The sequence below is a fragment of the Microtus pennsylvanicus genome, chromosome 1 (assembly GCF_037038515.1).
Source record: "Microtus pennsylvanicus isolate mMicPen1 chromosome 1, mMicPen1.hap1, whole genome shotgun sequence".
Lineage (NCBI taxonomy): Eukaryota > Metazoa > Chordata > Mammalia > Rodentia > Cricetidae > Microtus > Microtus pennsylvanicus.
In genome coordinates this window covers 116,653,542-116,797,720 of record NC_134579.1, presented here as the reverse complement: position 1 = coordinate 116,797,720, position 144,179 = coordinate 116,653,542, and the positions used below count along the sequence as shown (strand labels likewise).

The 144,179-nt window shown below is 47.7% G+C and overlaps 1 protein-coding gene across 5 annotated transcripts; it reads left to right on the top strand.

Moving 5' to 3' along the window:
• Window positions 1–47,742: 47,742 nt before the first annotated feature.
• Window positions 47,743–124,568, top strand: Galnt9 (polypeptide N-acetylgalactosaminyltransferase 9). Of its 5 annotated transcripts, none has more exons than XM_075981275.1 (11): window positions 47,743–48,339; window positions 82,271–82,451; window positions 91,816–91,982; window positions 93,518–93,692; window positions 96,947–97,144; window positions 105,347–105,464; window positions 117,150–117,335; window positions 118,985–119,122; window positions 121,418–121,513; window positions 122,386–122,553; window positions 123,689–124,568. In XM_075981275.1, exons 1-11 carry the CDS (start codon window positions 48,099–48,101, stop codon window positions 123,833–123,835), a joined length of 1,815 nt encoding a protein of 604 aa, XP_075837390.1. In that variant the 5' UTR covers window positions 47,743–48,098; the 3' UTR covers window positions 123,836–124,568. The 5 variants fall into 5 exon arrangements, with proteins under 5 accessions (XP_075837390.1, XP_075837407.1, XP_075837399.1 ...); XM_075981310.1 differs by lacking the exon at window positions 47,743–48,339 and adding an exon at window positions 48,921–49,095; XM_075981292.1 differs by lacking the exon at window positions 96,947–97,144.
• The last annotated feature ends 19,611 nt before the right edge of the window (window positions 124,569–144,179 follow it).

The following is a 144,179-nucleotide window of genomic DNA, read 5'->3' as shown; positions in this document are numbered from 1 at the left end:
GAGGTGTGTGCCACCACTGCCTGGTCTGTAAGGCTGAACAGTGTGGCTGCTGGGATTAGAGGTGTGTGCCACCACTGCCTGGCCTCCATGGCTAACTAGTGTGGCTGCTGGGATTAGAGGTGTGTGCCACCACTGCCTGGTCTGTATGGCTGAACAGTGTGGCTGCTTCTGATCTTCAGGCAAACTTTATTAAAATACAAAAAATATACCATGATATTTCCCCTTTTGGTCTAAAATACAAAAGGTTATAAGTAATATAAGAAAAACTATGCCAGGCAGTGGTGGCGCACACCTTTAATCCCAGCACTCGGGAGGCAGAGGCAGGCCGATCTCTGTGAGTTCGAGGCCACCCTGGTCTACAAGAGCTAGTTCCAGGACAGGCACCAAAGCTACAGAGAAACCCTGTCTCAAAAAACCAAAAAAAAAAAAAAAATCAAAAACCAAACCACAAACAGGAAAAAAAACAGTTCCATTTTGGGGCTGGAGAGATGGCTCAGCAGTTGAGAGCTCTGACTGCTCTTCCAGAGGACCAGGCTTCAATTCCCAGCACCCACATGGCATCTCACAGCTGTCTGTGCCTCCAGTTTCACAGGATCCAACACCCTCACACAGACATATATGAAAGCAAAAACACCAATGCATATGAAATAAATAAATTAAAAAAAGGAAAACTATATACATTAAGTAAAATAACTATATGCACTATATATAGGCAATAAATAAATCAACAATGTCTAGTACATTTGCATTTGACAAATTCAGAGAAAATACTCATATCTCTCCTATCTTGACGAGTCCCAAAAGTTTACCAAATTCACTTTCAATTCTAATTTGCTGGGTCTCCCTTTCTAGCTGGGTTGTCACCAGATGGAACCTTAGCTTTCTACACTGCAATGTTCTCATTTCTCACATGGGAAAACAGCATCTGGGATAGGCTGACTACTATGGGGCTCAGATGAGCAGAAGCGTGGCTTGGAGGACCACATCTTGCACACATGTGTTGCATTAAATCTCGGTTTTATGTCCTGTGAATGAGGACTGGACGTGTGTTCCAGGCACTCTCTGGGTCTTCCCAGCCAGTGCTTCCTTGTTCCTTGTACATATGAGTGGAGCTGAGAGGATAAGCCAGGCAGCGGTTTGCCCAAAGGTTAAGAACCTGTATGGACTTCCATAGTTCCAGAGCAGCCTAGGACTGTAGTTTCCAGTGCCCTAGGAGCCTAGGCCTGACTAATGTCTATAAAGTCCTTCTTTTCAGGGGAGAGGACCTAAAATGTACTCAGTCTGCACAGTACATAGTCTACACAGTACATAGTCTACACAGTACTCAGTCTACACAGTACATAGTCTACACAGCTGGGGAGAACAGCCCACACCTTAGTACCTATCCCAATAGACACCTAGAGCTTCTAATGACATTGAAGACCCCACCTGATACCTACTCTGGTGTCCCACACCCTGCCCAACATCCTGGGAGGCAGTTTTCTTGGTAGAGTTGGGAACCTCACATATAAGAGCCAGCGGAAAGCCGGGTGGTGGTGGCGCATGCCTTTAATCCCAGCACTCGTGAGGCAGAGGCAGGCGGATCTCTTTGAGTTCGAGGCCAGCCTGGTCTACAAGAGCTAGTTCCAGGACAGGAACCAAAAAGCTATGGAGAAACCCTGTCTCGAAAAATAAAAAAAAAAAAAGATCCAGTGGACATGAGCATCACGGATCCTGTGACCACAACTCTTCTCTTAGCTGCTGCAGATGGCCTAGGGGCAACACTTAAAAATTTTGTTTGTAATTAAAAGAAGGTGCCCTTTAAAAATTGCTTGCTGTTTCAGCATCTAGGAAGCAAATTATGTTAAAGTGGATTTTCTTTGTTCTGGGAAGCTAATTGATGGGCTATGTATATGCATAAGCACGTGCATATGTGTGTGTGTGCATATAGAGTGTGCTTGGAGCTTCTCAGTCCTAGTCATATGATGGAGACATTCAAGGACTTTACAACGACACAAAGCAAAGCTCATTGCCTGCCCCAGAAATAGTGTCTCTGCTGGTTGCAGGGGCTTGGTTGCACTGGGTATCTTGGGAAGATCTTGATAGAAAGGACAAGATCCTCAGATGCTTGGTGCATAAGGGGCCAGGCCCTGACGGCCCTGTTGCCGAGGTCCCTGCTCAACCTTGATGCTTGAGCTATTGGGAGGTTCTTCCCTGCCTTGGAGTCCCTAGTAGGTTCATCACCAGGCTGCTGCCCTTGATTTTAAGACTCCATCCTAATCCTGACCCAGGGCATGAACATCATGTTGAGTTCTGTCACTCAGAATGGGTGGTCATCCCACTCAGTCATCGTAGGGGTGGCAATTATGCTAGGGGCTTAAAGCACATGTTGAAGCCCCACCCTCTCCTTCAAAATGTGTCAGTCTTTGGACATGGGTCTTTGCAGATAAAATTTAAAATGAATTCAGAGTGAAGTAGCATGTTCTAATTCAGAAACTATGGAAATTTGCATCAACTCTCTCTCTCTCTCTCTCTCTCTCTCTCTCTCTCTCTCTCTCACACACACACACACACACACACACACACACACACACTCACATGAAGCCATGTAAAACCAGAAGCTCATCTAGGGTAATGCTTTTCAAAAGATTTCCATCTCCCATAGTATCTCAGAACACAGCCTGTGACCCTAATCCTGCTCTGTAAACAATCATTGGAAGTGGGCACTGTCTGGGGCAGAGCCGTTGGAAAGACCCTATGGGTAGCAGTGGGCATTTCAATACCAAGACTTGGCTAAATCTCTCTACCCTGGCAGAATGCTAACATTCTCATGAAAGTTGATCCCGCCTTCCAAACCCTGTCTGTTTTCTTGAGCTAGGTGTTCTGTATTCCCTAGGGAAGGCGTTCCCTTTCTTTGTTTTCCTCTTACTCCTGGCATTATGGTGAAGTTTGAGGAGGTGAATAAGGAAAGCTCTTCTCTTCCATGATGGAAAGACTTTTCAACTCCAGCATCAGTGTCCCTGCATCCGCATGTTCTTGTTTGTTGTGCCAGTGGTTGCTCAGCTCAGCAAGAGGCCCAAGGCAGTGACTAACAGGAGCAGGTACAAGGGAGCTACTGCTGAGGTAGCAGGCCCGAGCCAGAGACGCCTACGGGAAGGACCTCTGAGGGAGCAGGCCCGAGCCAGGGACATCTGTAGGAACAGGGCCTCAGGTGGAGCAGGCCCGAGACAACAACCTCCACAGGAGCAGGAACAGGTACAGCGAGTGACTGCCAAGGGAGCAGGCCTGAACCAGAGACCTCTGTGGGACCAGGTGCGAGTCAGGAACCTCTGAGGGAGCAGGCCCGAGCCACGGACATCTGTGGTAAAAGGCCTGAGCCTGCAACCTCCACCAGAGCAGGCCTGAGGCAGCAACCTCCACAGAAGCAGGAACAAGCGAGCCACTGCTGAGGGAGCAGGCCCAAGCCAGAGATTTCTGCAGGACCGGGCACAAATCAGCGACCTCTGAGAGAGCAGTCCCGAGCCAGCAACCTCCACTGGAGTAAGCCTGAGCCAGCGATCTCTGCTGGAGCAGGCCCAAGGCAGTGACATCAGCAGAAGCAGCCCCAACCAAGCAACTTCCATGGGGGTCCTGATCGACCCCCAGGATTGCAGAGTGATCCCCAAGAGTGCTAAGTGACCTCTGACAATACCGAGTGACTTCCGGGGTGACTGGAACTGTGGCCCTGACCACACCACAAAGAGCAACCATCTGAGCCTTGGGTCCACTGGCTTCCACCTGGAAGATCAGTCACCAGAGACACAGCCCCAGCTACACCAATCAGAGGAAAAGATGGGTAGACAAGGTACAAACTCACTCAAAACCACAAAGAGCAACATGACACCAACAAATGTTAGTGACTCCATAACAGCGAGACTTGAAAACCCCAATATAGATAAAGCAGAAGAAAATGACCTAAGAAATAACTTTAGGAGAATGTTTGAGGCCCTTAAAGAGGAAATTGAAAATTCCCTCAAAGAAATGGAGAAAAAGACAAACCAAAAATTGGAAGAAATCCACAAATCCCTTAAAGAAAACCCATCAAAATCACAGCAAAATTCTTCACTCCTCGAAAGAACAATACTGAAGTTCATATGGAAAAACAAAAAAACCCATGATAGCCAAAACAATCCTGTACAATAAAGGAACTTCTGGAGGCATTACAATCCATGACTTCAAACTCTACTACAGAGCTACAGTACTGAAAACAGCCTAGTACTGGCATAAAAACAGACAGGAGGACCAATGGAATTGAATCAAAAACCCAGATATCAATCCACACACCTACGAACACCTAATTTTTGACAAAGAGGCAAAAAAATATCAAATGGAAAAAAAAAGCATATTTAACAAACGGTGCTGGTATAACTGAATATCAACATGTAGAAGAATGAAAATAAATTCATATCTATCATCATGCACTGAACTCAAGTCCAAATGGATCAAAGACTTCAGCGTAAAAGCAACCACACTGAACCTCATAGACAAGAAAGTAGGGGCTAGAAAGATGGCTCAGTAGTTAAGATCACTGGCTGCTCTTCCAGAGGTCCTGAGTTCAATTCCCAGCAACCACATGGTGGCTCACAACCATCTATAATGATGTCTAGTGCCCTCTTCTGTCATGCAGGTACACATGCAGGCAGAACACTGTATGTAATAAAAAAATCTTTAAAAAAGAATAAAAAAAAGAAGAGACAGTGGGAAGTACACTTGAACACATTGGCACAGGAGATCACTTCCTAAATATAACCCCAGCACCACAGACACTGAGAGAAACAATTGATGAATGGGACTTCATGAAACTGAAAAGGACAAGGTCAACAAGACAAAACGACAGAAGGGAAAAAGATCTTCACCAACCCCACATCAGACAGAGGGCTGATCTCCAAACTATACAAAGAATTCACAAAATTAATCATCAAAAGAACTAATAATCCAATTAAAAATGGAGTACAGTCCTAAACAGAACTCTCAACAGAGGAATCTAAAATGGTTAAAGACACTTAAGAAAATGTTCAACATCCTTAGTCATCAGAGAAATGCAAATCAGAACAACTCTGAGATTCCATCTTACACCTGTAGGAATGGCCAAGATCAAAAACACTGATGACAACTTATGCTGGAGAGGATGTGGGGTAAAGGGAACACTCCTGCATTGCTGGTGGAATTTCAAACTGGTACAGCCACTTTGGATTTCAATATAGTGATTTCTCAGAAAATTAGGAAGCTACCTTCCTGAAGACCCAGCAATACCACTTTTGGGTATATATCCAAAGGATGCTCAATCGTGCCACAAGGACATGCGCTCAGCTATGTTCATAGAATCATTGTTTGTCATAGCCAGAATCTGGAAACGACCTAAATGTCCCTCGATTGAAGAATAGATAAGAAAAATGTGGTATATTTACACAATGGAGTACTGCACAGCAGAAAAAAATGACATCTTGAAATTTGCACGCAAATAGATGGAGCTAGAAAACTTGCTTTTGAGTGAGGTAACCTAGACCCAGAAAGATAAATAAATGTACTCACTCACAAGTGGCTTTTAGACATAAAGAAAAAAGTCTACAATTCACAATCCTAGAGAATCTAGACAACAAAGAGGACCCTAAGAGAGGCTTATATGGATCTGATCTACATAGGAAGTAGAAAAAGACATGATCTCCTGAATAAATTGGGAGCATGGGGACCATGGGAGAGGGTTGAAGGGGAGGAGAGAGAAAGGGAGGGGAATGAAGAAAAATATATAGCTCAATAAAATCAATAAAAAGGTAAAGCCAGGACATTGTATGATTGAGGATGTCTCTGCAGTCCAAGAAAGGAGTACCCTGCCTCGGCATTCCTCCTGCCCTGGAGTCATGGGTAGGTTCCTTCGGATGTTCTCAGCCTTAGTTTTCAGCTGGGGGCAAGTGTGCTTCACAAGGATGTCTCTAACTAACCAGGGCAGGTGCACAGTGCCTTGAGCTACTCAACCTTCAATTCTACATTGCTGATCTTGCCAGAATCTTTGAGGGTCTCTGACCTCTCATCCCATCTGACCTACAGTGCACTTGGGCCTGCAGAATGAACTTACAGGGACCCCCTCACTGCCATTTTTGTTCCCTGACTACTGTAAAGGTTTATGGGAACAAGGACCCTCCAAATCCAAGAGACATAGTAATCTTATCCCCAAGTTTTGGCAGATAGAGAGGGCTGGGAGTGGTCTCATGGTGCAGCTTTCTGTTCTTTTTATGGGGGTCTCCCCATGTCCAGGAGTCCTTTAGGCAGACCTTATGTGTGCCCATGTGTTCCAGGCTGCTGACTTCCCATCCCAGAACAAGAAGCTGTGGGAAAAGGGGGCAGAGGGAACTGTGGCTGGACTTCTAAGAAGTCAGACATGGATAGCCCTCGGGAGGGGTCTGAGTGGAGACATCAGGAACCTTGGTTGCTTCAGTTTCACTGGATGGGCCCTGGTTTTCCTATCACAGGGTCAAGTAGATAATGGTTTTCAGGAGCAAAAGAAATGAAACGTGAAGTGGTCAGGTCAGCTCAGGTCAGGGCATTTCCTGAAAATGATGAAGGAGGCTGTGGATATGGAGATATGAGCCAACAGCTCACTCTACAGTCTATTTCCCTGAGCCCTGGTCTTGAGCTTGTCTCTGGTCCATAGAAAGGGCACTGAGGTAGAATGAAGGCTTCTTCTTAGCAGGCTCAGAGAACATCATCTATTGAACTTAATGGCTTAATAATTGGGGCTTGGACAAAGCCTGGAGTCCTGGCAGCTAAGATTTGGGGAAGACTGGATATGGCCCTCATGGTTCATGGCCTTCTCTTAACACTGGGAAGCTCTCCAGAGGCTAGCAGGTGGCACAAGCCTGTAGACGGCAGGGAGGCCTCAGTGGCTTTGAGAACCACCGGCATTGCTCTGAGAGCATCTAACAGTTTCCCGAAGCTCTTTGAATTCCAGTCTAGGAACTGCTGTTCTCTCTGCCTTCCAGGCCACTCCACATGAAACTCCCCATCCCTAATAAAGCTGTGCTCACATGGCTCTGTCCTTCCACTGAGTTTTGGATGCTCAACTTCAGGGCCTCCTTATGGCTCTCAACTTGTAGCATCCTGTCTGTGCCTGTGAGAGTAAGTTCTCCGCATGCATCCGCCAGCAGAGACTCCAGTACTGGCCTTTGCTGTTCTACCCACTCACTTCCATCTGCGAAGCTACACTGTCCCCACCACCTGTTGGCACCAGCTACTTTTCAACCATCTTGGTTCTCTGAGGTGGCCTGGCCTGGTCTGCACGTCCCCTTCCTGTGTCTCTAGGATGGCCCTTCCCTTCTTTTATCTCTATCAGCGTTAACATCCAGCACCTTCCCCAGGTGTCCGTCCCAGGTTGTCTGCTCTGCATCCAGTGACTGGTGCTCCTTTTTGCGTTCCACTCACCTAGAACTAGATTCATCCATCACAGCTTGGCCTTTCTGCTCCAACGCACTTCACCTCAGCAATGTGTCTTCATAAAGTCATGGCTCTTTTGCAGTGATTCTTTCCTCCTTAACACTAGTCCGTGGCGGTAGAGCCTTTATCATTCCTCTGACGTTAGTGGCTCTGCAGAGGAAAGGGAGCTGGCGCATCCCTGACATCTGAGGACAAATGTGATTTCAAGAGCAGGGAGGTGACTTTATTTCCCACAGGCATAGAGCATTGTTTGGACTGTGCAAGGCTGGGAGTGGATCCGAGAGTGAGCAGTAAACAGCCTGGTGCTTGCAGATCCATTCCGTGCTGGCCCTGGCCCACAGATCTGCTCAGGGGTCCCTCAGCTTTCCTGAGCCCTGCTCCTAGGCCCTGAAATTTATAGCGCTGTCTGCTGTCTGCCCAGAGCCCCTGCTGGAGTAGCCCTGACCCCTCTTGGGCTCGGCCTGAGTGGGCTGAATCAGACTTCCCTCTAACAGATCCCATGCCCCATATCCCTCTGGGCTCTGTGCCCAGCTTGTCTTCAATTACCCTGGAGTTCTCCTGGCTGTTTCTTTGGTTTTGTTTCCTGGCCGTGAATCCTTGAGGACCAGGAGTGTATGGAACAGCCCTCATTCGGTATTAGGTACAGATCATGTACTTCAAAGCCTCGAAATCATGCTTCTCATTTCCAGTGTCCACAGTCAGAGACTGAGCATAACTGAGTTCTGTGCTAGGGACTCTACAAGCTGGAATTAAGGTCATGGCTGAGGTCTTGTCAGAGGCTTGAACTTTCTAAGTTTATGGAGTGGGCAGAGTTCAGAGTCCTGAAGCATCAAGCTGTTTTCTCAGTCTGTCATCCAGGCTCCTCTCAGCTTTTGGGGTGTCACCTCTGCAAAGCCAGCCTCCATGAAGTTTTAGGGACTGTGATATTGAGAATGACTGTTTCATCATTCTTGTCATTAAGAGTGAGCCTCATCAAAGGCACAATGGCCCAATCAGGTCTACAGTCCCCACCGGTGGCTGGGCCAGGGAGGCGGGCCAGGGAGGCCTGCCACCTCAACCCCTGCCCCATTCCCTGGGAAGCCAGTACCCTCAGTAAGGATGGTAGCTCTCCTTGGGGACTTGGTTTCATGTTCTGTGGGATCAGAGGCTCAGACAGGATGTGGCTGGGTTTCAGAGGTAGAGAGAGGGAAGCAGAACTTTCTGTAGTCAATGGGACTGGAAGCTTCATACTCAAGGATCAGGAAGTCCCAAAACCAGAGCGTTCTCTGGGAGTCCCCATGTTTTTAAGCTATTGATGTGGAAAGTCCTGTCTTCTTCTGTTTAGCCCTTTCTGGGGGCCTGGGACAGAACTGTGGCTTAGAGCAGAGAGGGCCAACTTGGATCATACAACTTGAGCCATAGGGCTGGCCAAAAGGATGCATCTGCTTCCTTCTTTTGCTCCAAACTCAGACTCCTTCCCTTAGCACCCAATCAATTAGTCTCAGGAGGCTTTAGGGTGAACAACCCCATGGTTGTCAGTCTGAGGAGCTACCTCCTTCTGGTATGGGGTGGTAGATCTTGCAGACTAGCACACTGTTCATGACCTCGTGACTGGACCACAGAGGCAGGTGTGAGATTTTGCTGGGACTTTGAGGTCTCGGAGCTGTGCTGCCATCACTGATGCCTGACCCTGGTGGTCAACTCTTTTGAGAATGACAGATGTTTTGATCAGTCTTCCTATTACTGTATCTGGCTGGGCCTCAGTAAATCCAGCGGCGGTCTGAGTGGGTAATCAGTGGTATAGTCTCTGTCCATATAAGAATCTGAAGCCTGGGGCTTAAGCCCCACCCTAACTGGCATCAGTTACATCTCATACTACTGGTTTAAATGTTATCAAAAATGTACCAATTTTTAAATCCCATTTTTCTCTGTTGTATTTCGAAGTCAAGAAGTTTAGCTTCCTTACTTTTTAAGGTCTCATAGTTGGGAAGATCAGTGGCCCTGCTGATTGTGATAGCTTGTGATTCATGGCCGTAGGATGTCGGAACATGGATTTCCAACCACAACTCCTCAAGTCTCCAGAGCCCGGGAGAATGCTGGCTCCGTAGGCATTCTCCCCTCCGCATTCCTGCTCTTCTCTAGCAGTGCAGTCTCCAGCCAGCATGCCTCCTGCGGTACATGTTGCATTCATTTGAATCCATCTGTGAACCTGGTTGACTTCGAGTATATTAGAGATCAGTTCTCAATCCCCATCCACACACCACGATGTCCTTCTGCAGCTTCCCTGACCCACATCCTACTCTGTTCCGGGCCTTCACAGGTATCTGTAACCTCTGTCCTCACCCTGTCTGAGAACTGCTACCCCAGTGGACAATGCCTTAGTTTGCAGCTACAGAAAGGAGGCTCTGGCCTTGTTCTTCTGTGGGTAGGAACAAGGCCTGCCATGCATGCACCCTGCTTCTAGCAGAGCTAGTGTAAAGATCTCCTGTACTCACCGAGTACATCCCAGTGCGCAGTACAGAGCTGTGAGTCTTGTTTCAAAATTAATTACATTTTATCGACTACTGGGCAAGAGATCAAACACAAACAAATCTCCTGTAATCCCCCTCAAATGCGGAGCAGGCCCCAGCGTGCTCAGCATGGAGGTCTCTGCGGCTAGTCACCATTCTGCCTGGCAGGGGTGGTGTGGCTGCAGGGCTCAGACCACGCAGCACGGTTAGTGAGAGGACACAGATAGAAAATCTGATTCTAGGTCTCACTGGAGCATCTGGGAGGCGAACTTCTTCTAGACATTCAGTCTTCCCAGTGTGCCCTCCCTCGATGGACAGAATACTCATTTATTAGCTCTGTCCTGTGCCTGACACACCAGAGCTCAACGTTGGGCTTCTTGCTTGATCTTATGGAATCCTTATTTTTAAAATTTTTAAAGGATTTGAATTTTTTTTATATATAAGTGAGTGTTTTAGCTGCATGTATACATGTTTACTACAGATGTGCCTGGTGCCCTTGGAAGTTAGAAGAGGCCATTGGATCCTTTAGAACTGGATATTTGTAAGCCAACATCTGTGTGCTGGGATACAAACCTGGGTCCTCTGCAAGAACAAGGGCTCTCAATCACTAAGCTATTTCTTTTACTTCTTTATTTAAAAAGTATTATTATTATTAATATTATTATTATTATTTGTGTGTGGGTGTTTTCCTTCAGGTATGTCTGTGTACCTCATGCATATGGGACTCAGAGGGCAGACAAAGGCATGAGATTTCTTGGGACTAGAGCTACAGATGGTTGTGAGCTGTCATGAGGTTAAGAGCACCCCATGCTCATAACTGTTGAGCCGTCTCTACAGCTCCAACCTGATTTTTTTGAGACAGGATTTCTCACTGAACCTTGAGTTCAGTGACTCAGCCAGACTGACTGACCAACAAACTCTAGGAATCCTCCTGTCTTTGCCTCTCTAGCATTAAACATTCAGGCATTTATCACTTCGTCTGACCTTTTATGTGGGCTCTGGAAATTTAAACATGGGTTTTTATGCTTTCATGACAGGCACTCTACAGACTGAGTCATCTTCCCAGAGTCAGGTGGATTTTTAGTTGGTTTATCATGTAGCCCCCAACTGTATGCACCCCGAGGAAGGCTGCTCACACTGCCCCACTCCTACAATGCTGTGAATAGAGACTACTGCTCTTAATCAAATCCTAGAGGGGACAGCTCCTGGTCTGATAACTCAGTCTATTTTCCTTTCCTCACTGCCATGGGGCCATAACAAGGGTGTACACCTGAGAAAGTCACATTCTCCTAAAATGACAGTTAAAGCAGAAGGAAGGGGCCAAATAGAAAATACTTCCTGCTCCCAGGATAAATGTTGCCCTACAATTCTTTAGCCAGTTTTATTTAGTGAAATAACAAATGCACATTAGTGACATTTTTTTTTCCAAGACAAAGTTTCTCTGTGTAGCCCTGGCTGTCCTCGAACTCACAGAGATTCTCCTGCTTCTGCCTCCTAAGTGCTGGGATGAAAGATGTGTGCTACCACCTACAGATTCTTTTTTTTTTAATTGGCTTAATAACCTGACTATTATAGGCTGAACTGGAGAGTGTCTAGGTTCTATTTGCAAGGAAGGAAGCAATAGATACGACCCCAGGAAGTGTTACCAACTCGTCACCACAGGGAAAGGAAGCCTTCCTGGGGTGACAAGAGTTATCTTCTCTGTTCCTGTCACCCTTATCCCTGCTGTGACTTGCAACTCCATGGGGTGGGCTTCTGACTCCACTTCTTATCTGTTTCTGCCTGTCCCTGTGTTGGCAGAGGCTGATTGTTCATTCCTGGATGCCCAGACTATGAAATAATCACTCAGAAACGGTATTAAGTCACTGCTTGGCCTATTAGCTCCAACTTCTTATTGGCTAGCTCTTACATCCTAAACTAACCCATCTCCATTAACCTGTATATTGCTATGTGACTGTGGCTTACCAGGTAAAGTTCCATCCCTGGCGAGGCTAAATGGCATCTCTTTGACTCCGCCTACTCTCTCTCTCTATCTCTTCCGGCCTGGCTATATTCTGTTAAGCCATTGACTGAAAGCAGCTTCTTTATTAACCAATAAAAGCAACACATATACAGAAGAACTTCCCACACCATTTCCCCCTTTCTGTTTAAATAAAAGGGAAGGTTTTAACTTTAACATGGTAAAATTACATATAACAAAATAGGTATCAAGTAAGAATTAAAATTACAATATTTATATCTACTTTATCTTTTATCATAACTAAGGAAAACTATAATAATAACTATCTATTCTTTAACTCCACCAAAGATTCCAGAAGGATATAATATTACCTAAGTAAACAGGAAGTACATTGTAAGCAACTTCCAAAACTCTAGAATTGACAGAGATCTCTCACTACCTAGACAGTCACCCGAAGTTCTTCTGTAACATTGTGGGCTCCCATCTTCAGCCCACTGGCCCATAGTATCTGTCAGACTTTGCCATGAAGCAGAAAATTTCAAAGACAGTTCTGCCTATATTGGCAGTTTTTCAGTCATTTTTTTTCTGTGTCTTACAGAATTTCTAGCAGACTCTTTTATGAAGCAGGAACCCTGAAGGACTGTCTTACCTTTAGGCAAGTTCAGCAGTCATTTCTCTGTGGGTCCTGCAAGTCCAGTTCGCACATCAAGCAATCAAGGCAAGAACACTTTCTTGCCCAAATGGCTAAAAAAACTCCCTAAGGAGTCTCTTGATGCCCACCTTCCTTTTGAAGTAGATTGGTGCTGCCAGGAGCAGATGTGTCTCATGTCATGAAAAGTCTAAGTTCTTAAAACATTTTAAATGCCATATTTTTTAGTTTTTGGAAGATCTGAAGAATGCCTATCTAATTAAAAAAATATATATCTATATATCTAGAAAACCTAACTAACATGACTACAAGTTTCACTATCATAGATGATTATCTTAACCTGTATTTCTTAATTATACATTACATTTTAAATAAGCTACACAAACATAATACCTTAATCAAGAGCAGAAATATACATATGAAAAAATTGACCTTAAATTTGTATCAATAAACCAAGATCCACACCAATGCAGATCTCTATAGCATATCTGCCTTTAAATGTAAACAAACATTTACAAACAATGTTTGGGAATTTCGGTGTAGTTCTTTCCAATCTGCTTCCTGCTTTTTGTTGGGCAAAGTAATTTTGGGGGGTGTTCAGAGCAATCTTTCAGAGGGTCTTGGTCCATCAAACCACATTAGTCTGGAAGGAATCCATAGGTTCTCATCTTCTGTGGAAACAAAAGAAGAACCTCTTTTCCAAAGCAACAAATCCTTAGACCCAAATTCTGAAGTCAAGATACCCTTAAAATATACATGCTGGTTTTGCTTAGCAGCCTGTACAATGAAATGCCTCTGTACTTAGCTCATTCACAGTTAAAAAATTCAAAGAAAACACAATAAAAAATCCAGACTCTCTGTGTATATTCCATATTTACATGGCTTCTTTTTCTTTTCTTTCTTTTTTTAAAAAAAATTTTTTTGGCTTATTTTGCTTTATTCTTTTAATCTATGACTCTCTGTACTCTGTTTCTTTAAAGACTTTGTTTTATTACTTTGTAAAAGCAATTTACTTCTTTTTATAACTCTCTGTACTCTTTTTCTTTTCTCTCCCAAGCCTATGTACATTTATCCAACACTGTGACCCATTTAGAGGTCTATGTCTGTATGAATCTGTCTTTATTGTGTATCTGTAATTATTTTCTGACCATAAGTGCCTTTTTCTTGATGCTAAGTTGGCGTGGCTAAGGCCAACATGGTGCTGCCTGCTTGCTCTGCAACTTGGTGGAGGTATGTTTGCTGCCTCTGAGAGCCACGCACATTGCCCCATTTTTAGACACACAGCGGGTCTATGTTGTCATTAAACAAGTTGTAGCACTCTGCTCACAGACCCCATTGAAATTCTCCGTAGCTGAACCTCCTGAAAGAGTCAGAGCTATTTGTGCTGGCAATATGGTAAGTCTTTTTAAAGAAGCTGCACAGTTTTTGCTGCTACCACGAAGGCAGGAAGCCTTCTCTTAAAAGAACCTTGCCTCTGCTTGCTATCTAGAATTTCTTTTTGAGCTCTTTCAGGTTTTATGTGGATTTAGCTGGCACACGTTGGTGTGCCAATCTGTTGATGGAAGCTGCTTGTTCATTCCCAGCTGCCCAGACCACAAAATAATCATTCAGAAACTATATTAATTAAATCACGGCTTGGCCTTAGCTCTAGCTTCTTATTGGATAGCTTTTATATCCTAAACTAACCCATCTCCATTAATCTGTGTATTGTCATGTGGCTATGACTTACCAGGTAAAGATCCGTCCCTACCTCTGTGTCTCTTTGATTCTGCCTACTCTCTCTATATATCTCTTTAGTCTTCCATATTCTGTTAAGCCATTGGCTGAAAGCAGTTCCTTTATTAACCAATAAAAGCAACACATGTACAGAAGGACCTCCCACACCATCTATGTCTTCTGTGTTTCTCTCTTCCTTTCTTTTCTAGCCCTGTGTTTTGCCTGTTTCTCCTCTTGTCACTGCCTCTGTCCTAGCTCTTTCTCTGTCTCACACCGATGCTCTTGGGCACATGCAGGGATCTTCCTCCATAGCTTCCCCAGGCTCCCATCTCCAACACCATTTTCTAGTGGTTAACACTATAACATGGATGTTTGGGGGACATTACAGTCAATGTAGAACTGTGTCAGATACCTGTAAAGCCAGCACTTAGGTGACTGAAAAGGAAGATCATGGGTTCCAGGTAGGCCTGGGCTACAGGGTGAGACCCTGCCTCGAGAAAATGAAATGAAACCAAGTTAAAGCAAATCTGTGGGAAACATATCTATTTTATTTTCATGAGTATTTGTTTTGCCTGGGGGTATGAATGTGAACCATCTGCATGCCTGATGCAATGGAGGTCAGAAGAGGGTGTGTTGGATCCTCTGGAGCTAGTTTGATGATTGTGAGCCACCACATGGGTGCTGTGAACCAAGCCCAGGTCCTCTGCAAAAGCAATAGGTACTCTATAATCTTTGAACCACCTCTCTCGAGCAAGAAAAATGTAAAGGATATCTTTTAATTTTTGTTTATTCTTTGTAAATGGGGACTGCTTGTTCATTTCCTGGCCACATAGACCCAAATAATCACACAGAAACTATATTAATTACATCACTGTTTGGCCAGTGGCTTCAGTGTATTCCTCTTACATCTTAAATTAACCCATTTCTATTAATCTATGTATCACCATGGGGCTGTGGCCACTGGTAAGGTTCAGGCATCTGTCTCCTTTGGCAGCTAGATGGCATCTTCCTGACTCCACCTACTCTGTCTCTCTCTCTGTGTACTGATTTCCTGCCTGGTTTTACTCTGCTAAGCTATTGGTCAAAACAGCTTTATTTATCAACCAATAAAGCAACCAGTATACAGAAGTCCATCCCATATCAGTTCTTCTCTCATACAATACCTCCTGATCTAAGCTTCCCCTCCTTCCATTCTTCCCAGCCCCCCACTCCACCTACCCTCTCCCCTGGATCCACCCCTGTACCATCTCCCCTAGAAAAGAGTAGGCTTCCCAAGTGTCAATTGAACATGACACATGAAGATGTAGTAAGATCAGGCATAAACCCTCATCACAAAGCTGGGCAAGGCAGTCCAGTAGTAGGAAAATGGTGGAGCTGGAGAGATGGCTCGGCTCTTAAAGGCTAGTCTTACAACCAAAACAATTGAAGAAAAAAATGTTTTTTGAGACAAGATTTCTCTGTGTAGTCCTGGTTGTCTTAGAACTCACCCTGTAGACCAGGCTGGCCTCAAACTCAGAGATCTGCCTGTCTCTGCCTCCTGAGTGCTGAGATGAAAGACATATGCCACCTCACCCAACTTAACAATTTTTTTTTTGTGTGTCATGGTCTCATGTATCCCAGGCTGGCTTGAACTTGCTTTGTAGCTAAGCCTGATTTTGAACTTTTAATTTTCCTACTTCTGCCTCCTAAGTGCTGAGACTGCAGGTGTGTGACATCATGCCTGGCTCCATTTTATCCTTAAACTATAAAGTAGCTCTCACTCTGGGAAGGTGGTCATATCTGGATATGGGTCTTTGTAGACATAATCAAGTTGATTCTAAATAATTGACTGAGGTGAGACCATCCTGGGTCATCCAGGAGGAATCCAAAAATACAAAGAGTGTCCTGATAGATTCAGAAAAGGAGAATAAAGGAATCCCAGTAACACTGGAGGCAGAAACTGGAACAGCATGACAAGCCTGGGGTGGGTAAGACTACAGAGTGCACCAGTAGCTGGAAGAGGGCAGGTGAACCCTTGCTGGAGATCCAAGGCAGTGTCTGTTACTATGTGACTTGGACTTTCTTGTCCATGCTCCTAGAGGTCAAATTCTTGTAGCCCAGGGCACAATTAAAGTGAGCCATATTCCAATTGCCCCAACCCATCCGTCCACAGCAAGCCAGTGGCTGCCACACACCACAGGATGCCAATATCTTGCTGAACCCCATCCTGTATTTCAACAAACAAAAATACCAGCAGACCTCAAGTTCTTGGGTAAATTACACAGTAGCCTTGAGACACAGGCCTGTAGGGAAGACCTTTTTAGCTTCACCTGGAAAGCCCTGGCCTGCCCAACCAAGTCTAAATGTGTCTTGATGTGGGAGCCCCCTCTGTGTGCTGTGATTACCACTAATGAATAAAGAAACTGCTTTGGACCTATAGCAAGGCAGAACTTGGGTAGGCAGGGAAAGCTAGGCTGAATGCTGGGAGGAGTCAGGATGATGCTATGGAGCCACCGCCAGAGGTAGACATGCTGAAACTTTGCTGGTAGGCCATGACCTCGTGGTGATACGCAGATTAATGGAGATGGGTTAAATTAATATGTAAGTTAGCCAATAAGAAATTAGAGCTATTGGGTCAAGCAGTGATTTAATTAATACAGTTTCTGTGGGATTATTTCAGGTTTAAGCTAGCTGGGTGGCTGGGAACCAAATAAGGGCCCTCCTCCTACAGACTCTGGTAGCTTTTTGTTATTTATCCATTTACTTCATCTTGATCACACTACGTCATCACTTCCTCCTAGATAGTCTTAATGAAGATGGATAGGTCCTTGGACAGGGCAGCATCTATGGTCAGGGCCACACTTGAGTGCTGCTGCTTTCCGGTGCCTTCTGACTCTGTCTTATGGGTGTCCCTGAGGTCCTCTCAGAGAAACTCTCCTCATAGCCCTGTGAGAATTCCAGGACAATGTTGTCATCTTGTGGATAGTTCAGCCTACAGAGGGGACATGGTGATTTTTCTGACTGCTACAAGCCACTGTTGACTCTGCCTTTTAGGGTCTCCTGTCAGTCACCTGCGACATGACCAGTTTGTGGTCCCTTCATCACCTTCCTCTGTGACACCTTGAATTTTCCTGCTGGAAGTTTGTAACTTTTGTTCACATTGCTGGATGCTTTTGTCACCCTTCTGGGCTCTGGATCTTGTCTGCGTGGCATGTCCTGGACTCCTATGTGGTCAGGCACATTCTAGTGCTGGGCTGTGAACAGATGTCACAGTGATGACCAAGACTCAGCTTTAGTGGCCACCCATGTGAATAGACACCAACCCTGAGCTCAGACACCCAGCCTGGGAGAGCAGTCCAGTCTTGTTTACTTGAGACTTAGCTTTGAAGAAGCTGCCAACACCTGTGGATGCTGCAGCTTCAGGATCAGATGATAGACACGTGGGCTCATAGGCCCTTTACACATTCACATCTAGCCATTGGTGGTTGACCCTGCATTACTTTTATTTATTTATTTTAACAGGGTCTCATTTTGTAGTCCTTCTGGCCTGGAACTCACTATGCAGATTAGGCTGGCCTTGAATGCAGAGATCTACCTGCCTCTGCCTCCCAAGTGCTGGAATTAAAGGTATACACCATAACACCTTGCTGACCCTGTACTTTGGGGGTGTTATAAAGTGTCTTCAAAGGATCCATGGGTAAGTGTTCCACAGTATTTCCAGGGTTCACCACAGTTCTGTCTTGTCCTCTTAGTCAACACCATATATGAGTCTACCTGCTATATCTGCAGGGAGCTCATGACCAGATGGACTTGGGAGATACTTGAACTCTGTTCTTAGAGGCAGTTAATCTTCTAGGATAGTCCTCACAGGGCATGCATAAGTACTGGGGAAAGGGAAGCAGCCTGGCTGGCAGGGGTAGTGCACAGGGCTGAAAGCAAGATTGTAGTTGGTCTGAGGGAGGAAGTAGAAGCCCTGCCTTGGTCCACAGGAATCAGCTGTGTCCCTCCTGAGAGGTCACTCAGGAGGGTGTGTAGTGTTTGGGTATAAGACGTGCCTTCGTATGGAAACCTCTGCTCTGTTTGCAGCCCGCAGCTTCTCCAGTGCCTTCCTATTTTTAGCACTCACTACATCTGCCTGGCTTCCTCGGCACCTCTGGCCCTAGACACTACAAATTACAGACATGTTATCTGAGGCTGAGCTGCAGGCAGAAATTGCAGTCTATTAAGATTTGAAGAGATTTAACGTAACCAGACAAACAGGAGAAGGAATTTAATTTAGTGATAAAAAGTAATCAAATCTCTACTGTGGACGCAGGGCACCTGACTTGCTGATTGTTTCCAGACATCAACATGTTGTCCATTATGAAGCAATTAACATGGTGTGTGGTTTTCCAGAATGACCAGCCTGGCAGGCCCCACCCCTCCAGTTGTTCCAGAGTTGGATGGACATTGTGAGGCCACCTGGGAGGAGACACCAACCTGAAAGTGGTTTTTTTTCCCCCACTAAGAGTTTGGTCTTGGTTTGGACTCTCTGTTGTCCTTTTTAGCAAACTCAGACTGCTGGAAGTCTCATTTGCAGGCACTGTGTGCACCAGCGCTAGTATCGCCTGCCTTCTGCTGCTTCAGCAAACATCCAAAGCTTTGTTTTTCCTGTTCAGTTGTCTGCTCTGATGAGTGCCAGCAGCTTCCAGCATGTTTGTATCTTTTGGAGTGCGTCTGTAGCCCAGAAGGTCAGCACTCTGGGTGAAGGGGTGTAAGAGGACCCCTTCCTCATATCCAGAGCAGCAAGGACTGTCCTTTCTTTGCTGAAATTTCTCCAGCAGCTTCCTCAGCACATGGAACTCAGCCAGACCCTTGAGGACTTGGCCTATGACTTCTAGTGTATTGAATAACGGCTAGGATTTCTTGCTTCATCACTGAAGCTACTCTCTGCCCAAGACCTCTGTATCCCTTTCTCATCTGCCGAAAACTCATTTTAGGCCTTTACACTGAGATGTAAAATGACCCAGCTCTTTAGTGTGTTTGGGTAGCTGAAGCTATGAGTGTAAACCCTTCACATGAAATCACAAACCCCACTATTGTGTGTGTGAGTATACACCACATGTGCAGGTACCAGCAGAGACCAGAAGACGGCATAAAGTCCTCTGCAGCTAGACTTACAAGCGTTTATGAATGGTCTGCCATTGATACCCAGATACCAACCAGACTCTCTGTAAGAACAGCATGCACTCTTAACTACTTAGCTGTGTCTCTAGTCCCTGATATCCAGATTCTTGAAAGTGCCCAAGAGAGGGGAGTAGCCTAAACAGTACCTCAAGAAATAGCCGGGCAATGCCAGGCACTAAGACTAATGTCCTAAGGGACAAACTCATTCTCAAGGATTCTGCCAAGTCAGAAGAGTGTTTGACTTCAGTGAAGGCTGTGTTGGTGCTGGGTGGGCACTGCTTTCCACAGTATGACTGTTCAGGACGATGTTTGGGACAGTGTAGCAGACTTGAAAATGATCTGATTACTGAGAGGGAGTACATCGAAGGGAAAGGCCATATGCTGAGTATCCACAGCAGGTCACAGTGAAGAATAAGCCATGTGGCTTTGTTTGGAGGTAAAAATAATACTATATGCACATATATGTAAGTGTGTGTGCATGCGCTTATGCCTGTAAGGCCAGGAAAGAAATACCATAGGCAGCCAGGCACTGGTGATACATGCCTTTAATCCCAGCAGTCGGGAGGCACAGGCAGGCAGATTTTTGTGAGTTTGAGGCCAGCCTGGCTTACAGAGTGAGTTCCAGGACAGACCCTAAAGTTAAAGTTACACAGAGAAACTCAAAAAACACCCCCCTTCCATACACACACACACACACACACACACACACACACACACACACACACACACACACAAAGTACCTTGAAGAAAACATTCTTGGGAATAGCCATAAGTCATCACAGCTAAATACAATCAATTACCCAAAGCCCACAACCCCCAAGTCACCGTGAAGGATTTTCCTCTCTCACACTACCTGTGTGGACAAAGGTTCAGGAGGGATGTGATAGGTGGTTCCCTCTGGAGTCTCAGTCAGGATGTGGCTGGGGTGATGTTGCTTGTGAAAATCAAGCACTTCACAGGGCTGCTAAAGAAGCATCACTTCCTTGTCATGTGTTCGTCTCCACAGAGTTGCCTCTTGTTTCTGCTTGGTCAGTTGCCCTATGAGAGAGACACAGCCCCTGGTGGAGTTGGTCAGATGGATTGCTCAGTAGATGCTAGACTACATCTCTGGTCAGTAAAACCCTTGCAGATTCCTGGCACTCTTCGAGCAAACTGTACCCCTCACTCTGAGTCAGATACCACTCCTGGCTCTGTAGAACCACAGTGTGATCCTCAGGGTCTCCCAGCAGGCTGGAACCCAGAGAAGGGTTATTGTTATAGCTAAAATCCAAAGGACATTGGGAACTTCTCATGGAGCACTGAGAACTTATGATCTGGGCCATGGCCCTGCAGTGGAACCTGAGAGAACGCTTGGTTGTCAGGAACATAACTGCCAGGGTCTTCCAGGCAGGTGATCAGGGTGTGTTCAGAATATTCGACATCCTGCACCATGAACTAGAAGACAAGGCTGGGCCTATTGTTGGTCCTTAGGTCATGGTGCTAGGCTTACATTACCAGGGCCACAAGCTTTTGCTGTCTCTGACACTGGAGGCCTCTTCTCCAGAGTGACACACTCACTGGAGGCGGCTCTTCATCAGTCCTGCCGAGCAGCCTTTGGCAGGCTGCCTGGGAGCGTCTACTGAACCAATAGCTTCAGTTTTAATTGAATGTGAAAATGTATTTCACCATAGAATAACTGTTATTATTTCGTGTCTTAATTTTGAGTAAAGTAAAAATAAAACTTCCCAGCACCAGCTTGGCTGCAATCATGAATCTTGCCCCGTTCCCCACATAGCGAGTTGTGTATTCATGGAGCAGTCACACTAACGGCTACAGGGCTGTGATTATATTGGTAATTGGATACACAGATTAGCTGTTTCTTTTGTGTGTAGGGCTACTCAGCTGATAGTGTTTGCCTAGCATGCATGAAGCTCTGGCTTTGACCCCTAGCATCATTTGGTGGTTCATATAATCTGAGCACTCTGAGCATGGATGAAGAAGGAGCAGAAATTCTGGGTAGGATTGGTGACCTGGCTCAGTGGAAAAAGGAACTTAACCTTAGTGTGATCCCTGGAAAGAGGAGGGCACAAACTTCCTCAAGTTGTCCCTGACTTCCAGAGGAATGTTGTGATATGTATATTCTACCTCCTAACAAATAAATAAATGGAATAAATGCAAAACCTTGCTCAACATTATCAGAAATTTTCAGGCCAGCCTAAGCTACATGGGACCCTTCTTCAAAAACAAAACAACTGGATGCCTATAATTCCTGTACTTTTGAGGCAAAGACAGATGACTTTACGCGAGTTCAAGGTCAGACTGGTATACACAGTGAGTTCAAGCACAGCCAGCGCTACCTGTGACCCTGTCTCAACATGCAAAAAAATAAAACAAATACAAACAAACCGAAAAAAACCAAAAATCAAGGACATCTTCATCTACATAGAGATTTTGAGGCCAGCCTGGGCTACATAAGACTATCTCAAAAACAAAAACAACTGTAGAGCTATACGACCCTGAACATGCCCAGTCTCATCTGACCTCAGGAACTAAGCAGGGTAGTACTTGGATGGGAGACTGACTGGGAATACTCAGTGCTGTGGACTTAAAAACGACACACAACAATAACAATAAAAGGCCTGGAGAGATGGTATCGTGGTTAAGAGTACTTGCTGCTCTTCCGGAGGACCCCAGTTCAGCTCCCAATATACATATCAGGTGGCTTACCTCCTGGAACTTCAACTCCAGGGAATCTGATGCCCTCTTTTGGCCTCCATAGATCCCCCTTAGACCTCACATGTGGCATTCACGCACACGTGAAGAATATAGGAGAACACACCTTTAATATCAGCACCCGAGAGGCTGAGGCAGGTGGCCCTCTCAGAATTCAAGGCTAGCCTGGTCTATGCATTGAGACCCTGTCTGAAAAATAAGGTCGCAGAGATGGCTCAGCAGGTAACAGGACTTAGGACCTGGGTTTGGTACTTAGCATACACATGGCAGCTCATAACTGTCTATAATTCTGTTTTCAAGGGATCCAGTACTATTTTTTTGGCTTCCACTGACACCACACACATTGTGCACATTCATATATGCAGAAAAAATTACATGCGACAGATAAAAATAAATCTTGAGTGAGGCAGTGGTGTCACATGTTTTAATCCCAGCACCTGGGAGGAAAAGGCAGATAGATCTCTGAGTTTGAGGCCAGTTTGGTCTACAGAGTGAGTTCTAGAATAGCCAGGACTACACAGAGAAACCCTATCTAGAAAAACACCCCAAAATAATAAATCTTGAAACTACCCCCACATTAAATATATATACATATTTATACATTAAACAAATAAATATATATGTATATATATTTAAAAAATAAATGAAAGTGGGATGGTGCAAGAACTGCATGTGCAAATGCACGCATAGGTGTGAAGATGAGTGTGGATAAGTGTGTATATGCAAGTATGTGTAAGAGCATTCTCTGCACGTGTGTATGAGCATGCACTTGTTTGTGCGCATAAGTATGTATATGCATACGCATATCTGTATGCACATGCTTCACATGTTTGTGTATGTATGCATGTGTGTGCAGGTACCCACTCATGCAGCGGATATGCACTGACTGAAGCTCGCTCTTTAGCCCTGCTTACTCAAGATAGGGGAAACCCACAGCATGCTGAACATATGGGCTCTGGCTTGGCCTTCTGCTGCTGCAAAGGGTAGAATCTGGATGTGCTGGACATGCAGAGAAGGTGACTGGAAGATGGTTAACGTCCACTGGAAGCATCTTTAGTTCTGGGCTTTTTCGAGACAGTGTGACTAGAATAGTGTGGCTGGATACACCAGAAGGCTTCCTCAGAATTGTGGATCACTGTCATCCTGCCTGGTGGCCTTCTGTGGATTTTCCCTCCCTCCTTTCCCTTCCTCCTTTCCATCACTGGACTGTGTCTAGCAGAGCAGCTCAGGAGTTGTGGAGATGGTTGCCCGTTGCTGAGGCAACCAGGTCTATTGGGCTCCTTGACCTACCAAATGGCTCAACCAATCCTGGGGATCCACAGGCAGCAGGTGAGTGGAACTGGCCAGGCGTCCAAACTCAGACATAGTGGCAGGGCTACAGAAATGGACCCCATCCCAGAAATAAACCCAGTTCATAGGTGATGTGAATATGGGCCAGGGAGCACTGGATGCTGCCTCAGGAAACACTTTGAGGACATGAACTTCCTGTCTCAGCAGCTGCATTCAGAACCCCTGGAGAAAGTAGCTAATCTGTTCCTATAGCTCTAGGATGGCCAGTTGGGTTTTTGTTCCAGTGGAGAGTGTACAGGAATATTTGTGATTTTACACCCAGTCTGAATCAATGGTTGTTACCTAACAAGTAGAGTTTGTGCCTCTCAACTGTCACTGAAGGTGACGCTGCCTCATGGCATGATCGGGGTAAATTTTCTTCTTCCTCCCTCTTCAGGAGTGACCAGTGCTTCTGGCTAATGCTTTGGGAACCCATGAGGTCCCTGCCCAAACTGCTGGTGGCCTTTTCTCCAGCAGAGCCGCTTTGTCGCTCGGCAGGCAGTAACTGGGGATGTTCACACACCCTTAAGGGTCAAGGCCCTGCGCACAGCCTCTGATCACTGTGTAAGCTTGCATGTTTTTTATTATCGGCCATTTTGGTGAGAGAGGGCACTCTACAGTGACTTTAAGAATGCCACAAAGAGTGCTAGAGAGATGGCTTAGTGGTTAAGGGAAAACTTGGCCCAGGCTCTCTGAAACTGTGGGCCAGCTCAGAAGTTCTCCCTTTTCCATTGCTTCTCTCAGGCATTTGGTCACAGCACAATAGAAAGTTAATCCATTGTACACATACAGAGGAAAAGAGAATGTTCTCTGGACCAAGTACTGGCACCATCATGTTACCAGAACAGGCAAGGAATCTGGAAACAGGTAGCTATGAGGTATCAGCCAGGAGAAAGGCATCATCTGGATGACATTGGCTAAGCTCCTTGGTCTTGATGTGCCTGAAGCTCACACTACCCCTGAGCACCAGTGCACCCCTTTTCCCTGATTTATGCACTTCCTAGTTGGGGTGTCTCTCTGAAGCTACCGAATGAGCCCTGACTATTAGAGAGACCATTCTTTTAAAACATTTCTAGAGTTATTTTTATTTTATGTGCATAAGCATAAATGTTTTGCCTCTGTGTGTGTGCCACATGCATGCCCCGTGCTCCTCAAGTTCAGAAAAGGTGCCAGATCCTTTAGAACTGGAGTTACCAATGGTTGTAAGCCACTGAGCGGTTGATCTCTCTAGTCCCACAGACACCATTCTAATTAAAGCAAGTACATTTCTGAGAGGAAGATGCAGAGGCTTAGGGTTTCGTGGTTAATGTTGACCTAGCAAGCAGAATTCTGGCTGCCTAACTGTGTCTCTGTCCTACTGGACAGGGGAGGGTGGTGGACTGTAGTTCCGTTCTGGGCTGTGGAAAGCCCTTTCCCAAAGCCATGGAGTGGCTGAGGCCACCCCGAAGTGCCAGTGAAGTGAAGGAGATGGGAGGGCCTTCCTTCTTCAAGAAGCATCCTTGGAGCCTTGTCTACAGCTGGACACTTTACTGAAGTCACCTTCGCAGAACTGGCCTCTAAGTACTAAGGTCGAGTTCTCTGTGGGCTGCTCTGAAAAGAATCTGTCACCTGGAAAAGGCCAGGAAGGCTGAGCCAGAGACTCAGGATATGTTCTGGGGCCCAGCAGGGTGCTGAGAGGCAAAATATTCTGAGAAAATGCGAAATTCCTTTTTCTTTAAATGAAGCAGATTAAGAGGAAGTGGAACTTGGCAACCATCTGCTGGTTCCATTTGCACTAACTGAGTGCCTACACAGAAGATCTGTCTGTTGCATCCAGAGGAGAGGCAGGCTTGGGCTTGGGTACAGCCTCTCCATTTCTGCCTCTGATAGTCAGAAGTCTGCCATCTCCACGCTGCTCAACCGAGGAGTAGGAACCTTAGGCCAGGCGAGTAGGTGACCCCTTCCCTCATCACAAACTGACTGAGATCCCCATCCCCATATCTCCACCCTCACCTCCATGGGGAGTTGCCATTGCTGAAAACCAGTCTTTCTCTGTGGGTTCTGGATTACTTGGTACTTCTAAGTATTTGGCATGAAGCCTGAGTAACTGGGGTATGTTGGTCAAGGTATGGAATTAGGGCTCTCTTCTGTGAATCGTGATTGATGGATCTAAGGCGGTTGATCTCATTTGAGATTAAGTTCAGCTTCACCAAATAGAAACCCAAGTACGATAACTTAAACAGATGTGGGGCAGACAGGCAATGTGGGGCTCAAAGAGCTGATGGAGGATGTTAACAAGAACTCAGACTTGCTTCCTGGGTCACTATCTTCAGACTTAAGACTTTATTGCTAAAAAATGTCTGCCACACCCTTACTGACAAAATCAAAATTCAAAATCGAAAGAAGAAAAAGGAAGCAATTTTTATGTCAGGACAAAGCTTTCCCAGAAATTTCCCCCAAGATGTTTTCTTTTATGCCTTGGGGCTCAGACTCTGATGCATAATCTCATTTTAGGACACCAGGCAAAGTCATTATTTATGGTTGAACTATAGAAGCACAAAACATCAGACTAAGTTGGATTGTGTAAGGAGATGGAGACAGATTCAGTAGACAGCTGATGACTGCAGGCTCTGACAGATCCAGGAGTTTCGTGTTGGTGCACAGAGCAGGAACCCTGCCATCTGCAAGAGGAAGCAGGTAGGTAGGAGACATAGCCTGAGGGGCTTGGGTGTGGAATGGACAGTTGAGGTTGGTTTTATCTGTAGAGAGGAAACAGCAGAAAGCACAGTGGCCCCACTATTAACCCTCCGTGTGAGAAGAGATGCCACCATTGGTGGACTACTAGTGAGTGATGTGATGTTCTGGGCCAAAGTTGATGTTCTCACAAGAACCACAGAAGGGCTGCTCTGTGTCATGTGCTGTGTGGTAGACAGACACATGGTGAAATGTATCTGCCATCATGTACCCTAGGTCAACTTGCAGCTCTAAGGCCAATGCCTTGCAAAGTCCAAGCTTTATTGTGCCCATCTTATCCAAGGAAGCCCTGAGATGCTTATTGCCTGGGTGCTAAGCAGTGATCCAGGAGCCACGCAGGAGTGGAGTGCAGTTCTGATAGGTCATCAGCAAGATCCAAGGACAGCTGGAGCAGGCAGCCTAGGTGTTTCCGGCGCTGAATAGAGAGGGGCCAGCCGGGGTTTCTTCTCGGTATGACTTCTGCCTCCCTATGAGGGCAGGCTTGCTGAGTAAACATGCAGCCAGTGAACTTTGTCTGTAATGAGTACACTCAGTCCAGGTGTAATTACTCATAATTTTGTATTTACCTTGCAATTTGCAGGATCATCTTAGGTGGGTGCATTGTCTCTTGCTCACTGCAGAAACTGAGCCCTTGGAGGCTGTGTGTGGTACCCTTGTGTGAGGCATATGCCAGCAGCTGATTGTCCAACCATCTGGGCCACTCTTTAAAATACCACTGGGAAGAGGAGTTCTAGACAGTAGTCCTGCTGGGTCCTGTCTCAAAGGTCACCAGACTGAATTGGCCACTGGTTCCTGATGTCATGTGATCAGTCCAAGAGGACTGCCATGTTTGCAGAGAAAATTGCCAAGTTGTCTGTTGGAGGTGGAAGGACCGTGGAAAAGGCCTCTGCAGCTGTTACATGAGAATATAGGATACATGGACTACAGGCCCAGGGAAGGTCTAACGGGACCACCCTCTAGAGCATGCAGGCTCCAGAGCTCTCTGCTAGGGGGATCTGGTGTCTGCCCCGAGAGGATCTTGAAGAGGATAGATGGATGAGTGGTCAGGGCAGTAGAAGGCGACATGGCACCTTCTTCAAGGTGTGACCCACTAAGTATCACAAATCACTTGTCTCCAAATCCAGAAATCCACATGGAAGACTGAGAAGGCAGTATGTGCAGCGCCTAGCCTGGTAACTTGTTTTCTAGATGGTGCTGGTCTCCCGCCCCTGTGCTGAGCCCAAGCCCTGCCTGGCATATTTCTAGGCTTGTTTCTCCAGCACTAGTCTCTTCCCTAAGGTTCGGGATCAGCAGATCCCTGTGGCAGAACACATTTTCTCTTCTTTTCATTCCCTTTCCCGCCTCCTGCTCTTTCTCTCCCTCTCTCTTCTCCACCTCTCTTCCTTTTCTTTCTCGTGAGACGGCTGTCCTCAAACTTTCTATCGCTGAAGACGATCTTGAACCGCCTGTCTCCACCTTCTGAGTGCTTAGGTTACCAGTATGCACTACCACTTCTGGTTTATGCTATCCTAGGGATCAAACTGACTAAATGGACATCTTGAAACTGGTCTCAGGCAGCTGGGTGGTCAGATGAAAGGATCAAGTCTGTGATAGTTTATCAGGTCCAGACAGGAGATGAGAGCTAAAAATCACATCCTTATTACTGCCACTTTATGGGCCAGCACTACTGGACAGTCCAAAGGTACAGTTTCATGGTGTGGCTCAGGCAACAAACTCATGGCAATCCTCCTGTCTCAGCTTCCTATATTCTGGGATTACAGGCATGAGTCACCATATTTAGCACTATGATTTATTAATTGATTTTCATATTTAATTTTTTAATTCCCAGAAATGCAATTTATACAGAATCTTCCATGTAGGCTTTCTGTGTCGTAAAATTTAAGTACAGAGTAAGTACAGAGAGCTCCATGCATAGCTGTATCCAGGTGCTTCGATCGCATTTTTTTCGAGACAGGGTTGTTGTCCAACACCAAAAGAGACAACTCCCAGGGGACACACTAGTGAGAGTTGCCATTTGGAGAGATTTCGAGCTGATGAGGGACTTGCTGAGAGGTGGACCCTTTCCAGTGGCTACATGCCTGAGGGTCTTCTGCCCCTTTGGTGCCCTTTGAAGACAGAAGACATGTCACCTTGGCAAGAGAAATGACCACAAACAGCTCCTGGGGTGCTGAGAGTGGGCTGCTAGGGCAGAGGCTCCACTGTGTGGAGAAGACGAGACCTGTGTAGACTTAATGGCGCCCTAACGATTAGGCTCTCTGCAGGCTGGGGCATCTCCATCTGAGATGGCCAGGTGACTGTTTTGAGTCTGGAGTGTTAGCCAGCGCTAACAGGGTCGGTCTCTATTATGTATATGACTGGCCTTTCTCTGGCCAGTGTGACTTTTTGGTTTTTGGGACAGGGTTTCTTTGTGTAGTGCTGGCTGTCCTGTGACTCACTCTGTAGATCAGGCTGGCCTTGAACTCAGAGATCCGCCTGCCTCTGCCTCCCAAGTGCTGGGATTAAAGGTGTGTGCCACCACTGCCCAACTCAGTGTGACCTCTCTAATCAGAATAGTTTTTTATCTTTCATGAAACAGGCCTGTTCCTTTGGTTCTTGCTGTTTAGAGGCACCGGGTTCTCATGTCGCCCTGATTTCCTGACACAGGAAGTGATCTTTGATTACCCTGACTCAAAAGAAGCCAAGCAGAGTCCTGGGGTCTCTGAACTTGGGACCAGAGAACTGAAAGACAACATAGTCACTCCCAGAACCACTGGTCTTGGTAGCCCCATAGCCATTCATCTGGGGGTATCAGCTGGCTCACTTTCCCTGCTCCATATCTGTCTCTCTCATAGGCACCAAGTGCTGGATGTTCTCCTCCTGAGGGCTTATTCCCATGACAAGAGAGGTTGACAAGGGTCCTTCATTTTGTACAGCCCACATTGGTGTCTACCACTATCTGGAGTGGGTACAGAAAGAATACAAGATACAAACATGCATGGAGTATAAGTCATGAAGAAAAAGGTGAGGGTGAGGTTGGCAGAGGGAGAGAATATCAAGCTGTCTGATGGAGAGCAGAGCTTACAGGGTCCCTGTTCTCAGCACCGTCCTATGTCACTAAAGCTAGGGTCTTCATTATACATTAGATCTCTATTGCAGCCCACAGACAGTACAGACACTTGGGGACAGAGGACCAGTTAGTGCTCAGGCTTCCCTGCAGGAGCTGAAGATTCACTCTTTAGGTTCCCAGGGCTCATGACTCGATGACACAAGTGTCACGTTCCAGATCTCACCTAGCTTGTCTGCAGAGTCCCAGAAGATACAGGAAGTTTAGAGGGTACCCTGAATGGGACAATGCACCTGATGCTTTTTTTCTGCACCTGCTGAGACCTTCCCATCTCATGCCAGGCAGCAGTGACCCACCTTTCAGAGAGAGGTTCCTCCCTTTCTGGAGCCTGTAGGCTTCCTGCCTCGGTGGGGAAAGGGCTTGGAAAGCCTTTTTCATTTTTCCTCTCTGGTTTGTTTTTAAAGCACAGAGAGCAAGCTGTTCTGTGCCGCTGAAACATATGAGAGGAAGCGCAGTTTTCCACACACACTTGCTTCCCATCTCAGACCCCATGACTGCGAAGTTTTAGAAAGTAAACACTGCAGATACAGCAGAGAACCAGATGGTGAAGGCCTGGAGCCGGCTCCTGGAGGCTGGGACATGCATGCAGGGCTGGGAGCTCCTTGTCTCTCTCCTGCCTCTGCCTATCCACATGTCCCTGGGGTGCAGGAATAAAAGGTGAGGGCAGGACGGGCAGCCAGCTGTCTCCTCTTGTGGTCTTCCACCACATAGGAACTTGCTCCAGCACGTGAACCTCTGGGGGACACTACAGTGACATCCAGACTGTAGCAGAGACTATAGGAACTCGCCACATTTTCTTTTTCTTTTCTTTTCTTTTTGTTTTTTTTTCGAGACAGGGTTTCTCTATAGTTTTGGAGCCTGTCCTGGAACTCGCTCTTGTAGACCAGGCTGGCCTCGAACTCACAGAGATCCGCCTGCCTCTGCCTCCTGAGTGCTGGGATTAAAGGCGTGCACCACCATCGCCCGGCCTCGCCACATTTTCTAAAGCCACATTTCACATTTATAACATAAAATTGTTGAAACATTAACTGTCAGTGGGAAAATGATCACTACTGGTTAAGTGGCCCCTGAGGCCATTGGTGCAAGTGGGATGAAGGGATGCAAGGGCCTGGCGGATTCCATGGCTAGGTTAAGGGATCCGTCTATCCACATTCTGCTCGCACATGAAGGGTTGTTCTCGAGCATGGGGAAGTTGCTTTCGGAGACATAGATAAGGGGAGACGCTCTGGGTGAATGGGCGGTATCACAGTCCTGAGGAAGACCCAGCTGTGAGCAGCTTCGGCTTTTCATAGTGTTCCTGCTGCAAGGGGTCATTGGAAGAGGCTGTTGGTGGGGGGCAGGAGGGCAGAGCCAGCTGCAGGGCTCTACTGGTGCTGAGTTCACTGAATTTCTCTCTCAGAATGGCTTTCTCTAAAATGGGCCCCTGCTCCGTGTAGCCCTGTCTCAACGCTCCTAGGATATTCCCAGAGGGGCTCATCATTGCTTCTGTTGTGGACTCAAAAAGGGAGAGCTCTGGTTGGCCTGGCAGAGAGTGCGTGTGGGTTGCTAGAGGTGCTAAAACGCAAAGAGGTGCTACCACAGGCACTTCTGGGGACCTCTCCCCCCACCAAGCCAGGCCATGTCTCCCCTGCATAGAAGCCCATGTCAGTCACTGCTCCTGTCATTGTGGAGGTATCAGTGAGGAGGACCCCCTTTCCTGGGGACACATCCTCTTTCACCCCATGTCAGAGGCCAGGACTCACTGTGCTTTGTTCTGGACAGTTCTGACTCCCGCTTTTTAGGCAGAGCTGGAGGGAAGCTGCTCCTTGGTGGAGGGAGCTGGGCAGGGAAAGTGCAGCAGAGTCCGTGCAGAGTCTGGTGGATCCCAACTATAGCTCAGGAACAGGGTCCTGGTGACTACATACTGAGCAGCCATACCTGGAGCATGACAGTTCCCCTTGGGGACTCAGAGAGAAAAGTCAATTTCTGGCAGTCTCATCTCCAGGCCCATCCTGCGGAGGAGGGGAGTATTCAGGAAGACCTGTCTTATTCATCTCTTCTGACTGCCTTCCTCCCCCATGTTGGGAAGACAAGGCAGGAAGCATTTGGACCAGTGTGCTGGAAAAGAGAAGCATGTAATGTTGGCAGGAAGCGAGGGGCTTTAAATCCATCCACTTGAGAAATGCGCCTTTGAGAAGGAGCATATGGCTAAACCGAATTGAGGGCACCCTTTTTTGAGATCCCTTCCACCAGTAGCCCGATCTAGGGCTGGGGTCTGGAGATAGCATAGAGGAGTGGGACAAGGGCAAAAGGTTGAAGGTTTGCCAGGCTCCTGGTGTGTTTGAGGCAGTGGTGGCTCTGGCTTCTGGGTTTGGGAACTAGAAATATGACACTTTGGGTCAGGGGGCTCTTACCCATCCATGACTGGACAGGAAGCTCACCTAACCATTCACAGCATCTGTGGGCTAATTTGTCTTTGGTGCCAGAAATTATCCAGAAGCTGCTGTGATGATATCTGTCCCACTCTGTTTGGGAGATTGTGGCCCTATGTGAGGAAGACTGTGACAAGTGCCCTTGAGATGCTTGTGCAGCTCAGTGTTCTGTGTAGATTGAACACATAGGAGGCAGGTCCAAATAAAGTAACACGGCCGTGAGAAGGAGCCCAGAGTTGGGACTGGGGCTTTCACGTCCAGCAAAAAACAAGGACAATATAGTCCTCCGACCACAGTTAGGGGTTTGTGGAGAAAAGATGTGAAGTTGACATAGCCATGTCCGGCCCATGGTCAGCTGGAAGGGGCTCAGAATATGTTCATATAATGAATGAGAGGTAGACTGTCCTTGGAATTCTGAGGTCCAGTGAGGAGCGACACTCCAAGGTAGGAGCAACCTGGAGATAAATCTTTCCATCCAGAGAGGCTCCAGCTTTTCTTCCTGGTGCTTAGAAAACAGAAATTCAGAATGTTTTTAGTTCTGAGCTGCCATAGTGTTTGACATCCAGAAAGTATTAATGAGAATAAGGAGTCATGTGTATGTTGAGTGTGTATGCATGTGTGTGTGTGCATGTGTGTGTATGTGTGCACGTGTGTGCATGTGTGTGCATGTGTGTGTATGTGTGCACGTGTGTGCATGTGTGTGTATGTGTGTGTATGTGTGTGCATTTCCCCCCAGACTTTCTTGTGTCAGCTTTCACTGAAGAGACATCAAGCAGCTAAGGATCAGCTGAGACAGTGGAATGCCAGGCACCAGGGAGAAGTTCCCTCCAGTGGGCTGGTGACAGATGGAAAGAGAAGACACAGGACTGGATAAAGGGATCCTGAGGCAGTGGGGTGTGTGACTTGCCTAGACTGGACACCTTCTATTTCTGGAATATTTTTCCATTGGATATTTTAATCACAAGCTCCTTTAATTAGTTATGAAGCTATGAGTCAAACCTGGGGTCTTGGGTGCTGGAAGGAACCTCAGAGTCAGCACACGACACCCCAAGACCAAGTTCTCAGCCCAAAAGAGATGTATTTGCTCCAGAGGTAGAGGGCAGAGATAAAAGACAAAGACAGGATAGATGAGGAAGGAGAAGGGGAAGGGAACAAGGGAAAGGGGAGAAGAGGAGTAAGGGGAAGCAGAAGGGGTGTTTGTCTTGGGTGGAGGGGACAAAGGACTGCTTCTGGATAGAGAGGAGACAGAAGTGGCGCATAGGCAAATGGTGGTTTATAAAGGTAAAGGGGAAACCCCATGTTAAGGGTGAGTAGTTTAATTTTAATTGGGCATGTTGATTAGGTGAGCCAAAGGTGGCTTCTGATTACTGGACTTCAGTACTTTAATAACTGGATCTTGGTAGTCAGCCTCAGGAAAAGGAAGTGTCCAAATAAGGGAATAGATCTTGGGGACTAGCAACTTTTAGCAAGGCAGAGAAATGGGGGAGAAGGGTAAGCTTGTTGTTCTGCAGACTCAAGAATACAGTACTAGCTTGATCACTTTCCATTTATATTCTGACTCTTAAAACTCCTACCACCTGAATGCCTCCTTAGATTGGGGACCAAGCTTCCAGAACATGAGGTTTGAGGCAATGGAGCTGTGTGAGGGGGATTCCGAGTGCTTGTGGGAAAACTCCAAGAAACCAAGACAAGAGTTTTGTGACTTACTTTTTTATTTTTTTTCAAAAATACAAAATGGCTGGGTGGTGGTGGTGCACACCTTTACTCCCAGCACTTGGGAGACAAAGGCAAATGGATCTCTGTGAGTTCGAGACCAGCCTGGTCTACAAGAGCTAGTTCCAGGACAGGCTCCAAAAGCTACAGAGAAACCCTGTCTTGGAAAAAAAAAAACAAAAAACAAAAACAAAACAAAAAAAAACCCAAATCCCAAAACACAAAATGTTTCTTGGATTATGCTTTCATGCTTCTCCCAGTATAGCAGATAGGAGTGAGTTTACTTCAGATTACTCATTACAACTGGCTATTGTTGTATGTTTATATACCTCTATGGGAAAACATATCTTAGTCACATGTTGCTTGTCAGCCACATGCAGCTTGCCCCGTGAATTGTACACATTATTCACGTGATTCCTTTTAACCCTCAGAGAATAAATTGTCTGATGCTTTGAATAAAGTTGACTATTGCATGAGACTTTAGTTTACCTCATTTATCAGCTACATACCCCCAGCTCCCACCACCTCAGTAAACATGGGGCACTCATGGAAGCCACAGTCAAACCACAACGCTACTCAATATATGCTGGGGAAGAGTGTCAGGCAGGGCTTCTTGGCAGCAGAGCAGAAGTTGGAATGAGACCACAGAGGATTCAGGAGCCTGGAGGATTTGTTTGCCCAGAACACGAACAAGGAGCCCATGGCTCTTCAGATGTATTCCTGAGCAGTAGGCCCTAGGGATGGGACCAGATGTCTGAACAGACTGGTTGCTGTCAGGCTCAAGTCTCAAGGGACCAATGACTAGTCCCAGACTAAGTCCAGGAGACACTCTTCACTTACATCAAAATCTCAAAGGTTAGGTCTATTGGAGAGATAGGTGCCCAAACAATAGAGACTATAGGTCATTCTATTTTCAATAATTCCAATCACAGGGCTAGGTTGATGGACAGGCAAAGACCAGGCATTTGAGCATCCTTATCTTGCCCATTCCAAAGAGGTTGTTAGGCTGACACTGCTTGTGCCTTAGCTGATAGAGGTAGGAACATTCATCTCGCTTCAGGGAGAAGAGATTGAAAGTTAATAGGTTTTCAAGTGCTGCAGAAGTCAGCTTGGTGGGGACTTTCCCAGAAAAGTCTTCCACAGAAGATGAATGTGCCAAGACTGTTTTGATTGTACATGGCAGAGCTCAGCCAAACACATCAGAGCAAGTCCTTTGGTTGTACAGCTGCCTCAGGCACAGCTACCACAGGCTAGAACACCTCCCAAGAGCTCAACTGTCTCCTGCTACTCGCTCCTTCGTCCAGCTTTCTATTGCTAGGGAATACATACCCAGGAATTCTTTACTCATATTCCACATGGTCCACAAAACTAGTGGTAAAAGGGTACATTTGGCATCTTCTAAAAAAGGTCAGGCATTAAGTCATGGCCTGACTTGGGCCATGGACTTTCCAAAAGCCAATACTTGGGCAAGGGCTGGGAAGAACTATGTTAATTGGCTGTGGTGCATATATCATTCTTGGAACTGGGCACTGGTTATTATTACCTCTACCAATGGCTTTAAAGAAATCTTACAGCTCAGGAAGAGGGAAAAATGAATGCTTGCTAGCCAAATAATAGAGGTGACTTGAGTATAAGAAAAGGCACAGGGGCTGGAGAGATGGCTCCGAGATTGAGAACACTGGCTAGACTCCTAGAAGTCCTGAGTTCAATTCCCAGCAACCACATGGTGGCTCACAACCATCTGTAATGAGATCTGGTACACTCTTCTGTCATGCAGGCACACATATAGGCAGAATACTGTATACATAATAAACAAACAAACAAACCTACCTTAAAAATGACATGGTCATTCTTTCTCAGCTAGATACACAGGCAACCTGGACACAGTGTGTGGTCAAGTTTTATCAATATCTTCAGAACTGTGCCATCTTGACATTATTACCAACGGGTTTCAAACCTGCCTCCACTCCATCCACCTCTTCATGCCTCAGCTCTGATCCAAATGTGCTGATATGGACTGACAATACTAGACGTATTGAGAGGGCTCTTCTGGAGCCAGAGTTACCCAAATCAACCTGATAAAAGGAAGACTCCATTGTGTAGATGCGATGATAACCACGATGATGATGATGACAGTGATTGTGGTGACGGAAACTACAGTGAAAAAGACCTAGTGTGGTGGCACACATCTTTAATCCCAGCTCTTGTGAGGCAGAGGCAGGCAGATCTCTGTGAGTTCAAATCCTGGCCATCCTGATCTACAGAGTGAGTATAGTGAGTTATAGGACAACCAGGGCTCTATGTAGGGAGGCTGTGTCTCAAAAAACCAAAACACTGGAAACAAACGGAGGGGAAAAAAGAAAAAGAAATGACAGTGATAATAACAATGGTGATGGTGATCGTGATGATGCTGGTGATAATGGTAGTGAGATGGTGGTACCCACAGTAAGGAAGGTTATGGAGATGATGGTGATAATGGCACTATGGTAATGACAGTGATGGTGGTGATGATAAGGGTTCTTCTGAAGATGCTGATAATGGTTACATTACGCTGTTACCAACCAGCCTAGGAGATTTGAAGATAAGTCATGGCACCTCTACAAATACTACCCCAAATTTGACCAAATGGTAGGGAGGAAAAATAAATGGCCAAAGTGGGCTGAATAGGAGTTGTTGCAAGCTGAATTTGCACAAAGTGCTTTTAGAAGCAACACCACTTGCTCAGGCCCACTTTGCCATATTACTGAACACTCACAGGGAAAAAGCAGAGATATTTTAGATGGAAATACACAAATATTAGTGATGGAGGAAGGTCATTGGCTAATAAACAAACTGCCTTGGCCCATCTGATAGGGCAGAATTTAGATGGGAGGAGTAAACAGAACAGAATGCTGGGAGGAAGAGGAAGTGAGGTGAGACGCTCTCCCAGGCAGACGCCATGAAGCAAGCTGCCAGGTCAGACATGCTGAATCTTTCCCGGTAAGACTGATGCTACACAGATTATTAGAGATGGGTTGATCGGGATATGAGAATTAGCCTGTAAGGGCTAGAGTTAATGGGCCAAGCAGTGTTTAAAAGAATACAGTTTGTGTGTTGTTATTTCGGGTAAAGCTAGCCGGTGGCAGGAGCTGGGTGGCAGAATGCAACCCACAGCTCCCACAACATATTAGGACTAAGGAGATGATTTACTCAGTAAAGTGCTTGCCACAAAGGTCTGAGAACCTGGATTTGAATCCCCAGCAAGTCATGGTGTCACAAATTTGTAACCCCAGCACTGGGGAGACATATGGATTTCTGGGGCTCATTGGTAATCTGGTCTAGCAAGTTGGTGAGCACTGGGTACAAGGAGAGACACTGTCTCAAAGTCTAGGTGGAGAGTAATAGAGGAAGATACTTTATGTTGACCTCTGCCCTCTACCTGTTTGCACACACATATGCAAACATGCATGCGCGTATATGATAAATACAATGTAAAAATGCAAAAATGTTTTTAGATATTGACAATTGAATTTTTGAGGAAGTGTTGATGAGCAGGTTTGTCTTCTGGGAACAGTAGAATGCTTTCTTTGTGATGAATGGGGTAATGGACAGCCAGACTGAAAGCAGGGGCCCTTGAGATTTCCTCATTGTGAGTTCCTAGAAGTCCAGTCAAGATTTCAACCTCCAGCTGCTCCAAACCCTACCTCCTCAAATACATGTACCCATGTTTCCAAGCCTGGTGAATTCTGGGTCTTGGAGAATGCAGGTGGGGGTTATTAGAGAGACCCAGAGGGGATGGGGGCTTCGGGACTGGGGAAGGCACTTCTTCCTCTCAGGGCAAGGCTCTGTGGGAATCGCAGCAGCCCTGCTGTGCAAAGTGTTTGATATTCAAATTAAAATGGTGCTTGTTTGGGAAAACTCAGCTCCACAGAAGACTTTAATTGGTGCCTATGGGAACATTTACATTTATGGAAAATTAATGAAAACTTTGTTGCTGCATTTAAGTAGAAATCTTGGGAATTTTACCACCAGCACCAGGCACTCTGACATTCCATTTCTGTACCTTCAAGGGGACAATGAAGGAGACAGAGCCACAGGCCAGCTCTCCATTGCTAAGCTCTGTAGGGAGTAAAATGCCCCCTTTTGGGCCTTGGTTATGGAATTCTGAGGCAGAACATGAAGCCAACAGGGGGGCTGGAGGGAGGAGCCTGTGGAGCTGGGTTCACACTCTGACCAACAGTAATAATGCCTGGCATCCGCTGAGGCTTGCATAGCAAGATGCTGTTTTTCCGAATTGCATATGCTAATTCTGAAGTTCTCACATCAATCATCAATGAAGAAAATGCCCATAGGCCAATTTGCTGGAGGGAATTCTTTAGTTGAGATTCCCTCTTCCCAAGTGACTTTGTGTCAAGATGACAAAAAACTAGCCAGCACAGGCCATGTTCTAAAAAAATGCATCACCAGTTTCATTGCTTTGTGAATATACAGTGTATGTAGACAAACTAAGGTGGTTATGATAGCGTTAGGTGATGTCATCATCATTGGTCCATTGCTATGTATGTAATTTGCTGTTGACTGAAACATTTTTTTTTGTATAACACATGACTGAAACACACACACAGACTTGTGCATGGCACAACATACTATATATATGCGTAACAAGTCACACACAGTCACATATACACATATGCATGCAAAAAGACACAATTGCCAGTATATACACATGAAAACATACACATATAGGTATGCTCACATGTAGGAATACACAAACTCAGATACACATTGTAATATTAAGTTGGAGGCCTCACCCCAGGCCCTGGCAGTCATCCTTGGCCTGCCAATGGAGCACCAATGGAGCAAAAAGCTCCATCTCAGTCCCCCCTCCCTCCCCCAGAATTGCCTTGGGCCGGGCTCCACCTCCAGGAAAGCCTGCCAAATGCTCACCCCTCCCCAGGGAGGGTCAGGACCGCTCCCACAGGCCATTTAGGCTTGCGCTGGAAAAAAGAACACATGGTTTCGGGTTTTGTGGATTTTGCATGTGCTCTCCCTCTCTGTCTTTCCCTCACCATGCTCCTGGCCACCTGAGAGCACCACATTCATTAAATGTGGGCATTTTTGATTTGGTCTCATCTGTTCTAATTGGAGTTATTTTGCGTCAGCAGAGAGGGTCTTCTTAACACACATGAAAATACATACGTGCAGGCACACACTTACAAATGAATATACATACAGGTACACACACATACAAGTTCACTTATGCCAATCACCTATTCAGGCACACAGTGTTGGAAAATGCACATGTAGGCATACAATATATGCAGGAGTACACATGCAAACATATATACATGAGTGTGCCTGCATGTATGCCCCTGTATAAATATGTGCCTATATGTATATTACTATATAAATGTATTCCTTCACTTTTGTGGTTGTATGTATATTTTTTCATATACACACAGTGTGGGCTTATATGCATGAGCAAGACATGACAACGAAATGAAAATGCCCGGTACTACAGAGCTGGACAGGGAGCCCCACTGCAATCATAAAGCTGTCTTCTGTCCATTGTAGAGCAGTCAGCTGGGGTGTTCTGCATAGGCATGAGCCATGGTGGGTTGTTCCTTAGGGCCGCAGGTGCCGCATGGCCAGGTAAGGAGGTTGCTGGTCCCTTTCCTGCTACCACATGTCCTGTTTTCTCAGGGTTCTCTGTTTCCTGCTCTGTGGGCACCCTAGCCCTTCAGACATATGATGCCAAAAAGAAGCTGACCAGCCTGTCTGAACCTGCATGGTGTAACCAGTGCCCAGAAAGGTCACGTCTGTTCTAGGCCTTCCACTTTCTGTGGACAGTGATTGTGGCTGACTTTTTTTAAAATCTCATTTTCTGTCTTTTTCAAGTCTGGTCTTTGTTCCCCTCAGATGATGCACTGTACCCTCCCATAAACTTGGTTTCCACTCTAGTTGCTCAGGTCATTAGTTCCTGTTACCTGCTGTTGAAGGCCTTGGCAGGCTGAAGGCTCCCATACCTGTTATGCCCAAATCCGTGGGTACCCACAAAAGCCGACAAAGGAGACCAAGTCCCGTATGTAAAAGCAAAGAGCCTTTATTTTAATCAAGTTTGCAAACTTGATCTCTCCACATGTCCAACATATTGGAATATCCGGAGAGCCCCGAGCTCAATTAGAATTGGGTTTTTATAGTAGTAAAGGTGGGGATGAGGAGTCTCTGAGGTTCAGGACCCCTGATTTGCTGACATTTGTCTAGGGGTGTCCTGGTGAAGTGCTGGCAGGTGTTTCTATACAGTGCTTGGAATGCCAGGAATTTCCTTTGAATGGTCTGCTCTTGGGTGGGGGAGGGTAATCTCAGTCTGCCAGGCATTGTCTCAGGGTAAACTATTGAGACTCCAGACTCCATTTATATTCATCGATAGCCAGAGTCCCAGGTGATAATGGTTGGAAGTAAAGAACTTCCTTTGAATGACCTGCCCAGACTTAGCTTTCATGGCTGGCCCCCACATACCCAGGGAGTGGGCCTTGCCTCCCAGTCCTCTGATTGAGATTTTATAGGTTTCTTCCTCTGATGCTGTGACTTCTATAGACCAGGGATAGTGGCAGCAAGAATGCAAATATACTTTAAGAGCACCCATGTTCAAGTCTTGGTCTTGAGCTTTTAGCATTATCAGGGAGATGAAGGAAACATTGGGACTCAGATCTTTGCTTCTTTTCAAAAATAATTTATTCTTATTTTATGTGCTTTGATGTTTTGCCTGTATGCATGTCTGTGCAAGGGTGTTAAGTCTTGGAGTTACAGACAGCTGTTAGCTGCCATATGGGTACTGGAAATTGAATCTGGGTTCTCTGGAAGAGTAGTCTGTGCTCTTAATGCTGAGCCACCTCTCCAACCCCTTTTCTTTTTTATTTTTCTATTTGCTCCCTGCCTGTTACAAGGTGAGCAACCTCCTCTGTCCTGCTCTTCTACCATGGTGTGCTGCTCTCCACTGGTCCAAAGCAACTGGGCAAAGTAGCCATGGAATGAAATCTCTGAAATCATGAGCCAAGCCGACCTTTCTTCCTTGTAAGTTATTTGTCCCAGGAATGTGTCACAGCAGTAGAAGCTGTTATTAGCATACGTGTTCTTCTGTCTGGGTACAGTGAGCCCAGTCAGCTTGCAGGAGGAGGGTGCAGCATCTCAACTAAGGTTAGATTGTCCCAGAGGCATCCACAGAGCCACTCACTGAACACGGGAAGGACCCATGACAGTCACTTTAGCAAAGCCTCATACTCCCTTCATGCCTCTAATGTTGTCTAAGCAACTCTTCTTACCCAGTACCACTGTAGGGTAAGCTGGCATGTAACTCGAGAGAACCATTATTTTCTTGTGGGGTCCCCAGTGAGTCTCTTGGTGTTGAGAGGTCACCAAGGTGGCTGTGGGGTCTGACCACCAACAAACTGCCTCCTTTCCTGTGAGGCTCCTCTCCTGGAATCCCATTTTCCTAGGAATCTAAGAAAGAACGCTGGAGGCAACAGATCCCAAGAGGCCAACAACACAGTCTCATGAGCAATTTCCTTTGATAAAGTTGTTAAGAAAATTATATGTAGTACTGAAATTATATAACTGTTATTATGAGTTGTTTAAAAATTATTTGGATTTAATTGATCAATTAGATTAAATTATATAGTAGTGAAAGCTGGCAAAGCTCCAGGCCAGCACTGGTGGAATTTGAACAGCACACGGTCCTGGTGCAGGCGCCTGATACCAAGCATAATTTTTTTAGATTAAAAAAATTTTTATTCATACGCCCATCCACGAGTGCATATAAATGCAGATACCTGTGGAGGCCAGAAGCACATTGGAAGCCCTACCACTCAAGTTAGAGGCAGAGGTGTTGTGAGCCACCCTATGTCAGCTCTAGGTACTGAGCTGAACTCTGGTCCTCTGCAAGAGCAGCAGGTTCTCTTAACCACCGGGCAATCCCTTCATCCTCTGAACTAAAAAATGAGGTTGTGACAGCTTAGTCTAATGGTTTGCAGCAGCAAGCCAGGTGAGGGGGCTCTGACATTGGTTCATGAATCCTGGAGAGGACATGTATGACTGGATCCATTCTGGATGCTGACTTACATGGTGATTGGTGGGAAGGGTGTTCCCAGCCTCGCCCACAATCTAACTTTGCTCACGTTCTACCTGTTCTTTTCAGTCAGGTTAGTGTATCTCACAGGTGACCAGCTCATAGAATACCAGAAAGCAGGGAAGGTTTAAGACAAAAGAAATCAGTCTCCTTGTGTTTTTATTTACAAATAGAGCAACGTCACAAATGATGGCCCAGAGGGTTGGGGCACATCAGAGAATATATGTAAGTCACTTCAGCAGAGCCTCAGCGTATGAAAACCCAGCCTATTCCAACAAATGTGGCAGGAGGGCTCATGTGTCTTCAAGGGTTTGTGCTGTGTCTTTGTGTGTAGCTAAGGGCATATCAAGGCAAGGTGGGACCCTAGGTTGGTCTAGTCTTACCTCCAGTGCACCAATTTGTCCCATCAAGCCCCACTGGGTAGCAGATAGAGGAAGTATAGAAATGCTTTCTCTTGGGGCTGGAGAGACAATTCAGGCATTAGGAACACTTGCTACTTTCTCAGAGGACCTGAATTCAGTTCCCAGCACCCATGTCAGGCTGCCTATAATTCTAGCTCTAGGAGATTCAATGTCCTCTTCTGTCCTCTCTGGGTACCTACACACATAGATGCATTAATACACACACACACACACAAATAAAATAAATATGTATTTTTACTTTTTAAAGACAGGGTCTTACTATGTAGTTCTGGCTGGTCTGGAAACAGACTTGCCTTGGACTCACAGAGATCCACCTTTCTCTGCCTTTCAAGTGCTGGGACCAAAAGCATGTGCCACCACACACAGTATATAAAATGAATTTTTTTAAAAAAAGTTTTCCTTTGATGGCACAAAAAAACCTCTGATTTTTCCCCTAAAAATAGATCATAGAATGAAGATAATTTAGGAAAGGGGTATCCTCCATTATCTTGTGGTTGATGCAACACTTGAAGCCACCCCATTCCTCCCTCTCCTCCTTTCTTCCTCCTTTCCTTCCTCCTTTTTAAATTCCTCCCTCCCTTCCTTCTTTTATTTCCCTCTCTCTTCTTTCCCTTCCTTCCTTCCACACAGGTTCCCATCTAGCTGAGCTCTCTTCAAACTCACGGTGTAGCCCATGTGTGCAGATGGTCTGGTAGTCTGGTGACCCTTTGTCCCAGCCAGGGAAGGGTCCAGCATCCATGACACAATCCTGTTTCTACACAAATGCCAGAATCACTGTCAGGGCACAGTTGGTCACCTGGTCCCTGGCCTGTCCCTTAGTTCCTAATAAGGGGCAAGGTACAGGGGTGTGATCCCTCTGTCCCCAGTGTGGAACACAGGCCTTAGGTTTCTACTCCCACATCTGTTCCTAGGAAGATACCCAGGCCTCTCTGAGAGCTACAAGACACAGTAAATTGATTATGAAATTCAAAGACTTGTACTTCTCTATAAACAGTCATGTCGCACACAGTGAGTGCCGAGTGCCTCAGGGGCTGGAATCTGATGCTGGAGAGCAGCCCTGGATGGTGAACCATAGTACCTGGGTCCTTCAAGTGCAGAGAAAGATGCTGACTTTCAGGGCCAGTCCCCATGAACTTCACAGGAAGCTACCAACTCTAGGATGCTACATCTGAGCCATGTGGATGCAGACAGTGAGAGAATCCTATAACCCTTAGGTGAAGATGTTAGCCAGAAATTCCTGTTCACCAAAGCTCCTTCTCCCAGACACCCCTGATCACTGATGTCCTGGCATGAGAGCAGAACTCTGAAGTGGGCATGTTGTCTCAGGCACTCGCTACCCACTCAAAGAGCAAGTCAAGGACACCGAGGCAGGTGCTGCTGCTCCAAGCCAGCTGATTTATGAAGAATGCATAAATGTGATTCGGGACCAGCTTGCTCCTAGGTACTAAATAAAATGAAAAGACGGCACCGGGTGCAGTGTCTAAGAGCACCACACATATACAGTCCAGCTATGAATCTTCCTTACGATAGCTATGCTTTGTGGCTTATCTTTGGGGAGTTCTGTGAAGAAACCAGAGTTGAAAAGATTACTACCAGGAGGGGAGATGGAGGGAGGCAATGTGACTATCATTGTGCAGATAGAGAAAGATGGCCTGGGAGAGCCAGCTTAGCCTGTCGGTACTCTGCTATTCTCGGTGTCCCAATATGGCCCAGCCTAGGCAGTGGGCCTTATAATCCTTGCAAAGTCCATGAAAGTCCTTCTCTGATGCCTGGGGAGATCTCAGAAGAAAGATTCCCTCCCTCTACCTTCCGCCTTCTGCTGACATTCTGGCTAAATTGGATTTGGAGTTAGTAAGGCAGATTTTATTAGTAAACAGCAGAAACTAAGCCCAAACCGGATTAATCAAAAGAGGAAATATATTGATTTATATAAAACCAGAAGTTGTGCGATGAGTGGCGAGCTCTAGGCATATCTGGCTCCAGGAGCTGAAGTGATGGGGGCAGGGTCCTTAGGTGTGTGTCTGTGTGGGGCTGTTCTCAGAATCCTCAGGAGTCATCTCTGTCATGCCCATGAGATGATTGATCTGGGGTCACAGGGCAAGCAAAGGCTCCTTCAAGCCTCTGGTATGGTCTTTTCATTAACCTGCCGTATGTGACCCTGGTTTGTGTATTTCTGTCTAGTGACACATTTTTAGTACTATTCTGGTATGCTAATATACTAATGAATATCAGTACTGACCTCAAGCCTGGGTGTGTGGCTGCTCTAGTAGCAGAACGGGGCCCCTGGGACGCATAAGTTGTCTTTCTATATATGGTCAGCCCACCTGACTAGGTTTTGCAACCGCCCACACACCACAGGTACAGAGTGCTGACACACATCCCCAGCTGAATTAGCCAAGACCCCTCTGCGTTCTGAATCCACCCACAGGCCTAAAACACTGCTTTCCCGTGGCCCATGTAGGTTGGCCTGTGAATGTTTGGGGGCAATTCTCGGTGGAGTTAGTAGCTTCCTTCCCATCTCAGCCTCTTCTTGGGAGAAAGAGCAGCTTTGTTGGGAAAGATAAAGGGTTTCTCTGGGTGGCGCTCAGCTGTGACAGGGGCTGTGGCAAATGTGGAACCCAGCCTGGAGCTCCTGCCTCACCTGAGTTGCACAGAATCCTCCATGACCCACGTGACATCTGGCCTAAGTCGGGGGGGTCTCAGCTTATGTTCGCACATCTCCTTCTGCAAAACCTCAGGAAAATACCACCAAAGCAAGCTCAAGCCCATGGGAAGCTTGGTGGGAGTGCGGCCCCAAGGCGCCCCTATAGTGTTGGTCTTTAAGTCTAGAGATAGTCACGTGGAATATAGGCTTGTAAACACCGGTGGAAGAACTGACAGAAGCAGACTACATTCCCATGTTAGCTCTGGTCTGTCATAGGTGTGGCGTGGGCAAACTGAGTGGGAACTCTTTGCTCTCCATGACCTACAAGAGCTGAGCTAGTGGTTCAGCTTCTGTGTGTGGCTCAGGAGAGAGCTGCCCTGCTGAGAGGTATCCAGTGCAAAATTGTGGGAGATGTCTGAGGTCAGGCACTCCACAGTGCCCCAACTCCCTGAAGGATGACCCCACTGTCTCTCTGAGTGCACCCTGCACTCCTACTGTCCTTTTCCCTGCAGCCTGTGCCCAGAGAGTGACTGTTGGGATTCTCCAGGTGATGTCTCTGTGTGCAATAGTCGCTGTGGCCCACAGAGACCTGGGCACTCAGGAAGCATTGCTTACTGAGTCAAGGCTACCACGGACAGAGTTGGTATTATGGGAGACAGTGGAAGAGGGCACTGGGGGACAAGTGCAATTTCAGGCATTATGTCTCAAACAGGTCTCCCTGCTCCCCAACAGTGCAGCCTTTGCTTGCCCTGTGACCCCAGGCTGCATTCCACACTAAGCACTCAGCATCTCTTCCAAAGTCAACAAACCCAGGCAGGCCCTTCAAACTAGTCTCCTTTTACCCCCAGGTTCCATACACTCACACTGTCAATGGAATTCAGCCAAATACTGACTCAGGACCGGCTGCTCGGCATTTACACGAACACCATTCATATCACTTTCTATAAACATATAATGAAATGTTTTTGATTTTTTTATTTGAATATCAGTGGCTAATAAATTTGATTCTGGAGCCAAGTTGTCTGGGCTTAAATCCAGACCAAGGATTCCCTGCCAGCATGACCTTGGGCACAGATACATCTCCTTGGAGCCTCAGTTTTCTCTGGTGGAAAGTTAGGCTACACCATTTCTACCCCCCATTCAGTTAATGTTAGAAATAGCCTTTCAGGCTGGGCGGTGGTGGCGCACGCCTTTAATCCCAGCACTCGGGAGGCAGAGGCAGGCGGATCTCTGTGGGTTCGAGGCCAGCCTGGTCTACAAGAGCTAGTTCCAGGACAGGAACCAAAAGCTACGGAGAAACCCTGTCTTGAAAATTAAAAAGAAAGAAAGAAAGAAAAAAAGAAAGAAAGAAAGAAAGAAAGAAAGAAAGAAAGAAAGAGCCTTTCAGTAGCCTCCAAACAGTGCCTATACTCAGAGCTGGGTGAGTTCTGCTCTGTAGTTCAAAGGCTGCCCTTGTAAACTTGTAAATATCCAGACCCTGGTGTGTTACACACAGAACAGCACATTATGTCAAATGAGGGACATGGGGTGACAATTTATGAAAAAGACCAGTGTCTGTGAGTCACTCTGAAGTGTGAAGTGTTTTGGGCTCCATCTTGGTAGGCATGATGTCTAGAGTGAGAGACTGTGGAGTGCTGGCCTCAGTCCTAGGGGTTGGGGCCTTCCTGACAGTGTCTTCTGAGTTCCTGAGGCATATTTCTGTGAAAGGAAGGAAAGTTTATTCAGGAAAGAAGCAGTGTGACTTTCATCACTGCTACTTCCATGGAGAGGTAGACTGTCTCCAAGTTACACAGGATACACTGCCCTGTGGAAAAGGCAGTGTGGAGGAAAGAGCCTGAACCGGGACCCAGAGCCTCTGCCCACTCCCCCTGAATGTGGACACTCACACGTAGAAGACACAACACATACATACATACACAGAAATTGCACACACATGAACACATAGGTATGTACAAACACACACATCACATACACATTACACACAAGCATAATCATAAGGACACAGCATGTGCACGCACACACACACACACATATATACATGCAGACACATCACATATTACCCGTGTGCATATACACCATGAAGACACCACATATATGCACAAACATGTGCAATACACAGAGATATGTTATACACCCTTTGTTCATGTGCACATTCACAAAGGAGACTCATGAACATAGAAACACGTGTATACAAACAAGTACACATACATGAACACATATGCATACCTATGCACAAACAAAGGTACATACATAGACACATGGGCACATGCACACACCCAGCAGACATATAAAGATGCATGCACACACAACAGATACATGCATGCACAAATACTCATATGCAGAACCAAGAGCTACAAAGTCCTAGAGGCCTTGTCTTTCTATGGGAAAGACCCACCACAAAGTCAGTTTGTAATAAATGCTTCATCATTTATTCATTCAGTAAATATTTGCTAAGCACCAGCTACATGTCAGAAATCTTTCAGGCACTGTCCATACAGTGGTAACCAAGCACACAGGAGCTCGCATTCTGTGATCCCGGTTAACAACCCATGCTGTGTGATTTCTGTCATCTCTCCTCTGATTCCAGTGGTCTTATCTATAGCTGCTTGTTTGGGGCTAAATTAGAGATGGAAAGACAGGTGTTTGTTGTTGTTTTTCTTCTGGCCGAGGGTGCACCTGAGCTCTGAGGACTTGGAAAACCTGGTCAAGATTTGTTTTCTTTTATTTGGTCCTGTGTTGCAATAGGATTGCTCCGTTTCCAGCCTCCTCCTTTCTTATCCCTGGTACCAGAGGAAGGCGGCCAATCAGATTAGGTTTGGCCATAGGCAAATCAAGGTGGCTCTGACTCACTCCTTTGCGCACAAAGACACCCCACCACACCCCAGTGTGCACCTACAGCACAGTCCTGACCAGCGTTCCCTAAGGTTCGGTGTCACTAGGGGTCAAGTGTGTGTTTTATCCCCTGAGATAAGCCCGGGGTGTGGAGGGAGGTCCGAGGTTCTGCGTGGCGCGACGCTCTGAGCCTCGCTCCTGGCGGGCCTATCCTGGCCAGGGGTGGCGCGCGGGATCGGTTTGGGATGGCGGGCGGGGCTGCAGGCGCCGCGTGCATGTCGATGAGCGCAGGCCGCGTCACTGCGCACCGGCGCCGTGGTTTCGGGGCGCGCAGGAGCCGGGCGCGCAGGAGCCAGCGGGGCGCGCAGGAGCGAGCGGGGCGCGCAGGAGAGGGACGCAGCAGCCAAGGCCTCGCGCCGCCTCCTGGCCCAGGAAGCTCCTGGGGGGCGGGCCCTGCTGACTACGCGGGCGGTGCCCTGTGCCCGCAGCCCCGGGAGGTTTCTGCGCTCTGGAGAAGAAGGTCGGGTCGCGGCAGTCTGGCGCGTGGAGCCCGCGTGGCGGTGCTGAAGGAACAGCTCCCGGCCTTCCCCGGCCCATGGTCCTCGTCGCGGCCGGTCGCGCTCAGGCTCGTGCGGCCCCGGAGCCCCGGGGATGCCCGGAGGGTGAAGCGGCCCGGTCTGAGCCGCGCTCATGGCGGTGGCCAGGAAGATCAAAACTTTGCTGACGGTCAACATCCTGGTGTTCGTGGGCATCATTCTCTTCTCTGTGTACTGCCGCCTTCAGGATCGTTCAGAGGCGCTGGTGCAGGTCGTGCGAGGCACGGACCGCCGGATGCGCAATCGGCTCTCCAAGGCGAGTGCTCTGGCCGATCGCGAGGCCATCCTGCAGCGCTTGGACCATTTGGAGGAGGTGGTCTACAATCAGCTGAATGGTGAGCCACGGGTACCCCGGGATGGACGGGAGGCAGGGTCCTGTGTCAGAACATTACTGTGTCCAGGAGTGGCTGCTCACACCCACCCCACAGTATCTTCCAGGGTCCAGGGTAGAAGCTACTTTGGGTCCTGTGGAGGGAATGCAGGAGGTAAAAGGGAGGCTTGGAGGCCTTCATTGCCAGAGGGCAGTTATAGAGTGACTGCACCATCCGCTCATCCTGTGGAACCGTCCCCGGCCTCTCCCACAATGACTCCAAACTTACTACCCAAGAGAAGTTGAACTTCTCAAGGAAGAGCCTCCAAGGAGCTGCCAGGAGGGCAGTGAGGGGCTCAGACAATGCCTAGATCCACAGTGAGACATCCAGACAGTGCCTAGATTCACAACCAGGGACCAGGGGTACCTTGCAAAGCTGTGAGAGTGGAGGTGACACTTGGGTCCACAGCAAGAACCCAGGGAATCATTCCAAGCTGTGCGATTAGGTTGGTTCCCTCTTCCCTCCCTGGAGGAATGGCAGGAGGGGTGGCTGCTCTTCTCTACAGTGGCTGATCCCATCTTCCTCACTGCAGGGCCCAAAGGGTTTCCGCCCACTGAAGTTGTGACCTCTGGCCTGGATAGCCCTCATTCAAGGATGCTCAGGGAACCTGCAGAAAGTTTTATTGTGGGAGAAGTGTAAGACACCATTGGTGCTGTGTGGACAGATGGAATCAAGTGTCTGGCAGGGATGTGTAGGAGCTAAGTGCTCACATGGACTGAGGTCAGTGCCTGGGAACCCCTGAGGCATGAAAGTGTCTGCTTCTGGTGGCTGGCCTCTTTGCTTTCCATGAGGAAAGGGGGGGACTCAGCTGGGACACAGTAGATGGGGGTTGCTGTTGGGACTCAACTAATTAGATGTTGGGTGCAAGATGAATACACCATCTTTGTCCCCAAGGACAGCTCTGTTAGGTTTCAGGAAAGAGACAGTTGGTGCAAGCCTGCATCTCCAGCAGGCTTCTGCTATTTTGTGTGGCTCTTGGCAGAAGCAGCCCCAGCAAACCTCTTTCTGCAAGTGATAAAGCATCTTCAGCAGGGCTCAGGTCATAAGTCGCCTGTTTGCTGTGAAAGGTGTCACCTGGGGACTCCCTAGAGAACTGGATTCCAGGCATACCTCTGAGCACAACCTAGAGGGACCAGGTGCCATCTGGGGATACAGGCAGCTCATGCATCCTCATGATAATGAAGCCCCAACTTCCCAAGGGCTTTTTCACCACCCACGGAACTTCTGGAACTCACGGCAGTCCTTACCAGTTCTGTGGCTTCTCCGTCAGCTGAAGGCACAGTGGAAGAAAGTTGAGTTGGAGTGGTAGCTTGGCCACACCGGCAGTGTGATTCATCTTCTGGAAGACGCTGGGCCCTGTAATAGCACGGAGCTTTATTGAAGTGCATTTGCCAGGGTGTTATGGTCTGTTTTATGGGGTGAACCAGAGGATTATATAAAAACATTGGCACCATTTGAGCTTGTGTAACAGCATGCTGGCGAGTCAGCCTCGTGAGCTGTTTCCGTCTCCAGATCCCCAAGGACAAGAGGGGCCAGTATTTGGTGGAAGGAAATGTCGGGACCCTCAATGAACTTTCTTGACATTGGCGTGGACAGAATGAGTTCCTCCCTCTGGCCTCTTTCCTCCTTGCTCCTCTGTTCCTGCCAGCTTTTTCCTGCCTCTCTTCCCCTTTTCTTCGCCTGTCATTTGTGCCTCTCCCTCTACCCTCAGTAAATCCCTTCCCTTTTCTCCTTGCCTCCTCCAGTTTCCCTTTCTCCTCTTTCTCTGTGCTGAGACAGCCTTGCCTTCCTTTCTGACCCTGGCTTAACAGAGTCTAAACTCAGTCGTCCCTCAGGATTTGTCCTTGGAAATAAGCAAACCCCAGATCTAACATTGGTCTCAGGTGGGTTCCTTGTGGGGTGGGGGAACACAGGCTTTTCAGGGATTGTCTGTTTAAGTAGTCATTTAGGCATCCTTATCCCCCTCCCGGCTTGATTCAAAGCCTCTGATTGGAGGCACGGGGGGGGGGGGGGTGGGGGAGCCATGAGCGCTTCCTGGAGGAGGCAGGTTGTTCTCCCTGTTGCAGCTTGTTTTATTTTAGATCCTAGAGATGTGGGTTTGATCCCCAAGGGTTTCTATCTGGAACTTACCTCAGATGCAGCTAAACACTAAGAGCCAGCGGTTGCCTATTACATCTGCTCGGGCTCTCCCTCTGAACTCCCTCCTGGCTGGGGAGATGACGAGAAGAGGGAATCCTAGGGAGCGAGGGCTGTCTTCCTTTGAGCCAGGAGGCACATGAAGGTGCTTTGATGTGGCAGGTATATCATTCTCCTCATTTTCTTTGGCCCCGTGACCTCATGGCATGTCTTATTCACACTAGCAAAGCACCCCTGTGTGGTGCAGACTCGGGCTCATAGGACTGGGAAGCATTTTGAGGAAAAGGGTGCACGGACTCTCTTATATGTGCTTGAGAATTGCTTCTAAATCCAGCACTCAATGCAAGAAAAAATGTTTATGGGAAAAACTCATCCTCTGAATACCTTAAAGCCCAGTGCCCATGGGTGCATGAGCAGCTAGCTGGTTCAGGCTCTCAGGAGCAGTAAATTTGAAATCCTCCAGGCTTAGTGCTGCTTCCAATCTGATGCCAGGAATTCAACCCTTTTCCCCTAGTGATTGGGGGTGGGAGTTCAGGCTTTTGTGTTTTCTGGGTTTGCCCCTCTAGGAGCTGTTGAAGCCCCAGTGGAGTTGAGGAACGGCCCTCTACTCTGCTTCTGGGAGGGAACCATGTGGCCCAGCGTCTCACACCCTGGGGGGCTGGGCTCTGCCCTGAATTTAGAGGTGGTCCCCTTTCCCTATGTGTCTGGTGACCTAAGGAGGAAATCAGCATGGAAGGTGGTTGCTCTTGAGGGGTCATTGCTAAAACCAGAGCACATGTATGTGCTTGTTAATTCCCTCTAATCTGTGCTGCCCCCGGCCAGTGTTCACCAGGCCTTACAGTTGGCAACATTCACCTACATTTCTGATACTATCACAAATTCACGCTAAGAATGAACCAGAAGATCTTAGTGTGGGTCCAGAGGCTGGCCCTGGCAATCCTGGCACAGATGGTGTCTGTTTCCTTCGTAAACACTTGCTTGCCCTACTTAGTAACACTGGTCTAGTTCTGACTAAGTACTGCCTGCCACTTCCACTGCCCACTACCTCTCTCTCTCTCTCTGACTTAGAGACAGGGTCTCTCTGCTATGATCTGTTACTCTGTTGTGTACACAGTTCAAGGCTGGCCTTGAACTCTCAGAAAGCCACCTGCCTGCCCTCTACCTCCTGAGTGCTGGGATTAAAGGATAGTGCCACCATGCCCAGCTCCTTTGTTTCCCCTCCCTTTTTTCTTTTAGATTTATTTATTTATTATATATACAGTGTTCTGTCCGCATGTCTGCCTGCAGGTCAGAAAAGACCACCAGATCTTATTATAGGTGGTTGTGAGCCACCATGTGATTGCTGGGAACCAAACTCAGGCCCTCTGGAAGAGCGGGTAGCGCTCTTAACCACTGAGCCATCTCTCCATCCCCTCCTTTGGTTCCCTTTAAGTGAATAGTTTTGTCTGTGGTTCCATCTCTAGGGCTGACACCCAGGCAGGGTGGCACACCCATGGATATTTGAATAACTGGGCATTTCTCTGAGCTACACATTGCTTTTGATAAAAATAAGTTTGATTTTTTTTTTTTGAGATAGAGTCTCTTTCTGCATAGCACTGATCTCCTTGGAACTCTATATATACCAGGCTGGCCTCAAACTCACAGAGATCCACCTGCCTCTGCCTTCTGAATACCAGATTCAAAGGCATATGCCACTACTCTCAACTGAGAATAACGTTATTTTAGGCCATTGTGTTCCGCTGCCATGCTTGTTGGCGGAAGTGCTGAATGAAAAGGGTTGGGGAAGATCTCACACTGTTGATAACTGTCTAGATTCAAAAGAAGCAGCGTGAGTGAAGGGGATGCAGGGAGTGTGGAGTGAACCATGCTTCAGGAGAATGATTGTTCTCGTGCCGTGATCCTGGGTACTCAGTTCTTGTCTGTCTCCTGCCAAGAAGTGTGAACTGCTGCCCAGCCCCAGTGTGCACAGCTTTAGAAGTAGGCTTCAGAAGCCCTCATCTAGGTTAAGATAGGGGCTGGAGGTCAGGTGGGGAAACTGAGGCAATTGCCAAAGGACACAAGTTCTGAGTTGCCTGCATGGCAGCAAGGCCAGGATTGCAGGTAAACACCAGTCCTCCCATCTTGTGATGGGCACAATGAATTACCATCTATAAAGGGCTTTGGGAGCTGGAATAGAGGTCAGAGAGAGGGAAGGAAGGGGTGGCTAGGAAGAATGTAGAGCAATGGTGTGGCTTTTCCCTGTAACCTTTGGCTTCAGAGTAGTGAGGACGGAGCCTGAGGCAAGGTGTTAGAGTTAGGGATGGCTGATGCTATGGCTGGAGAATGTGGTAGCCCCCGGCCTGCTGCTGTGTCAGGTGTGACGGGACATGTCCCAGACATCTGTCCTACCAGTGGCTGGCCATATGCTTCAAGTGCAGCTGTATTCCCAAGTACAGCGAACTAGCTCTTGGATGTCCTTACAAGGGGTGGCCCTTCTCTGTTATGCAGGTGACCAAAGACAAGTGGCAACAGGCAGAGGAGCAAGAAGATGATGCAGTAGTTGGAGGAGGGTATGGCGCTGAGCCTGGGGATTGGCTTCAGGCTCCCTTGGCAGGCCAACCATACATCCCTCTTGAGCCTCTTGTTATGCAGGGGTCTTAGTTCCGGAAAGGGGCTCCTTTGGAACTTCTCTGTGCACTGCAGAAACATGAAGGATGTCCCACTTGCAGGGAACATGATTGCTGGCAGAAGGGTTCTTGTTGCCCAGCAAGTTTTACTTCTCAACATGGCTAGCTGCTGGTTCCAGATGACCTTCTCAACACAGGCCCATTGGTTTTTACCCTTCTCAGAATATATGGTCCTGCGAGGCCCACCCAAGTGGCAAACGTGATAGCAGCTGGAAAAGCAGCTACAATTGGTTGGATTGACTGGGCTCCACCCACCGTTCCCCCACTTGCAGTCTACCTGCTACTGACAGTAACTACAAAATTGACAAATCAGCGACTATCCCACTGGGGTGTGGCCCTGGCTCTATAACTGGGCAGGTCAGGTTATGTAGTGGCTGACATTTTGTCTATGCTGTGCATAACTCTTAGAGTGACTTTTGTTATGGTTTTGGTTATAGTTTCTTCAGTGGGAAGAAATTTGGCTCTATCTTGGAGGACCCAGATGGACTGCACAGTCTTCTGGATAGTGGTCTTCATCAGAGATGCTGACTATACCTGACCACAGTTGTATGGGGACCCCTGAGCCTTCATATGACAAGCAATCCTATGACATGAAACTGAAACGCACTGCTATGCTCTTTCTCCACGAGCAGTGGACCCAGTCTGGCTCAATCCGGGTCTGCAATCTACCAAGACGTGGGGTGGGGAGGAGGGGGCAAACTCGTAGGAAAGCACTCACAGGTGGTGGCCCCGATCTCAGGGTATGCTAGGGTGGAATGATTATGTTTACAATATGGCTTTCAATCAGCATATTCCAGTCTGTTACAGATAGACTACAGAACTGTAAAAGATGATTTATCATTCGTTGGTTGGAAACTGGATTAAATAAGCCTGTGAATTCCTTTACCATATCTGCCTCCACAGATATGCACGCGAGGGCTGACGTGATTAAGAGTACTGACTGCTCTTCCAAAGGATCAGGGTTTAATTTTCAGTAGCCATATGGCGACTCACAACCAACTGTAATTCCAGTTCCATGGCATCCATAGGCACCATAGGTATGTGGTACCCAGATATACATGCAGGTAAAACACAGATACACACTAAAGTAAAAACCCTCAAAGAAATGTAAGTGGGCTCTGGGTCTCAAGACCAGCTCACCAACCTCACTCTGTCTCAGAAAAGGAAAGATGCCCTAAGCCTAAGAGGGAAGAACAGGTGCAGCCACCAGCAGGAAGAGGTAAGGACTGCTCAGGGTGGCAGAAGTCAGCATCCTTCCACTTGCTCAGCAGGATCCTTTGTTGCAGGGGGCTGCTTGGTCATTCCCAGAGACTTAGCCCTGAAATAACCACTCAGAAACTGTATTAATTAAAACACTGCTTGGCCCATTAGCTCTAGTTTTTTTTTATTAGCTAATTCTTACACTTTAATTTAACCCATTTCCATTAATCTGTGCATCACCACGAGGTCGTGGCCTACCAGCAAAGTTTCAGCACGTCTATCTCTGGTGGCAGCAGGTCCATGGCATCCTTGAATCCGCCCTTCTTTCTCCCAGCATTCAGTTCTGTCTTCCTTGCCTACCAAGTTCTGCCCTATCAACAGGCCAAGGCAGTTTCTTTATTCATTAATTGTAATCACAGCACACAGAGGGACTCCCACATCAGTCCTTGACCTCTATGAAGGTGAGTGTGACAGTCCCTTTAAAACTTTTTCAGAAAGAGAGTCTGGCTTTGCAAGTCATTTCAAAGGTTTTTTGGAGGAAGACGGCATTGTATCTAGCACGTGACAAAGTGGTCATTAGCACCATTCCCCATGCTCTCTGCTGCCCCCTCTGTGGAGCATCCTGGGATTGCTCAGTGGCTCTTATTCTGTAGCCCTTGCTGACCAAGCAAACAGATTCTTGTTCCAAGGGATATGCACGCTGATGAAGGACAGGGCACCCTGTGGAAGTGTGTGAGGGGAGTACGTGAACACTTTTCCAAATTAGAGGCCTTGTGAACCTACCCCATGCTGTCAGGGGCCTGGTGATACTCAAATCTGTGCTGAAAGTCTCCATATATTCAAAGTACAGCAGGCTCCACGTGCTCCTCCTGCAGAAGGTAGTGCTCTTCTTGTATACCTCTATGGCTGAACAGAGTGACCTTCCAGAAGGAGCCCAGGTAAACCTCCTTCAGCAGAGATGATCTGCAGAGGGAGTGAGTGACAGAACAAGTAGGTGGGTGAGGTACTTGAGGTCCCATATGGGTTGAACTGTGTCCTCCAAAATTCACAAGGCCTTAGAATATGGGCTTATGTAGGGAGAGGGTCTTCTCAGATATTGAAGATGAAATCATACTGTCTGGAGTGAGCCTAAGTTTAATGACATCTGTCTCTATGAGAAGAGGGGAAAGGGGGCTGGAGAGATGGCTCAGCAGTTAAGAGCGATGGCTGCTCTTTCAGGTAACAGGACCTTGGTTCCCAGTGCCTACATCAGGTGGCTCACAGTTGTCTGTAATTCCAACTACATGGAATCTGATTCCTTTATCAGACCTCTTGTGGGCACCTGCATGCAGGAAACAAGAGAAGACACAGGAAATGGCTTATAAGGCCAGAGGTGGAGACAGAGCAGTATGGCCTCAAGTGAAGGAATTCTGGGATCTGCCAGGAACTGAGAAAGACAAGGTACTATCTTAGAACTTCCACAGGGACAGGACTCTGTTCATTATGCCCTGAATCTCAGATTTCTGCACTTCCAACTGGAGAGAAATCACAAAATCCATGTCAGGCCCCCAGGTATGGTGCTGTGCTGTGTAGCTGAGGACTTTCACACAAAGGGACAGCCAGGGACTCTATCCGGTAAACATCTGAACTGAGATGTAAATGAAGGAAAGTGTGACCTAGGAGCATCCTGGAAAACAGGTCAAGTGGGTGTCAGCAGATGCAAAGGACCGCTGGTGTCATGAGGGTCCCAGTGAATAGCGAGGGAGAGGAGAAGTACTGTATAAAGTGTCTTGAAGGAGGCAGGAAGAGCCCATCTTGGCCTCCTCAGTAGCTTGTCAGATCTGCAGGTATCAGCTGTGCTCCTTGGCTTCTGGAAGGTTCTGGGAGATTCCTAGGAAGGGAGATGATAACAGAAGTGCTCTAAGGGATCCCTGATTTCTTTTTAAGATTGTGTGTGTGTGTGTGTGTGTGTGTGTGTGTGTGTGTGTATACATGTGTATGCATGCATGCTCCGTACCTGCAGATGCCAAAGAGGTCTTTGGGTTTCCTGGAGCTGGAGTTACATGTGGATGTGAGCAGCCTGGCATGGATGCTAGGAACTGAACTTGGGTTCTCCGAAAGAGCAGAAAGTGCTCTTAACTACTGAGCCATTTCTTCAGGCCAGACACCTGGACTTTAGCTAGGGTGGTGTTTTTGCCTTCAGGCATGGTTTTAAAAAGCATCCATGATTTCTCTTGAATGTTTTGGACCAGATGAACTTCACCTGGATAGTGATGTTTTTGTTGATTAGCAGAGAGGAAAGAGCAAGGTTCTCAGGCAACCCAAGAGCTGGACTGTTCCTTCATTCATGCTGGAAGATGTTACTCGGGCTCATACCGCCTGTGACCTGATCGAACCCAGAAGGGCTTTTAAATTCAGTGCTCCAGCCACAGGGCATGACCAGCTTTCCCAGGTATCCTATGTGTCCAATCTATTGATTTATGGATTGTGAGATATTGAATACTGTCCCTGACTTCACCATCTGCCAGAGGCAAACCCTTCACAGCTACAGCTACAGCTGTGTCCCCAGGGAAGCCCGCCTAGCGGAGTGCTCCTGTTTTCATTACAGTGTGGCCTTGACCAGCTGGTTCCTCTCCAGGACTACCCTTCCCAACTTGGCAGCATCTGCCTCTCAGAGCCTCGGCTTCTTCATTTGTGAAGTGAATATGAGCCTTGTAGGGACTGGCGGAGTTACTGTAGGCAGGAGCCTTACCATGTTTTATAGGGAAGGATTCTGTAATGTATGCACCCCTCATCTGTAGACAGCCAAGTGAATCTGAGTCACAGCTGGCCCTCCAACTTCCCAGGCAGAGCCACTAACAGCGCTGTGTAGCCTGCTGCAGTTTCCAAGTCTGGCTCCTTATTGGTTCCAAGAGGCCATCCCTATGTGTGTGTGTGTGTGTGTGTGTGTTTACGTGTGGGGGTAAAACTGACTGTCATTGTTCTACTTTTTAATTTCCCATTTACTAATATTTTTGACAAACAATACATGATGCATTCTTTTTTTGAGACCAGGTTTGTCTATGTAGCCCTGGCTGTCCTGGAACTCACTCTGTAGACCAGGCTAGCCTCCACCTGCCTCTGCCTCCCAAGTGCTGGGATTATAGTGTGCACCACCACTGCCTGGAGCAGGCTGTCTTTCAGTGGTAGGAATGCATACTTATCTAAGAGACATTGATGAAGAAGTGGAGACCATAAATGGAGTTGGACTGAGAATTTGATTGTTTCCTGCTCGAGAAGAGGGTGTGACTTGGGAGAATGTAGCTGATAGATGAGGTTGATAAAGTCCTATGCAATAGTCAACTTTATTCAGAGCATCAGACAGTTCATACTCTGAGGGTTAAGAGGAGTCACATGGGTGAAGTGTCCAACCACAGGGCCAGCCACACTTGGCTGAGACAGGATTTTCCCTGGAGGCACATAGCAAACAATAGGCAGTTGTAATGAATAATCTGAAGTGAACTCCTTCCTATCTAATCCACCTGGGAGGGGCATGAAAACATAATTCAAGAACAATTTTGTGTTTTTGAAGAAACTGAGGCTCTAAGACTCTTGTCTTAGTTTCTTGGAGTTTTGTCACAGGTGCTCAGAAATTTTCATATATGACTCCATTCTTAAACTGGGTCCCAACATAGTTAATATTTAGTTGATAGTTAATCTTCTAGTGTGAGCTTGCCTATTTTTGCCTATTCATTCACATTATTCACCAAAAAATTAGGTCATCATGGTTGAGGTATATGTGATTTGCAAAGAAGTTGGTCATATTTTTAGAAAGTATTTCATAAGAATAGTTGGAAACAAATCTACTTACCTGGCTATACCCTTGACTTTTAAAATAGAGAGACAAATTTAGCTAATTCAAAAGATGAGTCACTCTCAGGAAATCTGCTGAATAATATAAACTTGACCAATTTGGAAAGACTATACAGAGGAAAGGAAGAAGGTGTAGTGATCTTCGGGGCTTCAGCCTGGTTGTCTTTCCTGGACCATCAGTGTGACCAGAGTTGGTAGAGAGAGACACCCAACTCTGGGTCTGGCTCCTGGCCAGAGCATCCTGTGGCTCCCAGGCTGATAAAACAAACAAATGAACAAACAAAGAAGACTGTCTGGGCGTTTGGATGCTCAGTGAGGGAGGCAGCACAGATCAGAGTGTTACCTTATCATAGTTTAACCATGCGGGTGTAGGGAGGATGGTTGGCCGCTCTTCCTGATGGCTGGCGGGGCCTAGAGTCTGCATTTTGGCAGAGTCCCTGTGGCCCAGATATTTACATGCAGTGTGAGTTCCCTGTGTACTGCCCTGGACTGATTGGGTATTATACTGCCAACCCTGTTGGTATTAGGGACTGGACCCTTGGGCCCAGGAGTGGGTGGCTCTCAACTTTGTCACAGACCATAAAAGGAATGTGCAGCAACTCTCAGGCCCCACAGTGTCTCTTTCTGGGTCAGGGCTGCCTGGAGCCTACCGCATGGATCCTGGAAGCTCTGACCGACTAAATCAGGCCACGGCCCTGAATCCAGCCCACAAGATCCTCTTGGATGCTTCAGCTGCTGGTGGTGTGTTTTAAAATACACATGTGAAGTACAAATGTCCTTCACAATGCTGCCCCGGACCTTGGTGTTGTGCCAGGGAAATAATGAGGCCCCTTGTCCCAGGACCTCCCAGATACTTCTCCAGGCTCCCTGCTCCATAGCCATGGAGCCCAGTGGCAGCTCCTTCCTCCTGGGTGTCCCGCCCTCCTTTGGAGGGGTCTGAACTGCAGTGTAGGAAGGTGGGGACAAGGCTCTACTTAGGGGGTCCAGATTCTCTTGAGGGCCTATCGGGTCTAGGTCTTGGGGCCACGTGGCTTTCAGCTTCTAGGAAGATAGAAGAAAGGAAGACCTTTTTTTCCCTCTTTCTCCATTTTGTTCAGTGTTTCGAACACATGGAAGCAGGCCCCTAGCCACAACATACAAGTTCACCACCCTCAGAGAGGAAGACGTTTTGAGTTTATTAAAGCACCAGATCTGTGGCACAGCATAGACACCATTCACTGAGTTATTGCTTTTGAAGATACACAGGACAAGGCACTGCGCTCTTCACCACATGATAATGGAGCCTGTGAGATCGTGCATCTGGCCTGAGGCTATACACAAATGCAAAGCTGTGTGATACGGCACTTGCTACATGCACTGGTACCTCTCAGGCTCTGGTACCTCTCAGGCACTGGTACCTCTCAGGCACTGGTACCTCTCAGGCTCTGGTACCTCTCAGGCTCTGGTACCTCTCAGGCTCTGGTACCTCTCAGGCACTGGTACCTCTCAGGCACTGGTACCTCTCAGGCACTACTCACCATGAAGCTCATCTCTGGGACCCTCCTGCTGTCCCTCTGTGAGCTCTTTGGTGGTGGGCCCTAGCATCCATTCTGGGGTTCAGTGTTACCCCTGAGCCAGCTCTTCCTGAGGGAGATGATGGGGAGGGCCACTCCGCCCATGTGCTAATGCAGGACTGGGAGAACAAGGCAGGGTAGCCCCATGGCAGAGACTGGCCCAGCACCCTGTGACTTCCAAAAGGGACACTCTGCAGGTGTCAAATCTGGTTGACTAGTGAGCCCATTTCTTCATGTAAATGTAATAAATTCTCGTTCAATAGCGGACAATGAGGACTACTGAGAACTCAAGAACAATGGCAATGGGTTTCTGAGCCTACTGCACGCACTGGCTTTGTGGGAGCCTAGGCAGGTTGGATGCTCAACTTACTAGACCTGGATGGAGGTGGGGGTTCCCTGGACTTCCCACAGGACAGGGAACCCTGATTGCTTTTCGGGCTGGGGGGAGACTTAATTGGGGGAGGGGGAGGGAAATGGGAGGCGGTGGCAGGGAAGAGACAGAAATCTTTAATAAATAAATAAATTAAAAAAAAAAAAGAATAGGAATATCACCATGCAAGAAGTTAGGGCCCTGTTTAGTGCTACTGGAGATGAATTACAAACAAAAAATAAATGAGGGGATAAACCACTTAGCTGAGATTGACATAATTTTGACTGTAATTACTATCACTTTAGTAATTCATATCTAATCCTTAAAAATGGGGTTTGATAACTGTGCCAAATATGAAAAATTGACTGATAAGATACAGGCCATAGAAAGACTTGCTATTGATAAGATGAAAGTGTTAGAAAGACTTACTAATAAAAATAATTTTAAAAAATTGACTGTTAAGATACAAAAAAAAAAAACAAAAAAAAATAAATTCTCGTTCAAATTTCTATACAATCAATCAGAGTAAATCCTGAGAGGATTCCTGTAATGTCTTGGTTGTAGTGTGGGTTCTGAGTATCCTCTGGAGGATACATGCAGCAGGTCCACCAGTGTCGGTTCTTTCACCTTCTCACCTCCGTCGTGCCTCTGTGGGTGGCCCTACCCAGATAAGTTCAACATTGAAGTGGTATACCTAGTCTCATTGATCTTTCTATAATACTCCTGGCCATGTTGCAGGTGCAAGATGCTGCCTCGAGGAAAGTATGCCAAGAGCTCCATGGTCCCCGTGTCTTGGTGAGGGCCAGAGAAGCAGAGAGAGAAGAGGGTGTGCTTTTTCTGTCTAGTGCCTGATCTAGGCTCAGACCCAGGTGTAGAGGCCCTGGGGCTGGTCATTCTCCTGGGCCCTCGAGGTACCGTCTGCTTATCTTTATATTCGGCAGCTTGCTGTCTCCATATACTACCCCACTCCACTTCCAAGGCCCCAAGATCACGTTGGGATCTCAAGTCAGTTCAACTAAACATTCACCTGTCTCCTCTGCCCTCTTTCTCTGTGAGTCATCTGCTCCCTTACCTCCACTGCCGAGTTTTGGGGTGGACATGCCCAGCTCTGGTGAGGGGCTGCTAGTTGTTGTCCAGTGTATGCAGACTGCTCAGTGGTGCTCAGTGTTTAGGAGCGAGCAGATAGGCAGAAGGCTGAAGTAGGGGTAGGAGGTCTTGACGTTTTTATTGGTGCCCAGATGTCATGAGGCAGCAGTGCCCAAGGAGTAGCCAGAAAGGGGCATGAAGTATGATCAGTGGGGACCAGATTATGGGGACATTGAGACTGTATTTTCTTTCAAATGCTATTAGAGTCAGGGAGCATTTGGGACAGAACTGAGTGTGAAACGTAGTGCATGATATTTGTGTGCTGTTTGCTGTATGGTGGACTGATAGATACTGATCCACTCATCCCTGGGGTGTGAAGGCCCCACTGCTCTCCCTGACGACAGACACTCCTCCTGAGAGCCAGTTCAGCGTAGGTTAAAGTATTCATGCCTTTAAGATGGAAAGGGGCCATATCACAAGATACTGGCTGGGACTACTGGGAGAGACCAGAAATTTGACAAGACAAGAGGGCCCAGGATTCATGGACCCTGTACTTGAGTGGAGACAAGGCAAGGAGTTGGCGGGACTCTCTAACACCTCGGACAGCTCCCTGCTGGAAGGTCGTGGGGCAGAGTGCTGAAAATTTGGGCTTTCCAGCAAGATTTTCCATTTTCACAGGGAGGCAAGAAGTTGAGAACTGTAAATTACTTTTCTCTCCTTCCTGCTCTCTTTATTTGTGAGGTACCTCTATGGTGCTAGAAAGTTTGTTTTTTTTTTTAATTTTTATAATTTTATTTTTTACTTTTTTTGTTTTGAAATAGAGTTTCTCTCTGTAACCTGGTGTCCTGGAACTCTGTAGACCAGGCTAACTTTTAACTCAGAAATCTGCCTCCCAAGTGCTAGGATTAAAAGCATTTGCCATTATGTCTGACTAAACAGTTTTGTTTTGTTTTGTTTCGAGATAGAGTTTTTCTGTGTAACAGTCCTGGTTGTCCTGGAACTCGCTTTGTAGACCAGGTTGGCCTCTAACTCAGAGATTCGCCTGCTTCAGCACCCTGAGTGCTGGGATTAAGGGCGTGTATCACCACGCCCAGCTTTATTTATTTTATAGGCGTTTTACTTGCATGTATATCTGTGTGAGAGTGTTGGCTCCCCTGGAACTATAGACAGTTGTGAGCTGCCAGGTGGGTGCTGGGAATTGAACCTGGGTCCTCTGGAAGAACAGTCAGTGCTCTAAACCACCAGGCCATCTCGTCAGCCTCCTATACTAGGCAGTTTTTTGAAGTATGTGTTTGAATGCATGTTTCCTTTCAAGTAGGAATGTTACAGAATGGGCAATATGCTCAGGTAGGAACACTGGATTTTATTGGGCTGAGACCACCAGTCCTTGTGGATGGAGAAGTTGGTCTTTTTTTATTATTAATTTTTTAGTTTTTATTTTATGTGTATGGGTGCTTTTTCTGTATGTATGTCCACAAATCATTTACATGCCTGGTGCCTGTGGATGCCAGAAGAGGGCATTGGCTTCCCTGGAATTAAAGTTATAGATGGTTGTGAGCCGCCATGTGGGTCCCGGGAACTGAACCACAGTCTCCTGGTCTACTGGAAGAACAGTTAGTGTTCTTAACCACTGAGCCATTTCTCTAACCCAATGATCAGTGCTTTGAAGCTGTGACACTACCTCCTTAAGGCCAGAATCTGGGGCTGCTGAATACCCAGACTAAGTGCAATCCTGAAGTGTTTTCTCATGCCCCACAGTGCTAGGCTCTGACACCACCAGGCCTTTTCTCAGATGGAGAGAGATGGAACCAAGGACTCAACAGACCTCAATAGTGAGGATGACTGGGGTAGGTGGTGGCTCCCTGGACACCATTCCTAGCATCCTCACTGTTGAGTGCTGGCCCCTTTAGAGAAAGTCTTAGGGTCAAACCAGCCTCACTTACCATGTTCCATGTCTCCCACCTCCTCTCAGTTCTGAGTGAGGCCTCAGGGTTAAGGTTAATAATAGATCGCACAAACAAAATCAAAAACCAAGCTACTGTAAACACAAAGTTGTGTGTGTGTGTGTGTGTGTGTGTGTGTGTGTGTGCATGCATTCTTGGTCCCCACAGACAACTGTGATGGCACTGGTCCTTTAACTTGTTTTACTCTAGAGGAGACCAAGACCCAGGAGACTTCACAGATTAGTGATGGCAGAGGTTGGATTTGAACCCAGGTATGACTTCCATACTTCACTGAACCTGGCCAAGAAGACATGACCTTGTTGGGTCAGAAATGGGTGCCATATCTCCCACTTATTACAGTAAGAAGGAAATTTTTAAATTTTTTATTATCTTAAAATTGCACATATTTATTTCTTGTGTAAATATGTGCACACGCACATGCATATGGTCACTAATGTGCACACATGGAGGTCAAAGGACAACCTCAGGGAGTAGCTCTCTCCTTTTGCCATCTGGGTTTTGGCAGGTCAGGCTTAGCAGCAAATGCTTTTACCCACTAAGCCATCTCTCCAGCTCGGAACTGATTTTATTTTAATATACAGTTCAGCCAGTCACTCTATGCATGCCACAATCTAAAACCAAGCAAGTTTTGATTTTATTTTCAAGTAGGAAGATCATAGGCAGTACCTGAGCTATGCACCGAGGAATTATCACACATTCTGAGAAGGCTGTGGGGCGCCTGCCAGTACTCAGTGCTCAAGCACTTGGCAGTGCTTGGGAACACAGAGATGCTCTTGATTGGCGGGAGCAGAGAGCATGGTTCCCACAGGCTGAATAGTTGGACTGGCCCCACCCTGTGCTTGCACAGTCTCAATCACTACCTGATGTCTTTGTTCCTCAATGTCTTCCTCTGTCAAGGGAACGGTAGGTACTCACCTCTGGAAGGAGGCATGAAAATTTGGGAGCAGTGCTGGTATGAGGTCTGACTCTCGTGGGTTCTGGTTATCATTTCTTTAGTGCTGTCGTTGCTGCCATTCACTTGCCCTTCCCACCCAATTCCACAGGATCCACTGCATTGTTCTTTAAAAAGAGTTTTTAAAAGATTTTTTTATCTTGCCGGGTGGTGGTGACACACGTCTTTAATCCCAGCACTTAGGAGGCAGAGGCAGATCTCTGTGAGTTCAAGGCCAGCCTGGTCTACAAGAGCTAGTTCCAAGACAGGCTCTAAAACTACAGCAAAACCCTGTCTTGAAAAAAACAACAACAACAACAACAAAAGATTTATTTCTCTTAAGTATCTGTGCAGTGCCTACAGAGGCCAGAAGAGGGCGCTGGGTCTCCTGTAACCAGAGTTACAGACAGTTGTGAGCTGTTGTATGGGTCCTGGAAACCAAACCCAGGTCCTCTGCAAGAGCAACCAGTGCTCTTAACCCCTGAGCGGTCTCTCCAGCCAGATGATGTTCTTGGATGTTCCCCTGTAACCAAAAGTCATGTGTTCTGGTGGATATGAGCCCCATGTGCCCTGAGCCCACGGGCAATGCTGAGCGTTGCAAACTGACTTTTCTCTGATAGCCTCCAGTTAAGTATCAGAAGCAGTGGCCGGTGTCACTGTTCTCTGATGGTAGTGTGCTATATAAGAGGCGTGAAAACCCACAAGAGCCCAAGGGACAGATGTTTTAATGACAAGTCAAATGGCTTCATGGAAGGGGAGGCATTCAAGCTACACCTTTGGTGTTGGAATGACCTGGGCACACATTCCAACTGAATGACCTTCGGAAAGTTATTATCTCTCTTTGAGCCTTGGTTTCCATATCTGTGAAATGTGAGCTAATTCCTTGCGATAGGATCATTGAGATTAAATAAGATGCCTGTAGAAGGTTTGACAAAGCCAAGTTGATCTTCAGAAATGTTAATGAAGATTTAAAAGAAACAATTAAAATGAGGGAGAATGAGAATAAATGGGGAGGATAATGCTAGGCATGTAGTAGATAAATATTGCCCGGTGGGATGGGTGGTTGGCTAAGTGGGTGAGAAATGGACAGATATTTGGGTGGATGGATTGATGAATAGATGGACGAATGAACAGATGAGTGGATATCTGTACTGTGATTTCTACCATGTCACTCAGGTGTCACTGTTGAGGTCACCCTAGACCACCCTGTTCTTGCTGCCAGTGATCATTAGACCTAACCTTGCTATATGGTTATATATATGGTTATATATGGTGTGGCATCTGTGGGTTAATAGTGTAGGGAAGAGCTATGAAGCCCTGTGTTCTAGGGATTCCAAGCCCCCCCCCCCATCTCCCGTGCTCTGCTCTCAAGTGCAGAAACTTCTTGGGAGAAATTTATCAGTTATAGTCTCTGAGGGCATTTCCCAGTTACTGCCATGCCCTGTAAAATGTTAGTGACCTCACCGTTTACAGATATTGGTCTATGATATTGACAACCTGTTATTAGTTCAGATCCCCGGGGAATCTTAAAAGACCTAGCCATGATGAAACGAGCTCTTGTATTTGGAGAGAGTAGGTAAGATTGAAAGCGTATGAAGGAGACGTTATCCACATAGGAAAACCGGGGGCTGTCATTATTATCTGCTCTTTGTGATCGTCAAAGTGAATAGCCAGGTACATTAAATCTGTCTGCACTTTTAGGGTGAGAGAGAGAGGAGCAAGGGGTGCTGGAGGAGTGTCATGTTTGTCCCCAATCTTCTTGATCTACCCACATACGCTACAAGATTGGCAGCCAAGGTCTCAGAACCACGAGGGAACTTTGTATAGATGCAGAAGGTAACAGTGGTCAGTTCCCCACTGTAGACAGTGAGGCCCTGCTCGCTGGACAAATATGGAGACCACTGGTACTTTTGGGACCCAGGGGTAAAATGAGGATAGCTCTCTGAAGTTGGCCTTCATTGCTCCTGTGGGACTCACTAATAGTATCTTGTCTGTTTATATGCCTTGTTAAATGGGCTCTGGACATTGTCATGAAATTTGATTGTATTTAATACTGTAGCTCTGTAATAGAGTTTGAAGTCAGGGATGGTAATGCCTCCAGACGATCCTTTATTGTATAAGATTGTTTTGGCTATCCTGGGTTTTTTGTTTTTCCATATAAAGTTGATTATTGTCTTCTCCAGATCTGTGAAGAATTTGATGGGATTTTGATAGGGATTGCATTGACTCTATAGATTGCTTTTGGTAGAATTGCCATTTTTACTATGTTGATCCTCCCAATCTAAGAGCAGGGGAGATCCTTCCATTTTCTGGTGTCCTCGACATGTTTTGCAGAGACTGAGGATGGAGAGGATTCCCTTGGAGAGGACCAAGGTTGTTTCTCTGGGCTCCTGAGGACTCTCCTAGGTGGTCCTTTAGTCCACCCTCAAAGTCATTCATGCCCAAACTGTTTCCATATATGTTGGGACACGGAGGTTCCACTCTTGCCTGGTTTTGGAGAGATAAAATGATGCTGCTGATTTCTTCCCTGGAAACATCAGACTTCTACGTTCAGATCTGCCGTCAGGACAAAGTGCAAGTGCTAGCCAGTTCTGTCCACACCCCTGCTGCCTTCTGCCTGGGTCACGCACTTCATCAGACCTTTATTGTATTTGTAGGTGTTTGGTCTGCATGTAAGTCTGTGTTCTACATCTGTCCCTGGGCCCACAGAGTCCAGGAGGTGGTATCAGTCCCCTGGAACTGGAGTTAGAGATGGTTGCGAGCTGCCATGTGGATTCAGGAAACCAAACCTGGATCCTCTGGAAGAGTAGTCAGTGCTCTTAACCACTGAGCCTCCTCTCCAGCCCCGTTTGTTGCTTTTTAGATGTTGATTCTGTCGTTTGTTACATTCTTAGTTGTTTGCAGTGATCACGTGTTGCTTTGCCCTACTGCTTCTATGGGATCCTAGCTAACAATGAGTCCTTTCTCTGGGCTTGTGATGGCTCTGAGTGTCATGGATGTTTACTGAATCATGGCAGGCTGAGGTCCCAACTAGGGGATGCTGCCCCTAAACCTGGTTGTCATACCCTCCACCTTTACTTTCAAGGTCAACTACCCCCTTCCCCAGAGGCCTTCTTTCTGCTTCTTCCTCTGTGCCGGACTTGTGGCTCGCAGCCTGTGTGCTCAAGGCTGCTTCCGCTCTCAGAACCTTGGCTGACGCTGAGTTGACAGATGGAAAGCAGTGACTCACAGAGAAGCAGAGAGCTCCAGAGCCACACAGCCTTCCAAGCTGGCAATCACAGCCACCCACGAGCCCCAGGTACTCTGTGCGGAAGAGGTGGGCTGACCAAGTGTGAACTGACTTCGCTGGAGGCAGGGACGTTTGCTGGGGCTTGGCGGGAGCTGACAGCACTTCTGTCCCTGCAGGGGCTCTTGCCTGGCCAAGCGACACTAGCCGAGTTCTTCTTGGCAGGGCCATTGATAAGTTGGCAGCCTGGATTTTCCTGTGCTGAGATCTTGTCTCCCTTTGCCTTTCTGCAGGAGAGAATTCAGCCTCTGATGATCAGAGACGACGTGACTTGAGTTCTTTGTCTCACCACGCTTCAGAAGCACAGCTGAAGAGCATCCCTGCACTGGGATCTCTCTGTGGCTCATGGACTCCACAGGGAAGCGGGTGTCTTCCAGGGTTAACCCCATGGAATCCCTGCCATGCATTGCATTTAATGCTCACTTCATGGCTGCTCCAGGCCCAAGCGTGGAGTCCTAGTTCCAAGCAGGAAAATAGGCACAGGGTGTGGACAGAAAGCAAAGCTCACATGTTACAGTGGTAGGTATACTCTCTAGACATGTCTTTCAGAATGGCATGCAGAAGGCCCCATGTAAATGTCAGTGACAGCCTGTGGGCAGACTCACTTCTGGCTGCAAGGCCCTCTGGAAGTGAGTGGCCCACCAGAGCCATTCAGACCATTCTGTCGGAAGCAAGCAGTGGGTCTGCTGGCAGGGGATGCAAGGGGGAGCAGAGGCTACCAGACGTCATCACTGGTCCCCCACCTGCTACTTCCTCTCTTTCTTTAATTTTTTATTTCCTGGGGCTGATATAACAAAGGGCAAGTCTGCAGGTCACTGAGTTGGAGGCACAGGTAGCTTTTCTTCCCCTGACCTCTCTCTTGATGGTTCTAGACATCCAAGGATCCTAGACTTGCCGTTATGTTACTTCTTTGCCTTCTGGCTGTGTGTGCCTGTCATGAGAACACTGTCTACTGGAATTACGACGTCTTAATCCTGAACACTCCCATCTCCACAATCCCATTTAATGATATCAACAACCACCCCTTTTACAGACAAGGCCACATTTGTAGCCTTTGAGGGTTACCGCCACAGTCTAAGGTACACCTCAGGCTCTCAAGAAGCTACTGGGAGCTGCTTACTGTGGGTTTAGGTAACTTTCATGTAAGCTCATCACTGCCCTGTAGCAAGCAGATCCATGCTGCAGATTTCTGTGTCCCCTAAAGAGGCTGGATGCCCATACTTAAACGGCGAACTTACAGGCCTCGACTGTGGCAACCTTTGCAGCCATCATACACCAACACCTGGTGGATTGGCCTTTCCATCCATGCAGCTCCCTCCAGAGTTGGCTGCTACTCTGTCTTTCTCTGCAAGTCATTGCTGAAGTGATTGCTCTGAGGGTTCTCTTAGCCCCACATCAAAGTTCACAGACCCACAGGAGCAGAGGCAACAGCAGTAGTCTTGGCCACCATGCAGCCTGCAGCCACTATCTCTGCCGGCCAAGCCTATAGGAAGTGCTCCGCTCCCAAACACACCAATCCTGGTGCAGGTGTCTGCATGTCTGGGAGTCCAATGGGAGAGACTGCAACCATCATACATGGGGTCTGAGCACTTACGAAGCTGTGGGCATTTGCTAGACCTTCTTGTTCTCGGTTTGCAGAAACAAGCGACCACAAATGAAGGCCTGGAGGGCAGAAGCCCAAAGTGGGTTTCTCCATACTAAAACCTTGTGTCTGGAAGCCGTGCTGCCTTCAGAGACTCTGGGTCTGCTCTCTTCCTGACCCTTGCAGTCTTGAAGAACCCACCACCATCCCAACATCCCCAGTCATGGTTGTGTTGTTGCAGGGACTGCCTGGGGCCCACATTTTCTCTGCTGTGTCAGATTTACACTACCTATAACGCGTTCAGCTCCCACCCTGCTTCCCATGAAACAGATTTCCCATCTCAACCTGCTGGACTTAACCATACCCACAAAGTCCCTCTGTATATAGTCACACATTGCTTCCCAGAGTCCAGGACCTAGACAGCCAAACCCAGTCTGGTACAAAGACTTCCATGTGAGTCTGTTAATCATCTCTTGCAAACTATGCCTTGATAGCAACCTATATATTGATGCTTCTCTTGAAATCTTAGGTCACCTGGCACCTGGATGCCAAGTCTGTCTGGCAGTATTTGGTTAGATCTTAGTGGCCCATTGTAACCATCAGCCCCAGTCATCCCTATCCCTTTAGTAGCAAACATGATAGTGAATGGCATATTTATCCTAGAATTTCTGTCATAATTCTTCTCAGAGTGCAGCTTGAGGAGGTGTGTAGGAAACTGATTCAAATCACACCTCACCTCCTGAGTCATCCTTGCCTGCCATCCTGCTTCCAAACTGAATCAGCCCCTTATGTAAACAGTCTCATGCCCACCCCCTGGCAATGGCGCCACCCCCAGTGATCTCTTATAATTAAAGAAGTTTGTTCCCTTCTACCAGGTCACAAGAAAAGACTTTGAATGGTTTTTCCATAAAGGAGGAATAGGGGGCTGGAGAGATGGCTCAGTGGTTAAGAGCATTGCCTGCTCTTCCAAAGGTCCTGAGTTCAATTCCCAGCAACCACATGGTGGCTCACAACCATCTGTAATGAGGTCTGGTGCCCTCTTCTGGCCTGAAGACATACACACAGACAGAATATAGTATACATAATAAATAAATAAATATTTTAAAAAAATTAAAAAAAAGGAGGAATAGTGCAGGCTTTGCACATCACTGAACCACTGCCTTCAGTAACTGTTCTGTCTTTGGATTGGACCGGGATGGAGGCTCTCACACTAAGACTGCTGGCTGCTTCTGAACCAGATGAGGACCAGGGCTCTGAGCTAGAGCACTGGCATGGAGTAAACTGCCGCCTGCTATCATGTGACCTGTCCCCATGGGAACAAGGAGAGGTACAAGTGTGGACCTCCTGCTCTTGGCTCTTGCTCTGGACACTTACATCCCACAGCCAGGGCCAGCTCATGCTCATTTGTACCCAGACACTGAATTGTTCCCTAGCCCCAGGACATGGTTTATTCTGTGTCAGGCTGGTCCATGCCCCCCAGCTCTAATCCACCTGCTAGGAGGTGACACTGGAGACTCAGTGATACCTGATGGCCCAGAACACAGAGCAACTCAAAATTCCTCTCCCGGTGCACTTATTTATTCATGAGAATGATTAGAGGGCGGATGGCCCAGGAATGGCAGGCCAAGTGAGCTTTGTTTTTGCTCCCTTAATTGCTACTCTGTAGTGAGTATCCCCAATACTTATCTTAAAAATCTGTGCCTTTGCCAACATTTGATCCAAAGCCCCAGAGTCGTCATCGCCACCTTCTTCTTCTTCTTCTTCTTCTTCTTCTTCTTCTTCTTCTTCTTCTTCTTCTTCTTCTTCTTCTTCTTCTCCTTCTCCTTCTCCTTCTCCTTCTCCTTCTCCTTCTCCTTCTCCTTCTCCTCCTCCTCCTCCTCCTTCTCCTCCTCCTTCTTCTTCTCCTCCTCCTCTTCCTTCTTTTTTGTAACTTTAGGAGCAGTTTATTTTAACTTACAGTTCCAGAGGCGTAAGGAGCCCATTATGGCAGGAGGCATGCATGGCTGGAGGAGTACAATGCTGAGAAATAACATCTGGACCTTAAACATATATATAATATATATATATAGAGAGAGACAGAGAGACAGACAGAGAGACAGAGACAGACAGAGAGACAGAGACAGACACACAGAGAGACAGAGACAGAGAGAGAGAGAACTGGAAGTAGTGACAGTCTATAAACTCTCAAAGCCCAACTCTAGTGACACTATTTCCTCCAGCAAGACCACACCTCCTAAACCTCCCTAAACAGCAACACAAATTTGGGGACCAAATGTTCAAATACCTTAACTGTATGAGGAACATTTCTTATTCAAACCACCCCCCAAACCCTGTCTTAAATAATAAAATGAGTAAATAAGGAACAATGGCTGACACATCTGCAGTTCCAGAACTCGGGATAGTGGAGGCAGGAAGATAAGGGATTTAAGGATATCCTTGGCTACATACTGAGCCAAAGTCAGCCCATGCTACATGAAACCCAGAGTCTTCCTGACACCCAACAAGGGAATTGAGTTCATAGACAGTTGTCTGGCAAGGCTCCAGTAGGGCCTAATATGAGCTCCTGTCTCAGTGGACAAAGTCATCCTGGGAAAGCAGCCTCTGTGGAAGTGACCAAGGTCACTTGACTCATACACATGGAAATGGCCCTCTAGGACATCAGCAGACTGTTTACTCAAAGAAGGGGAGGGCCAGCTCTGCCCCAGTGCTCCCCAGTCAGTGCAGAAGTGCTCGGGACATTTTCCCCTGCATCACGGATCATACAGAATCCTCCCAGGTCAAAAGGCCTCCTCTGAGGGTTATTTAACATGGAAATTGGCAAAACTTGTAGTAAGTGAGGAGCAAGCCACTGCTGAGTGTTGGCGGATGTGGCTGAAGGGCACACCTATAGGAAGGATGATGGATGCTTTGAGAGATGGCCAACCGTTCTGAAATACTTAAAAAACTTAAAAGGATAAAAACCATGAGGAGATTACGTTATGAAAGGTGTTAGAGGATATTATTTTAAGGTGTGTTACCTTTGTTTATGTTGCATTTGTTTAACTCTATGAAACTATGTTGCTGTGCTTGTCTAAAACACCTGATGGTCTAATAAAGAGCTGAATGGCCAATAGCAAGGCAGGGGAGGGGAATAGGCAGGGCTGGCAGTCGGAGAGGATAAATATGAGGGGAAATCTGGGAGAAAGCGATCTGGGAATGAGAGAGGAAGGAGAAGGACTTCGGAGGCCAGCCACTCAGCTGAGAAGACATATAGGAATGGAGAAAAAAGCCCGAGGCCAAAAATAGATGGAATAATTTAAGTTAAGAAAAATTGACAAGACACAAGCCAAGCTAAGGCGGGCACTCATAACTAAGAATAAGCCTCTGTGTGTAATTTATTTGGGAGCTGGGCAGTGGGCCCCCCAAAAAAGTCGCCAAAGAATAAAAAAGCAAATCATCACACCACAGAAAGGAGAAAGCATAGGTTAGAAAAATATATAAGAACACTGATGTAGCTGCAGGTTTGTTGAAAATTTGAGGTCAGCCCAGGCTACATAGAGACCTTGTCTCAACACACACACACACGTACATATTTGTACAAAATTCCAAAGTTGAAATATATCAGCACTAAACTAAAGACTCAATGGCTGGATCACACAGAACACACAGAAAATTAGGTAGTGCTGAAGAGAAGATGTGGTACCTGCAAGTTGTTCTCGAGGAAATAGCCACTGTTCAGTGAAGAAGAGAAAAGGAAGGATGGGGAGGAGAGTAAGGCACACATCTTACTATGTTCCAGGAGCAGAAAGGCACAGACCGCCAAAGAGCTGGAAGGTGAGGCATGGAAAATAAACCAGCCACACTCTGGACAATTTAAATTAACCCTTCATATACATCCTAGTAAAACTACAAATTGGCAGCCCCTTCCATAGGAAAACCCCTAAGCTCCTGTTGAGAATGCAGAGTGGGTTCAAAGGGATTATCATTGTGTGATAATGGGTCTGGAGGCTCCTGGGCAGTGGTGTGGATCGGTAAGGACGTAACTGCCCTAACTGCCGGCCCGAGCACCACTACTACTATTTTCTTCCCCCTTCCTCCCTCCCTTTTTTTCTCCCTTTCTTCTTTTGTTCCTTCCTCATCCTTCTTCACTATTAGCTGTAAAAGTTCAGCCATTTAATAAGTTCCCCACCCTTACTCCATGACAGCATCCTGAGAATTATAGGCTTAGCCATGTACAGAAGGCCATGGAAAGCCAAGGAAAATGAAGAAGTCACACTCTTGGGAGTATGAACTGGGTTGGGCATGGAGGCCTCTTTGCCCAGACAGTGACATGAACTCCATGGAAGGCTAGGATCTGTCCTGACTTCTGCACTTGACTCAGCCAAGAGGCCAAGATGTGATCAGACTCAACAGTTAAGTCAATAAGTTTTAACCCAAAAGTGTTACGATCAAGGCATATTCAGAGGGAGAGGGGAAGGGGAGGCACTGTGAATAGATGTTGCTAACAGTCCCCAGGCTACAGCCTGCTTCTAAGGAAGGAGTGCTAGATTCGGAGGCCAGGAGTGGGAAGTCTATGAACAAAGGTGCTGTTCAAGAGGCTGCAGCCCCTGGCTGTTGAAGTAGAATTTAGAACAAGGGCCACTCTAGGGACCCAAAGCCCATTAGCCATTGCCTGCGGCACATACAGACTTTGAGTTTATTCAGAGGAGAGTGGAGATAGTGATCCTAGGCAAGAGGCAAGCATGCCTGCAGAAAACTTAGCAACTATCATTTAAAAAACAGTGCACAGGGAACGGAATAGGGCAAAGATGCTTCTAACAAAACCATGGTGACAAACAATTCACCAGGGAAGGACTGCGGTGTTCTTCACCATGTCCCCAGATATAAAGAAAGCATTGGGACTAAGAGAAGAAAATGAGCCATCTTGGGAAATTGAGTTAGAACGCACTGTCAACTCTGTCAGATCAAACAGTAAGAACTCAGCAAGAGGATTTGCATTTATTTATTTGCTTTTTTAGAGATGTGTGGACTGTTCTCAAGACTTGAGCCTGCAGGGTCAACAGGATGGTTCAGCAGGTAAAGACTTGCTGTCAAGCCTAAAACTTGAGTTTGGTCCCCAGAGTCCACATGTAAGAAGAGAGAACCTACTCTCGAAAATTATTCTGTCTTCCACATGTATGCTATGACAAGGGCATATATGTACAACAATGTAAAATTTTTTTCAAGACATGGTTTCTCTGTGTGGCCCTGGCTATCCTGGAACTCACTGTAGACCAGGCTGGCCTTGAACTCAGAGATCCACCTGCCTTTGCCTCCCAAGTGCTGGGACTAAAAACCTGTGCCACCACTGCCTAACCAAAAAAACCAAACTAGTCCAAGCTAAGTGTGGTGGCACATTTTTTAATCCCAGCACACGGGAGGCAGAGACAGGAAGATCTCTGTGACTTCAATGCCAGCCTGGTGTACATAGTCATGACTTGAACTCACTATGTAGAGAGACCCTATTGAAAAAAATTCAAAATAAAACAACAACAAAAAACCTAGGTCACAGGTAAACCCACCCCATGGATCATGTTTTCTGCCCAGAACACAGATGGTAGAATCTGTAGAAGAGAGATGCCAGGAATTTATACATGCTCACCTAAAGCCATAACCTATGTCTCCTGTGAGCTGAAGGGGACATGGTATTGAACATCATAAAACATTCAGAAACCAAATAATATAAAAATTGTTAGGTTCAGCCTGATCTGTATTTAGCTTTAATGTTTATATTAATATACCGAAAACAACTAAGGCCAAAATGAATTATATTGCTTAAGGTCATTAAATAAATTGGAGAGAAAGACAATAAGTAGAAATTCATGAAATAGAAATTAAACTGAGGAAACAGAGGGACCCCTAAAAGCTGTGAGGCTTTGCTACCCTGACAACCTGAAGAGTTGGGTGGGTCCTGGTTATTGTCTCTAAATCTCCCAAATCTCCCTATGGACCCTGAGGTTGCCTCGGTCACTTGTATGGTGGCTCAGAGTGTCCTCCCTCTCCTGAGCAGAGCTGTCTGTTCTTCCATGCAGTTAAGTCTCAGAGTTAACCTAGACTCCAACCTCATTTAGCAAAGTCCCTCTGCCTTCCAGACGCTGCCTCCCAGGGACTTGAAAGTAACCCCACCTCAGCCCTCGTTTCCGGTGTCTTGCTTTGTCCCGCTGCCCCAGTTCTTCATGACACCACCATCCCTGCTCCCTACTCCAGAAAGTCTATCTTCCTCATCTGCCCTCTGCACAGTTCACCTTAGCCCTCCCCACTCTACCCAGGCACAGACCCTCTTGTAGCCCCTCTGCTGAGAATCAACCCCTCAACCTCCTTCTGTGCCCCCATCCCATCCAACCTTTCAAAGTCTTAAGAACACCCTCCGCTGGTCTACCATGCCCTGGATCTCTTCCCAGAATGCCTCGTTGCATCCAAGCCATCTCCTGGTACTGACCCCAAGTGTGGAGCTGCCACCCACAGCTGGTGCTCACAGGCTGCCGTGGTCCGTCCCATGCTTAGTTCCCCACCCTTGTCAAGTTTCCTGAAGACAGCATGTGCCTGCCCATTGGTATGCCTTTTGTCAGACTCTTCACGCCTGTAAAAATATAGTTTTTACATGTGTGCGTATATGTGTGTGCATGAGTGTGCACACATGCCATGTGCTTATGGGTTCCTGCAGAGGCCAGAGGAAGCCCTTGGATCTTCTGGAGCTGGAGTTACAGGTATTTGTGAGCCATTCGATGTAGCCTCTGGAAGCAGATGGAGAGAGAGAGAAAAGGTACTGTTTTATACTGACTTCTTATGTTTATGGTTGTCTAAGGGAAGTTTTAATGGACTCTTCCATGGTGGGAAGAATGAGGAGGGCAAACTGTGAACTTAATCTGTCCCTTGTGTTCAGCATGGCCATAGTCTTGTAGAAATAACGTGGGGCACTAAACTATGCGTATTGACTTTTCTCTCTGTGACGAGACCCTTGACTGATTCTGGAGGCATGCCTTCAAGGTCTTCCTGCCAATATGAAAGAAATGTGGTAATCATCCCCCAAGAATGTTTGCAAAAAAAACTGACTTCTTATTCAAGGTTATCTCTCTCTCTTGACTGGCCTCATGGAATTAAAGGCACTATTTGTTACTTGATGCTTTGCCTATTGGAATGAGATGCTGGTGATCTGTCTTCTGCTGAGGACATTTGTGCCTGGGTGACTGGTTGGACTCATTATACGACGGTGTTGGACGTTGAGCGGCCCCATCTTTTCAGCAGGGCACCAGATCCCTGGAAGGTGACCCTGGATTGAGTATGGGGAGCCAGCTCTTGGATATGTACAGGATGTTGGTTTCTGTTTGTTTTCTAGGAAAGATGTAGGAAGATGTTTTAAAATGGAGTTAAGAAATGTAGAGTTCCCGTTGTTCTTCTAGTACATGCCATCAGGACTGCAGCACAAGCTGCTGTATTGTTCAGCTAGGGGAAATTTGGGACTCTATACTAGAAAACACTCCTTCTTTGCTTCTCCAGGAACTGCTGTGCTTTAAGAAACTATGTCTCTGCCTTCTACACAGGAGCTAAGGCAGCTAAGCCCCCTGGAATGGACCCATACTGGGTCACCCCATGTGAGGAACAGTCATACCAGAATCTTCTGCCCTCAGATACCAGCAGAGCTGGGTCAGGTCCAAGTGACAGTGTGTGGTGCGGGCTGTAGCTGTGTGACAAACAATGAAGTCTTAGAGCCTGCAAGTCCCATCTCTCATGGTTCCAGGAAAAGACTTCCCACCCTTTCCAGCTGTGGAAAGTTCTAAATATCCCTGACTTGGGGTCCCAACTCTATCTGTGCCTTGTACACAGATGGCCTTCTCTGTGGGTAGACAAATCCTTGGTTCTGAGGACACCAGCCATGCTACATTTGGGATTTAGCCTCATCCTGTGTGACTTCATTTTACTGTGGTTGCATACTATTTCCAAACTGGGCAACATTCATGATTTTTTTTTTTTTGAGACAGGGTTTCTCCGTAGCTTTTGGAGCCTGTCCTGGAACTAGCTCTTGTAGACCAGGCTGGCTTCGAACTCACAGAGATCCACCTGCCTCTGCTTCCCGAGTGCTGGGATTAAGGTGTGCGCCGCCACCACCTGGCGCACATTCATGATTCTTAACACCAGGGCTTAAACAAACTGACCATAAGCATATTTGAAAGATGCAGCTCAGCATGCAGTAGTGGATGTAGTCTGGTCTCATGTACTTTGTGGGTGTAACACTTGTCCTGCTCCTGTAGCTAGGGATCCTGAGAACCAGGAAGGAATGAAACAGCAACGTTCTCTACTTTCTAACCAAGCCCATGTGCCCCTCTTGCCCTGTCTGTACTGTTCCCGGAGCTTAGCCTACAGTGGAGAGAGTGAGAGAGGGGATTCCACAGCTGCTGCCCACAAGTCCGGGCAGAAGGGGCTGCCTGGCTCAGTATGGATTATGTCAGAGCCTCAGTGTGTGGGTGGCCATGTAGACTATTAACGTGGTAAAACAGGCCTCATGACTTTTCTATCATGGGGAGGTTATCTCGGTGTCCTTCCAGACTTGCCCTCATTTCCTGGTGAGATCAAGCAATTGTATCTCTTTACAAGAAATCTTTGTGAAATGGGATCTGAGCTGATGCAGGGAGAGTGCAGAAAGATGAGAGGCCAGAATCCTGGCAGGGAGGTGCCACAGTGACCTTCCTTAAAGGCAAAAATTCAATTTGGAGTTTTCAGTCACTGTAGCTGGTACAGATTCCCACTCCTGAGAACCCAGGGGAGCTGAGGCCCACCCAGGTGGCTCTGACGTCAGGCCCCATATCCCAGGCTGGTTCTGGAGATTTGCTTTGCTCCTGCTGACCCCTCTCTGCTGGTGGCCCCTGACCAGAGCCTCCCAGCCTCAGAGGTGAGTCTGTGTGGAACCCACTTGGGAATTTTCCCAGGACCAGTTTTCCCGTCCCACATCTCTTGATAGGACTCTACAAAGCCTTGTGAATAGCAAGGAACAGGTCTGTCCTTAAGACTGATGAACACGTACCACCTAGAGCTCCTCCTTAGGCCCTTGGGCACACTTTAAAAGCAAGGTGATTGTTAGTGCTGTTTGTCAACTTAGATGGATCTAGAGTTAGGGAGACAGAGCCCCAGGCTTGTCTGTGAAAGAGTTTCTAGGTTGGGTTAAGTGAGATGAAAGACTCACCCTTAATGAGTGGGAACATTTCCTGGGCTGGGATCCTGGACTGAACAAAAAAGAGAAGGCAGTTTGAGCACCAGCGGCCGTCACTCTCAGCTTCCTGACTGGATACAGAGTAACCTCATGCTTCTCCCACCTTGATGAACTGTACCCCCAAATTGTCCTTCCTTCCTTAAGTTGCTTTCGTTAGGAACTTTGTAACTTTGTCCCAGCAATGAGAAAAATGATTAATATACAAAACTTCTCTGAGGAAAGTCAGATTGTAGTTTGCCCTGTGGGGTCAGATGCTAGGAAAGATGGTGGGGACCAGATGTGGACCAGCAGAACTCCAGGAATCTGCTTTGCTTCATCACAGTGGAGGTTCCTAAGCAGGAGCCTAGCCTGGGCCTTGGATCTACCACCTCCACTGAACAGCAGGAGGTAGGCATTATCTGGGCTGTTTTGTAATACTGAGTCTATTTTCTCACCTGTTCTCCAAAGGGTTGGGGAGGTCATGCCCTGGGGCTGTGTGAGTACAGATAGATCTCCAAGGGCAGGAGTCTGCTTGTTCAGCAACCAGCAGAAAGCCAGGGTGCCATCCACAGAAGGCAGAGAACAAAGACCACAGTACTGTAACAAGAAAGAATCCCATAGGTGGGCTAGTTAACCTTGAGGACGTGACAAGGGATCAAACTGGTGGTCTGAAAAGTCTCAGAGAATGAAAATAAAGACATCAGCAGAAGGAAGAGGCCTCAGGAGGAGGAATCTTTATTTAAAGGAAGTTCCAGGATTGGGCCTCAGTGGCGAAGGACCCGAGCTCTGTTCCAAGCCCCCATATCCAGTGGCTCACAACCACCCATAACTCCAGCTCCAGAGGATCTGATGCCCTCTGCTGGCCTCCACTAGTACCTGCACACACTTGGTATACATTCTCACAGACATATACATGTACACATAGATACAAATAAAATAAAATATAAAAATATTTTAAAAGATAAATATTTAAAGGACGTTACAGAAGAACAAGTTGAAAAGCAGACAGAAATATAATCTTACAGTTAACAGAACACATTACCCAGAATCAAATATTTCCTGAAGGCTGAACATGACCATAATAAACTCTAGATGGGAGAGCCAGCCAGCCAGCCAGAGGAGAGGCAGAGAGACAAAGACAGAGATGACAGGGAGGTAGAGACAGGCAGTGGCAGAGAGTATGAATGAGTATGAATACCTGTGGAAGGAAAAGGTTCTCTCGTGCTGGAACTCAATCCTGGGACTGGGTGAACAGGAGAAGCTTAGGAACTCGGTATCCAGCAAAGTTATCTGCTGCTCCTAAGGAGGAAAAAAGTTTTCCAACTACCTTGTAGCTTAGAAAATTCTCTTTCCATACAATCATTCTGAAATACGATTTGGTAGTATTTTTCAGTCAAGTAAAAAGCAAGTCCCAGACCTAAGGAGATGTGGAATTCACAAAATCGGAGCTCCTCTCCAGGCTGAGCACAAGAAGAGTTCCAAGGACAGTGGCTAGAAAAGACAGTACAACTTATGTCGGAAGTAAAAGGGTCCCTAGATGAGGGCACTGAGACCCGCCTATGATTCTACCACTTGTCCCCACTCTGCAGTGAGAAAGGCTGGAGTCTACTCCACAGTCACCTCGTTAAGAAGCCTGGGATACAGCATGGAGACCAGCTGTTTCCAGCGATGTTGCCTGAGTGTGGTCGTGTGACCTTGAATGTGTTATTTGACTCTTTGCACCTCAGTTTTCTCATCTGCAGGTTGAAGTGCCTCATAGACGGAGCTCCTGGGGTACTATAGAGAACGAAGGAGTGGACATGTCTACAGAGAATGTGCCAACAAAGACTGTCACTGCCACACTTGCATGCCATGACAGAGCAAGACCCAACTTAAAGTAACCAAAGTGTGCATGGTTCTGAAAACTTAGAACATTGGTGATAAAAGTCAATATTGCCTTGATATTTTAAAATTCTTCATTGTGTATCCTGAGGTTGGTTAGGGATGGAATTGCACTTTGGTCCTGGTGTGTTTCTCAGTGCTAGGCTTCATGGAATTTCACAGGATAAATACTGATCCATTTCTTGTTTTAAAATCTCATGGAATCTTGCCTGCATTTGCAGAACATGACAGGGCTTTTGCAGAAAACCTTGGGGGACACTGTGGAGCCATGGGCAAGAAGCCTATATACCCCTGATCTTACACATTGGGCGTTGAGAGACATGGCGAGAGTTGGTGCTCTTAGAAACAGAGCCTTCAGCGTTCCTCTTGAAATCACAAAGGCAACCACCAGAATCGCTAAAAATACAACAGAGCTGAGAAAAATCGGGGAAGGCGGCACATGGGAGGGGGTGTAGGTGGAGGGGAAACAGACTGCACTCATTTTTCTCACTGAGTAGCCTTGGGACGTGTCTCTGGTTTACAGAGCAGGAACCAGATCCATACAGCTATCATGGCTACAATGCTGTGTATTGGCTACGATATGGAAAAAATGCTGCAGGCCAAGAGGCAAGTATTTTGAAGAGTGAGGTTTGCAGGCTAGTGAGCTCAGGTGATGTATTCTGAAGTGACTGGATAGTTCATCAAGTGTATATTTTGCTCTCACAAATGAGTCCCCAAAGTTGGATACTGGCACCCGCTGCACAGCCTCCAGCCAGGCATCAGGATCTGAGGACAAGGGCTCCGAGGGTGTCAGGGCTGTTCTGCCAGCTTGGAAGCTGCTTTGTGTCTGCCCCTGGGAGTTGCCTGTTTTTTCCCTTTCAAAATGAAAGACACAAAGTGTAGCATGTTTAAAAATAGTAGGGGTTTTTTCAGATGTGGTGGTGAGGCAGGAGGGGCCCATTCAGGGCTACATAGTGAGTTCTAGGCCATCCTAGGCTACAGGATATAAAGCATGATTTTTAGATATGTTGCAATATTAAGATGAAAATAAGCAAGTAAAATAATGTATCTCATAACTTTTCAATTTTATATTCAGTGCATATCCTTCAATCCTATACAAACATCAACTCTATGTTTGGTGGAATATTCCAAAAACACACAGCGGTCAGGAGCATGGACTGAGTAGAACCCCCCCCCCCCACACACACACACTGACTACTTGAAGTATGGAGGTTTACACCTCATATTACCTAGCTGAATCTCCACCAAGGAGAGCAAAGTGTATTGTCTCTACACTTGGTTGTTTCCCTGGACCACAGCTCCTCTAGGAGGGATGCTCTGATGTTATGACTCCAGTGACCGCTGAGAACTTGCCTAACTGGTGTCCCCTGGTTCCATAGCCCCTACCCCATCTAAGATTCTGAGCAGAGCAGGCTCTGCCCTAGCTTTCTGGAGAGTTCACTGGTCTCTCTCCTCCACTGCCTTGTTTCCATGAGTTGTCACCTGTGTCCTCAGACTGAAACCCTATGTGGCAGCAATTTGCAGTTGGTCTACGAGACAAGCAGTACCCATTCCCAGGCTGGGGACAGTGACCCTGCTTTGAAAAGTTTATTTTAGTTCTTTACAATTAAGATTTTTATATACTGATTAACTTTAATCTTTGTTTCAGATATTAATACTACATTGTGTGTATGTGCTTGCTTTTGTGTGCCACAACATGCAGGTGGAATTCAGAGGACCATTTTCAGGATTCCGGGAATTGAACTCAGGTCATCAGGCTGGTGGCAAACATCCTTAACCTCTGAGCCATCTTGCTGGCCCTGATTTACCCTTTATACCAGCTTTAGGATTAAAGAAAGAGTGTAGAGTCCAGAGAGGTCACAGTCTTGGCCTCTGCATCTCCTCTGATGGCATCATAGTCAGTGCAATGACCTTTCACAATGGTAAATTGATAATGGCATCGGACTTGTGGCTGAGGTTAAGGGTCCTACTGGACATTTCTGTGCCACCAAGGTTCTGCTGTGAATGTATGGTGACTAAGTCTCACCATCATGGTGTCATATGGAGTAACCACACTTATGCTAACCTGTCCAGCCTCCCCAACCTTGCCAGCCGTGTGTCTGCTGGCTCTACAGCCAGACTTTTCCTGACTACACTGGGCTGGGCTGGGCTGGGTGCTGGGAGCAACTCTAAGGATCTGCTGACCTGTCCTTTCTTGTCTTCTTCAGGCCTCGCAAAGCCCATTGGGCTGGTGGAGGGTCCAAGTGGCCTGGGCCAGGGAGGAGTGGCTGCCACTCTGCAGGATGGTAGCCAAGAGACCGAGGGCAAGTTCGAGGAGTTTGGGTACAATGCACAGCTCAGTGACCGCATCTCCCTGGATAGGACCATCCCGGACTATAGGCCCAAGAGGTGAGCAACTGAGGCCTGGAGGTGGAATTCTGCTGCACAGAGTGCAGGGCTGCAGACGAACCCTTGGTCTCTTTGTGTCTCTGTCTCCCTTGACCCCTCTGTCTCTCTGTGTCTCTTCTCTGTCTCCCTCAATCTTTCTAAGTTTCAGTCTCTCTCTCTGTCTCTGTCTCCCCCAATCTCTCTCACTCTGTTTCTTTCTGTCTCTCTTGCCCCTCTGCTGTCTGCTGTGTTCATCGTTTTGATACCCAACCACTGCATCAGTTCCCTTTCCCTTTGGACTCAGAGGCTGGCATGCTGGAAGTGGCTGGACTATCTATGTGAGTCCAGCTATGACTGTGTGCATATACATATATGCACACAGAACCTCAGATGTACTTGGACACCTGAGCTAGAAGTTTCAGTCACTGCTCAGCATGTTCACCTCACTGACTTTTGCAGCTATTCCTGTCATTGCTTGGTGAGCCCCAAGTGTCTGAAAGTCCTTCAGAGGCTGTGACCATCTTGTTTCTCCCAAAAAACAAAGAAGTAAAAGATTCAAAAGAGTCGCCTTCCTCATTGCTATGACCTTGCTTGTGTCCCCGAGGACTGGGTTCTTATCCTTGTTTATTATCTCCTTTCAAAAGCACAAAGGGACCTGACCAGAGCTGAACTTGAACAAACACCTTCATAGGAGGATTAGTGAGGCCAAGCATCTATCAAAGCATCGAAGCTTTTAGTTGGCTGTAGCAAGCTGGCTGCCCTTGGACTCCATTACAGACTCCCAGGACTGGAGACCTAGACAGGGAAACTCAGCAGCTCCTTTATGTCTGAGCTCAGGGCCCAGCATGCTGCCCCAGTGCCTCTTGGGGCCTGGTGAAGGTGGATGAGCGGTGAGTCTGTCTGCAGTTTCTCTGCCTCCCAGTGTACCAAGACTAGAACTCTGTCAAGGAGCTTTCTGAGGAGGGCAGGGCCAGGAGAAGATGGAGCAGGAAACTCAGGGAGGTGACTCATCAGAGTAGTAATCACAGTGATGGAGAAAAAAGGAGTGGACCACCTACCCCACCCACCAGATTCCTCCTAGTCCTAGTCTTCAGGTTGCTTTAAGACTTCATTTCCACCTCCACCTTGCTCTGCACATGAGCTGAGGTAGGAAGATGGCCAAAGCCCTGAGTCTGAGGTGGCTGTGAAGGCCCAGAATCTGGAACACTTCTCTGGGGCTGTGCTTGAACCAGCTCCCAGAATGGTGCCTGGGCTTGGGTGATGCTCCAAACATGGAGCAGAGACTGCAGCTCCAGGGACATCCTAGCAGCTGTGCTATTTTTTAAGTCCCAAAATAGCCTGTATTTTTTTCATGCCTGATTCTTTTATTTTTGGGCATTTTTTGAAATTCAGAAGTTGAATTATTTGCATCATGAGACAGGAAGATAGTTGTGCCTTCAAATTTTGGGTTGCACAAAGGTCTCTGACATACTTTGATGGACCCTGGTGAGACCTGTTATATTCTTTCTTACAGCCTCCTGACCTGGGTAGGGAGGGTAGGGAGGAGGTATGGAGAGTGTAGATGGGGTCCTGACATGGACAGTGTCTTGCCAAGGAGCAATGAGCTCTCCCTGCTGGACGTGCCCCTTCCCAGTGAGTAAACAAGGACAAGTGTCTTCAGCACTCCATCACTCAGATCTTAGACCGTTTCTCCTCATGTCTAGTTTCATGTGGTATAACAGAAGCTCCACTTTAGGTGATGCATGTGTAGCAGGCCTGGCCAATCAGAGCATAAGCATGATGAGAACCAGCCCAGGGAGACTGAACCAGGAATGTGTTGGAGCTGTTGAGAAGCAGAAAAGGACTAAGTGGGACATCCGAGCTTGCAGTCTGGTTGGCAAAGTGAAGTGTGGCGGACTCTGAGATGATGCCTGAAGAGATACCCATATCTCCTAGGAGCCCCCATGTAGCTGTACCACGTGATAGTCCCCAACCTGGAATCTTTGTAGTGGCCTCCAAATTTCTGCCCTCCAGAACCATGGCAAGAAATGGCCATTGTATTGAGTCATAAGCTTAGAAGCTGTTTTGTGCAGTCAGCAATAGGACATCTGGCGAAGAATGCCAAGGTGAACTCATGGGCAGTGATGCCAGTGGTGTCTGTGAGCACTGTCTATTCAGCAAACACCTGCCATGTAGTGCCAGGTGTCTGTGGACAGGTAAGTGGGAAAACTGATCATTGCAGGCCCAACCTAGGCTCTCTCAAAGCTATCTTGCTGTGATTTCCTCAAGGGCTTCACCCGCATCATGGCCAGAACCTGCCTGCAGGATTGGCAGACATGGCCATTAGAAGCTGGACTACAGGAGGGAGAGAGAGAGAGAGACTGTGTGTGTGTGTGTACGCGCACATGTGAGGGTGTCCCAGCTCCCACAGGTAGTACCATCCATTCAAATGCCTCCTCATGCTTCTTTGTCAGAGCCATCTTCGGACCCCTCTTGTCTGGGGGTGGACAGCTTTTCTAATTAAGCGGCAGCTTTAATTACGGCACACAGTGTATCACATCGATGATTACTAAGCCTGCCCCTGGGATGATGAAAGGAAGCCGGTAAATCCAAATTAAACAGTGTCATCAAAACGAACAGCCTTCCCTAGCAGCCACAGCCACGACGTCCCTCGTCTCCTGTCTGCAGTCTCTGTGCATGCATATTCATCATCTGTGCTAGGAGCAGCTTGGCTGTCAGCTCTGATGTGTGCAGACTGAGGGCTTGGCAAACGGAAGGCTGAGCCAGCTCCTTGGATCCACGCTGGCAGATACATCTGCACGGGACAAACCATACCCCCATCCCCTGTGCTTTTGGTCACAGAGGAAGGCAGGAGTTTTGGACACTGAAGATCTCCGAGAAACTGGGGTTTCTTGAAGACATGACCTGTGTTCTGGTGCCATAGTTTTTTTCCCCTAGTTTGTTTTGTTTTGGTGTTGGTTTTCTGGAGGGTCTCCTCATCTTGTCCAGGCTGGCCTGATATTCACACTCCTCTTGCCTCAGCCTCCTGAGTTCTGGGATGAGAGGTTTGTGCCCCCACTCCTGGCCCCAGCCTTTTACTAGATGTAGCGCTGTGGACAGCAAGGCCTTGTCCTGGCTGCACAACTAGTCCTTACCAGTTCTCTCCTCTTAGGTCTACACTCCGATAGGGGCATCTAGGACAGCTAGAAGTTCCTGCAGAGGAACCGCCCCAGCAACTGTTCTCTAGTGCTCCAGACCTGCCCCTGGTACCACAGATTGAAACCTAACCTGACAGCGAAGGTCACTGTCCTTGCATCCTTAGATGTGGACCACTGGAGCTGGGAGGGGCACAGAGCACAGGACTGGCCCTAGGTCTCTCAGTAGGGAGAACTGGACATGGTACATTAGCTGTGCTATGCCCTCAACCTTTATATACCCACAGTCCAACCTTCCCCTCTCTTGCTGTGTGACCTCTGACCAGGTCCACTGAGCACCCACAGCCCCTGGAGAGGGTCCTGGGCTAAGACAGCCCAGAAGCCTGGCACAGCTGCTCAAAGTCAGCAGAGGACACCAAGAGCTGAGCTGACCCAGAGCATAATGTGTCACCTAGACCAGGGAGATCTGCCAGCACCCGTGACCCAGGAGTGGTTTGAAGATTGTCACTACCTGGAGGACAGGAGACATAGCTACAGCCCTGTGGGGCTAGGGGAGTCTGTCTGTCTCCAAGTGGCTAGTTCACTCAGGTGGTAACCCTCTGACAAGTTTGAGGTCCCTTCCTATCTCCCTTTGAGAGCTGTTAGCTTGAGAGGGCCCTGCATGTGCCTACATGTGGTTGATGTGTATCTATGTCTCCAAAAGGGAGTTGGCATCACTTTTCTGGTCTGTGAGTAGAGGGCTGGTGGGGCAGAGTATGTGGGCTCGGCTTCAGCTTTTGGTTCTTAAGGCTTTGAAGCTTTGAACATGGAAGTGTGTCTGTCGAAAACTCTAGGGACAGGCACTGTGTAAACGTATGTGCCTCCACAGGTTAGTCACATGACAACTGAAGGTGTCTGTGAGATGTGTCTGGGTATCCAGGCATGCATGAATGTGGATGTGCATATGTGGAAGTGTGCACATGTATATGCTCATTTGTGCAATGTGTGTGTATGCATATGTGTGGGTATATTGCAGGGCACTCTTGCCTCCAGCAACATGGATGGATGGATGGATGGATGGATGGATGGATGGATGGATGGATGAATTCAGTGTGTGAAAGAAATTTGGTAGAGGAGGGACATCCTAGTTTCTGGATCCTTAGTGTCTCCTGGCTTTGGCTAATGTCAGTCACTACTCTCCTGCTTCTTAGATGATAGTGGGAAGGCAGGCGCACAGGTGACTGCCTAGTTGAGGATTTTGAATTCGTGCGTGTGCCTTGCATGGATGAGCATGTTTCACAGCAAGGCAGGATGCTGCGTGCAGCACAGCAACAGCACTGTCCCCAAAGACCTGCCTGCTAACAACCTCCCCACACAATATTCCCAGAAATAAAGGCATAGTTTCCAAATGAGCATCTTTCTGTCTGCTGAGGCTCAGCTTAGCACAAGCCATGTGTCCTGCCGCCTTGCAGTGAGTGACTCGCAGGGACATGCCACCACGTCACTTCCTGTCCTCGCACGCTTATCTTTCCAGGACACAAAGGGCAGACCATGCACTTCCATTAGCACCAGTGATCTGGCATCTGAGGCGAGGTGCTCAGGTTCTTGGCAAATGTGCTTCTCTTGCTATCTCTGTGGCAGGATTCCCTTATCTCCCTGTTGTGAGCAGGAACCTCTGCAGCATGCAGTCTCTTTAGTGCACTCCCCAGACTCCACCTCAGCCCTCCTCATGCAGCTCGTACTCAACCATGGGTCTACAGAGACCCCGCTGTATGCCAGCAACAGGAAGGGACACTGTACTCGGTTAACCCATATATGCCCAATATGTGTTCCCATATGTGTTGGGAAGCGCTGGTTGGCTGATTGTTGCCTATCAGAACTCATGGTTGAATACACTGCTTTATTCTGCATGGGGACATGACTACACTCTGCCCAGGCTTGGGAACAAGGCATAGCAACCACATCCTCGTGCACAGCAAGCCAGAAAGCCAGTGTGGCCAGCCATGAGAAAACCTGAGATCTGGCTTATTCCTCTCTGACAAACATGATGCATGGTATTGGTGTGGGGGGAAAGCACACTGAGTTACTCTGGGGCCGTGAAGTAGCAGTTTATTCTTTTCCTCTGTGATACTGGGGTCCTGGGGTCTTGAGTGGCTGGGAGAGTTACCCAGCTCACACAGCACCTCTAGGGTAACCAAGGCTAGGAGGGGTACAGGGTGGCCTGAGATATTACCTCATGAACACTTCTGCCCAGAGTACTACACTGACTCCATATTGTAAAGTCATCATTTGTCTGACGAGGGACAAGGCACGTCAACTTTCTGTAACACACAGAGAGTAGCAAGGATATTTGTCAGGCCTACATCAGAGCCCCTAAGGAGGGGGCAGAACTGGGGGTGGAATGGCCTCAGCTCTGTGTTGTATCTAAGCTTGCTGAGGAGGACATCCTATCACCTTTTTAGTGGAAAAAAAACCCACCTCAATTCAAAATGGGCTAGGGAAGCCGGGAGACGAGACAAACAGCCAAAGCTCAGGGTGTGTGAGGAAGGTGTGAGGTGTAAGCCTGCAGTCACTCGTTTCTGTATTTGTCAGTGTTTAAAGGACTGCACATCACTCTTCTGTCTGCCTTTATCTCTGTGTGTATCTCCAGCTAGCTTGTCTTTATCTCTAACTCTGTCTTTCTTGGGGATAATTATGAATGAAGCTGTTTCCTGCCCTCTTTCCTGGGCTTTCCTAACCATGATGCCAAGTTCTAGTGGGTGGGAGCACTCCCTGTCTTCTGCACGGTCTCACTCTGCTTCTGCTGGGCAGACCCTGATATTTCTGGGGAGGGGCCATTACTCCTCCACTCCTGGGAGACCCTGGCTCTTCTACAGGTGACCAAGGAGTTCAGTGGCCTGTGCCTACTTCCCAGACCAGTGGATGGTGAATGTGAGAAAAGCCTGGCCTTCTCACTGAAGATGATGTAAGAATAAGGTTGCTATAACCAGTAAGGGAAAGCAACCAATATGCCCAACGGAAGGCATTGAGCAAAGGCTGAACCGTGGGTACCTGCGATGGGGGACGAAGGAGCTCTCCCTCTCAACGGCCCTTGCTAGCCTGAGGGCCAGAGACAGGGCACTCTCAAAGCACACACCCCAGTGAACCAGTTCTTGCTGGTGGAAGGTTCTTTGGAACAAGTGCGTGTGCCCAGTGACCAAGTCCATGGGCTTCTGGTCAACGAACCCAGAAAGAGAAGGAGAATTGGTGCAATCCTTCCTAACCCAGCTAGCCACTGCCTCTTGATAGCACATGCAGTGACACACAGATGCTCAAATGGTATTTGGCTTGTCCACCAACATCCTCTTATGAAGGACTAGTGGAGAGAAGACCCTGACAGAGGACGCAGGTGAGGGCCGTGGCCCTGAGGTCCATGTACTGGGTGAGTGTTATACATAACTACCCCCAGAACAAACCAACCACCATCTCCCTTGCAAAAGATGATCCCAGCTGGGTGTGTTGGTTGTTTATATCCCTCATAGAGGGGTAGGAATGTCTACAAGATGGTCACCCGAGTATCTAGTTTCTCCCTGCCACTGTTGTATGCAATTCTGCTTTAATTGCACGTGGCCCCGAGTAGGGGCTAAAGTGTAGTATACAGGACAGGGCAGGCTAGGAGAGGCTTCATCTGTGAAGCTGTGGGAAAAATCAACATTCCTGCTGGCTAAAGATTCTCTGGTGTGGCCTCTGGAGGGCAGCACTCACACCCCAGGTAACTCCTTTGGAAGAAAGCCCAGTTGGTTCCCCAGAGTGAACTTTGGTGGAATTGTGCCTGTTTGTTGTTGGGCCTTAGGAGGAGAAGATTTTTTACACCCCCCCCCCACCCAGGCAGTAACTTCAGCAACAATAGGAGTAAATCATGGATAAAGGTCTCTAATGATGGACTCAGCAGGAAACAGCTGCACCCCTCCCCCACAGAGGTATGGGGTCCCTTCTATGGCTGCAGCTCCTGCAAGTCCTGCTGATGTTTTCTGTTTTACATGCTTTGCAAGTTCATGAAATTGTACGTTCCAACTTTTTCTCTCCATGAATAAATAGACTGAGGTCCTCTTGTCAGGAAGTGTTTGTCTGAGTGATGAAGTCTCCATGGCTACCCACACGCAGTCCATATCAATGTGGTGCTGTGCAGCAGTTGTCCCTTGAAAGTCACGCGGGCAGCTCAGGAAGTATGCAGCCTGGCCACGAAGGAGGCCACTGCTGGGGGAGGCCGAGTCCTTAACTGTGCTGTGTACAGGACATCCAGCCCATGCTCCGCTCCTGATGCTGCTGACTTGGGTTTGAATTGCTGCAGCTGAGAGAAAGGGTCCTCATCTCTAATAGAGGTATTTGGGAACTCTTGAGCTGAAAAGACTGAGTCCATGAAGAGTGGATGGTGAGCAAATGCTGTCCCTGTTCCCAAGTGACATACCAATCCCTTGGGCTGTAACTCAGTCCAAATGTGAAATGAACATTACTGTTCCTAGCGCCACAGACTGATCTGTGTCCCCAAAATTCAGCTTGAAATTTTCACCCACAGGACTTCAGATGTTTCATTTGAAAGCAGAGTTACTATGGCTGTGATTAGTTAGGTAGGGAACCCTAAAACCCCATGTGGAAAACCCCGTGAAGAGGAAGGGGTCTGCAGAGACTGGGTAGGAGGCCAGCTTTTTGTGCACCTGTCATTTTCTTATATATTAAAAATCTTAACTTATATTATTTATTTGTCTGTCTGTTGATTGGTGGGCTTGGGGGCATGTGTGCCAAAACACATGTCTGGAAGTCAGTAGACAACTTGCAAAAATCGTTTCTTCCCTTCTACTTTGTAGGTCCTGGGGATTGAGCTCATGTTATCAGGCTTGTCAAGTGCCCTTAGCTGTTGAGCATTGGAACAAAATAGAAACATCCCCCGGAAGCATTAGGACACGTGTAATTCTGCAGACTCCTGCCCCATCCCCAGTGCTGTCCTGGCCGCTGATGCTGCAGCCTGGTCAGACCCTCTAGCTCTTCTCTAGCCTCTCCCCCTTGCTAATAAAGTCTTGTAACTGCTTTGTTTCCCTCGGTATTATTATCTACCCCCACACCGAGTGTTGTCCCACCTCTGTCTGCCTTTGCTACTCATTCTCACTCCACTTCTGAAGGGGTCAGGTGGTATCCACCCAGCGTATCCCTCCTGTAGCATTCTGTGTTGCACAAAGTAGGTGTGCTTAACTGAACAGCTTTTTCCATTTTGAGGAAGAAAACTTTAGTTACTTTGTTACAGCATCCAATAGCTTTCAGTGGGTCTCATCCCATGTTTTCACCTAATTACCTGAGTTTCATTTCCTCTTTTATCCATTTCTTCTCTGTTGTTTTGAGATAGGATCTCATTCTATTCCAGGTTAATCTGGAACTCACTATGTATCCAGACTAGCCTCAAATTTATAGTGATCCTCCTGCCTCATCCTCCTGAGTACTGGGATTACAAGTATAAGCTACTGGACCAACCGGCCTCCCTTCCCTTTCCCTCCCTCCCTCCCTCCCTCCCTCCCTCCCTCCTTCCTTCCTTCCTCCCTCCCTCTCTCCCTCCCTCCTTTCCATTTCTCTCCCTCCCTCCTTCCCTGCCTCCTTTCATTTCTTAATTGGATTTTATTTTATGTGTATGGATGTTTTGCTTGCATATGCATGTATATATGTATATGTCTATGAGTCACATGCATTCCTGGTATTTTTGAAGTCCAGAAGAGGGTGTCAGATCCTTTGGAACTAGATGGTTGTATGTACTGTGAATTCTAATTGGTCTTAATAAATATCCGGAGTTAGATATAGGGGTTAATGCTGAAAGATCAGAGAAGTAGAGCTGCCAGCTACTGGTTCTTACTTCTACTGAATCCTTAGACCAAAGGGGCGATCCTGTCCCTATGAAACCTCAGACTGAATCCTGAGCTTCTGTCTCTTCCTCTCTTATATTCCTCTCTCCACCCAGCCATATCACTTCCCTTGGGAGCCACCATGTGGATTCTGGGAATCAAAACTGGGTCCTCTGGAAAAACAGTCAGTGCTCTTAACTACTGAGACATCTCTCCAGCCCCTGGGTTGGATTTTTGAGACAGAATCTTACATATCCCTGTTTCTTAGACTTTCTGTTGCTGTGATCAAAAGTAACTTAGCAGGGAGAGTTTATGTCGTCTTACGCTTCCAGGTAATAGCCCAACACTGAGGGACACCCCAATCCCAGCTGCCTACTACACCTCCTGATGACCACCATGCCTCCACAGGTGCAAACAGATAACACACTCTGAAGACCTTCCCCAGATCTCTGTGGTCTTCATCTTTGTCAATGAGGCACTTTCAGTTATCCTGCGCTCCGTACACAGCGTGGTCAACCATACACCTTCCCAGCTCCTGAAGGAAGTCATTTTGGTGGATGACAGCAGCGACAATGGTGAGTGGGGACCACGCCTCAAGGGCGGTGACATTGAGCACACAGCTTTGGAGCTGTGGACCAGCTCTCAGGGTGTATTGACTCTTGTGGCTGCCCCAGCCAACGGCTGCTAAGCTTGAAGCCATAGAGCTGGCTTGCTAAGCTTTGAGGCAACAGCCTGAAGGTGTGGCCAGGGTAGGCACCTTGCTAAGCAGCCTCCCATCTTCTGCTGATGGCCGCAACAGGTGGGGTTCTTGGCTGAAACCTTTTACTCTGATTTTGTGTTGTTAGGGTGCAGTTCTGTGCCACTTCTCAAGGCCACTACCAATGGGCCTGCATTAGTTACTTCTATCGGAGAGAATCAATTTAAGGAAGGGTCTGTTTTGGTCCCCAGGTTGAAGGTATAGTCCACCATGGCAGGGAAGGCATGGCAGAAGCAGCATGAGACAGCTGGTCACATCCACATCCCAGAAAGCAGAGAGAAACAGATGCTGGTGTTCAGCTCAGTTTCTCCTGTTTTATTTAGCTCAGGACTCCTGCTCAGGAGCAGTGCCGCCCACAGTTAGGACAGGCCTTCCACCTCAGCTAACCCAATCTAGAAACTCCCCATTTACCATTTTAACTATTTTCAAGTATGTGGCTCAGTGATACTGAGGATATCCATGTTGGGCAACCACTACCTCATAACTTTCAGAAGGTGTGTCTTTTGAGTCTCATTCTGTAGCCCAGCCTAGCTTGGGACTTCTTCTTCTTCTTTTTTAAATATATATATATACAATAGTCTGGTTGTGAGCCACCATGTGGTTGCTGGGAATTGAAATCAGGACCTTTGGACGAGCAGGCCATGCTCTTAACCGCCAAGCCATCTCTCTAGCCCAGCTTGGGACTTCTTATGCAGCCTAAGTTGATCTTAGACTCACAGAGATCCTCCTGCCTCACCTGCTTGAATTTTGGTATCACGGGCATGAGCCACCATGTTCTCACAAAACCAATTCTTTACCCGTCCCAGCCACCAGTACCCTCTTACTGTCCCTCTGGATTTGACACCTATAGGCATTTCATGAAGACAGTCAAACTGCATTTACCTGTTAGTGGCTGGTGTGTGTCACTTAGAACTATGTTGCAGTCCTCTATGTTGTGGTAGTATCAGAGTATCCCTATCTCATTATGACCAAGTGGCTCCCTGGTGTGGAGGAACCTTGCTGGCTGCACTGGACTTCATTCCTGTGTGTACAGGCCTGGGTGGACATTCCTTCACCTGTACAGGGTCTTCATTCTTGGTTATAGCTCAGCCATAGCTGCCTACGCTGCCTCTATCACTTTGGTCTGAGTTGTGCTCATTTTTTCCTTTGCTACCTTTCCCACCAGAATAGCAGCTTCCTAGCATTGGGGTTTTGTCCTCCCATAGTCTTGCCAGATGTTGGATCTCATCCAACCTAATGTGGCCTCACAGTACCTTTTTGAAACTCCAAGTTAGGAGCAGGACTCAAACGTCCCAGTCGTGGTCTGGGCTCTTGCCAGTGTAGCATGCTAACATACTTATCTTTCCCCTTCAGTGGAACTCAAGTTCAACCTGGACCAGTATGTTCACAAAAGGTACCCAGGCCTCGTGAAGGTTGTGCGCAACAGCCGCCGGGAAGGTCTGATCCGTGCCCGGCTTCAGGGCTGGAAGGTGGCCACGGCACCCGTTGTTGGCTTCTTTGATGCCCACGTGGAGTTCAACACTGGCTGGTAAGGGCTGGGGTTCCTGAATACATGGAAATCCTGTGGGCATCAGATCAGAGAGCACATAAAGACAGGTCAGGCCGTGGCTCTGGAGCTTTCCAGAGAGGAGCTCTGCTGATAGGCCAAGCCATTTGGCATAAGAAGGAGAATTTTCTTGACCTTGTAGGAAATTCTAGATCAAGAAATTTTAGATACTACTTCTCATTCAGGGGAAGGATTGGGCTCAGATGAAAAACCAAGGGGACTCTGTGACCAGAAGGTGAAGAAGTACCCCCATCTTGTGGCCACAGGCCTGCAGGTATGCAGGACATCCATTGCAGGAACAACCTATCTATCCCTACAGGATAGATTAGGATCCTGTGGTCCCTGGAGACAGGGACCTGTCCCTACTTGCTTCTTAGACCAGAGTAGGCCTGCGTAAGCTTAAGATATCCACAAGGGTTGAGTGCCCCCGAGTCTCTATCCTGGAGTTTTTCATGCTTGTTCAGCAAAAGATGCCTTGGAGGACAGTATCTTTATCCCGCAAGTGGCCCATACTGGGGAAGCCATGTCAGAACTAGCTTCTTGTCCCCTGCTGTCCTCCTTGCTGACCCTGGGCAGGAGCTGGGCAAAGGAGCAGGGAGCTTCCTGCTTCAGCAAAGTCCTCTTTGGATGACCAGGATCCTTAGGGTGTCCTGTATCTGCAGGTATGTTTGGCAGGGATCACCTATGGTCTTTGTTTCTCTTATGGAAAAGGGGGCACTAGAGACCATACTTGTGGCTCTACTCTGGGACTCAGTGCCTCTGTGTTTATCAAGATTGCAGCAGAGTGACACCTGTCATCACAAATGTGCATGTCACATGAGCAACTGGGACCTTAAGACATGGGTAGGCCAAGGTGTTGTGGGAAGTGAGAGTGGGCACCAGAGGGTGCAGAAAACAGAGCAGGAGAGAGAAAAGGTGGCCTGGAATAGTACTTCCCTGGGCCACTGTGACCAAAGCCCCTCACTAGCTACTGGCAATAGCTGGGATTTGTCCTCTGCCAAGTCAGGCACCTAGATCAAGGTGCTTTGGGGATGCATCCCTCTGAGGCTCTAGAGAGGGTCTTGCTCTCTCTCCGCTCCTGGTGGCCAGGTGTCCCTCAGCATGTGGCTGCTCTTCTCTGCTGGCCTTCACCTGGCCTCCTGTCTCTTATTGGAACCCTGGTTACTGGCTCGGCCAGGAAGCTCTTGCTCCGAACCTGTTGAGATAACTGGGGTATCCCTTAGTTGTGCAAGAAAAACTGCATCTAAGCCACACCTGTCTGAGAGGCCGAACAAGGTGAACCAGGAAACGTACAACAACCACGAGTTCATAGACACGCTGGACTAATGAGTGGGCAATTGCACACAGTTGTGCATGGAGACCCTTTGTAACACTCAGTCCCCCAACCCCCAGTTGACACCATGACAAACTTTTGAAAACTGAGCTGGTGGGCTGGTGAGATGGCTGGAGGGCAGAGGCTCTTGCTGCCAAGCCCGGCTCTGATCCCTGAGACCCACATGGCAGGAGGGAATCAGTCACTCTAAGTTGTCCTCTGATCTCCGTATATATAATGGCATGCTCGCTCTCTCTCGCGCTCGTGTGTGTGATTTAAATTTCCTTTAAAGAGGTGGCAGAAGCGATACAAAAACTCTGAGTTATAGTCTCTCTTGAAAATGGGGCAAAATAGATAACTGGATGTTCCCTGGTGACCTGACCTGGGGCGGGTCCTCACTGTGGACCCTGAGAGGCTCTGTGAATACCTTCTGTGGGCTTGGGCTGCTGGTTGTGCTCAACAGGTGTATGACAGACCTGGCTTCCTTCTGTTCCTCATACTCCCATGCTTCCCTTCTCTGTCGCTCTGTGACAAGATTCTTCTTCCATTTTTCTGTCACCTCCTTGAATCCTGTATCATTCATTATGTGTCATCGTGTATCCTCCCACCAGATTCACCTCTTACTGTGGCGTGGGTTGTGCACTGCACACTTCACACTCTCTCTACCATCAGTTCCCTGAGGGATAGTGGACGCTAGGAGAGCTGAATTGATCAGTCAGAATGAAATTGTTTAACCTGTATAACTCTCATTTCATTCAACTGGAAACCCCACTTCTGTGAATGGCACCTTCCGAGCACAGCCTTTATTGCAGATCCTGCATGTTAGCAGGCATGGCATTTGCAGTCTCTCTGGTGTGCTGTGTGCACTCATCCATTGATGAGGCATTAGGTCAGTAGAGGCTCCCAGAGGGATGAGGTTAGGGGCTGGTCCCTCTCCATATTGCCCCGACTCTTGATCCTTCCATCTCTGAGGCACACAGACCCTTAGCCTCAGTCTCCTCAATCTCGGATATTACCTGAACCTCAGTTTGGATGCAGTTCTCCAAACAGAACCTTGTCCTCTGGTAGACAGTGCAAGGCCTGTCCGTGCTACCTCCAGGATACTGCACAGGCATCAGCCAAGCTGATGCCATAAGAGAAAGCCTGCTGTTTTGGCCCTTTGTCTCTGACTTTAGAGTTTCTCTTGCCAGTCTCTCCCATGGCCTGCTGATCCCCTGCCCCCATGCATACGGGGCATGTGCCAATGACTGGTAAAGCTGCTCTGTCAGCGTAGAGTTCCATCCCCACACCCTAGTGTCCTCCCACTCAGTGCCCAGAGCACTGCACACTGGATCCCATCTAGAGCTGCAGAGCTCCCCCCACTCACTACTTCCTGCTTTCCATGGTGCCTTTCACCTCCCACACATCCTCTACTCAAGCTTCACCATCCTCATTCCCCTTAACCGTGGCCTGTTATGTAGGCTGTGCATTGCGAACAGCATATGTAAGCACCATGAGGCATGGAAATTTTTTTCTTATGAATGCAATCTGTTACAACAAGGGTGGCCCACAAAAGTCTTCAGTTAGCTCTTGCAAATGAATGTACCTAGAGGTACAGGACTAGAGGGGAGAGTAGGATTCGGCTAAGAAAGCTCTCTGTACAATCCCAGGGCCCTGGCTGACCCATGAAGAACATTCAGATGTCCCTGTGCTTAGCACTGACCAGTCAAAAAGGCCCAGGCTTTGGTCAGGTTAGTGTTCTGGGTTAACCATTCCTAGTAGTCCAAGACTACCATAACTGGGTCCTGTGCACAGCAGATCGGGGCCAACCAAGCTTAGATACCAGGCTTAGCTGAAGGATCTGCACTCTTGGCCAGTGGAGCTCCTTCCTTGGGTTGCTGGGGGTTCTGGGGTGGCTCTTGTTCATGGCCAATGCCTTCCTCAGGGCTGAGCCCGCCCTTGCGCGGATCCAGGAAGACCATCGGCGCATCATCCTGCCAGCCATTGACAACATCAAGTACAGCACATTTGAGGTACAGCAATATGCCAGCGCTGCCCATGGCTACAACTGGGGCCTGTGGTGCATGTACATCATCCCTCCGCAGGACTGGCTGGACCGTGGTGATGAGTCAGCTCCCATCAGGTGAGCCAGGATCAGGGTGAGGGTGGGAAGTGCCACCAAAGATGGTTCAGGACCAGAGGGAGGGTCATTTCCCTGAGGAAGGCCCAGCCTGGCCTCAGATGAAAAATGTGCTTTTTACAGGGGTGATATGGACTGCCAAGACTACAGAGTACCATGACTGGGGACAGGGCTAGCTCAGATCCAAGTCCAGAATGATGACCAAATTAGAGCAGGTTACACAGCCTGGTTGTGTGAGGTTGGAAGGAGAGGCAGAGACACAGAGAAGGAGAGAGACTAAAAGAGACAGCATTGGAGGAGGTCAAAGACAGAGAGATGGGGTAGGTTGAGTGACAGAGACTGAGACAGCAACAGAAAGACAAGACAGACTGCGAGACAGTGGCAGAAGGAGACAGAAAGACCGAGACATAAAGGCTAAAGGCTAGAGATGTATAAACAAAGACAGAAGCGCGAGAGAAATAGAGACTAAGGAGGAGACAGAGGCAGACAGGAAAGAGACTGAGAGAGATAAAGAGATGGGAAGAAATCTAGAGACAGAAAGGCGGAGAGCAGGGGAGGCAGCCCATGGCTGGGAACTGTGTTAGTACTCTGGCCTCACGTTGCCCCGGGGAACATTCACTTTCAGTTTGAATTGGTTCCTTAGACTTGAGGAGTGGAGATCTGAGCATTTTGAAAATACATGATGCCAGCATTTCATGAGATCGGGGAGCCCCATTCATCCAAAAGAATTCCGGGCTCTGCCCAGCAGGGGACCTGGGAGCTCATTTGTGGGAGACCCTGCCACTATCTGTCATCCTGTTGAATTTTGATGTCGTCTTTGACCTGCCTGTGTTGCCACTCCCACGTTTCTGCAGTTTCCACGCCCTTCCCCAGAGTCCCCCTCCCACCACATCATCTGGTGAGCCCCTGGGGAATCTGTGCCTTCACATCTGGTAGTTTGTTCTACTTTCTTCTGGGGACCAGCCTGGGTTTGAAAACTGTCTTTGGAATGAATGAATGAATATCTCCAGGTGCTGCTGGGCCCAGGGTGCTGTTGCTTACCTTGCAGTGGGTCTTGGTGGGACCACCTCTTTGCCTCCCAATGAAAATGTTGCATTCTGCCTAGAATGCTGCAAAGTAGCTTCAATCCCTTGGACCAGTCTCTCCGATAGGAGGGTCTCCTGGAGATCTTCCAGGCTAGTGCACACCTCAACCCTGCAGACTGTAGAACTAGTTGGTTGAAGTGCCCTGCTCATCTCTGGCAAACAGCTATTGGCAGTAAATCCAGATGAAATCATTTGGCACAGAAAGGGAAAAAATTTATCCCAGAAGAAAAAATGGTTTCACAATGCTAAGATGAAGGAGCTTTCAAAATTGGCAAAGTACCATCTCTCCATACCTCCTAGCTCCACATGGCTCTTTCCTTAGAGATGGACCATGTCTTGGAGTTGGGGCAGCCTGCAGTGATCGAGTAGGGGTCTGTGCTCTGGACTTTGCAACAAGGCCAAAGGGTGGAGCTTCCCAAAGCACAAGGCTCACAGATGGCTCCCAAGGGGCTCATTGAAGCAGAGAGTGACAGTCTGAAGGTTATTTGAGATTCATTTCATGATACCGATTAGTAGCGAGATAAATGTGTGTGTGTGTGACAGTTTAGAAATCTGTGGAAGTCAGAGGCCCAAAAGGAGGCATCCCCCACAGTTTGTGGCAGACTCTGGATATTCAAGAGACAGCGGAGCGCAAGCTTGCAGGCCTACGTCTGGTGGGACGGTGATTCCCAAGCACATTCTTTTTTTTAAAAAAATATTTATTTATTTATTTATTTATTATGTATACAATATTCTGTCTGTGTGTATGCCTGCAGGCCAGAAGAGGGCGCCAGACCTCATTACAGATGGTTGTGAGCCACCATGTGGTTGCTGGGAATTGAACTCAGGACCTTTGGAAGAGCAGGCAATGCTCTTAGCCACTGAGCCATCTCTCCAGCCCCCCAAGCACATTTTTTAGAATCACCCAGGAACTGTTAACCTTGCTGCCAGAAACCAGCTAACTAATGGGGCCGACTTAACAGATGCCGCATAAAAAGGATGTGCACGTGGTTAAACACTGGGAAGATGCTGGACAGAAACCCCAATGGAAAACTCGCAATTGAACCCTTGCAGAGGTACCACTGCGTGTACTCAAGAGGATGGCTGAAATGGAGATTGACAATACTTTTAGTGGGTGGAGCACACAGAAGCTTGTGTCTGGCTGGTGGAAGCCACTTTGGAGAACAGGCAATCTCTTTTAAATACACGAGAACTTTGTATAATCTGGACACTATTCCTGGCAGGTTTTTTTTTTATTTTCTTTCTTTCTTTCTTTTTGAGTACTGATAGCTAGAATATTGTTTATTTGAATGTACTTTGATTCCAGCTTTGCTCACGTTTTGGCATGTTTTAATATTTCATCTACATCTTTACTCTTGCATTGCTTAGTTAGGTTTCATGATCCGATCTGTGTTTCTTATTGATTTTTTTGAGCTCTACATTTTTCTCTGCTCCTCCTGCCTCTCCCCTCTCCAACCATCTCCCAAGGTCCTCATGTTCCCATTTTACTCAAGAGATCTTGTCGGGCTGGAGAGGTGGCTCAGTGGTTAAGAGCATTGCCTGCTCTTCCAAAGGTCCTGAGTTCAATTCCCAGCAACCACATGGTTGCTCACAATCATCTGTAATAAGGTCTGGTGCCCTCTTCTGGCCTGCAGACATACACAGAGACAGAATATTGTATACATAATAAATAAATAAATATTTAAAAAAAGAGATCTTGTCTTTTTCTGCTTCTCATGTAGATTAGATCTATGTATGTCTCTCTTAGAGTCCTCATTGTTGTCTAGGTTCTTTGGGATTGTGATTTGTAGGCTGGTTTTCTTTACTTTATGTCTAAAAGCCACTTATGAGTGAGTACATGTGAGAATTGATTTCTGTGTCTGGATTACCTCACTCAAAATGATGTTTTCTAGCTCCATCCATTTGCCTGCAAATTTCAAGATGTTGTCATTTTCTTCTGCTGTATAGTACTCCATGGCGTAAGTTACCACATTTTCCTCATCTATTCTTTGGTCAAGGGGCATTTAGGCTGTTTCCATGTTCTGGCTATGACAAACAATGCTGCTGTGAACATAGTTGAGCACATGTCCTTGTGGCACGGTTGAGTATCCTTTGGATATATACCCAAAAGTGGTATTGCTGGGTCTTGAGGTAGGTTGTTTCCTAATTTTCTGAGAAATCACCACACTGACATCCAAAAGGTCACACTACCACGAGCAATGCAGGAGTGTTCCCTTTACCCCACATCCTCTCCAGCATAAGCTGTCATGAGTGTTTTTGATCTTGGCCATTCTTATAGGTGTAAGATGGAATCTCAGAGTTGTTTTGATTTGCATTTCTCTAATGACTAAGGAAGCTGAACATTTCTTTAAGTGTCTTTCAGCCATTTTAGATTCCTCTGTTGAGAGTTTTCTGTTTAGGTCTATACCCCATTTGTTTTTATTGGATTATGTGTTCTTTTGATGACCAATTTTTTGAGTTCTTTGTATATTTTGGAGATCAAATCTCTGTCTGATGTAGGGTTGGTGAAGATGTTTTCCCATTCTGTAGGCTGTCATTTTGTCTTATTGACCATGTCCTTTGCTTTACAAAATCTTTTATGTTTCAGGAGGTCCCATTTATTAATTGTTTCTCTCAGTATCTGTGCTACTGTGGTTATATTTAGGAAGTGGTTCCCTGTGCCAATGCGTTCAAATGTACTTCCCACTTTCTCTTCTATAAGGTTCAGTGTAGCTGGCTTTATGTTGAGGTCTTTGATCCATTTGGACTTGAGTTTTGTGCATGGTGATAGATATGGGTCTATTTTCATTCTTTTACATGTTGACATCCAGTTTTGCCTAGCAGGTTTTTCAAAATGAATGAAAGCACAGTCCATTAAAAGTTTTTTTTTTTTTTTTTTTTTTTTGGTTTTTCGAGACAGGGTTTCTCTGCGGCTTTGGAGCCTGTCCTGGAACTAGCTCTGTAGACCAGGCTGGTCTCGAACTCACAGAGATCCGCCTGCCTCTGCCTCCCGAGTGCTGGGATTAAAGGTGTGCGCCACCACCGCCCGGCCCATTAAAAGTTTTATATACAAGTGCCTGTAATGGCAATTTTTAAAATAACAGACTCAGTGTAGAAACAAGCCAAATGTTTTGAGCAGGTGAGTCCTGCATGACATGGCTTCCCTCACTCTGAAGGACCAGGAGTCACAGAGGAGGTCCTGACAGATACAGATAGCCTCCCTCCTAGATTTACCCTTGGAGGTGGTTTGATAGTCCGGTGTACACGACTGTCTTGGTATTGCTGTCTCTCCTGCCTGAGAGTCTAAAGGAGAATCCAGTCGGGCATCAACTCTGGAGCACCAGGAACAAGGAGGGTGGGAATTTCATCATTGCCTCCCCACCTCTGATGCGTGAGGAAAAAATGTTGGGTGAGCCCTGTCAGATGTCACTTCCCTCACAGTTTTGTGTGAGGAGCAATAAAAGGGAATTCTGTCAGTCAGAAACGTGCATGGATCTAATTTATATGAGAAGTAGAAAAAGACAACATCTCCGGAGTAAATTGGAAGCATGGGGACCTTGGGAGTGGGTTGAAGGGGAGGGGAGAGGCAGGAAGGGGAGCAGAGAAAAATGTAGAGCTCAATAAAGATCAATAAAAAAGGAAGCTGAGAGACATATCTGTTATACATTAGGATTGTATCTTAACCAATCAAGTTTTTGCTGTTAAAAGTCGGAGTGCTATTAAAATTTTGTTACCATTAGCTTTGTGAACAACAAAAAAACCACGTACCGACAGTTGCTTTTTAATACCGCGGTGTTCTCAGGTGGTTCACTGCTGCCTTCCAGCCAGTGGGAGCAGAATGCTTCTGTTCACCTTGATGCAGACCAATGTCTCTTCATTTTTTATTGGAAAGACTTGGGCCTGCAGAAGGCCAGGGACCGGGAGCCCTGAGTGTCCTTTACTGACTTCAGCATCAGGAGCTGTGGAAGAACATGACAAGTCCCTCAGAGTCCTGTGGCCTGGGAGAGGCTAAGTTCTGAATGCTGAGGGATGCCTTTGTTCTGAGACAGAATCTTCTTTTTTTTTCTATTCAACATAGTTTTTACTACTTATAAATAATACCAATCAAAATTTCCACTTCCTCCCCTCCTCCCACTTGCCTCCCGTTCCCCTCTCCCCCTCCAGTCCTGAGAGAGGGCAGGGAATCCTGCCCTGTGGGAAGTCCAGGGCCCTCCCTGCTCCATCCAGGCTTAGGAAAGTGTGCATCCAAATAGACTAGGATCCCAAAAAGTCAGTACATGCAGTAGAGACAAATCCCAGTGCCATTATCATTGGCTTCTCAGTCTGCCCCCATTGTCAGCCACATTCAGAGGGTCCAGTTTGATCCCATGCTGGTTCAGTCCCAGTCCAGCTGGATCTGGTGAGCTCTCATTTGCTCAGGCACACTGTCTCAGTGGGTGGACCAACCCCTCATGGTCCTGACTTCCTTGCTCATATTCTCCCTCCTTCTGTTCCTCAACTGGACCTTGGGAGCTCAGTCCAGTGCTCCGATGTGGGTCTCTGTCTCTATCTCCCTCTGGCCGGACGAAGGTTCTATGGTGATATTCAAGATAGTCATCAGTCTGACTACGGGACAAGGCCAGTTCAGAAACCCTCTCCTCCACTGCCCAGGGTCATCCCCATGGACTCCTGGGAACCCCTCCAGAGCCAAGCACTTTGCCAACCCCAAAATGGATCCCTCATTAAGATATCTCTTTCCCTGCTCCCATATCCGTCCTTCCTCCATCTCAACCATCCCACTCCCCCAAACTCTCCCAACCCTCCCCTCTCCCTTGTCTTTCCTCCCTCTCCCCTTCCCCTCACCCCACCCCACCTCCATGCTCCTAACTTTTGTCTGGCGATCTTGTCTGCTTCCAATTTCCAGGAGGATCTATATATGTTTTTCTTTGGGTTCACCTTATTACTTAGCTTCTCTAGGATTGCGAACTATAGATTCAATGTCCTTTGTTTATGGCTAGAATCCACTAATGAGTGAGCACATACCATATTCATATTTTTGGGTCTGGGTTATTTCACTCAGGATAGTGTTTTCTATTTTCATTCATTTGCATGCAAAATTCAAGATATCATTGTTTTTAAACACTGAGTAGTATTCTAATGTGTAGATGTGCCACACTTTCTTTAACCATTTTTCCATTGAGGGTCATCTAGGTTGTTTCCAGGTTCTGGCTATTAAAAATAATGCTGCTATGAACATAGTTGAACAAATGCTTTTATAGTATGATTGGCCGTCTCTTGTGTATATTCCCAAGAGTGGTATTGCTGGATCCTGAGATAAGTTGACTCCCAATTTTCTGAGAAACCGCCACACTGATTTCCAAAGTGGTTGCACAAGTTTGCATTCCCACCAGCAATGGGAGGTTCCCCTTACTCCACATCCTCTCCAGCATAGGTTGTCATTAGTGTTTTTGATTCCAATGGAATTGAACTGAAGACCCGAATATTAATCCACAAACATATGAACACCTGATTTTTGACAAAGAAGCTAAAATTATACAATGGAAGAAAGAAAGCATCTTTAACAAATGGTGCTGGCATAACTGGATGTCAACCTGTAGAAGAATGAATATAGACCCATATCTATCGCCATACACAAACTCAAGTCCAAATGGATTAAAGACCTCAATAAAAATCCAACCACACTGAACCTGATAGAATAGAAAGTGAGAAATAGCCTGCAATACATGGGCACAGGAGACTACTTCCTCCGTATAACCCTAGTAGCACAGACAATAAGAGCAACAATGAATAAATGGGACCTCCTGAAACTGAGAAGCTTCTGTAAAGCAAAGGACACAGTCATGAAGACAAAAAGGCAACCTATTGAATGGGAAAAGATCTTCACCAACCCCATATCAGACGAAGGTCTGATCTTCAAAATATATAAAGAGCTCAAGAAACTAGACATTAAAATTCTCAATAACCCATTAAAAAATGGGGTACTGAACTGAACAGAGAATTCTCAACAAGAATTTCAAATGGACAAAAGATACTTAAGGACATGTTCAACTTCCTTAGCTATCAGGGAAATGCAAATCAAAACAACTTTGAGATACCATCCTTCACCTGAGACAGAATCTGCTATGCAAAGCCTAGAACGCCAAAGCGTGGCGAATGGCTCCCAGTCCCCACGTGTCCTGTGCTCTGTACATAGGCACTGCCTTTTCTTCATCTTTTCAGTCGCTTTCATCCTGCCCGGCAGACTTAGCGTACTCCACTCTGTTCCAGTTCATTCACACTTACGAAGTGTCTTCAGGACGGTGGCCACTCACTCTCCACCCCCACCTGGTCCTTTATTGGTCTTTGCCTTTCCACGTTACTTCTTCCCAGGGGTATGCACATTGATGGATTGTTTTTTTAGTTTTTGTTTTTTGTTTTAAGAGTCAGGGTTTTTTTCTGTGTAGCCCTGGCTGTCCTGGAACTTGCTCTGTAGATCAGACTGGCCACAAACTCAGAAATCCACCTGCCTCTACCACCCAAGTGCTGCTGGGATTAAAGGTGTGCACCATCACTGCCTGGTTGACATTTATGGATTTTTGGTGCCTAGATAATTAGCATATCCATTCATGATTTCAACAAAATGCCGAAAGGCTTTTTGCTGCCATTTTTAAGTGTGTGGGTTTAAATTGAAATATTACATGGCAGTTGGTAGTCTGTTGACTACAGCTGCGTAGCTGTTTACTCTGTAACTTCAGAGCCTGATGTCAGTCAAGGTTCATGAGGCTGAGTAGTGTACAACTTACACAGCTGCCCCATGTATTCCTGAAGTTTTATACACCAACAAGACGAGACATTGAAGGAAGAAGACTAGGCACACAACATGTGGAAAACAGTGACCAAAACCACTCTGGTCTGTACTGTTTTGCCAGGATTTACGGTATACAAGGACAGGCCCATGTCAGCAGCAGGGCTTACGGTATACAAGGACAGGCCCATGGCAGCTGAAGAAATGACCTTCTCACTATACCCAGGACACTTTGATGTCTGTGGGAACAAGAAGCATGGGGATACGAAGGTGTAGACTCAGCTTTGGTCTCACAGGCAGACTGGACTCTGGGCAGCACCATAATGATGCCCTCACTCGGTATCTCTCCTTTCCCAGGACACCTGCCATGATTGGCTGCTCGTTTGTGGTGGACCGGAAGTATTTCAGGGATATTGGCCTGCTGGACCCAGGCATGGAGGTGTACGGCGCAGAGAACATTGAACTGGGAATGAGGGTGAGTGGGCACAAGACTGGCATGCTCTGGGGAGCCAAGACTGCTTACAAGGGTGGGCCCGAGGCCCCATGCTGCTTGGGAGATTTTGTTAGTCCAGATAAGACAAAGGCCTAGTGGGAGTCCTTGCCAACAGTTTTAAGAGTGAAGTTCTGCCTGTGAGCCAATCAAAGCAGATGGAGCATGTATGTCTGTTAGTGCTCCAAACTATCATTCCTGTGTTATACACATGGGCTGGTGGGGTTGCATGGGAAAGTCTCATCCTCAGAGCAGGAGCCCCAGGCGACCACAGTGGGAAAACATTGGTCCTCATGCTAACTGGATATAGTTCAACATCCCTACCACCTTGGATAGAGCGGGAAGGCAGAGCAGCCACGGAAGGCATCGATGCTTCTATGAGGGGAGCTTGGGAACAACCTGCAGTGGAGGTTGACAAGCAGAACTGGGCACACGGGCCTTTCTGCAGAGCATGGACCTTGACCTCAAGCAGAGAGATTGTGGAATGAGATTAAACAATCACGAGCCCCTTTCAACCCTTGTGAGTGAGACGTGGGCACAGTCCTTACCCTGAGCCTTTGCCTCTGTATCCCTAGGACACTGGGCCTCTTGGAACCATTAGTAACAGATCTGCTGAACACCTCATAGCTGGGTTTTATGGCTACAAAAGGAACAGGAGAGGATAGCCAGCCGTCCCAAATCTTGCCTTCTAAGAAGGAAATAGTGTCCCTTAGAGGAGAGGACAGAGTAGGAAATGAAGCAGGGAGATGAGATGGGGGCACTACTCACAATGAAGACATTTAGGGAAATACTCTAGTGAGCTACAGGGATCTGGACAGCAAGGCAGGGTGTGGCAAGTAAGGACTGGCCTGTGCAAGGCTCTGAGGCAGCATGGATGCTCCAAGATCTGTGTGGCCTTACCTCAGAGACAGGAAAGTACACACCTAGTCCGTGAAGTAGGACATGGAGCACCAGACTCCCTGCTGTCTTCTCCAGGGTCCCTCTGACTTGTGGCATGGGGGAGGATAGACAGAAAAGACAAGGCATAGTTGAGAGAAGAACTGAGGAGATAGAGGAGGCAGTGGGCAGTGGACGGAGGGGAGGAATGCAGCTTTCCTGCCATATTGGTCTTGCGCATTGTCTCGGAGGTGTGGGGCTATCTGTGGGTGCCTCCCTCCAGATCCTGAAGTCTAAATTCAGCACCCACATAGCCAGTCTTTTCACTTTGAGAAAGACCTCGCTACAGCCAAAGGCCAAGCCAGGAGGGCCTGGTACTCAGCCTTATTCCAAGCCAGTGTTTTGTAGAGAAAACAGGTGTTCAATGCTTGGTTCGATGTGAAAAATGGCAGTCACACAGAGTTCTGCTGGAGAGAGCAAGGGGCAGGTCAGAGGCTGTGTGTGGCAGCCTTGCTAGGAGCTTGGCCTCCTGGAGGACAAAGAAAACTCAGATGAAAGCTTGAGGTCAATTTAGAATTTAGCAGAAAAACCCAAGAACAGGTGAGCCGTGAGCTTTACAGCTGGTGGAAGAGGGAGAAGAGAGAAGATGAGCAGGCATGGAGGCCAAGGTCAGCCACATGGTGGCAAGCAGCCAGGCTATGGAGACGGCAGCATTAGAGAGGCCAAAGACAGCACTGGGGAGTTGGAATGAATAGTTAAACTCTAACCAGCATCCCAGATAAAAAGAAGGGAATCATTGACTCTTCCTGAGTAGGAAAGTACAGAGATGGGCAGACCCAGGAGGACCTCATGGCTCCTTGGGGCTGCACCAAGGACTGAAATTCTGAATGTATAGAAATAATAGTCCTTTCATTGAGAAATCTCTCTGCACTTAGAGATGGAGCAAAGTCTCTTTACTAAAGCTTGTGGCCAGCTGGGGCTAAGGGCCGAGTACGATTGGCTGCTAACAGAAGACTTTACCAGCTTGGGAAAGCTTAGGCTCATGCACCTTACAGACGCCGCCATCCTCACCTCCCTGTGAGGGGCTGGCCCCAGGTCACGCGTGAAACAATTTAATGGTGGCAGGAAGGAGAGTGCCGGCATGACACTCGGCAAGTGGGAGACTCGCGGAGCAAAGATTCCTTAAATTTATTCAACCAGTGTTGTTCTTTTCAAGTAAATGTTACCTAGGTTCATCTTATCCATCTGGCAGAATTATGCTTTTCTCAAGAAAAGAACTGGGGGTTTTATGGCAGGCCAAGAATTAACATTGCTTGTGGCCCTGCACGGCCCCCTTGAACATGTCAAAGGCATGCTCTTTGGGGGTTAGTCTAAGGGCTGGTTAATCTTTGTGAATAAACATTTACATCCTAGCGTTGTTAATTTATTTATCTCTAACAGGCCTGCTTGGTATGCTACTTACCTTTGGAATATTTGGGGGCAGCACCCCTTAACTAAATTCTATTTTGTGTAATTTTATGTCACCTAAGCAAATCTATTAACAAATCCTTTATAACAGCAATTCTATTACTTTGGGTTTCTTTCTACATCAGGAAAAGTACATTTTCTTAAGGTAGACCCACCTTCCTAGAGGTAGTCCTGACTTGCCCCACAGGATTAACCCTTAAGGGACCAGACAAGGGCATGGCTCACCTAAAGGTAGCTCTTATTCTTTGCAGAGACCTGGACACAGAATTCAAGAGGGTGTAGCATGCATGCCCCTCATGTGTATGAAACACAAGTAGGCCTAACATGTTTTTATTTATGACTGCATTTAGGGGAGCTTGCATTGAAACAGACAGTCTCAGAAATGTAAAATAAATTGTAAAAGAGGGAAGAAGGGGAAATGGCAAGGAAGGAAGGGAGGTGAGATGAGCTAACACAGCATACTTACAAAACCCTGCGGAGGCTTCCCCGCTTTGTTTTGTTTTTTGTTTGTTTTTTTGTTTTTGTTTTTTTGAGATAGGGTTTCTCTGTGGCTTTTGGAGCCTGTCTTGGAACTAGCTCTTGTAGATCACAGAGATCCGCCTGCCTCTGCCTCCCGAGTGCTGGGATTAAAGGCGTGTGCCACCACCACCCGGCCTCTGCTCTCATTGTTCAAGATTGAAATCTGAATTCCAAAGGCTTCTGCAGGGATGAACTCCACTTATTCAGGGACCCAGAGTACTGGGGGAACCCCCAAACCAGGAGCCTGTTGGACAAGCCTCTCCAGATCTGGCCTATGGCAAGGAAACAAGGTGACCTTCCCCCCCCCCCAAGTACCCAATTTGATTCCTCTGACACCTGTGTGGCTCCAGGTCCCTTTAACTGTGCGGGCAGCCCCTTGCTGGGCACCTTTTCTTAGAGAATCCACAGGAATCTCTGCTCTTCTCAAATGTCAGTGTTAGTATTAAAGCATGGCTCTTGTATTAAAAAGTAATCGATGTAGGATGGCTCCTCCAAAAGCCCTCCATGTGGTGTGGTTCCAGAAATTGCCAGAGAAAGGGTGTCTCTGCAGTCATTGGCAATCATGGAAGATGTTTTGCCTGATCAGTGTCATTCTAGCTGACCCTTCAGGCTATGCTCTTGTTCCCCACAGTGGTGCTGGGTTGACCACTAGGTCCAGCACATAGGTGTGAACAAAAGGGATTTGCAAGCAAGGAGAGTCAGGGCACCCGGGGTTTGGGCAGCTGCAGTTCATCACCACCCCCACTCATAGTGCCTGGATGGTCTGGAAACAAGGAATGTGTTCCAAGCCACGCCCGAGACAGCAGAAGACAGATGGGATGACAGTGGTAGCAAGCCATGGCTGCTGGCTGTCACTTCACAGGGTACCTGTGGCCTTGACTGAAGGGGACAGATGGCACAGGGATGGTTAAGAGGGGACAGAGTGGCTGTTGGGGAACTGCCTGTGGGGTGAGGGTCATGGTCTTCTAAATTTCTTCACTCTTTAAGCAGGTGGATATAGAGTAACTTTCTCAGGAGAGACAGCTGTTACTGAGGACTTGGAAATAAAGACAGAAGGGAGGTAACCAGGTCTGGAACCCATCTCCATGATGGCTCAGGAGAGCAGCTGCCATGTCCAGGTCTTTGGGTCTTGGTGGACTCACACACCGTGTCCCTGTGTCACTGGTCTCCAGTCTGAGTCACTCTTCTTACTTGGGACTGAATGCCTGATAAAAACAACTTACGGACAGAAGGAAAGAAAGGTTTATTTTGGTCAGTAGTTGGAATGTGCTGCCTATCATGGCACGGAAGTCACAGAAACAGGAACATGAGGCAGTTGATCCCACTGTGTCCATGGCCAGAGAGAGGACACTGGTGTTCAGCTGATTTCTTTTCTATTCAGCCCGGACCCTCAACCCATGGAATGGTGCTGCCCACATTCAAGGTAGATTGTCCCTCCTCACCTAACCCAATCTAGAAACGTCCTTATAACAGGCCCAGAGGTGTTTCCATGGTAATTCTAAGTCTTACTGAGTTGAGAATCCAAATTAACCATCGCATCCCTTCCCCAAGTCCCAGAGCCTTCTCCACTGGATGACTGACACCTCTGCCTGTTCTAGGACACATGCCCCCACCCACTGTGAGAACTTGGGTGTCGCTATGGTGTCCCCAAGGACCTATTATCCTGTCAGAGCTAATGTATGCATGGTCTCTGGCGTGACTGATCAGTGACTGATCGCTGAAGCTGAGATCCATGCTGGGGAGGGCTTTAACACCTCATAATTGAAATGCTTGCCTAACCTTATATTTCAACCCCATCCTGAGAGGCAATGGGGGAACTTGTGCCTGTGCACACACAGGGGAAACCTTCAGTATTACCACCAGCTGGTTGGGTCCTTCTGCTCTACCCAGATAGGAATCTTGAGCCGCAAAGAGATGCTCCTGCAGGGCTGGCAGTTCTAGGTCTGGGGACTGAGCTAGCAGACCCAGAGGCCTCTGGCTCCAGAACGTTCAGAAGGCAGAACCGAACTGCTCTGGACACTCCAGATCTAGGCTTGTTGGCCTGGGCGTTAAACTACCAGCAGCCCAGACACTTGGCAGCTCCTGTGATCCTCAGCTTCAGAGAGCCGCAGAGAAGCTGACGGTGTCAACTTCTAGTGACACAGCTCTCAAGAAAGCCTTAGGTGCTGGGAACCTTTGATCTAGGGTGACAAGAGTCCCAGCTCTCCAGCTTTGGAAGTCAGGATCTTTTAGCCCTGAGGCTTTGCAGCTCTCTGCATTCTTCCAGCAACCAGGGCCCATTCTTCTGCATCTACGGCTCTCTTCTTTCTTCTTCTTCCTTTTCCTATCTCAGCTCTACCTCTGCTCCCCTGTATCGTTTCTGCTCCTTGTCACTTTGCCCCACCCCTCCATGGAACTCGTGCTGCCTCTTGTCACAGCTGCGGTCCTAACTGCCTCTTGTCACAGCTGCGGTCCTAACTGCCTCTGCTGTCCCACCACCACCGTACATAGTCTTCTCTTCATGTGTCGCCCCGCCAGCCTGCTGCTAGCACGTCTCGGGGTCAGCCCAGGAGGGAGTCTCCCAGTGACTTTTATAGCCAGCTGTGTATGGCCAGTGTGTTTGTACCAATTAACTTCAGTCCTTTGTACAAATTGAGGGAGTGTGTTTCCTCCGGTTATGGCGAAACTCCTCCTGTAGCTGCCATCCACTGTGCGGATGGATAATGGTGCTCGCTCCTGTCCCATTCCTTCCTGTACCGTGCTCTCCATCACTGAACTAGCACCAGCCCCTAGAACACGCTTTTTGGAAGTGGCTCTACAAAATAAGAACAGGGTCTCAAGTCTCTTCTTTGTTTCTCCTTGTAAAAATCAGTTTCAAGGCTAAGGCAAGGCTCCATGCAGTGGGCCCTAGACTAGCTGCATTCCCAGTAGCTTCAGGCAAGTTTAACATATGGGAGCAAGGGCTCGAGTTTCCTCTCTGCAGCTGGATTTCCAGACCAGACTTTGTTAGATTTTGTCCTGACCTTTATTAAACCTAATGGATGAGACCGAGTCTTTTCCCCTAATTGGCTCCAGGACTTTCCTCCCTAGGCATGTGCAGGTGGCATCCCTACAATCACAGGGATGAAAATTGTCCTCGAGACCCAGTTTCTGTAATTGGGTTGAGTTGGCTAGGAAGGCTATGTGGGCCATCATATTAGTCACAGGTCGGCAGCAGTGGAAACAGGGAATGGCCGGCAGACCATGATGAACCTGTGACTGCAGCCAGCATCCCGAACAGGTACCTACCCCAAAGCCTCTACACTGCTGACCCTCTACCAGGGACATTTACCCCACAGGCCTCATAGCTTGACTGGCTCCCACTGTCCCTTCATGTCTCTCTGTTCAGGTGTCCCCCTCAGAGTCCCCTATCTTCCCAGCCTTCTCATGGAGATCCCTCAGCCCCTCCGTGCTCCATGGTGGCACCAAGGACTGTTAGATTTGGGAGATAAAAATGTTCTACACTGAGCTGTGTCTTCAGGCTTCTGAGAACAAATCTAGTAAAGGAGTGGGGAGAGGAGACGGGACATTTGAACTGGTCACTGAATATGATGAGCACTAAGGTGCATGTCTGAGGCAGGAGCAGGCCATTCCCTGGGATGATATTTTAGGCCCAAGAGGATATCGGCTCTGAGTCCAAGGTAGGAGGGCTGAGAGAGCACCTTTGAGTTGTGTGTTAGATCTGAGGTCATTAACACACTAATGTTACTTATATTGGGGTGTCTCAACTACCCCCTGCCAATGGTGGCCTAGAAGCAGCCTGCTTGAAACAGCTCCGGTGTTAACTGCTGTAGGCTGCCAAGAGCTTTCTAAGGGTACTGGCTACGCAGCCCAAGCAACTCTACCAGGCAAGCCGCAGGACTGGCCTGGACACGTCTGATGGGCCACAGTAGCTCAGTGAGAATGCCGGTGTGAGACAGAGCAGAGGGGTCCCTTGCTTTCTGGGTGTTGGACAAGAGTGGCCACAAGCTGAGCCTCTTTACCTGGAGGAAGAGGATGGATGGCATCCGCTGCCTCATGCACAGAAGCAGCGTCACAGGCAGTGTGACTTCATAGATCCCTGAGACTTGCATTCAAGCTGGCCTCTGCTTGCTCACTGTCTCAGCCTTAGTTTCCCCATCCATTGTAGAGGAGCGCATGAGAACTAACTCCTGGAACTGTGTATGTGGTGGGAGCTCACGGTGGCTGCAATGGGCGCTTGCTCGCCTTCTTACCCACTGCTTTACTCCCTTTATAAAATTGTTCTGCTGAAAATGGGGACGGGTGGAACATATGGGCTCAAATAGAATTGAAATTGCACAAGTCTGTCTGTGTCATGTGTGCCCCTGCTTAGAGCCTGCTTGTGGCTATGTGTGTGCACATGCATGCAGTAGGTCATGTGTGTGCACATGCATGCAGTAGGTCATGTGTGTGCACATGCATGCAGTAGGTCATGTGTGGTGAGCATTGCCATGTGTTTTTATGTCTGTGCTTTAGCGGTGGTCCTGCAGATCTCCTTGAGGTGACCTGCTGGAGCTGCAAGTCTGCTGCAGACATGTACCACAAGTTCTTCATCTTCTTCTCTCTTTTTTTTTTTGGCTTTGGTTTTTCAAGACATGGTTTCTCTGTAGCTTTGGTGCTTGTCCTGGAACTAGCTCTTGTAGACCAGGCTGGCCTCGAACTCACAGAGATCCGCCCGCCTCTGCCTCCCGAGAACTGGGATTAAAAGCGTGAGCCACCACCTCTCGGCTTTCATCTTCTTTTATATCCTCAGACTCATGGGCTCTGGTAACTACCTGGCAGGCACTTGTGGCTTCTCTGTGTCATCAGACATGAAGTGATGGCCTGGTCTGACTACCTACATAGCTCTGGAAATGGAGTTTACCAGTGAGACGAGGCTTGTGTTTATACAACTTTTGATACAAATTCTAGGCCTTTTTCCTCCTCCCCCAAAGGATATATATGTGTGGTATGTTTCAATGTGAGTATATGTATGTGTGTATCTGTGAATGCATATATATTAATGTGGTGTGTGGTACATGTATATGTTTGTGCACATATGTCTGTGTATGTATGTATATGTGTGGTGTATATATGTACACATGTATGTAAATATATAATCTATATGTCTATATGAGTATGGTGTATGCATGTGTGGGGTGAGTGTAGTATGTGTGTACATATGTGTTGTATGTATACACACGTGATATGTCTGTTGCATACATGCGTATGCATGTATATGTGTGCATATATGTGATGTATAGTGTGGTCTTTGTGCATATGTATGTGATATGTGTGTATGGATATATGTAATATGAGCATGGTATATGCACATGTGTATGATATATGTGTACATGTGTGCAATGTGTTATGTGTGCATGTTTGTGTGGTTTCTGTAAGTGTATATATGTGAGTATAGTGTATGTGGACTTTTTTTGTCAGTGATGCCTGAGAGAGGTCATTGTCCAGGCCTTGTGGCATGCGGGGGCTGATCAACTGTCTTTTTTTAATTTCTGCAAATATAACAGACACTAAGTATGTAGCTCTGTGGTTTTGAATGAGTGTGAATGCTGTGTGCATGTGTTCACCATATGTTTTTCTCTCCCTGGCTGGCTTTTCTTACTTGCTCCTTCTCTGGCTGGTTGAAGAGCTGTTCTGCCCTCAAGGATATCAGCTCCTTGTGTGGTTGGGAAGCCCCTTCCTGTGGCATCTGGCTGTCATTCTAGGCACAGGGCTTTTCCTGGTGTTTTCTGTTGGCACAATATTTCCACTCTAAGATCTTGGTCAGTGTACAGTGTGTGCTTGTAAAGAAGTGGCCTCGTAATTGCCTCTGCACAGCTGTAAAACAGAGGTCCCTCCAATCTTTGTCACAAGAACAACAGCCTCTGTCATGTACTGTGTATGTGTGTGCATGCAAGTATGTGTTGATGTGTGTACTTATGTGTCAGTGTGTGTTGGTGTATTGTATGTACGCATATATTGTGTGAGTAGTATGAACATATATATATATGTATATGTATGTATACGTGAGTGGTACATGTGTATGTTTGTTTATGTATGTGTGTGTCTATATATATGTAGTACTTGTTTTGAGCTTTCTACTTTCAAACATTACCTCATTTTAAAGTATTTTGTAAAATACTTTATGTCTAGTAACTGATTATGCCCTTATTATCTGTCTAGAACGTCTTGGCTATTCTCTTGTTTTCATTCTTGTGTCATGGTTTGAAAATGGAATGTCCCCAAAGGTTTGTATATCGGAGACTTGATCCCCAGCTAGTGGTGCTATTTGGGGAGGTGGGAACTTTTTAGGTCATGAGGCAGGGCCATGCTGGAGGAAGTAGGTCACAGGAAACAGATCCCTGCCAGGAGGCACATCATGCCCTAGGCACCTTCCTGTGTCTCCCTGTTCATAAGGCAAGCAACATTATTCCCAGTGTTCCGCTCAGCCTCACTGAGCTCAGGCCCTCAGCAGTGGAGGTGAATGACTGAGGCCGTGGGTGATGAGCATACCTCCTCCTTCAAGGTGATGAGCACACCTCCTCCTTCAAGGTGATGAGCCCACCTCCTCCTTCAAGGTGATGAGCCCACCTCCTCCTTCAAGGTGATGAGCCCACCTCCTCCTTCAAGGTGATGATCCTACCTCCTCCTTCAAGGTGATGAGCCCACCTCCTCCTTCAAGGTGATGAGCCCACCTTCTCCTTCAAGGTGATTAGCCCACCTTCTCCTTCAAGGTGATGAGCACACCTCCTCCTTCAAGGTGATGAGCCCACCTCCTCCTTCAAGGTGATGAGCCCACCTCCTCCTTCAAGGTGATGAGCCCACCTCCTCCTTCAAGGTGATGAGCACACCTCCTCCTTCAAGGTGATGAGCACACCTCCTCCTTCAAGGTGATGAGCCCACCTCCTCCTTCAAGGTGATGAGCCCACCTCCTCCTTCAAGGTGATGAGCACACCTCCTCCTTCAAGGTGATGAGCCCACCTCCTCCTTCAAGGTGATGAGCCCACCTCCTCCTTCAAGGTGATGAGCCCACCTCCTCCTTCAAGGTGATGAGCCCACCTCCTCCTTCAAGGTGATGAGCACACCTCCTCCTTCAAGGTGATGAGCCCACCTCCTCCTTCAAGGTGATTAGCCCACCTTCTCCTTCAAGGTGATGAGCCCACCTCCTCCTTCAAGGTGATGAGCCCACCTCCTCCTTCAAGGTGATGAGCCCACCTCCTCCTTCAAGGTGATGAGCCCACCTCCTCCTTCAAGGTGATGAGCCCACCTCCTCCTTCAAGGTGATGAGCCCACCTCCTCCTTCAAGGTACTTCTCTCAGGCATTGTCACTATGCCTGTGAAACTTGTTATTTAAAAAAACTCCATTATGCTGGGCATGGTGATGCACATCTTTAATCCCAGCACTGGGGAGGTAGAAGCAGATGCAGATTTGTGAATCTACAAAGAGAGCTCCAGGATAGTTCCACAAAGAAACCCTGTCTCAAAAAAAAATTACAATCCCCTTGCATCTGTTGTGGCTGAATTCATGTGATGTTATGTGTTTGTGTGGGTCACAGAACACTGTTTTGATGGGAGCAGGGACTGGCACAGGACAAAAAGGGGATTGACCAGAATTCTCCAGAGAAACAGACCAGCAAGACCTAGGAAGCCACTCACAGTTATGGATGCTGAGAAGCCCCAAGGTCTGTGTCAGGGATCTATGGGTGCAAGTCCCAGTTCAAAATGTTGCCATGATGCGGAGCAGCCCTAGGAACAGGCTGAGCATGAACTCCTCTCCCAGTCTGCATCTTCTCTGGCCTATTTATGCCAGAGTATCAACGCTCTTACCCAGGACACTCCGAGAACACTTGGTCAAACATCTCATTCCTGCGCAGAGAAGGCACTGAGCCATTCGCTATCTCAAGGAGATTTGCCCTACAGCTGGGGAGAGCCAAACATAATTGAAATGGCTGGAGCAAACCCTGTGCTTGGGAACCAGAGTGTGAAATCAATTTCTACTGCAGAGCTGCAGATGAGGGGCTTCAATGTTTGTTTTCTGAGAAAGCAAGATATTCTGTTTTCTACTGGGATCATGCGTTTGCGTAGGGTACCAGAGGCTGCGTGTGTTCTTCGCCTCTCTGGGACTGAAGCATCAATAATAGCTCAAGCAAGGAGACATTTACCTGGGTATGCGGTTTTAGAGTCTCAGTCTGCCATGGCTGCGAAGGCATGGCAGCAGAAGCAGGTGCATCTGTGGTAGGAACATGAGGTGGTTGTTCCCGTCAACAGAGTGCAACAGGAAGCAGCCTTCACCCTAGTGACTTACTCCTGTAACCCAGTCCCCTCACTTAGTATTTTCACAGGCTATCAAAATAATACCAGACACTGGAAAGAAAGTGTCTAAAAATGAGCCGGGGTCAGGCGTTGGAGGTTCCAATTCAGTTGCTGTTGGGCAACTGGTCCTTTTTTTTAGTCAACCCAAATCAGCTATAGGTTCACTCTGGCAACTGGGCTAGGGAGGTGGTTGAGAGCCCCTACCCAGAGCCCTGAGTGGGGTGGGTGGCATTCAAATCCACAGTCCTATAACATGGAAGAGAAATCAGGCATGACAGGAAATCCCAAAGGGGAGGCAGCCTCTTGCCCAAGTCTCGGTGGATACAGCCCCTAGTTCCTGCTTCTTCTCAGACACCTTCCTCTGACAAACCCCAAATATCCAGGCCCCTAGGAGCTCCAGACTCGACTGGACCAGTTGTCCTCCTGCGGTATGCTGGGTTACCTGGCGTGTCAGGTGAGCTCCTTGGCATCTAACCAGGTCCATTCGTCTCGCCCCAGGTGTGGCAGTGTGGCGGCAGCATGGAGGTGCTCCCGTGCTCCCGTGTGGCCCACATCGAGCGCACCAAGAAGCCGTACAACAATGATATCGACTACTACGCCAAGCGCAATGCGCTGAGGGCTGCCGAGGTGTGGATGGATGATTTCAAGTCCCATGTGTACATGGCATGGAATATCCCCATGACAGTAAGGCGGGTACCTGGTGGGGTGGGCAGATACAGGGAAGCTCGTAGGCCCTAGGGAGGGGATTGGAGTGAGGGACTCTGGAACACTGGGCCACTTCCAGGCAGCCTCCCCTGCATGGTGGGTCATTTAGGAAAGGGCTTCTCACTGATCCAGCCACAGTGGCCACACCCTTCCCCTCACCATAGGTAATTTATAGGTAGCCACCAAAGGTTGTCGGTAAAGGTCAGGTGTGCCCTAACCTCCACCCCAGTGCTGCTTTCTCCAGCTGGTCCAGCCTTTTGCAAATAGCCTCTTTTTTCTCTTGTCCCATAGTAGAACCAGGCCTTCTGTCCTGATTCAGGGCACATGTGTGATTTCTTGTATTAATATGTTCATTTTAAATGGGGTCTCATTCTGCAGCCCCAGTTGGCCTTGACTCACAATAGTCTTCCTCTTCCTCCCATGTGCTTGAGTCACTGATGCCTGGCCTACTTAGCCTTTTTAAGTGTCCCTCTTCATCATCCTAAATTGGCTCTCTGCCACTAAGCCTGCACACCTGGCCTTTGGAAAAGCACGTGGAGCATCTTGACCAGACCACCCTCCTTCCTTACAACCCTGCTGAGATGCACAAGAATGACCATCTTAACTCGGGATCTGCAAAGTCCCCTTCCAGGCTTCCCTCCAGCCTCACGGATCAGACCCCATTAGATGGATAGTAGAGTAGAGGCACAACCTGAGACTCCCGTTGTCTACAACACAAGGTGATTAGGAGAATCCAGAGCTATACCTCTGTTAACATTGCAAAGGAACATAGGACATCACAGCCGGCCACACATGAGGTTCGCCAGCCCCAGATCCACTCAGTGGAGGGAAATACATGTTCCTCAGTCAGGAGAACTACAACTAATTGAGTCCTCAAAACAAGGCTAGTAGTGAGGTTAAGAGACTGTTCCAAGACCACACATGAAAAATATCGGGTCTCAAACTAGCCCAGGCCTGAACCTGCTCTACCCCTAGACCTGTGGGGAGATGGAGCATCAGAGAGCCATGGATGGGGCAGCTCCCAATCCACCTCATATTCTGATGGCTCAGGGCCCACACAGGGCACTAAACTTCACAGCAACTCAGGCTTCACAGTTCCCTAGAAAGACCACGAACTCAGTGGAGCTGCAGTGTAGGCTTAGCCAGGGTGGAGATCCATGTATTCACAGCACCCATGGTCCCCTTCTGAGCCTTCCTAGTATTAACTCATGATATTCTAGCAAGGGTAGCTGTCCTTGTAGCTTGCTGAAATTCTGTGTCTGGGGCTCAGTCATGGTGGCAACCCCCTAGAAATCAAACTCAGTTTGACTGATACACTGTGGTCCAGGGCCCCATTATGGGTGTTACCCAATCACAGGCACATCCAGCACAGATCAGGCAGGAAGAACAGAGCACAGGTCTCTTCCCCAAAGTAGGGCAGCTGTGGACAGGCCATGTCTGTCCCCACAGCCAGAACCCTCTGTGAGTTCCAGGTCAGGAGGTCAAGATGAGACCATGGTGGCCCAAGGCTGCAACCAGGGCCACTCTTAAGGATGGTGAATCCAGGCCCCTGGAGTCCCTGACATGGGAAATCAGAGGGTAGCATGGATCTGCAATACTTACGCTCTCCTGCATGCTGTGCCCCACAGAACCCAGGAGTGGACTTTGGGGATGTGTCCGAGAGACTGGCCCTGCGCCAGAAGTTAAAATGTCGCAGCTTTAAATGGTATCTGGAGAACGTGTACCCTGAGATGAGGATCTACAACAACACGCTCACGTACGGAGAGGTACCGCCTCTACACCAGGGCCCTGCTGGGCTTGTGACCTTCTCACCCAGCACCCCAGCACTTGTGCCCCAGGCCTTTATACCCAGTGTTGTGTGTCCTAACACCAGGAACTCACCTGCATAAATGTGTATATTATCAGGCACATTCTTGGACAATGAGGCTCCAAATGACATGGGTATACCTGTGTTCATGAGAAGCACCACTGTTGGGTTCACATGGAAACATGCCTGCACATTTGCATGCAGGAATATACCCAAATAAATGGATCCGCGAGATGGCTCAGCAGAGGAAGATGCTTGCTGCTAAGCCTGAACATTGAGTTTGATCCCTGGGACCCACATGGTAGGAGCAGAAAGCCAACTCCCTCAGTTGTCCTCTGACTTCCACGTGCACTCCATGACAAGTATGCAGCCACACACAAGATAAATTCTAATTAATTAATTAGGTTTTTTGGAGACAGAGTCCCTAGCTATTCTGTAGACATTTTGATGTAGACCATACTGGTATCAAAATTACAGAGATCCTCCGGCTGGGATTAAAAGTGTGCACCACTTCATCTATCAAAAATACATAAACTATAAAAAGAAATATTCCAAAATAGATATACACACATGTATAAACAGACATTCATACGTGCTTGCACATGCGTATGTAGACTTGCGATCACACACATGCTGACAAGTGCATAAACTCACAGGCCCAACACCTCTGTGTATATATTCACATTCGTTCATATCAAGATGCATGTGTGCATGGATGCATTATTACACATGAATGTGTATTCATACATGCATGAATACATGAATTTGTGTGTATACTTGCATGTAGCCTGTGCTCATTCATCACGTGCATACCTGTGCATGAGGCCATACAAATACATACCAAAGCATGTCAGCTCCTATGGGTATATGTGCACACACACAGGTCACAGGTGCGTGCTGTTACTGTTCACAGACATGGAGCTCCCCAAACACTCACTTCCACTAATGCCACGTAGCTACATTCCCACCACAACGCGTGCATTCTAAGCATATGCAGAGGCACAAGCACTTGAGACAGCCACTGTCTCCTGAGCTCAGTATGTGTTGCCCTGAGTTCCAGAGTGCACATCTGTGCACAGAGCCCTCTCTAAAACCAGGGAGAAGGCCCTGTGTTCTGACTTTGGCCCAGATCTGGAATCTGAGGTATCCCACCACAGAACAGGCAGGAAGAGGGGAGTTTTTTGTCCCAGCTTCTCAACCGCATGAGGACAGCCCAGCTTCCCTAGAGAGGGAGGTGGTATACATACTGCCCTGGGACAGCACCCAGGGTATGGCCAAGGGGCCTTGTGGGTAGTGCTTGCAGACCCATCCATCCCTAGAGCGGGGTCACCCCTTAGTCAGATCCAGTTTGTGCACACGGAGCTTTCCCGGAAGGGAAGTGGCTGTCCTCTCTGTTCTGCTGTGTTGCTCCTCCTACTCTGCCCACTGTGGGATCCATACCCAGCTCTAGATGCTGTGACCCTAGGACTTTTCCTGTCCTTTTAGGGGTGTGTGCTCTGTGATCGACTTATTGGAAACTCCACAGCCTGAAACCCAGTAGGGTAAAACAGAATATAACTCTGGAGTCAGAGTCCAAGTTCACCACTGCTCCTGGGGGCTGCAAAGTGGGTGCCCTGGCTTGTTACGTAGATTAGAGATTATTTGGCTGATGATTGGGTCTTATCACTCCTCCACCAGCTGGGAACTGGAGCGAGGGATCCAATGTGTACTTTGGGGGGACCAGCAACTGTCTTCTGAGCTCAGTATACACAATCGCTTTTATTTCAGTCCTTGTCCAAAGTGTGTTGGAGGCATAACAGTCTCTGAATCTGCATGGGAGGAGATACTAGCACAGGAAAGACCCTAAGCTAGTAACACAAGCCATCCTATTGACCAAATCCAGCCTCGCCTGCTGGAGGCCAGCTAACTTTCCATCACAGAATGTCTGTGTGACAAGCATAGTCATCTCTCCCCAGGCTGCTAGGGAAGTAGACTCCCTTCACGTGGTCATCTTTCCCACCTCCTCTCCCTTGCTCCCACACTACACCATACCTCTTGCCCTGCCCCAGGCAGATGCTAAGCCCCAGGGTTTTATCCCAAGTAGGGAATCCTGGATGTGAAGTTCATACCCGTCTCATCACAGCCCACAGCCAGCTACCAAGTGGTCACCTCTGCTCCTAAGTGGGAGACAGAGTGGGAGAGTTCTGGGAGTGTTCCCTCCAGCCTTGGGACCCTCCTCAGTGACCTGCAGTGTCTCTGTCGCTTCTGAATGTAGGTGAGAAACAGTAAAGCCAGTGGGTATTGCTTGGACCAGGGGGCAGAAGATGACGACCGGGCCATCCTTTACCCCTGCCACGGCATGTCCTCACAGGTAGGCAGCACCTAGACCTCCCAAAGTAAAGGGAGGACAGGCATTGGGATGGGTCATGGAGAATCCCTTGGTTTCTGGATTAGTTAAATGGGATAGAGGCAGCGTGTCTTTTCTCGGGTGGTCTTGTAGATTAGTGGAAGCCATGATAAAGTGTTGCCTGGTTTAGACACGATGGAGGAAACAAGTTGTGTTCCATCCTGTTCTTGTTAGCTGTGCTTGCAAGCCTGGATCGTTTTGAGACAGGATTGCCAGATTTAAGTGCCCTTTGCAGTTTAGGGCTGGGGTTGTTCATCTCTCTATGTGGCTAATCCCATTTGAGCTCTTCTCTGAACCTGAGCCTCGTTCATGAACACATCTGGGTGGACCTGGACTTCTGTGAGTCCATGGTTTTGGTGCCTCCAACATGGATAGAGATAGCGAGTATCTGCTGGGTGCTTCTTAATTTCAGGCTGCAAGGTACCTGCTTTGACACAGTGGCCCAGTGAGTGGGAGATTACTGTCCCCTGTGCCACCCACTGTAGTGGCCTCTGGGAGAGTTAAGCTTTTCTGGCCTTTCCCAGTTGGTTTTCAGCACAATGGCCTCCGACTGAGAGCGGAGGGGGCTATCAGTGGAGTTGTAAATGCTTTCCCTCCAATCTTGTCAACACTTGTGACTCAGTCCCTGGCTCGCACCATTTTCCCAGGTCCAGGAGGAGTGGGTGTGTGCTAGTGGGACCTGAGCATCTGACAAAGTGTTCATGTCATGGTGGACATGGCCACAGCGACACCACGTTCTCCTGCTAGAGAGGAACGTTGTGGGCCCGGGCACAGACAGGATGTGTTACCTTGAGCTTGAACCTCAGTTATGCTCACAGCTCCCACTGTCTCCCCAGCTGGTGCGCTACAGTGCTGACGGCCTCCTGCAGCTAGGCCCCCTGGGCTCTACCGCCTTTCTGCCAGACTCCAAGTGTCTGGTCGATGATGGCCGGGGGCGCATGCCCACCCTGAAGAAGTGTGAGGATGTAGCCAGGCCCACACAGAGGCTATGGGACTTTACTCAGGTCAGTGAATGGGCTGACAGCCCTGCAAAGTCAGACTTCATGGCTGTGGCAAAGCCCGAGAGAAACAGCGGAAAGGAAAGACTTAACTTGTGCTTATGATTTCAGGAGATTTGCCATAGGGCAGCTCACATCGTGATAGGAGGAAGGGAGGATCCTATGCCAACTGTCTTCTTCCTTTCCCTCTATTATTCCATGTTCGCCCCCAGCCCATGGGGTCGGTATATGCTGGCTGCCCTCGTCCGCAAACACCCTCACAGGCACGCCCAGAGGCATGCACTGCTTGGTGCTTCTCGGTGAAATCCTGTTGATAGTCAGGAATGACCACCTCATGCCCTGTGGCACAGAAAGCTGAGAAGAACGGACTAGAGTCACACAGGAAGAGAAAGGGAGGCACAGCCGTGCCTGCTCCAGCACTGGACTCAGGCAGAGAGGATAGAGTAAGACTAGCCCTGGCCACTGGAGCTCCTCAGGGTTCTGATGCTGACCATTGCCCTGCTCCCCCTCACTTACCTCAAGCCCCACTCCTATGGGTGTCTGGGTCCTGATTCAGTCCAGCCCCCCCCCCCACTATCCCTTCCTTACACCCCAGTCCACTCAGCAGCCTCTATGGATCACATATCCTCTGATCTTCTCCTGGCCCCTAGCCTCCAGGGATCCCACACAGAGAGGCAATTTGTAGGAAGAGTGGGTTCTAGCTACTCTGGCTGTAAGGATGAGCTGCCGCTGTTGCTTGCTGAGTCAATGAGGGGCTAAGGTTCCCAGGAGACTGCTAGGTGGACAGGGAGGGCCAGCATGGAAGAACCTGCTGAAATGGCTCCAAAGTCACCAGGCTTGAGCCAAGGCCCATAAGGCTTGGGGACCACAGATACACCAAATAATTAAGGGGGGCAAAGAGAACCTAGAAAAACAACAGTCTTAGAGGCTCTAGATATATTCGTGGAACCTCTTTGAAACCCAGAGAATTGAACAGAACTGCTAGCCCACCTGAAGTGGGCAAGAGGAAATTCACATAATCTAAGGAGACAGGTCCCTAGGTCTTCATGGTGATAGTGTAAGGACCAGAGTGGGCTGGGATCACCCCCATCAGGAATGCATCCTGGACTCCCAAGCTAACTCTGTCTCTCCTGTCTTACAGAGTGGGCCCATTGTGAGCCGAGACACAGGCCGGTGTCTGGAGGTGGAGATGTCTAAAGATGCCAACTTCGGGCTGCGGTTGGTGGTGCAGCGCTGCTCAGGGCAGAAGTGGATGATCCGAAACTGGATCAAACCTGCCAGGCACTGACCTCTGCCCTACCCCACCTCCACACACTCGGGCCCACGGACTCTTGAGTGCTGCAGGACTCAGGGGATCCTGGACTGGAGCCAGGATGGAAATTTCTCGCCCACCCCCACAGACCCAGAGCAATGTGGGCCCTGTACACCTCAGGGCTGGGCCCTGCCACCTGGAACAGCAGAGGAGGCCTGGGAGCAACAGCTTCAGTTTGCTTTAGGAACCAGACTTTTCTGGGACAGGTAGCTCTGCCTGAGGGAGGACATCTGAGGACAGTGCACACCCATACCAAATCACGTGCCTTTTCTACAGTGTTCCCCAGCTGACTGCGAGGACAGCCTCCACGCATGTACTAACCCTGTACATAACCCGTATGGAAAGAGTGCTGAAGGCAGGTGCGTCCTCATGCCAAGCACCCTGCCCTCCTAGCAGGTTCAGTCAGGCCTCCTAGCCCAGCTGCCCCTCGCTCACCTGCTCAACCTCAACATAATCTAAGGCAAATTCAGAGAGTGGCCCCCTTGTGCTTTGGTAATGAGGCAATGGGGAGAGATCACATGGACAGACAGACCCAGTAAACAACACCTGCACCTTTCTTCCTGAGGATCAGCCTGGCAGTCGTGGGGCGTGAGTCTCAGTCTGGGAAGTAAGTCTCTTGTTGCTCTACCATGTATGCAGTGGGCATCGTCAGATGATCCTCCTGGCCCTTCATTTGTTTTATAAATAAAGTTTTGTCAGCGTACAGCCATACCTGTTGTCTGAGACCATCTGTGGCTACAGTGTTGGAGCTGCAGCACAGAGTGCAGGCCACGCTGCGTGGCTAGCAAAGCCAAACACTCCTCATATCTTGAATTTTAGGGAACACTTCCAAGCGTCTTTGCTAGTACAAGAGGGCTGGCCTCACTGTGTTGTGGCCCAGCTGGCGAGGGGGAAAACAGACGTGCAGTCACTGGCCTTCAGAATTGTTTGCCTCTGTTATCCTCCCTGGTGGTCAGAGCCGGAAAATGTGGCCTGGGTAGCTGTCCTTGCAGCTAAAAGCCAGGGTTTCTAAGACACAAGGCAGGAGAGTTGTATGAACATGGCCAATGTCTTCACAGACAGAGGCCTCAGGACACAGTGACTCATCTCACTCTATTTGCAGTCACTGACACCCGTGGACATTGACCGGTCACCACAGTGTCAGTGGCAAGCATTGGCAGGATGCCGTACTGGCCGGGCAGCTGGAGGTAGGTGTGCTTGTTTGTGGTGAGGCTCTGGGTATGGTCACTACTCCTAAGCTCTGCCCATTCCAGGGCTGCCAAACTGGTCTTAGCAGCCATGCTTCCTAACTAAGAGCAGGGAGAGAACCTTGGTCCTTGCTAGGAGGAATTAGACTGGAAATGGACTGTCCTTTTGCACCCATGAAGCGTCAGAACTCACCATTGACTGCTGAAACTCTTCTGGTCTCACAGAGGTAGAACTATAGGCCACTGTTGGCTCCCTATGCCCCTCCGCACGGTCAGCAGGAAAGAATGTCTATTCAACAGAGACCCCGTTTGTCACAGCCCTGTTCATACTTATTTCAGCTGAGCAGTTCAGACTTCAGAGGGGCCATGGGCCCGGCATTCCCCTTTCTAACATGCTTCTTTCCAGGAGGTCACCACCTCACCCTGCTCAGGACACCAGATTCAGGAAGGAAACTACTACAAGGGCCAGAAGACATCAGGACACCTTTCACTGCCCGATGTGAGCCAAGTTCCACAGTCCAGGCTCCGGCCTCTTGGAGGAAGATACAGAGCTATTACCAGCAGTACACCATGGTGTTCTCTTACTATGGGGAAGACACAGGACATGTGTCCCTGTCCTCCTCCCAAAGCTGGAACCTCAGTACCTCCCCTCCTGTAGCTGGAGAAGCTATGGGCTTCATTTTATCTTTCTCGACAGGGGACCCTCACTACCCTCCAACCACAGGAGGATCCAGGATTAAGCCCATAGGCTTGACGTTCACATGGTGAGGATACTGGTATCCAGCAGTAGCTAAACATAGCCCATGCCTTCACATAGAAAACATTACAGGCTCATAAGCATGGCGCTGTCTTGATGTGTACCCACTGGGCAAACTGGCAGTCGGATGAGGCTGCCAAACCATAACCTCATAGGATCTTACCTAAAAACATCCTCAAACCTTGGCAAACCACACACCTGTCTTCCTCAGCATCTTCCTGGCCTGGGAGAGGCTGTGAGGTAGGGGCCAAAACATCCGTGTCCCTTGTCTGAGGCCCTCCATTTGCTATGGTACAGGCATAACAGAGCACCTGCTTTGTGAGATACACTCATCCCTCACCGTCCTCACCTCCTCACAAGTGGGTACACACTCCTTTGACACCTACCTGCCCAGGAATGCCAAAGACGGAGAAAGTGTGTGTGGGAGGGTCTCCTGTAGAGTTCAGTGCTTCCTGCTTTTGCTGTTGGCAATACTGCCCATGGCCAGCAGGATGTACTTGCTTCTCTAGATACTGTCTGTCCCAGAGATGTTCTATGCTGGGACCAGTTTTCAAGTCTTGAATTCATGGTGACAGGTGGCATGCACATGTTGATATAAGTCTTGGGCTCAGAATAACATCTAATACCATTGTGGGCAGTGCTAAAGCCAGCAAAGAGAGGGAATGAAGAGAGAAAAAAGGAGGAAGAGGAGAGACAAAGAGAAAGAACACTATTTATATTGATGAGAGATTCGGTTCTTTATATACATTTAAGTAGCACTGAGAACATCTGACCATACTTTATGGATGGCCAAGCAGGGGCCCAGAGGAAGAAAGTGACTGTGTATAAAATGGTCACAGTCACAGGGTTTGTGGGGTACACTTCTCCATGCCTTAACTGGGTTCTTTCCACGCTGCCTGACTGCCTCACATAGTCTCTCTCTCTCTCTCTCTCTCTCTCTCTCTCTCTCTCTCTCTCTCTGTGTGTGTGTGTGTGTGTGTGTGTGTGTGTGTGTGTGTGTGTCTGTCTGTCTGTCTGTCTCTGACAATATCATATTTTAAATGGTAATAACCAAACAAATAGAATTGAATAAGACTGAATGAGTCTGTTTCTTTCATTAATTCAATTATAAACTGGCTTCGCGTCCAGTGTAGAAGAATCCATGTCATTTGGGCAGAAAATGGCTCATTTGCAGCCAGAGTTCTGGCTGCTCTGGGAGACAGAACTGGGAGGACTCCCTGGGGAGTTCTTCCATGCGGGGTGCTGCTGCTTTCTTCTCTGGTAGACACAATGCATCCGAACTTAATGGTGCCTAATAAAAATGTTCAACTTGCCAGCAATGATTCTTTGATAGCTCAGACCGTGTTTGAGGCTGGGCCCCATGGGAAGCAACCAAACAGGGTGAGCACAAGGGAATGGTGGCGACAAATCCCACCTGGCATCTGGCACTTGGGTGGCACCCAGGTGGCCTGTGGACTTCCCAGCAGGAATCTCTTGGTTTCCATCTTGTGCCTTGCAATCTATATACCACACACTTTCTCTCCCACATGGACCAATTCAAAAGCCTCCATGCCTTCTTCCTACACTGGGATCCTGGGGCTGCCTCAGAAAGGTCCATCCACTGTGGAATCAAATCAACACCAATGTGGCCTCTCCCTGTCCCAAAGGCCTAGAGCCTACTCAGGGATGGGAAGGACAAAGTGCCACTAGAGGCCTAAGGCTGCATCCTCCCACTTCTTCCTCTTACAGAGGTCATGGACCCTCTTGGCTGGTGGTGCTCCAGGCCCTGTCTCCATAATCATCATCATCATCTCTCTCTCTGTCTCCCTGGGGCTTGTGTCCTCTCCTGTCATAAGGACATCAGCCCCTAGCTCTCTTGCTCCAATTTGGCCTCCATTCATATCACATTTAAAAGATCCTGTTTCTAAGTAAGGTTTATCCGGAGGTGCAGGAGAACAGTTTGGGGAAGACAGCAAGAAATCTTCCTGATCCCAAGAGGAACCAAGAGTAGCAGAGTTGAGTGGAGTGGCTTCATGCTCTGGTCCTGGTATCCTAAGTCTGTACCCCAACTTCCAAGGAGACTGAGGTAGAATGATGGAAGTCCAAGGCCAACTTGGGCAACTTACTAAGACTCTTGTCTTAAAAGGAGGGCTGTAGCCAGGCAGTGGTGGCATGCACCTTTAATCCCAGCACTCGGGGGGCAGAGGCAGGTGGATCTCTGTGAGTTCAAGGCCAGCCTGGTCTACAGAGTGAGTTCCAGGACAGCCAAGGGCTATACAGAGAAACCCTGTCTCAAACAAGCAAACAAGACCAGTATCCATGATTGTGTGATCTCTGGTGACCATAGACTTGCAGGAACCCTGTGTGTCCCCAAGAACATCTATTTCCACTACTGTGCTCTAACGTGTATCCTCGCTGCTGACAGTGAGAAACCAGTTAGTGAACAACAATACACGTCCCCGAGAGGGCCAGCCTAGGGGCACGGTCACTGCCCAGCTCTGAGAGATAGAAGGCTCCTTGGTGAACAGAGACTGGAACCTGAACCCCAGACTGCATGGAGGAAGTTCCCAGACAGACCTGAGCTATGCTTCTCCATGCGGAGGACCGGGTCTCACAAGTTTAAAGAAAGCATGGTGGCATTTCCTAAGCCTGTGGCTCCCAAAAAGCTTAAGGCTGGGGACAGACAGCTACGCATTTGGGTTTCACGGCAGCATTCTGAGCCAGAACTCGGGAACCTGAGAGTGGAGCTAGGAAGAAGCAATGTCAGGCTTCTCCAAAAGCCTCAACTATGCCTAGAGAAGCTGCCGGCACAGGCATCTTAGGACTCAGTGCCTGCACAGTGGTGCGGCCTCCTCATGCTGCCGGGGGCTGCTTCCACATGGCCAGAGTTAATTAAGTTCACAATCTTGCTAAGTCCTTCAGTTAACTGCCTGGGGAAAAATAAGATGAGAAGGCTTGTTTGTTATTTCCTTTTTCCTCTTTTAAGCACCTCACAGTCAGTTTTAAAATTAAATTAAATAGCTTATCTGTACTAACACAAATCGACAGGTCATCTTTCTTCAGCGGCTGAGCGGTGCTGGCTGGCTATGACTGCCAACATTCCTCATGGAGGCAAGACTTGGCTAGGCCATGTTTACCAGCTTTGGTGACAAATTCCAAAGTCCAGTTCATTTCTCCCCTCAAAGGTCACAGTTCTGAGGGATGACATTTTCTGTTCTCAGCCTTCCATAGGGTGGTTCCCTAACATGGCAGCAGGTCTGCTCTACCTAGAGAGTGTGAGCGTGAGATAAGGAAGAGAGTCACCGCAATGCGTTCCCCCCCAAACTTAGTAATTTATTAGGACAAAGACAACCAAATCCAAACCGTTTATTACAGACAACGAGGACAAAGGAGAGGGAAGAAAGCATCATTTAATACATTGCAATGACTGATTGATTTGAAAAACAACTCAAGTATGAATCTCTAATAGAAACCAAAAGATCTGGCAAGGTTGAATGCATGATGAGTCTCTCTAAAGACTGGCAAAATTCTCCCTAGTAGATTGCTTTTTGGAGTTGTTAACTTTGGCAGTAGGGATTTTCATACTTCTCACCACGGAGAAGGCCCCCTTTGAAGCTTGCCAGGTCAGTGCAGCAGGACGCCAGGAGTATGAAGGGCTTCCCAGGACTGTTGAGGGCTTCCCAGGACTGTTGCTGCGTTCTTACCCAGGGTCTCCCTCGCTTTCCTGCAAGGGTGAATCTGGCAGCTGCGCACCCAGGCACCTCCTCCTGCGGATCCCCGGCCTGAGAAGCCCTCTCCTCACAGGCCCCACACCTTCCTCAGACTATCCCAGCCATGGCTGCCACCTTCCTGTGTGCACGCAGTGCTCACATAGAATTCAAGGGAGGCAGGTGGGAGGGGTTGCAAGGGACCGAGGGCAGTGCGCTTAGTGCACTTTGGCGACTGAAACCAGCTGTCTCAGTGACCCAGAAGCAGTTTCAGCGTGGTTTGCATTGACTCCTCCCTGACCCCATTCCATGTACCCCAGTTAGCAAATGTAGCCTGCGCTGCTGGGCCAGGCCACATTTTCCGTGCCTGCTGAGGGGCTAGAACAGTTTGTGGCAGGGGGGGCACATTTCATTTCAGGTTTTATTGTCCCCACTATAGTGATTTGAATCCTCTTTGGCAAAGGAGAGAGAGAGAGAGAGAGAGAGAGAGAGAGAGAGAGAGAGAGAGAGAGAGAGAGAGAGAGAAGGAGAGAGGGAGAGAGGAGAGACAGGGCAGAAAGAGGGGAATGAAGCAAGGTCAGGAGTGAGAGTAGAAGATGCTGACGAGAGACAGAGGAAGAACCAGGCTGGAAGAAAACACACTCCATAGAAGTAAAGAAATACCTTTGGAGAACTTGTGTGGGTATAATTCTGATAAATAATTCAGAGGATGAGATAAAAACAGGTTGCAGGGTTAAAGAAATGATTCTCAAACTATTCAAACTACATAAAGCTAAGGAGATGGCTCAACCAATACCGAGCTAGGCCTGCCTTGGAGTCTCAGAATTACACAAGAAAGTCAGGCATGGTAGCTGTGCTGGCTAATTTTATGTCAACTTGAGGCAGGCTAGAATCATCTGAGAAGAGGGAATCCCAATTAGGAAAAAAAATATCTCCAAAAGACTGGGCTGTAGGCAAGCCTGTAGAACATTTTCTTGACTAGTTATTGATGTTGGAGAGCCTAGCTCATTGTGGGTGGTGCCATCCCTGGGCTGCTGATCCTGGTTCTATAAGAAAGCAGGCTGAGCAAGCCATGAGGAGCAAGCCAGTAAGCAGCACCCTCCATGGCCTCTGCATCAGCTCCTGCCTCCAGGCTCTGCCCTGTTGGAATCCCTGTCCTGGCTTCCTTCAGTGATGGACAATGAGTAATATGGTATAAGTCAAATAAACCCTTTTCTCCCCAAGTTGCTTTGCCCATGGTACTTCATCATAGTAATAGAAACCCTAACTAAGACAAGTTGGTACCAGGATATTACCTGGCATTGCTGTGACAGACTTGACCATGCTTTGGGGGGGGGGGAAGATTGTGGAAAGATTTTGCAGCTTTGGACTGAGTGTTGCGAGCTCAGTGGCTTTTCTGCAGGTGCTTGGAAGATAAGATTGTTGAGAGCAGTGCAGAGGGTGGGGGCCCGGCTTGTGGGGTTTCAGAGGGAAGCAAAGACTCTACTAGGCCATTTGTGCAGAGAATCTGAGGTGTCTGGTCAGGAGTCCAGGAGAGGATATAGGTGAAAGTTCAGTTGGAGACCCAGTTGCCACAGAGACCTCAGCGTTTCGGAGAATCCAGTACCACGGGATGAGCACCAAGAACAGCAGCGGTGGCGGAAAGGAGCAGACCAGAGCTTAGAAGCCAGCTGTGTGCTGCAGACAGTGGAGCCAGAGCAGTGACCCGTGCCCCTGGGAGGAGGCCAGAAGATCCCAAATACCAAACACTGAATTCTCTACACTGCTGGGATGTGGGTCTGCTTGGTTTGGATTGTTGCTGTGCTAGGGCTCTTCCCTCTTGAAGTATGAAAAGTTTTTTTTTTAATTTTTTAGGAGCCTACAGTTGAGAGACTTTGAATTTTTAAAAGAGATTTTGGATTTTAAAGAAAATTTTGGATATTTTTCTTTTTTTCAAGACATGGTTTCTCTGTGTAACAGCCCTGGCTGTTCTGGAACTCACTCTGTAAAACAGGCAAGCCTCAAACACAGAGACATCCACCCATCTCAGTCTCCCGAGAGCTGAGATTAAAGGTGTGTGACATTTTACTTTTAAAGTGTTTGATTTGGTAAAGACTGTGGGACTTTTAAGTTTGCAATATGTTTTACATTTGTGGTATATATTAATCTGAGATCTTGGGAATGAACCGAAAAAGTAAAGGTTATGTTTTTCAAAAAAATGTTACGTGTAACGTTGACAAGGAGTTAATGTGCTGGCTGATTTTAAGTCAACTGACACAGGCCAGAATCATCTCAGAGGACAGAGCCGCAGTTGAGAAAAACCTCTGTAAGATTGGGCTGTAGGCAAACCTGTAGAACATTTTTGTGACTAGTGATGGGGGGGGGGGCGTCCAGTTATAGTGGATGGAGACATCCCTGTGCTCTATAAGCAAGCAGGCTGAGCAAGCCAAGGGGAGCAAGCCAGTAAGCAGCACCCTTCATGGCCTCTGCAACAGCTCCTGCCTCCAGGTTCCTGCCCTGCTTGAGTCCCTGTCCTGATTTCCTTCAGTGATGGAATATGGTGTGGAAATGTAAGCTAATAAACCCTTTCCTCTGCAACTTGCTTTTGGTCATGGTGTTTCATTGCAACAATAGAAACTCTAACTAGGAAAATAATTTAAATTTGTAATCCCAGTCCTGAGAAGGTAGAGACAGGAGGATCCCTGAGGCTTACTGGCTGGCTAGACAGTCAGTGACCTTCAGGCCACTGAGAGAGCCTGTTCAAAAATGGTTCCCGAGAGTGTCATTACATACAAGGTTGTCCTTGGGCTTCCACACAAGTATGCATAAGTGCACACGCACACATACCTTCAGGGAGAACAAAAAATATCTTAAGGGGCTATATTCGTGTTTTTCTAAAAGAACATAAATGATAAAATGAATTTATCTAGTCAGGAGGTGGTTCTGCACACCTTTAATCCCAGCACCTAGAAGGCAGAGGCAGGTGACCTCAGTTCAGGGTTAGCCTGGTCTACAGAGTTCCAGGACAGACAGAGCTACATAGAGAGATCCTGTCTCAAAAACAACAACAAAGAATTTATTTATTATGTATCAGAATATACCCGTAGATGTCTATCTATGTAAGGATAGGTCTATATTAAAAGAGATTTATTAGAGTGACTTAGAGACTGCGCTCCAGGTAGTCCAACAGTGCCTGTCTCTGGACAGAAAAGCTAAGAATCCAATAATTGTTCAGCCCACAAGACCGAATGTCTCAGCAGTCCCAGTCTGGTGCTGGAGTCCAAGAGAATTCCCAGAGAGCTGCTGGTCTTCTGTCTGCACTGGAATCCTGAAGGAGTGGGCTCTAATAACGAGTGAAGGAATGCCTCGGCAATACCATAGACGGGCTTGCCAGTGAGACTGCGGGCAAGCAGGCAATAAGCTTCCTTCTTCCATACCAGAAAACGGCCCAGACTTCGGGAGGTCTTTCCTTCCACAGGTGTGCTCACCTGTTTGGCTTTTAATTGATTCCAGACGTAGGCAAGCTGACAACTAAGATTAGCCATCACAGGCACCCACAAGATGACTGAGCAGGTAAGGCATTTGCCTCCGAATTCAACAACCTGAGTTCAAATCCCTGGGATCCACATGGTAGAGGTACCTCTATGTGGTATCAATCATTGAAAACGAAGACAATCAAAAAGCTGAGACACAATTAAGGCACATTTATTATATGTAAGTCTTGCCTGCAGTTTTGCTCAAAACATACACAAAGAATGACCGCACATCATAAATGAAGCGTGTCATGCATGTGTGGGGAAGGTTTGGGACCAACCTCTTGGGCATGCCTCCCTTGTGACTTTCCCAGAGATTTCTCGCAGCGTCATTTTGCTTCTATGATTTCTGTAATAAGGAGAAGGAATTCTATCATTGTCCCACAATTAGGATTGTCATTGTCATCAATAACCACATAATAGTGTCATTAGCAACCGTCATAGTCATTCTCGAGCTAGAGTCACATCTTACGTGGTTATTCTGGGATAATAAGACATTTTATAATGAGAAGTTGCTTAGGCTAGGGTGGTGTTCTAGAGAGTGTTTTCCTAGCGAGAAGCTCTAGGCCCAATCCTCAGCACAGGATGTGGTGATACATATTTAGTAAGGCAGGAGAGTCAGAGTTCAAGACCCTTCTCTGCTGCATAGTGTGTTCAAGGCCAGCCCTGGAGCATGATATGCTACCCACACCCCCCAAAAAACCTAAACTAAACCAAATATGGAAGAAATGAGTATGCCAGGCAGTGGTAGCCCAAAACTTTAGTCCCAAAACTTGGGAGGCAGAGGCAGGTGGATTTCTATGAGTTTGAGGCCAGCCTGCTCTACAGAGAGAGTTCGGGAATAGCCAGGAGGACCATACAGATAAACCCTATCTCTGAAAAAAAATTAGTTTGACATGATGGCTTATCAGCATTTAGGAGGCTGAGGCAGGACGGTTGCTATGAGTTTGGGGTCAGTCTGAAGTACAGCATTAGTTTGAAGCCAGACTGATTTACATAGTGAGGTACAAGCCTGGGCTACCTAGCAAGACCCTACCTTAAGAAAAGAGAGTCCCAAAGAGTGAGGGTGGGAGGAGTTTTAAAGTAATGATAAATGGAGTAAAGTCCTGGAATCTCTACTGGGCTGGAGGATCTCAGAAGGCACCCAGGATCCATCAGGACAGGTTTCTGGGTGCAGGACTCCTCTCTTTGAGTCCTATCGAGATCCACCTTGGTTTTTAATGCTCACTCACTTTGTGTCAGGAAAGCTTGGGCTTTGGGAATTGACCACCTCTCCAGAGGTCAAGAGGGCAGAGCTAAGTCCTGACAGGAACACCCTGTTGGAACTGGAAAGATAGCTTAGTAGCTAAGAGCACTTGTTTTTGCAATGCATCTGGGCTCAATACCCAGCACCCACATAGTGGCTCACAGCTGTCCATAGCTCCAGTTCTAGGGGAGCCAACTCTCTTCTAGTTTCTACATACACGGAAGCAAAATAATCATACACAAAATAAAGAATAAGTAAATATAAAAAACCAACAACAATAAAAACAAGACCCTGTTGTCCTCACTCCTGACCCCGCTCTAGCCAGAGGCCATGCAGACCAACTCGTTGGCCCTAACGAGCTGAAGGCCTTGCTGTGACCCTCATAATAAACTCTCTGCTGGTATTCAGTGTACTCCTCTGAAACTCGGCAGCTCTTCCTCCCTGCTCTCCCCAGCCTCTTCCCGCCATGCTCTGATTTAATTCCCCGTCCAACATGGAGTATAATTGCATTAGGAAATTCTATATTTACGGTAAGGGTGAGTTTTAACATCGGCCAACACCCAGTTCCAGGCAAATGCTGCTATACGACCCATTGTGCCAAGTGCATGGTGTGCGGCCCTGAAGCAGGGTTGGGGTCATATGGGGTGGGAGGAAAGTAAGACTGTATGGGAACATGTCCTGCTAGGCTAGGTGGAGACAGACGTACAAAGGAGCTTTGCAGGTGAAAGGCCTGGGCTATGACTGTCCAGCGCTTGTTCCTAAAAACCCATGCTAGCCAGTTCTGTGTCAATTTGACACACGCTAGAGTCATTTTGGAAGAGCGAACCTCAATTGTGAAAATGCCTCCACCAGAGAGTCCCGTGGCCAAGTCTGTGTGCATTTTTTTTGATTGTTGATCAATGTGGGAAGGCCCAACTCAGTGTGGGCAGTGCCACATCTGGGCTGATGCTCCTAAAAGTACTATACGAAAACAGGTCGAGCAAGTCACAGGAACCAAGCCGTGAGCAACGTTCCTCCGTGGCCTCTACTTCAGTTCCTGCCTCCAGGTTCCTGTCCTCCTTGAGTTCTATCTCTGAGTGCCTTTGATGGTGAAACGTGATGTAGAACTATAAACTGAACTAAATCCTTTCTGCCCCAAGTTGCTTTTGATCATGCATGGTATTTTATCACTGCAATAGAAACCAAGACAGAGTCTTTATCAGAAGAATGCAGGTTCTGTTAATGCCTAGGGCAACCAAACTTCTAAGGTGTGTGGTTCAACTGGTAGAATATGCTTGAGGCTCTGGGTTATATCCTAAGCACCACAAAGAAAAACTAAAATTAAACTATGGAGGGCCAGACAGAGGTGAGGTAGCCTGACAAAAGAGACACTGAGAGAATCTAGATGAAACTGTTATCATTTATAACCTTGACTTGAGGCTGGTCCCACGAGGGGCGCAGTCCCAAGAGAGAGCTGGAGAGTTTATTTAGTGGACTATGGAGGGGGAGGGGAAGGGGAGAAGGGGAAAATGGGAAGGGAGAGTTGCCTCTTCAGAAAAAGGGGGGGGGGGTTAGAGAGAGAGAGAGAGAGAGAGAGAGAGAGAGAGAGAGAGAACTGGCTAGGAGGTTAGAGACTAGCTGGCTTTGGTGGGAAGGTGGGGGTTGGGAGTGGGCGGAGCTTGTCTCTTAAAGGGACAGGGTACCCAGTTGACAGGCCAGGCCAGCAGATTACAACAGAAATGTTACCAGCTTTGAGGATGGAAGATGGACCCAAGCTCAGGAATGTCAGACCTCTAGAACTGGAAAGGAAGGGACATGCTGTCCCTTGGATCTCCACAAGGAACTAGTTGCTAGCCCACCATGGACTGCTGACCTACAGGACAGAGTACTAACTGCATTTTTTTTTAAAAAACAGAATTATTTTTATTTGCTCATGTGTGTGTGTGTGTGTGTGTGTGTGTATTCAGAGACTATAAAAAGGTGTCAGATGCCCGGTGCCCTAGAGCTGAAGTTATAAGCTGTTGTGAGCCATCTCACAGGATTGCTGGGAACCCTACTCTGGTTCCTTGCAAGCACAGCAAATGCTCTTAACTGCTGAGCTATCCAGCCCCAACTATGATGTTTTAAGTAATGAAGGAACTGGCCTTCAAAGTTTATTTGTGTTAGGAATATTTCCTAACGTGAGCTCTCTGCCGACGCAAAATCCCCAATCAAGCCAAATCAAAACAAGCTAAATTAAGAAATATCCAGGTTTAATGGGTGTTCTGCACTTTCGGGTGGCCCCGACCACTGGGAGGAAGGAAAAGGGACCACGTGTTCCTTTTTTTGGGAGCTCATTTAAATACCCTGGGGAGTGGCCTGCTGGGATTTGGAGTCCAGATCAGACCTGGGGGCTGGGATAGATGTGTGGGGCTGGGGTCTACGCTCCCAACTTGACAGTTTGTATTCCAGGCATTGAAAGAACCTGGCCACCAGATCAGGATAGGAAGGGTACAGTGGGGATGGGAAGGGCCTTAGCCTTCAGGATAAAATGGACCAGATCCATGTCTGTTTCTCTCCTCCTAGGGAGATGGATCCCTGTTTGTAGGTAGGGGAAACCAGACCAAGGAATTGATCTCCTGCACGGCTGAGTTATTTACTTACCTACTCATTAGGTCAATAAACTGCATTTTATGTAATTCCACCATTGATCGTGAAACTCTGTGTGGTTTGGGAGGCAGGGAGCACAAAGCAGAGAAGACAAGGAAATAGATGGTCAGCTAAAAATTCCTATAATTATCAAGAAGGCCAATTAATGGCACTTGGGGGCAGTATGGGAAAGGGTGAGAGCCCCGTGAACAGCAAGGCGCACTGGCAGAGGGGGCCTTAGTCATTTTTTGTCTAACTAGAACTTGTTCCCATCTTTAGACCTAGATGAAAGAAAAATATAATCTGAAATCAAGTTTATAGCAAGGGCTGAGTAAGGTTGACACCACCACTTATACTGAAAGATAATCTCACCGCTGGAGTTGTCCATTAACTGGGGTCCCTCCATCAGGGTGGTCGAAGCTCTCAGAAATGGGGTCAGGCCTTCCCACCCACCCTCAGCAAGCCTGGCCCCACCCATTCCTGTTTCCACCAATAACCCAGAAGCAGTAAACCAGTAGTCATCATTTCCAGGATAAGATGGTGACATCATAGATATCAGGGCTTCATCCTGCCTCTTGGCCACTGTCCCCACTCCTCTGCCTCATGTGGCATCAACTCTCGGACCTATCATGGGATGACCCCAACCAGAGCCCAGAAGGAGTATCAGCAGGAATAAAAGTCTCAGACAATACTGTTCACCCATCACACCTACAAGAAACAGGACCTATGTATGTCCTAAGAATCAAAGCTCCCCTCCTGACCTCACTTCTCCTCTGTCCCATAGAAAGCACTTCAGGGTAGGACCAGGAATCATGGTGTTACTGATAAAAGGAATGTTCTCTGCTTTTGGGTGGAGGTAATACAGTATCTCACTATGTAGCCTAGCCTAGCCTCAAACTTGCAACAATCATCCTGCTTCATTCTCAAAAGTGCAAGATTCTGACACAGTTCTAATCAGGTCTAGAGAAAGCAGGTCCAAGGCAAGGAGCTACCCTGCTGCTGTAGGAGCTCCTTTAAGATACCAGCCCACTTGGGTGTGGTTCTTATACTATAAATGCCAATGTAAAGCTCCCGCTCACTCTCTTTTGGTGGCTGGATTCAGTTACTGTTCTCCATTTGTGCAGCGGACTGTGATCTGTGAGTCTACCCCTAAATAAATAATTCTTTATTATACTCAATTCTGGGCTAGTGTGGGATTTCTTTTTAGCATCCGTCTTCACTCTGCGTATATTTTTCTTTTTTAAAAAATTATACAATGATGTACATGTTTGTATGTATTTATGGTGTGTGTGGGTAGATGTGGGTGCTGCAGTTTAACTGAGGTGGTCAGCCAACTTTTCTAGACAGATGTAAAAGAAATTCTCTGGGCAATTGCCCAGAGAACGACACAGCCCAGCTTGGCAAATGTAAAAAAGTAAACGTGACAGGGTAAAGGACAGCTACCAATTGCTGCACTCTCCCCAAGTCACCAATTTCTCACACGGATCAAGTTCCTGTTTTGTTTTTATTTTTATAGGTCCTAGGACTGCTGAAAATTGAAGCTGACCTGGGTTTAGAGAGCCACCTAGTGTTCAGAAAGCAGAAGTGACTCAATGTGACGTGAACCCCAAGTCAACCAGTACATGTGTTAACACTGCACACCATTTTCTCTGTGTATTTCTGTGCTCTTGCTTCAGCTCCATTGATCCCCATGGCTTGCTCAACTTGACTTCATATACCACGTCAAACACCAGTGCAGAGGTGGTACTGCCCACAGTGAGCTGAACCTTTCCACACAGAGCAGTAATCAAGAAAATGCTTCGCAGACTTGCTACAGGCCAGTCTGAGGGAGGCATTTTCTCAACTAATGTTCCTCTTCCCTATTGTCCCTACCTTGTATCAAGTTGAAAACAACAAAAACAAAATACCAGCACATGGGGTATCATCTGCACATGGCCGTATCATTTTTTACGTGAATGCTGGAGATTGAAACCAGGTCCCTGCGCTTTCCCAGCAGGGAGCATGCTGACAGCCATTTCCCTATGCCCGATCTGTACTGTTTTGTTGGTGTTGAAACTGTCTCGGGACATTGACTAAACGTTCCCACTTCTATCCACAGAGATCACACGGGATGTGCAGACTGAGTCCCATCGCACCTGTTTAAAGAGCTCTGGTCCTTTAACTCATGAACCTGGCATTTCTGCATCTGTTGGCTTTCCTTGGTTTTTAACGACATCTTCCGATTGCTTACCCATGTCTTTCAATGTTTCTGTACGCTGTGGGGAGCCAGGGACAAGGCAGTAGCAGGATGGATGGCTATTTGAATGACTGCATCACTCACTTTCCTGCTGATGTGCTATCGCGATGATGCTCTTATCTGAGTCCTCCCTGTGCTATCAAGTCGATGCTCGTATCTGGAGTGCTCCCTGTGCTATAGGGCTGATGCTCTTATCTGGAGTCCTCCCTGTGCTATCGAGCTGATGCTCTTATCTGAGTCCTCCCTGTGCGTGGCTGCTGTGCTGCTGTGTGGCGAGTTCATTTTCTGTGATGTGTGTTAGTGTTTCCTTTGTGACTTTGTTGAATTAATTTCCTAACTCTAATATTGATCTGTAGATTCTTCAAGATTCTTTGCACACATTAATAATGGACTAGTCCACTTTCCCCATGTGTAGGGATGACAGCCAGCCACTGCTGCCATCACTACTGGCTACTGTCTCCTCTTTGTTCTGTGATGGACAGGTCTCCGTTGTTCAGTAGGAAAGCCTGTCCCCAACCTGCAGCCTGGTTGTGGTTTCTCTCAACCTGCCTAATGCAGCCCTGGATCACCAGCTCCCAGAACCATTGGACACCTAACTCTGGTGACTAGATAACCTGAACATCTCACTCTTTTGTTTTTATGAGATAAGGTTTCTCTGTGTAGCCTTGGCTAACCTGAAACTCACTCTGTAGAAGAGGCTGTCCTCAGATTCACACAAATCCGCCTGCCTTTGCCTCCCCAGTGCTGGGATCAAAGGCATGCGCCACCATCACCTGGCTAACGGCTCACATCTTGATGAGACACGGACTAACCTGATGTATATAACCTTTCCCAAAGCCAAATGCCTAGTGGGCAGTGATGTGTGTGTGTGTGGCTCCTCCTTCGTCAGAGCCCAGGTGAGCTGCCCTGCACTCTGAAAGGGCCACCGAAGACACTCAGTGTCCTCTAAATGGTAAGTGGCCGCTCTCCTGCCCAGGATGAGGACTGCCGTGAGCTATTTTTATGGTGATCTCTAGTTGTGTCCTGTACACAGTGAACAGTGAGACTGCATCCGATCCATTCGCACAGACAAACGTGTACAATGTCCATGGGCTCAGCCGTGTCACTTGCTCACCAGCCCCTGGCAGTGCGTTATGTTACCCACCTGTTAGAACACGTTCGCTGGGGTGCGACAGTGTCACATGTGTGGTGAGTGTGTGCACAGCACCGGGCTCAGGGTTGGTCAGAATGATGAGCACCGTGACAGTGAAGCCGACCTCTTCCTTCTCTGCATGGCCCTGCTGACCAGCTCGGCAGAGCAGAAGCCCATGGAGGAGCCTCTGTGCTCGAGCCCCACTATATCAGAGCTCAGCGTCTGTGTCCCCCAGTGTTAGGGACACCGCTGGGCACAAGACTGCCAGTTCACAATCATACGTTCCTCGCCACAGTTGGCATTTGCCCACTTTCTGCCACACAGACTGTTTGCTTTCCCTGCTTCTAAGATGGCCTGCCAGGGTCCGCCTGCCATGACCACATGTTTGGCTCAGAGCTGCCATCCACAGTTAGACATGAGTAGATTGTACCACACGGGAAATAGACATGATGCCTGTAAACCATATAATTTAAAGCGACTAAACAATACATTTTATTCATATTAAACCTTAAATAACAACACAATGAAAATAAAATTAAACAAAATTAAAGGCAATATTAACAATGCAAACAGTAATAAAAATAAATTAAACAAAATTAAAGGTGATATTAACAATGAAAACAGTGATAAAAATGAATTAAACAAAATTAAAGGTGATATTAACAATGAAAACAGTGATAAAAAATGAATTAAACAAAATTAAAGGTGATATTTACAAGGAAAACAATAAAAAATTAAAGAAAATCAAAGGCGATCTTAACAATGAAAACAAAATTAAAGGCGATATTAACAGTGAAAGCAACAGTAAAAAGGAAGTGATGGAAGCAGATACAAGATCCATAGCAAAGCACTGGGCTGAGCTTCAGGCGATCAGTCCAAGACGGAGTAGCAATAATATGAGCGAAGGGGTCAACACCTGGTGGTGATACCCACAGAGACAGTTGACGTGAGCTAGTGAGAGCTCACTGCCTCTGGACTGATAGTGGGGGAACCTGCATAGGACCAAACTAGGCCCATTGAATGTGGGGGACAGTTGTGAGGATTGGGCAGTCTGTGGGGTCACTGGCAGTGGGACCAGGATATATCCCTAGTGCTCATACTGGCATCCAGGAGCACATTCCCTTTGGAGGAATACCTTGCTCGGACTAGATATAGGGGTAAGGGCTATGTCCTTCCTTGAAGTAATGTTTCAGACTTTGTTGGTTCACCATGGGAAGCCTTACCCCCAATGAAAAATGGGTGGAGGGTGGGTTGGGGGAAAGAGTTGGGCAGGAGGGAAGAGAGTGGGAACAGGGATAGCTATGTAAAATGAGAAGAGATTGTATTAAAAAGAATTTAAAAATATTAAAGGAGATATTAGTAATAGAACAATAAAGATTTAAACAAAATTAAAAGTGATATTAACAATAAAAAGAATTAAACAGAATTAAAGGTAATATTAACAATGAAACCATAATTAAAAAGGATATTAACAATGAAAACAATAAAAAAGAAACAAAATAAAAGGATATGTTTTCTCTAAAAAGGAGGACAGCTTATATGTGAACTGTTTCTGGGTGGAACTCCAAAGGTATTTCTACTACCTATGAAATTACCAGGCAGGAGAACAGATCATGAGACACACAAGGGAACCGACCTTAAGAGTTTATCGAGAGATAGAAAGACACGTGTGAAGGCCTGAAGAAGCTGGTGCGGGAAGAGTGCTTAAAATGGGCGTGTCTAGCATCTAAAGGCTGCCTAGCACATGTGCATGGGTGTAGCTGAGCCACACACCGATCACATGACCACACTGCGCATAGATCACATAGGGCTTGAGGACCCTGGTGGTTATGGAAGGTGCCCGACTACTTGATGGCACATGCATGGCCCTGGAAACCGGGAGTGCCGGTGCTTGAGGTGGCTAGACATTTTGCCAAAGCTCTGCATGACGGAAATGATAAGAACCTAACTAAATATCAACACCAGGAAGAGGGGAAACAGGCTCTGGGTCACCTAATTGCACACCAGCAGCTAGAAATAAGTGCAGTCACACCTAGTGTATCAGATGATGTGGGCAGACACTGATCGAAATTCAGAAGCTGTTCTGTACCAGCCACTGGCAAAATTGGTTCCCAAACTGCTGGGTTCTCTAGGGGTTTCAGATCTCCCTGTGGCCCTGCCACAGAAGCTGGTCTCAGAGGCAGCATCTCTTGTATTTCTGAGGCTTCTGGTGTTGTTGGCTTGATGATCGCACAATCTAAGACAGAAAGAGATGGGCTATTAGTGGAGGTGCCCTAGAAGTTTCTAGAATGGGGTGAGCTTCCCAGAGATGGCCTTGCTGGTCACACTAGGTCTGTTCATGTCAGAAAATGCCCAGTCCCCTCTCCCCTCAACAGGACATCTCACCCGACAGGGGTCCAGCTCTGGTTCCAGACCAGGGCATCTGGAGAATTCCCTGGTGCAACCCATCACCCAAACCACCTCTGCCTTCCCAGGCACATACCCGAGGCCTCCTTACCCGTTTTGGTCTCCTGCTTTTCCAGCATTGATAGCAGCTCCTCAGTTTGCATTGCAACCTCTGTGGACGGCACGTTTAGCCTTATGTAGTCCACTATCCTCTTCACAGTGACCACGTCTGGAGAGTCACAGAAGTCCTGGGGGTGTTTTCTGAGCCACATCAGCAGAAACCATAACATGACACTGCAAGGAGGAGCAGGTTGGTGGGAAGTAGAATCAGAAGCCTGGCCTTTCCTCACCAGCACAACACTGGCCCCTCAGATGAGGAAAATGCTGAGCAGCCCACTTGTTGCTGGGCATGGTGGTCAGGAGTGAGGGGCTGTACGGGGAGGACTGACTGTAAACTGGGCTGAACTGTGGTGCGGATGAATTCCCCTAGGGCCCTTTAAGTTTCATGCATCCCTATGTTCCTCAGAACCAAAGGGATCATTGGAGATCTCTGCTTTTCTCCACCTACACATGAAGTCTCTGTTACCATCCTCTATAGGGATCCCAAGAAGAGAGTGGCTAGGTGATGGTTTAGCCCTCAACACTAGCCACACAAACATCCCACTCCACAGATGGGTTCTTACCTCCCTCTTCATCCAAGCACACTCACATCTTTTTTCCCTGATCCTGCACAGAGTCAGGATGGAAAGATCCATACCTATGGCATTCATGAAGGTGTCACTAAGTTCATGTGTCCCCAACCCATGAACATGAGGGAACTACTCGAATCTGATGTAGGAAGAGAAGCCAAGGGATGAGAGTGCCGAGGGCTCTTTCCACTGTTTGACTTCAGTGCTGAGGGTCTAGGAATGAGCCTCTCTCTGGTCACAGCTATTCAAGGATCTCCACGCAATAGGTGGAACCTAAGCTGCTCCCTGCTAGGTTTCTTGGTTTCTGGTTTTCCCTGCTAGGACTTCTTGGGTGTCCTCTGGGGCTCTTGCCTGGCTCCATTCATCCCATTAAACCTAGGTAGTGTCTAGAACCTTTGATACAAACGGGGAAAAGGAATCTCTCATTTCCTCTTTAAGAGTTTCAAACATTCTCTTGAAGTTATTTTTAGGTCTTTTTTTTTTTTTTTGCTTCATCTATATTTGCTTGTTCAGGTCTTGTTGTTGTAGGGTCTTTAGATTTTACTGGTGTTGTGTTGCTCTTTGTGGTATTGCATGCGTTCTTACCTTTTATACTCATCTTTCCTCTAATAGGTGTGGTTGGGGCTGTCTGAGATTCTACTGAATAATCTTCTAGGTGCCAAAGTATCGGAAGCTCAGATGGTTGTTCCTCGTGGTACAGTCAGTGTCACAGTTCTAGTTACCCTGATGGTTACTCCATACTCTCGGAGATAGCTCAGCGCTTGGAGTTTGCTGTTTCAGGCTAGATTACTGGCTTTGACGTGTTTCTGTAAATCCTCGTCTGGAACCCCTCCTGCAGAAGTCCCTGGCTTGGAGTTGGTCCCACAAAGTTTTCTGGCTCTGA

Excerpts from the sequence above, each read along its gene's own strand:
- Galnt9 (XM_075981275.1), top strand. The coding sequence starts at position 48,099 with ATGGCGGTGGCCAGGAAGATCAAAACTTTGCTGACGGTCAACATCCTG. Across the intron at positions 48,340-82,270 it reads GGTCTACAATCAGCTGAATG|GCCTCGCAAAGCCCATTGGG; the intron begins GTGAGCCACGGG and ends TGTCTTCTTCAG. Across the intron at positions 97,145-105,346 it reads GATGAGTCAGCTCCCATCAG|GACACCTGCCATGATTGGCT; the intron begins GTGAGCCAGGAT and ends CTCCTTTCCCAG.